The sequence below is a fragment of the Heptranchias perlo genome, chromosome 8, assembly GCF_035084215.1.
Source record: "Heptranchias perlo isolate sHepPer1 chromosome 8, sHepPer1.hap1, whole genome shotgun sequence".
Classification (NCBI taxonomy): domain Eukaryota; kingdom Metazoa; phylum Chordata; class Chondrichthyes; order Hexanchiformes; family Hexanchidae; genus Heptranchias; species Heptranchias perlo.
Genome location: NC_090332.1, coordinates 24,642,691 through 24,786,869, shown reverse-complemented (window position 1 = coordinate 24,786,869; position 144,179 = coordinate 24,642,691). Strand labels below are relative to the sequence as shown.

Sequence of the window (144,179 nt, the reverse complement as noted above, 5' to 3'; positions counted from 1 at the left end):
GGATCCAGGGCCAGAAGAGGACCAGCAAGATAAGTTGAAAAATACGTTTTTTATTGGATTTCTTCTGGGCCAGAAGTTAAAGATTTACCTTAGTGCCAGGGACCGTTCACTCAAGTCCTCGGTTGCCTGAAATCTCACTCCCGCCCACTTGCCTCAACATATTTGCTGCCAGATTCGACCGGCAGTTGGCGGTCCAAAATTTAAATGAGGTTCGGCAGTTAAAATGGCTCAGGCCTCATGCCAGCATGGTCATGCGAGTCTGTCTGTCGCTCGCGTCAGTCCTGTTCCCTGCACGCTGTGCTTATGACCATAATTAAAATCAAGGTTCTGGTGTTGGACAAATATGAGGTGGACAGTTACAGCGACTCAAAGGAAGGTGGTACTGAACAACTTGTGTCAGCCACGGCTCAGTTGGTAGCACTCTCGGCTTTGAGTCAGAAAGTCCCCCCAATATCTGTACTGGGACCTCAGCTTTTCACTATATTTATGAATGACGTGGATGAAGGAATAGAGAGCTGTATATCTAAGTTTGCTGACGACACTAAGTTAGGTGGCACAGTAAATAGTATAGATGGGAGCAGAAAGTTGCAAAGGGCCATTGATAGATTAAGTGAGTGGGCAAAACTGTGGCAGATGGAGTTCAATGTGGGAAAGTGTGAGGTCATCCACTTTGGACCAGATCAGCAGGGAAATATGAGATACATGTTAAATATACATAAATATATTCCAATAACACGAAAAGTGGATGCATCAAAGTGTAAAGTTCTTTTGATAAATATAGGCATTAAAACAAACTAAAACTTAAAAGGGAGGCAAATGCCAAAGATAGGGCTCAATACTCAAGACATTCATGAGGAATATAGAAAGTACAGCAGGGAGGTGAAAAGGGAGAGTAAAAAGGCTAAATGGGAATATGAAAAAATGACTAGCAGATAATGGCCCAGAAGTTGCTTTTAAAATAACAGTGAGCCTAACAGCACTTGCCATTATTGGTGGCGAAATCGAAGAGCAAGTTCCAGCGACCGTATGTGCGCAGTTAAACGTGAAATTCCAGAACTTGCTCTTCCTGGTTCGCCAGCAATGTGACAGTTTTGCCTTAAAGGGATATCACCGGCTGGAATCAATGGACCAGCGCCAACTTGCCCTCCTGCCCAGCTGGAAACTAACTAATCTCACCACAAAACAGGTACGCTCAGTTTTTTAGGTCTAAATTTTAACAGTGTGGTAAGTCTTAATGACTGCCAAACAACCACCCTGTCACTAAAAATTAACTTCTAAAAATGTGGAGTCTCATTACTCCTGATTTTAATCATTTTTGGACATTTAAAAAAAAATGTAATTAAAAAATTAAAACTTATTTTAACTTTTTCCTTCTGTCTCTTTATCTCAGTCTTTTAATCTTATTCTCTCTTTATTTTTCTTTCTCTTTGCCATTTTATAATATGTTATTGAACACATCTGGGTTTTTAGTCTGCGCTGTTTGTCTATGAACTGCATTTCCTGGTTCGCACAGCGTGGCTTGCTTCAAGCTGACTGGTTGAGGGGCCTTAGAAATCCTTTCACCACTTGCACAGCCCAGGAAAGAACGCTGATGTTATTTGAACTCGCAGTTCAAGGAAGTTGCCGCCAAAAAGAACACGGTAAATCTAATAAGTGACAAGCTGCTCTAAGTTCACGGGCAGCTCACCGCCAATATGTTAATGAGGCCTGATCATCAAAATGGTTTGGGCTTCCGACCGCTTTCATGAAGGGCGGTGGGCTTGCTCCTTCTGATTCTTGCTCGATGAACAGATCACATCAAAATCGGCCCTTATGTGTAGCTACAAATTTTTATAAAAATATATTGTAGTTTCCTTTTTGAGCTGAAATAAGACAAATTTTAGGTCTTTCACAAAGTCATTCATTGTCGGCCCCACAACTGACACTGTCCAAATGAGTTAACTCATTCACCCACTCAAAGGTGGTGCAATTAACTTTTAGCATAAAGCTTTTGCCGTAAGTAGGTGTAGTAACACAGCTAAGCTTTTTGTTAGTCATGGTTTCAATTGTGTAGGTGTACTTCCATGATGATTGTCTAGCACAAGGTCTACTGACATATTAAACAAGCAATTAAATTAAAATTGGAGAGATTGTTTTGGGCTTTGCTTTTACCCAGTGAGGATTAAAAATAGAGTAAGTTTGCCACAGTTGGTTTGGAAGATATCCTTTTACCTCAGGCATTTGGATTCACTTCTAGCTTAAGTAGGCTGAAAATCTCTTCTATGCCAATTGTAAAGGGCCAACATGACACAAGTTTGAGTAGTCTTAATTTACTTTCCAGTAAATGTTGCCCCACAATGAAAAATTGAGCATAATTCAACAAAAATTAAATTAGCAAGCTTACTTTTTATGTTACTGTTTCTGTTGTGCTCTATTTGCTCTACTTAATTTTCAAGGCAGATTCGTAACAGGAAACTGTACATGTGCAGGTCACTTCAAAGTTGTAAACACAACTCTAACATATTTGTGACTTCGCCAGTTCAAATGTTAGGAGAAGGCGCAAACAGGTCAGCAATATTTAAAAGAGAGATACTGGACAAAGACATCAGCAGCTGACTTTTAAAATTCATTCTCAGGATGTGGGTGTCATTGGCAAGGCCAGCATTTATTGCCCATCACTAGTTGCTCTTAAGAAGATGGTGGTGGCCCTTCTTCTTGGACCGCTACAGTCCGTGTGGTGAAGGTGCTTCCACAATGCTTTTACGTAGGGAGTTCCAGAATCTTGACACAATGACAAAGAAGGAACAATGCTATATGTCCAAGTCAGGATGGTGTGTGACTTGGAGGAGAACTTGGAGGTGATGGCAATCCCATGCACCTGCTGTCTTTGTCCTTCTAAATGGTGGAGGTCAAGGGTTTGGGAGGTACAGTTGAAGAAGCCTTGGCATGTAGATGCTTTGCATCCTGTAGATAATACACACTGCAGCCACGGTATGCTGAGGATAAAAGGGGTGGATGTTTAGCCTTGTGGATGAAATGCCGATTAAGTGGACTGCTTTGTCCTGGATGGTGTTGAGCTTCTTGAGTGTTGCAGCTACACCAATCCAGGCAAGTGGAGAGTATTCCATCACACTCCTGACTTGTGCTTTGTAGGTGGTGGAGAAACTTTGGGGAATCAGGCGGTGAGCCATTCGTTGCAGAATACCCAGCCTCTGGATTCTGCTCTGCTAGCCATGGCATTTATGTGGCTGGTCCAGTTGAGTTTCTGGTCAATAGTGATGCCCAGGATGTTGATTGTGGGGACTCTCTCTTGTTGGAGAAAGTCATTGCTTGGCACTTGTGTGGCGTGAATAATACTTGCCACTTATCAGCCCAAACCTGGATGTTGTCCAGGTCTTGCTGCATGTGGGTATGGACTGCTTCATTATCTGAGGAATTGCAAAAGGAGCTGAATGGTGTGGAATCATTAGCAAATAGGCCTACTTCTGATCTTATGATGGAGGAAAGATCATTGATAAAGTAGCTGATAATATTTGGGTTTAGGACACTGTCCTGAGGAACTTCTGCAGCAATGTCCTGGGGCTGAGATGATTGGCCTCCAACATCCTCAACCTTCTTTCTTTGTAACAGGTCAGTTTTACTAGAACATCTTGGTGCTACATTCGGTTGAATGCTGCCTTGATGTCAAGACCAGTCACTCTCATATCACCTTTGGAACTCAGGTCCTGTGTCCATGTTTGGACCAAGATGTAATGAGGTCTGGTTAGACCGCACCTGGAGTACTGTGAGCAGTTCTGGGCACCGCACCTTTGGAAGAACATATTGGCCTTGGAGGGAGTACAGCGTAGGTTTACTAGAATGATACCCGGACTTCAAGGGTTAAGTTACGAGGAGAGATTACACAAATTGGGGTTGTATTCTCTAGAGTTTAGAAGGTTAAGGGGTGATCTGATCGAAGTCTATAAGAAATTGAGGGGAACAGATAGGGTGGATAGAGAGAAACTATGTCCACTGGTTGGGGATTCTAGGACTAGGAGGCACAGTCTAAAAATTAAAGCCAGACCTTTCAGGAGTGAGATTAGAAAACACTTCTACACACAAAGGGTAGTAGAAGTTTGGAACTCTCTTCTGCAAATGGCAATTGATGCTAGCTCAATTACTAATTTTTAAATCTGAGATAGATAGCTTTTTGGCAACCAAAGGTATTAAGGGATATGGGCCAAAGGCAGGTATATGGAGTTAGATCACAGATCAGCCATGATCTTATCAAATGACAGAGCGGGCTCGAGGGGCTGAATGGCCTACTCCTTTCCTATGTTCCTATGTTCCTAGGTCTGGAGCTTACTGGCCCTGGTGATATCTAAACTGAGCATTGGTGAGCAGATTATTGATGAGTAAGCATCGCTTGATAGAATTGTTGATGACTCCTTCCATCTCTTTGCTGATGATTAGGAGTAGGCTGATAGGGTGGTAATTGGCCAGGTGGGATTTATCCTGCTTTTTGTGGACAGGTCAAACCTGGGTAATTTTCCCCATTGTCGGGTAGATGTCAGTGTTGTAGCAATATTGGAACAGCTTAGCTAAGGACGTGGCTAGTTCTGGATTTGAATTAAACTTAAAATCTTACAGTAGAATTTTTGCAAAAATGGAGTAGACATCTGTTGAATCAGATGAGAGTGATTGCAGATGCTTTTCTCTCCCCTCCACTTGCTATTGAATAGTAGTGGTGTAAGGTTCCATGTGTGCTAGCAACTCTCTGGGATCTGATCCAAGTAGGCATTATTCATGCGTGACACTGACAGTGAGATTTGACAGGCTATAAAACTGTTGAGAGCCTGATTCTGTCCTCATCTGACATACCCAGGGGTGCTGAGATTAATTATAATGTCCCAACTTCTGCCTGGATGCAATTAGCTAAATCAGATAACTCCTCTTCTATTTGGGACAGTATCACGCTAGCTGGTGCATTTAGCAGCTGAGCCATAAAGGAAGCTGAGTGGAAACATTTTGATGTGTGTCTATTGCCTGAGTCATTCAATGGTCAACCTCCATTTGTAACCCAATACAAATAATGAGTTAGCCGCAAGATAAAAAGATAAAATGGTCTCCTGGTTTATAGACACTTGGCAACTGATTGACAATTAAGTAGACTATGAATTTTAGTCAGACAGTGTTGATGGATTTATTTTTCTGGGTTTAACCTCATTGCAAGACTTTTTCAATGGGGTGAACTGGGGGCTGGGTAGGCATTGGCGTAAACCAGGCTAAACCCAAAAAGCATATGGCTCACATCAAACATGGTCTGACTGCATGTTGTATCATTGACAATGGAACTTCCAGCTCTCCACAATGTTAATCCATTTGATAGCATCACGGAGACTGCCTAATGTTTCTGAGGCCTTATAATACTCTTTCTGATATGGGTCAAAAAATCAATATGTGACATATTGTTCCACTCTGAGTAATAACAGCAATGAAGCCCAGATGTATCTAAAAGCAGGAATGAAAAGCAAACCAACTGGTTTCATATAAACTTGTAATGGTGTTAGTTTTCCCTCATATTTTTCTTTGACATTCCATGATTATGCCTACTTTGGTAGCAGTGATTGCAGTAAGTCAAGAGTGATCGCCTAGACATCAACGTATAAAAATGTTGTTTAAAAAAAGTTTTTAAAAGTACAACTTGGTTTTCAGAGGCGAGATAAATCTTAAGTAGAACTTTAGAAATCTATGATCTTTGTGGGAGCAGATGACAGAATATACTATAAACAATTGATTGCTTTATTTATAATCCAGTCAGTAAATGTATTTGCTGCACTTAATCATTTGGAGCTGGGGCTTTCATGTTGCCAAAAAATGTGGTTTTATTTTTAGGAAGGTGGGAATGCTAATTCTTTTAAAGCAGTCACTGAAGACTCTTAAATCAAACGTAAATACCATGCCATTAAATTTTAATGAACAAAGTTACATGCCCAACATGAAGACATAAAGCAAATAAGAAATAGTAAGACATGTCAGGATCAGTATGAATGTGAGGAAACATCCTACTAATATTTAAACACAGAGTTTCCCTCTTCAGTTTTCTCCCTCAGGGAGGTGCACCATAGATGATAGGGTACACTTTCTCCCAAGGGCCCATTCTTCACATGCAAATCTAGATAGTAAGTCAATTCCAATCCTCATCTGGTATCTGCACACATGCAATTTCTAGCAGAGGTCACTGCTAGAACCCTGGCTCATTTTTTTCTTTTCCCAAGCCCAGGCAAACTGAGGCCAACTTTAGTGTCTATACTGCTATCGTGGCTGAGATCAGCTAACTCAGTACAAACCGGGAATTAAACCGACATCTTCCTGGACGGCACTTAACTTAATTCTGCACTAGGCTGCAGATTTAACCAACTGAGCCACCAGAAAGTCAGCCAACGTTTAATGACCAGATCAATGCTGTCAGAGCCAGTTTTTCAGAGAAGGGAAGGCATCTGCCCATAACCCAAGGCCATGGAGGTTCTGTTTCGAATCAGGTCATGTGGTTATACTGAGAGCCAGAGACATAATCCAGGCTCAGTATTTAGAATCTGCATGGGTAAATTGAGTAAACAGGTTATATTGCTTTTTCTCGACAAGGCAGCAGGAACCTGTAAATGCCCAGACATGTAAACAATTTAAAATTCTTTACAAATGTTTTAATCTAAGTAGCAGCGCCAGGCAATGACAGTGAACCTTGGGTGACACAAGGCAGCTGTGGAGCAGAAAGGAGGGTTCTGGAAATCCCACGTGAGGGAATGGGTTGAGAAATTCAGCATTCAGTTCACCTCTAGTTTAGAGTGGTCATTCTGGCAAGTGTTCAAATTGATGCTGTTATGAAACGGACCCTTGAGGTAGATCTTGCTTTCATTGTTTGGAAGTGCATAATTTAACCTGAATATACCGGATTTTGGAAACCGGGTTTTTGACTATTCCAGCTTCAATATGATGGCTGAGGTGCAATATAAGCATGGGTAGTTGAGTTTGACAGAGGTGTCTTTAGTTCAAAGGTGTGTTTTGCATGGATAAAAAGAAAGACTTGCATTTATATAGTGCCTTTCACAGCCTCAGGATGTCCCAAAGCGCTTTACAGCCAATGAAGAACTTTTGAAGTGTGGCCACTGTTGTAATGTAGGAAGCACGGCAACCATTTTGCACACAGCAAGGTCCCACATACAGCAATGAGATAATAACCAGATAATCTGTTTTGGTGATGTTGGTTGAGGGATAAATATTGACCAGGACACTAGGGAGAACTCCCCTGCTCTTCTTTGAAATAGTGCCATGGGATCTTTTCTATCCACCTGAGAGGGCAGACGGGGCCTCGGTTTAACGTCTCATCCGAAAGACGGCATCTCCAACAGTGCATCACTCCCTCATTACTTCACTGGAGTGTTAGCCTAATGCAATAAGGTCACATGCTTGTAGAAAATGTTTGAGCTTCTGCATGGCTACATCATGTATACATATGTAATACGGGTATGGTATTGTTGTGGTTATGTTAATGGACTAGTAATCCAGAGGTCTGAACTAATAATCTAGAGAATGTGAGTTCAAATCCCGTCATGGCAGTTTGAGAATTTGAATTCAATTAAAATAAAAGTCTGGAAATAAAGAGCTGGTATCATCCACAACACCCTCCAGGATAGAACAGTTTGCTCGATTAGCACCACAGCCACTGGATTCAATAAACACTTCCCTCCACCATCAGCGCACTTTGGCTGCAGTATGCACTATCTACAAGATGCACTGCAGCAACTCACTAGGCTTCCTTCAACAGCAGCTCTCAGCTCCATGACCTCTATCTCCAAGAAGGGTGAGAGCAGCAATGTCATGGAAACAATGTCACTTCCAATTTCTCTCCAAGTCACACACTATCCTGACTTGGACATATATCACCATTCGTCCACCGCCACTGCATAAAAAAGTTAGCAATTCCTTATCTAACAACATTGTGGAAACGCCATAGCGACAGTAATTCAAGAAAAGGGCCAGCACTACCTTCTCAAGAGAATTAGGGATGAGCAATAAAATGCGGCCTTATCAAGGTTGTCCATAACCTGAGAACAAATTAAAAAATATATTTCTTTAAGGTTGTGAATTTTCTTTTATATAATTTTCTTAGCAGAACAGTATTATTTTATATATCTGGGGAGGCTTTTAAACAATTTTCTCACACAACTGGGCAGATAGAAGAAGGTACATGTGGTCTGATTTCTCTCTTAACTCCACCTTCCAGTCTATCCTTCTCCATCACAATCGTTCTTGTCTCCATTTCATCAATACTGCTATATATTTGCTCCTCTGTAATTTCATCTCATGTTCCTTCTAAGCTCAAAATTTGGTATCCTACAGTCCCTTTCTCCTCCCTGCATATTAGCTGTCTGAAAATCAAAATTCATTGAAAATCATAGTCTCCTACTCTAACTCTTTCTTTCCCACAACTTCAAAAATGCGGAAGCCTTTACTTCAATCTTCCATTCTTCTTACAATCTGGAGGCTTTTAAAACTCAAGCTTTATGTCACCTTATCACTGTTTCCTTTGAAGTGGCTTACAGTATGAGCTCCCTTATTAACCTAGTGAACCTCAATATTCCAATAAATAAAATAAATGGATGCATTTATTTTTGGAGGTGAAAGTAACCGTGGGTGATATAGGTCAAAGAGCATTTTTCATCTCAAGGATATGTTTGACTTGTGAGGTGTAACCTAAACCTACAAATGTGTAGGCGTGTGTACTCTCATTATCTGTCTATCTATCTAACTACTATATACAAACAGCATATCTTGCTTGCATTTTCTATCCATCACAGTTCTCTATCACACTTCAAAGGTCATATTCAAATTTATGTGCCACGATTCAAAAAATTATGAAGAAACTAAACAACTCAAAATACCAAAGCTATAATGTCTGCAGCCTCTTAACTGACATCTTATATAAGTTCATCAATGAGAAATTCGACTTTGTAGCCTCAGAAACACAAACCTACACTTAAGCAAAAAACTAAAAGCTGTCTGCCTTGGCTCAGTGGTGGCACTCTTGCTTCTGAGTCAGAAAGTTGTGTCTTTAAGTTCCTTTCCAAGAGACTTGAGTACATAAGCTAAGCTGACAACTCCAGTGCAGTACCGAGGGAACACTGTACTGTCAGAGGTGCCGTCTTTCAGATGAGATGATAAACCAAGGCCTCGTCTGCTCTCTCAGTGGATATAAAAGATCTCATTCGAAGACGAGCAGGGGAGTTCTCCCCGGTGTCCTGGCCAATATTTACCCCTCAATCAACATCACTAAAACAGATTATCTGGTCATTATCACATTGCTAGTTTGAACACTAGCCAACATCAGCCAGTGTTAGGATACATGATGAGGTAAGCAATCTTCCTTTGGACAGCAGGGGCCTGGAAAAGGAGATTCCTCCTGTGTGCTATGTGTATCAGCGCCATAAACAGGTTGATGATTTTGTTACACAGAGTTCACATAGGAACTCTCCCCCCTCCCCCGTATTCAGTAGTTTTCAGCACATTATCCTTCATCATTTTCTATTCTCTCACTGCTCAGTTTTTCACCGTATAACAGGGAATCAAATAAAATTAAATATTAGAAGGCTAAAATAGCTGAGAGACATTCAGTAACGCATACCACTTCAACTAAGTTAACATTTGTAGTTGGTGGTACCAGTTCAATGGTTTTCAACCCAATGATTTTGTTATGTTCTGTTTTTCTCAGAGACATTGAAAGTAGGTTTTACTTAATGCAGATTTGACTATAGAACTGCTAACAAAATGTGCTAACTCAAATACTTGGATAAAATGTCATGGGTAGTCTCCCAAAAGGTGTGAGATTACAGTGGGGTGTACCAAGGTCACACTGGCAATCATGTCGGTGGGGTAGGTATAAATGATGTTACCGAATAGGAGGGCATGTCTATATTTGAATGGCAGGGCAGGAGATAAGGATAATTGTACACTAGCTCTTTCCCAACTGTCTCTTTTAGCACTGGGTGTGTTTTAAACATACTTTAACAGCCATAGTGTGGATTGAGATTGACACGTAGGAACAAGATAGGGTTTCAAAACACTTGCGGTCTCATGTCTTAGCTATAGAAACATAGGAACATAGGAATAGGAGTAGGCAATTCAGCTCCTCAAGCCTGTTCCACCATTCAGTGAGATCATGGTTGATCTGTATCCTAACTCCATCCACCCGCCTTGGCTCCATATCCCCTAATACCCTGTCTAGCAAGAATCTATCGATCTCAGATTTAAAATTATTAATTGAGCTAGTATCTATTGCTTTTTGTGGGAGAGAGTGCCACATTTCAACCACCCTTTGCATGAAATAGTGATTCCTAACTTCATTCCTGAGTGGCCTTGCTCTGATTTTAAGGGTAAGTCCCTTTGCCCTTGACTCTCCCACCAGCGGAAAAAGTTTCTCTCTATCTATCCTATCAAGTTTCTCTCTATCTATCATATTGATTCCTTTCAAAATCCTAAAAACCTTAATCAAATCACTTCTTAACCTTCTATATTCCAGGGAATACAAGCTTAGTTTATGTAATCTCTCCTCATAATCTAACCCTTGGAGACCTGGGAACATTCTCGTGAATCTGCGCTGCACTCCTTCCAAGGCCAATATAACCTTTCTAAGGTGCAGTGCCCAGGAGTGTACACAGTATTCCAGATGTGGTCTAACCAGGGCTTTGTATGGCTGTAGCAAAACTTCCTCCCTTTAATATTCTAGCCCTCTAGTTACAAAGGCTAACATTACATTAGCCTTTTTCATTATTTTTTGTACCTGACCACAACATTTTAGTGATCTGTGAACATGGAGCCCTAAATCTCTTTGGACTTCCATTATTCCTAGCTTTTCACCATTTAAAAAATACTCGGATCTATCCTTTTTTGGTCCAAAATGGATAAATGAGATAAAAGCTGCAATGATTTCAAATGGGTCAACAAGAAAGTTCCACAATCAAATTAAAAAGAAAGTTAAAGACGAAGAGAAATAAGTTGATTTTAGGAATTTCGTTTTTCAGTTGGAAAGAGGCAGAGGATGGTTATAGTTCAGTTTTTCATCAATACAGATTTCAATCACAGACAAAAATGGGCTTTGTTTCCAATTCATCAAACATGACCTGGACCTTTGTCTTCAAGCATTTTAGTCTCCAACAGCAAAGCTATGATAACAAAATTTGAGCACTTCAGCTTTCAGCTTTGGTCTTCTGCCTTCCATTTATCAGAAGAGGCATCATTGCTTCATTTTAAGTTAAGGATCTTTTTGACTTTTTGCATGAGGACATTTCCTGCTTGCATAATATATAGTTTCAAGCATTCAGCTGTTGAACAGCTTTAGGAGATCATGGGGCACATTTTAGCTCTTTGAAGTTTCACTGAAATAAAGTTGTGCTGCAAAGGTTCTATTAGCATTGTCAAATATAAAAAATGGCATGCTATTCTTAGCCTTTAACAGGGCCCCTGTTCTGGAGGACAGATACATTTAAAAGAGGCTTGTATAACACTAATGAAAATGTTCTGTTTGAAAACCTCTTGCTGTGGAGAAACATTATGAAATTCTGTCCCATCAATACATGAAATAAATGATAATGCTATACTGTGTAGAGCAGTATAATCATTTCCTGAACTATTTTCTTTCCTTTTCCAGTTTCTCCCTTTCTCTCCTGAAAGTATTAACTCTTGCTCCAAGATGGTTCCACAAACACTGCAGCCTGTCTGTAGTGTGCCCAAGTGTCAATTCTTCATGTGTCAGTGAGTGTTGCTGGGCTATTTATCCATGGAGGATATCAAAGCAGAACCCACTCCTGAGCTCATCTGAATACCACATCTGTGCACTTCCCAGCCAAAGTCACTGGATCGTAAGCAGCAGTGGGAAACCTGGCTGATTTGACTCCTGCCTAGCTCAGTGGCACTGAGGTCAAATGTAGCAACCTCATTATTACTCCGGCTGAGGTCAGCAAACTCATCAAAGTTCAGGGATCAAAACTTGAACCCTCTTGGTTGGTAAGGCTTAGCTCCATACTAGACTTACATTTATTGATGGAACCATCAGGTGAACTTGCCCTAAAATGAAAAAGTAATTTTATGCAGCACATGGACCTAAAATTTCCGACTGGTGGGATGCAAATCCAGCCTGCAGGAAATCTAATGTTCAGTGATCTTGCCCAATCCCCGCATGAGCCTCCACTCCCGCTCCCACCTCTGCATGGATTTCCATCTGACCTTTATGTTCATGTACGGTGCTGTTGAGCTGAAGGTGCAATACTTCCTTAAATCTGCAGCTTGCTTGCAAATACGAGCCTTTTCGTCAAATGAAGGATTTCTCAATCTTCAGGTGGAAGCCCCACCCAACGTTAACTCAGCCCTTTCACACTGGAAGTTAAAGATTAGCTGTATGAGGAAGATAGCTTTTTAAGGGACAGAGGCTTTTGAAACTTTTTTTCAGCAGAACATTTAGAAAATGTTTATGTGAACAGAAAAACAGCCGAACCATTGTCTCCAAAATCACCAAAAAACAGAACAAGAAAATCCTTAAGGAAGAGGGAATTCTAGAATACAAACTTTCACTGCAGCTCAGGGAGAGACAGAGCAATGAACTGTAAGCTTCTGAGTCCAGTGCCGTTTGGCAAGTCCACATAAAGTAAATGGTGGGGTTTACTTTTAAAGTCCCCTATAAGCAATATTTAATGCTTGAAATGGTACAAGATGAAAAAGGACATGCTAGGGAAATCAGCTGACACCAGATCAGACTCCCCACAACTGCCTTTTTGGCACTAACTATATCTGCAGGTCCTGGCACACTTATCTTCTAATGAAAGAGGAAAACTTCCCCTGTAGGGTGCAGGTCAGCATGAAGGTAGTTGCAGAGCTGTGTCATCTGCCAATAGCAGTCAAGGACACCAACTCCCTTAACTCCTATACCTCTCCTCCTTACAGGCCAGCATAGGCTTCACCTGCAATCCCAAGCCAACTTGTTGCACATAGATGTGCAGACCAAATGACTGATGCACTAATCAGCAGTGTCAGCACATATAGCTTCTTCCCTACTGAATAGCAACAGCTGCATGACGTGACGTGTCAGCCTTGGCTCAGTTGGCACACTCTTGCCTCTGAGTCAGAAAGTCGTGGGTTCAAGTCCCACTCCAGAGGCTTTGAGCTCATAATCCAGGCTGATAATTCAGTGCAGTACTGAGGGAGTTCTGCATTGTTGAAGGTGCTGTCTTTCAGTTGAGATGTAAAAGATCCCAAGACACTATTCGAAGAAGAGGAGGGGCGTTCTCCCAGTGTCCTGGACAATATTTATCCCTCAACCAAAATTATGGTGACTCCTGCCTGGGAGGTGGATACTGTGGTGAAACAAGGTGAAACTAATGTTTCTAATCACCGAAAAGCTACACATTGATGGAATGCTTGCCCTTTGTGTTTATGTAGGCCATTGCACCGTGCCCAGGGCCCACATAGCCATATGGGTGCCATCAATGAGCCTCTGACTACTGGAAAATCCATCACAGCAATACAATTGGGGACCTATGTCATGCTGCTGTTGCTATTCAGTAGGGAAGAAACTATAAGTGGGGCCACTGCTGATTATTGCATCAGTCACTTGGTCTGTACATCAATGCGCAATAAATTGGCTTGAGATTGTGCACTTAGTGTCTCTTACCTCAGTGCTTCCCTTTGGTGACAACCTACGCTATCACTCCGTCTAAGTATTTCAGCTATAGAAGAAGAAAGTGGCTGTTGGGTCTCAGTGGGAGCTGCTTGAGATTGAGGTGTCTTTGTTCTCCTTTGTGTTGGGTCATAAGTCGCTGCAGCAGCGAGAGAAATCCTGCTCCCCCACACCCCCAGCTCTGCGAGATCCTGGCAGTAGGTGGATTGAACACTGAAAGCTTCCAAGCAATATAAAAATACTCCTGAGCCAGAAGCTCTGGCACAAATGGCTGTGGTTTACTTTATATCACTAAATAAACTGAGTATAGAGAATTTGTGTGCTTCCTTCTTCTGAAAACAGAACAGTCCTTCAGATGAATGAGGTTCAGTATATTCCAAACACAAGTAATGCTCCAGATGCTTTCACCATGTGAATGAGAGTCAGCAACAATGATGTAGATTTTTACTCAGTAAGATAGCGAGGCTAGAATTTACCGTAAAGATTTAATGTTGAGACAGCTGTTGTTTGGGTGGAACTGCACAAATATTTTTGAAATAACCGTTTTCTTGATCTTATAAAATAGTTCTCAGTCAAGGAAATAAAAGAGATTTATGAGCTGTAAATGGAAACTGGTATGAACATGGAGGAGGTCAAAATTGTTTGGTGCTAAAGTATGTAATATATTCTACATGGCCAGGTATTCATCACAGACTTCTGGTTTCCATTAAAGTGTCAGAAATGTATGTCTCCAACACTAGTTACATCAGCAAAATATTGAGTAAAATGAGGTGGAACCTTGGTACGTGCAATAGGGCAGAACAGGCAAAAAAAAAATTGCTTATGACCAGATTTAATGACTAAATTGATATTATAAAATAAAATAATCCCATTGCAAGGACTCCTCCAATGGTTTGGCAGTTAATGTGCGTGCTGTTTTACTGAACCACGGAGGCCGAACATCCCAGGTTTGGCCCCCTAGTGTGTACTGACTTAGTTGATCTCAGCTGGAGCTCTAGTAGGGACACTGCAATTTGACACTAAGTCATCTTTTGGTTAATTATTGTAAACAATTTTACAACACCAAGTTATAGTCCAGCAATTTTATTTTAAATTCACAAGCTTTCGGAGATTTTCTCCTTCCTCAGGAGCTCTTGAAACATTTGCCTGAGGAAGGAGAAAATCTCCGAAAGCTTGTGAATTTAAAATAAAATTGCTGGACTATAACTTGGTGTTGTAAAATTGTTTACAATTGTCAACCCCAGTCCATCACCGGCATCTCCACATTTTGGTTAATTAGCCCAAGGTTCCTGCTCCTGATTGTACAGAAAGAACTGTTGCTGTAAGAGTGCTGTCACCTGTGGAACAATACTCCCAGCAAGAGGCAAAACTGTCAGGCGGGGGAAAAAACCGAGAAAGATAAAGAAACCGAATGTTTACCACTTCACAGGGTAAGTACTTATGGGTAAAATGGTGTTTACTCTTAGAGATCCCATTCCCTTTAACTCAAGGACGAAGTCAGGCAGTGAAGATAAAGTTATTGAGAATCATCTTGACAAATTTGTTGACTAGTTCTTTTTTTACTCTATAGATTAATTTGATGAATAAAATGGCACAGCGGTGGAGAGTGGTTTGTTCCCTAATATTGTGGGATTTATTTGACATTCTTTGCTGTTGTTAATAAAATAGTAATTAAAATGTCAAAAAAAAGCTCATTCGACTTATAAGTTGTCAGTGAATTCTGGATATGATCAATTTTGTTTGTGACAGATGCCAGTTGTAGGCTCTCTAGCACCTCATGTGGAGCAGTTCATCACTAAATCTAAAATTTATTGATTCAAAAGCCTCCTGACAGAGCATTGAATACGATGAGCTAGTTTAATAATCTTTTATTGCTAGGTACACAGAACGTATTATTTCTCTGCACCATGCAACGAAACAGAATCTCAGTGGGTAAATGCATCAATCAATGTGGTATTGAGTCATTCAGATCAGGAAGGCCCCAGGTTTGACAACTGGTCTGTGCTGAGGTAATTTATTTCAGCTGGCATAAAGTAGAGTCACTACAATTGGCCTCAACACCCTTGGGAAAACAAGAGGGAAAAAAATATCATCCAGGATTCCCAGACCCGAAAACGCATCTGTGTGGATGTTAAACAACCTGCCAAACACTCACTGGCCACCCTCATTTAGGTAAGGTACTGGCGCCCAAAGAGCCTTATCACAGCAAGAGTCAGTGGAATCAATTTTTGTTGTCACTACCTGGTGGAATAGATTGCCCACCCGTTGTAGAACCGGTTTGATTTTCATTCCATTGACTTCAGAAAGGTGGGGAATAAAATGAAGCAAACTGGGGAAAATAGTCATTTGAAGAGGCCAAATTTCACTGTGGTTTAAATCGTGTGATACAACAAAACTTCAAGTTCACATTAAGGGATCTGATTATTGAAACCCACCGTTCATTGTTAGCTGCTGTGACACCTGCCATCTGCCAAAACAAACTTTCCAAAACGGGCAGAACCACCCACATGAATTCCACTTTTATATTTTATGTGGAATAACAGAAACCAGAATGTGTTTGAATGACATCCTGTGTTACTCCCTTGAAACATACATCAGCCTGTGCAGTATCCTATACTTATTAACAGATAAATACAAACTTGCTGACAAAGAAGCCAGAGCTCTTGACTTCATGTAACTAGCCTTAGTGGCCAGAGACCTCAGTATCAATAATGTTCCATGTCATCTGAGCTACAAGAAATGAATTTTGCTTTAGATCCTTGTAATGTTGATCAGATGCTTTTTGAGAATTTTGCAGCAGCATAAAAAATGGGAGGGATCGCAGATTTAACACCATGTTATGCAGTCTAAATAATTTACTTTCAGGAGCAAAAGTGAAAAGATGTACACAACATTCCTGGAATATTTCATGCTCCACTTTCCATGTGAAGCTTAGGCTTTTCTAAGAGACAGTAACCTAAAAATTCAGGCTCATCCATTTTTGGACATGCAGGAGAGCAATCCCTGCGCCTGTATGGTAATGTCCGAGACGCCCCCGATATTGCCATTGCCATTGAGCCAGCGAGCTGCGGAGAGCAACAGGCAGCTCATTGGCGAAGCGCGATCGAAGCTTGGACTGCTGCTGGCGTTGCAGCGGCCCTCCGTTAAGTGAGGAAGAGGGGCGACCAGGAAGGGAAACGACCGAATCGGGAGGTGGCCGGGGGAGGAGGTGGCAGTGGTGATCAGGGAGGGTAGTGGCAGTAATCGGGGCATAATGGCAGTGATCGGGGGTGGGGGGGGGATAGTGGCAGTGATTGGGGGGATAGCGGCAGTGATCGGGTTGGGTAGTGGCAGTGATCGGTGTGGGGGGGGTTAGTGGCAGTGATCGGCGGGGGGGGGGGTTAGTGGCAGTGATCGGGGGGGTGGTTAGTGGCAGTGATCGGTGTGGGGGGGGTTAGTGGCAGTGATCGGGGGGGGGTGGTTAGTGGCAGTGATTGAGAGTGGGGTAGTGGCAGTGATCGGGGGATAGCGGCAGTGATCGGGTTGGGTAGTGGCAGTGATCGGGGTGGGGGGTTAGTGGCAGTGATTGAGGGTGGGGTAGTGGCAGTGATCGGGGGATAGCGGCAGTGATCGGGCGGGTAGTGGCAGCGATAGAAGGTGGGGTAGTGGCAGTGATCGGGGTGGTGGGGGCAGTGATCGGGGGGTAGTGGCAGTGATCGGGGTGGTGGGGGCAGTGATCGGGGGGTAGTGGCAGTGATCGGGGTGGTGGGGGCAGTGATCGGGGGGTAGTGGCAGTGATCGGGGGGTAGTGGCAGTGATCGGGGTGGTGGGGGCAGTGATCGGGGGGTAGTGGCAGTGATCGGGGGGTAGTGGCAGTGATCGGGGTGGTGGGGGCAGTGATCGGGGGGGTGGGGGCAGTGATCGGGGGGTAGTGGCAGTGATCGGGGGTGGTGGGGCAGTGATCGGGGTGGTGGGGGCAGTGATCGGGTTGGTGGGGGAAGTGATCGGGGGTGGTGGGGGCAGTAATTAAGGGTGTTGGGGCAGTGATCGGGGTGGTGGGGGCAGTGATCGGGGTGGTGGGGGCAGCAATCGAGGGTGGTGGGGCAGTGATCGGGGTGGTGGGGGCAGTGATCGGGTTGGTGGGGGCAGTGATCGGGGGTGGTGGGGGGCAGTGATTAAGGGTGTTGGGGCAGTGATCGGGGGTAGTGGGGGCAGTGATCGGTGGGGTGGGGGCAGTGATCGGGGTGGTGGGGGCAGTGATTAAGGGTGTTGGGGCAGTGATCGGGGTGGTGGGGGCAGTGATCGGGGGGGGTGGGGGCAGTGATCGGGGTGGTGGGGGCAGTGATCGGGGGGGTGGGGGCAGTGATCGGGGGTGGTGGGGCAGTGATCGGGGGTGGGGGCAGTGATCGGGGGTGATGGGGGCAGTGATCGCGGGTGGTGGGGGCAGTGATCGGGGGTGGTGGGGGCAGTGATCGGGATGGTGGGGCAGTGATCAGGGGGTTAGGGGCAGTGATTAAGGGTGGTGGGGGCAGTGATCGAGGGGGTAGGGGCAGTGATTAAGGGTGTTGGGGCAGTGATCAAGGGTGTTGGGGCAGTGATCAAGGGGGTAGGGGCAGCAATCAGGAGGAGGAATGGTGTCTCGCAGAACCCGCATTCTTTGAATGTGGGGTCAGGAGGAGCACTGCTGCTCCTCCAGGCTCCACATTCGGGTAACTAGATTAAAAAAATTTACCTTGTTTGTTGCGGCCTGCAGCGGTCTCTTTATGTAGACCTGGTTTTCTTGAATGTAGCAGGCACTTAGTGCATATCCAAAGGGCCTAACGTCTGGTTCAGGCATGGGCACAGCATGCCAATTTTTTGGCCTTTACCAATATGGCGGGCGGCGCACTTTTGGCTCGTGATGAACATATGCTTCCTGCCTGCCAAATTGGGGCTTAGGAGGCCGTTTAGAGCCCGAAAATGGATGCTGTGCAGCCGAATTTCTAGGCCAGCAACTATTTTCATTTGACAAACTTACATTTAAAATAAATGCGTTCGAAGATTTTATGTGGATTTTAGCTCATTTTCAAAATATGGGATGTGTTCCAAGTCTGCTATTAGCACCAATAGGAATCGTTGTTAAAAGCCCCAGTTTGCAACCTAGCACAGAGTTCTACTATGGGCCACTAGGGACTGGATTGATTCTGCCCAAACTCATTTCACATAACGCCCTTACAGCCAACGGACAGAGGAGACTTTCATCCGATTAGTCTGAGCTGGAGTCCGGCCCAAGTCCTGGAAGGCCTATGTGTGAGGCTCTGCACTGCTTAGTTTCTCTATGAAAACTATTTCAAATTGATTCGTATTTCCTCTTGTTGATGAATTGATTAAAGATATAACAATGACTTCAGCACAATGTGCAAAAATGAGTTGTGCATTAGTCCCAAAACCTAAAGCCTACCAGGCCAATAGTGTGTTTTATGTTTCTTAAACTACATTTTAACATACACGGGGGGATGAAATTCAGCAGAGGCGGGGGCACAAAATGGTCCGCTGGTTGGTTAATGGAGGGGAAACTCAGGCCGGCTGCTCGTTTTGCACCCCTTCCGAAGTCTAATTCCATCCCCACTGTGTCAGCACGATTTTATAATGCAATAATTTTGAAGATAATTTGGTTTATGTGAATTTGTGGTAATGTAAACGAAAATGTTTTCCCAACTGAACTGAAATAATAAAAAGCAGATTCTTGAGGCGCTTCCAGATTTGAAATCTCGCATGTCACAACTAATTATTACTGTCTTCGTTTCTTGGTATCAAAATCCCTGTACTTTTGTGAAAAACCTGTAAATTAATCTGAAGTTGAAGTGTGCTACTCACAGCAGACCTAAGCATATGATATCCTGCATCAGATTGACTGCACTTAGATCTTTAGATAGGTCTAGAGACTGAACCGAGGTTGAAATGAATTTACTGGAATAAACTTATAGAACAGTAACTTTTTTGTCTAGCGGCAAAATCACAACCAATGTCTTACTTAAGGGCCTCTCATCCAAGAGATAGTAGGCCTGCATCTGTGATTCATCACACAATGGGCAGTTGCCAAATGAGGATCACGTACTTTTCCACAGAATGAAGAAAACTATGAGAGTTATTAAATAGTTTGATTTTAATAGGGACCTTTCATGTTGTATGGAAGCTAAGTTACCTCTACCTAAAAGTATCTCTTTATCTTCTTTTGCAAGTTAAGGTGAAGGAACAGCACAGATTCCCAGGTTAGATAACATCAACCATAGTTGGGTAGGACATGAAGTGGGGGCCATAGGCACATGTAGCACCAGATTTGCCGAAATCCAAACGATAGGAGGCATGGGCCACAAATAGTTTTGGTCTCCTTACCTAAGGAAGGATTTACTTGACTTAGAGGCGATGCAACGAAGGTTCACTAGATTGATTCCTGGGGTGAGAGGGTTGTTCTATGAGGGGAGATTGAGTAGAATGGGCCTGTGCTCTCTGGAGTTTAGAAGATTGAGAGGTAATCTCATTGAAACATACAAGATTCTGAGGGGGCTTGACATAACAGATGCTGAGAGGTTGTTTCCCCTGGCTGGAGAGTCTAGAACTACGGGGCATAGTCTCAGGATAAGGGGTCGGCCATTTAAGACTTAGGTGAGGTGCAATTTCTTCACTCAGGGGATTGTGAATCTTTGGAATTTTCTACCCCAGAGAGCTGAGTCGTGGAATAAGTTCAAGGCTGAGGTTTCTTTATAGATTCCATTTTTGAAAATCAAAAATGAATCTCTCTATAATCTACAGAGAAGTGATGGAATTCAGATAACAGCCCACCAGTCAAGTTCAAGCAAAGCAAATGCGCGAGCAAACAATTTCATTTTAGCTTAGTACTGCTGACAAACATAAGCCAAGGTCATATGGCATAGTCAGCATTGTTTCCAGAATGAAACCATCAACATAATATTTGTTGTTATTTCCTGTTATTTCCTGTTTATCTGTCCTGTTTTGTGTAGTTGCGTTTTGTAAAAGTGTCCACTTTTAGCTGTAAGATTTAGTTGTGACATGTGGCTCCATTACAGGGCAATGAGAGGAATTCCATTTAAATTCATTTCCAGTCAATTTACACTGTTATATGCAATAGTTTGAGCGGAACAAAAAGATTGCACACATAGTTATATAAGAGAGCTGACTATATGGAACTGTAAAGGATTTGGGGAAAAGTTGCAAATGTCTATATGCAACTTTTTCTTTTAATTGTAAAGGGATATGAGGATAGGGTAGGGAAAGTGCATTAAAGTAGGTAGTTCAAATTGAAGAGCATAATGGGCCAATTGGCCATCTGTGCTGTAATCTACATGATTCTACATCAGAAATTTACATATATCACATGTACGTACAAATAGGCTACACAGTACCAGGTCCAAAAATAACTGTTAACCAAGTATCGTGAATTTATTGTTTCACTGAAACTGAACCAAATAGGTACATGGAGGATAACTGCTTTAACTGAGTAGATACTGGTTGCTATTGAGATGCCATTTCCCATGGACTGATTCCCCTTGCTGCACTGGAGGTATCACATAACCTGTTCCAGTGAGCTGGAACTACCATTAAGATAACACCAAAGGGATGATTTTCCCAAGTAGTGCCTGAAAAAATGGGCACCGTGCACTAGAAAAATGGGTGCTAAGCTTTTGCTGCCATTTTATAGCTGATTGTACTGCCTGTTTTTTTAGGTGGTCACACCTGACTGAGTCTGAAGAGGGTGCACCAATGTGAATTGCACGCAAATGTGTGCCATAGGCCTGTGCACTCTGATTTCCTGCTCTAGCGCCAATTGCAGTTCACGGCAAATTGCTCTCAAGAGAACCTGGTGCTACAGCTTTCAGCACTATCATTTATATAGTTATTGGCTGGATGTTCTTTCGCTATCCCATCTGAAATAAGACAGGACAATGATGGAAAAAAGGGCAACATTGGGCATTAAAGCCTATTGCCGTGTTCTTGCCCAAGCTAAATTTCCCTCTCCTCCGCCCCCGCCGATAACGCCACTGGCTATCCCTTCTCCACCCACTGCTTGTAAATGCAGGGGGACGGGGCTCAGCTTCCCGCCTCATTTTGCTCCAGTCTGTCCATCTCATTATTGCATCCTGGAAATATGAGGTGAAAGGTGGTGATAGGATCAGGGTATTAGTGGTAATGGCCCCGATATCTGTAAATGGAGATAGAGAGGGCCTAGTAGAGGCTTCCTCTCCCTCCAATTTGGTCCCCAGAATTTACTTTTGGAGTCTTCGAACTCTGCAGCACCACCAGAATTTTGCTCCTTTGCAGTGTCAGGGTTTGTCATGGTGGCTGGGATCCCACCTCGAACCTGTCCTGCATGATAAATGACCCCAAATAAGGAAAATAGGTTGGTTGTGGTGGTCTCGGGACATTGGGTGGAAGTCTTGCCTTGATGCGATACTGGTATGAAGAGGAAATATAGCCCCGTCTGTCTTAAGAGAACAGACCGTTCTTGTGAAGAAAAATATTGATTGTGGGCGTTTTGAATAAAGAAATAAATTTTCAGAATTAGAAATTGTTACAGAATGATTTTTCACAAACTGATGGATTGCCATGTTTGGTACAATGGTTCCCCTTCTTTTTGTGAGATGGATTATTTGGAGGCAGGCTATTTTTGTCTGATTATGCTCCTGTGAAGAGCCTTGGGATGCCTCCCTATCTCTGTAACCTCCTCCAGTTCTACAACCTTCCAAGATCTCTGCGTTCCTCCAATTCTTGCCTCTTGCGCATTCTTGATTTTAAGCGATGTACCATTGGCGGAAGTGCCTTCAGCTGCCTAGGCCCTCTCTTCAACATTTAACTTATTTCTTTATTTTTTAATATTCAACCAGTGAACCCCTTCCCCTTACCTCTGCAAGACTCCTAGAGGTAATTTATTTCCTTTTTATATCACTTTTAATTTGCTTGATAATCCATTTTGGGTCATATTTAGTCTGAACTTGTTAGTTTTCAGTACGTATTTAGCCTGCATGTTGAGCATTATACCTTTAAAGGCGCCCCACTTATCCTCTACTGTAGTGTTATTGAACAACTTACCCCCAATCTACTTTCTTTAGTTGTTCCCTTTTTTCACTGAATTTATCTCTTTAATAGTCACACACCATCCCGACTTGGAAATATATCGCCGTTCCTTCATTGTCGCTGGGTCAAAATCCTGGAACTCCCTTCCTAACAGCACTGTGGGAGAACCGTCACCACACGGACTGCAGCGGTTCAAGAAGGCGGCTCACCACCACCTTTTCGAGGGCAATTAGGGATGGGCAATAAATGCCGGCCTTGCCAGCGACGCCCACATCCCGTGAACGAATAAAAAAAAAAAATATATATATCTGGCTCCTGGTCTTAGGTGTTCCTGACTTTCAGATCATGTAAAACTTGATCTTTCTGTGGTCGTATACCCCAGGAGTACAGTGACTTCTATTTCCTATGCATTATCTGAATCTATTATCTATCATAATTCTTTGCATCTGTTTGATTTGTAAAAAGAGTTTCTCATGGATGGAGTTCCCCTGTTAGTGAAAGTATACTTCATTGTAAGTAAATTTTTCTCCAGTTTTCAGATAGTATATTGTACACAGGATCCAGTGACAATAGTTCTGTATGCTTACATTTTTAATGTAAGGAATCTTACAACACCAGGTTATAGTCCAACAAATTTATTTTAAAATCACAAGCTTTCGGAGATTATCTCCTTCGTCAGACGAAGGAGATAATCTCCGAAAGCTTGTGATTTTAAAATAAATTTGTTGGACTATAACCTGGTGTTGTAAGATTCCTTACATTTGTCCACCCCAGTCCATCACCGGCATCTCCACATCATGGCTACATTTTTAATGACTCAGCAAAATTTAATCCATGCAGTCATGTTCAAAAATATGTGGCATATACACCATGAAAAGCTTAGAATTTATCATTCACCTACAATGAAATTCTTCCTTATTGGTGCCTCACAATCTGTGGTAAGCATGCTGCATACAGAGTGCATTTCCATGAATTTTGGAATGTTCCTTCAATCTTGGCAGCATCTGATGTAAGATCTTTTACACAATTGTGGCTCCAAGTGCTCACTAAATGCAGTCAAAGTAGCAATGTAACTGCTCTGCACCATCCTTACAACCAAATTTTAAGATGAAGTAGTGACATATGTACAACAAAAAAACACAGGAAGTATTTGGAGCTGGAATTCAGCAAACAAATCAATTTTCTTAAATGATATTCTGTAGATGAATACAACTTTCAGAAATTAGGCTAGAGATGAATGCAATGTTATTTGTGCAAACGCTTAATGCTTTCATATCAAATTAGTCCCTCCACCCTTTTAATAGAGAGCCATAACCCATTGATGGGCTAAAAGGCCTTTTCTTATTCCAGGCCTTTAAAAAAAAATCTGCATGACTTTGCAGAGAAGCAGTTAGAAAGAGTCCATTGTGATTTGCATGTTGTAGTAAGAATGATAAGGCAGAAAAAAACACCAGCATATGGAAAGAAACTCACATCACTGTATTGGGAAAAGCTGTTTCCTTCTTCCAGTGCTATAAACTAAACAGTTTTGGTTTGCTATGCTTTTAAGGTAAGCCAAAATTATAAAAGATTTTTTTGTGCTGCACCCATATATTTCTGAAATTTGTTTGGCATAAAAAACATCAAAATATTGAAATGTGTATTGTTTGTCATATAACGTCATCCATGCCTTTAGTAAGACTGTTAGTACTGTTTTATCAGTAAAATCATCAAATTCATAAAAAGCTGTGTGCTGCTTACTAAATGAAACAGCAGATGATCAAGTGTTGTTTACTGAGGTGTATGCAGTCTCATTGGTATGTGGATTGGTGGCAAATAGCCATAAATTAAAGCCTCATGTGCCTTTGTCCCAAACCAATCCACTATTCTACTTGTAGTTTTACTGGCATTTTCATAATTCACTTTGATGATAATACTCGATAATACTTAAATATGCCATCCTTCAAGTATGACTCCTTGAAATGATATGCGGGTAAATGCCACAGGATGCTTAGAGAACACCGAATGATAACTAACTGCCACCAGAGATGAAGGATTATACAAGGGATTTCACCAAATCTTCAGCCAACACTGAGTCGTTTGTACTCGATCATTATACGTATGATGATGAGGCTGTTAAATCCTAATCCTATAAATAGGAATAGGTGAAGAAACGGCTATGTAACACAATAGGATGCAATAAATAATTGGAGCATAAATAGCAAATTTGAAAAGATTTTTTTCCCGATCTTCTTCTCTCTCCCCCATCCCTCTGACTCGTTGTGTAGTTACATTGGTGCTGACTGCCCTTTGGTACTGCACCCGAAACGATGTTCTTCATGTGCGCACTTTTAGTTACAATCACCTGCACACATAATTCCACACAATGGAAAAGTGCCTCATTATTTGTGCAAAACATATGCGATTGTTCAAACAGGATACAACATTGCTCAACGAGGGTCCAAAATTTCAGACATTTTTTGGAAACAAATATTAGGGATTGGGCCATATGGGGAAGTGAATAGATAGCTTAGCCCATTACATGTGCACATTATCATTGTAATTATTTGCACTGTGGGGCATTGGAAACACATGTGCTATTGCTCTTATTACTTTCCTTTCAGAATTCCCAGCTAAGAAGTAAACGTGGTTTTTGATTGGCTTTAATTTCTTCAAGACAGCTGCCTTTGTCTAGAAATGGATATGTTTTCAGCTCTCTAATGAACACCATCTTGGAGCTGGCTTCTTCTGTCCGGGTAATGCAAATTGGTGAAAAATAAGGTCACATTCATTTTTATTCATCACACAAATGATGAATAACAGATGATATAACCTTATACATGCTCTTAGCAAAGGTTAAAGGTAATCACTAACAGACCCCTTGGTTTGTTTGACCAGTACGTTATGAAATAAATCTAATAATGTTTGATTTGGCTCCCTGTTAAAATGTCTACGTAGCTGATTTTAATAGAAAAGTGATGCCAAGTTCCCCAATGTTGAATGTAAGAAATGTTTCCAACATGGGCTTCATGTGGAAAAATGGCTTTTACATACATTACTAACCATAACATAAGATTCAGTGCAACCAGCATTATTGTTATAATCACTGCTTATAATCACCGCTGCAAGACTTTCTTTTCTATATCAAACTTTTCCTTGTAAACGCAGTGGGGAAGGACTTACCCTGTGTGCTAGGTGAAGCAAAATTGGAATGAGTTCTTCACAAACAAGCTTAGAATTTTGCAGAAGTTCGTGCACAGAGCAAATCTTCCCCCAGTATGATTTTTTTGTGGTTGGTGCTGGTGATGTCAAAAGCTGTACAAGGTTGTTATTTTTGGTAAGTTTTCTGCATCTTGTTTTCCTATCGAATCTTAACCCCTACTCTTGTATGCTGGCTAGGGTTGCCAACTCTGGAAGGACCGTATTCCTGGAGGTTTCATCACATGACTTCCCACCTCCAATCGCCCCGCCCAGTTAAACAGCCTTTTCTTATCCTTTGCCAATATTTTTATAACTAATAAACGAAAATGAAAAATCCACACAATTTTGTTAATTCCCCGATGATTTTTCTTCCTGGTTGCTCGCAGCAGTGTCCTGGAGGTGAATCTTTAATTCCTGGAAACTCCAAGGCAATTTGGGAGGGTTGGCAAACCTAATGTTGGCGTATCTGACCGGTGTGTGAAATCCCTCCCCTTCCACACACAATCACTGCACTTTGGCAATTTGTACTGACTACTAATTGAACAATTGTTGTCTTCGCATTAAAAAGATAAATATCAGAACCCAGAATTTCCTCAGAGCTGCTCCCTCTCCCACTCTGCTGCCTTGTTCATGCACGTAAACCGTGTTTCCACTGCACTTCCGGTGAGGTTATGGTGGCGGAGCGGGAGTAGCTCTGAGGAAATTTCCGATAATTATTATAAAAAAACAAATTTGTCCCTAAATTCACAGCTGTACTTTACTACAGCTTAAAACTTCAGGAACAGTGGTCAGGAGTAATGGTCAGATTAGCTGATTCCCCCCTTCCCAGCCCAGGGACATTGAAGCCACTTGCAGCATCCTTACTGATATTAACCAACTGAAATTAAGTAACAGAGCACAGGTCAAGGATGGCGCCTTGAACATGATGGTCTACTACACCACATGGAGCACTTATCCACTAAACCGTGGGAGGTGAGGGAACTTCGTGAGGAATTTGTTAAATAAATGATGCTATCGGTGTTCTTGAAGAAGCTTGGAGGAAATTAACATTTGAAACTTCAGAGAAGATTTTTTTTATTCGATGGAAGACTTCAGTAGTCAGCTTGCTACAACAGATGAATGCCTTAATTATTATTTTACCTTTCTTGTAAGTCGGGCACAGCAATGAAAATGTGTTTAGAATCTAGGTGACAAACAATTTGTAGAGCTGGATGGAAACTACGCTGATTAAAACCACATCTCAGCTCATAATAAGTAGCAGAGGCATTTCAGGAAGAACAACTGCTGTGATGTCTGGTCAAGCGAGTTTAGCTTTATTTGGTCAAAAATCTGTAAGGATTTAGAAGATTAATTCAGATGAAGAATGAAACTGGACTGGAGATTACTCCAGACAATCTTCATGGCTATTTTACACTTCGAGTGGGTAGGATCTGGAATGCTCTGCCTTGGGGGATGGTTGAGGCAGATTCATTCATGGCCTTCAAAAGGGAACTGGATAAGTACTTGAAAGGAAAAGATTTGCAGGGCTACGTGGATAGGGCGGAGGAGTGGGACTAGCTGGATTGCTCTTGCATAGAGCCTCGATGGGCTGAATGGCCTCCTTCCATGCTGTAACCTTTCTACGATTCTATGATTCTTAAACTGGTTGGTTCAAATTCCCTTACAGCAGAGTATTTAATACTTGCCGCACTCTACTTTATCTTAGTGCCAATATTACCCGTGTTAGAATATTTCTTCCCTGAGCCCGAATAACAATCTTTCAGACAGAATGAGAAAATTGAGAAAAGAGGCGAAGGAGACATAAATAAACAACGAAGGCAGAGATAAACAAGTCAGCAAATAGATAAACAAAGAAGGAAGCAAATAGGCGGCACCTACATAAATAAAGGAGGCAAAGACGTAAACCAAGAAGGAAATTAAGAAAGTTAAAAAGAGAAGCAAAATAAGATAAATCTGTCTTAAAGGAGTCTCACCAAATTCATGAAAATGGTATTGCCCTAATTAGTGATATTTTCTCAGGTGGTCTACATGGTGACTATCAAGTGAAGTTTTCAAAAAAAGTTGTTCCTAGCTATTCCAAGAACTAAGTCTATCTCCTATCTCTGTAACCTCTTCCAGCCATACCAGCCCTCCACTGCCCTGAACTCTTCTCCGACTCTAGACTCTTGCATCCCCTTTACCTTTGCCCCATCATTGGTGGCAGTGCCGTCAGCTGTCTAAGCCCCATGCTCCGGAATTCCCTCCCTACACCCCTCTGTGTCTCCATCTCCCTCCCCTCCTTTAAGATCCTCTTTAAAACCCATCTTTTCAACCCAGCTTCTGGTTATCCCACCTTGTATCTCTTTTTTTTTGGCTCAGCATCTATTTTTTTCTGATTACACCTCTGTGAAGGGCCTTAGGTAGCAATGCAAATTGCTGTTGTTGTTAAAATATCCCCAGAAATCTTAATACTAAACAACTTTCTTAAATGAACATTTTCACTTTTTTGATAGTATATTCCCAATTAAACTTGCCATTGCAAGTCTAAGTTCATATTGAGTATGGCATGCTGCTCTACTTTGCTTGCAAATGAACTTGAAAAATCTGGTTTTCAAATGGATGCCAACTATGCAAAGTCACATGATCAGCTAATCAGTCCGTAATTTTAGACCTTACTTGATATCACTTTGGGCACAAATACTTCGACACTGTTCCCATCCTCATGTTTACATACAAGAAAATACACAGGGAAAAGACGTGGTAATGTGTGGTACAAACCAATTATTGACCAGTAGATCATCAATAAAGTGAAACTTTCTTCTAAAGTGGATTGCGTTATGGGTATGAACGTTTTAGTTTATCCACAGTTTTACGCCTTTTCTTTCCTCTCCTGATCGCAGTGACACATGCTAGGGATTGTTCTTATTCGCAACAATGGCCATGAAACACATTATTTAAATGGCTTTACTCCATGTATGAGCCTGGATAGCGAGTGTTGGCAGAATAGTTGATCATATCTCATTCTGCACACATTAGACTGTCTCACATATACAGATGTCCAGCAGAGGTCACTGGATAGCAATCAGAAGCAGGAACGATGCCCAATCTTTTCTCCACCCTCGCCTGGAGACACTGAGGAACTGACTCAATACAGGCCAGGAATCTGGCCTGGAACCTTCCTGCTTTGTATGGCTTAGTGCCAACCACACTATGCAATGCATTTACCCAAAGAGTTTTCAAGTAAGTGGTATTTTTTTGTTTCATTTATTTCCTTGACAGTATAGAATTTATTCTTTATGAAACTGGTTGTACTTCATTTGCAACTGCGCAGCATTTCTTATTTACAGCTTTCTTGCTATTTAACGCAGGTAATGGAATGACTGTATTTTGTAAGAAGCAGCAAAGACTGCATGTGAGACCATTATCAAGAAGCAGGATGAAAGTAAAGTTGATGAACAGCACTGGCTATGACGGTTTCACCTCCGTGAATCCAAAGGATGAGAAGCTATTTATGTATTTGCAGTGTCACAAAGGTGTTTAATGTTTTGAAAGACCTACTCAAAAGTCGTTAATTGATTTATGCCACATAACCATGTGGTTTAGGAAGGGACAAAGGAATCAGCTGATGGCTATCATGGCTCTCATTACCTTGGGCAACAAATGGTATGGAACACAAATTTAGCACAATATGGGTGAAAAATAATCATCCACAAACAATTCTTTAATACATAATATGTATCATAAAACTGGAGAGGATATCCTCCCAAACATTTTCAACAAATAATTGACAGATAAACTATTTTTTTCACTATTATAATTTTTTCTACAAAAGGCCACCATTGCTCTCCTCCTTCAAAAGAAATCCCAAATATGTTGATAATTAATATATTTAACCCTCAGGAGGCAAAGATTGCCGGGTATCAGCTTAGCATACCTCAGACCTTGAAGAAAGTGGGACAGGCTGCGAGCATTGATTCCAACAAATTCTAAAGGTGTCGAGGAGTTTAGCTTAATTGCAAAGGGCTTTAAAAAGAGAGAGAAAGAAAATTCTCAAGATCGCTGTATATTTTTATAGCACTTGGAATAACTGTGTCTTTCAGAAAGCGCCTGGCCAGCTGCTGATGCTGCATTCCAGCTCATATAATTCTAATTCCAGCAGTTCCACTGTGCTTTCCCAGCATGGGATCCACGGCTCTGCCAAGACCTTGGTCTTATGACTGAGGTCTGTGCAAGGTCACACTGAAGCGCAGATTTTAACCCATATGTCCAGCTAGAGGCTAGCTACTCCACAGAAGTCTCCATATTATTGCCATTTAACTTTGATGCGTTGACTTTTTTGTTTTTTTTATAAATTCATTTACGTTGGTGGCTTTTTTTTTAAAAATTGCCTTTAAAAAAGCAAATCCGCATTTTCATTCTCAACATAAACTGATTTATTCAGATTTTAAGAGCTGTGATTGACCCAAAAACAGTTCCTTGGAGACTATGAAAAATGTTCTGTAGGAATAAAATTACATTTAACAAGGAAGCTATAAGGTTTTTTTTCCCTTCCCCTCCCCAGGTACTGATTCATGTCAGGGTATAATTACATGGTGCCTTTAGCCTCTGGTGTCTTGCCCAAGTAGTTGTTCTTCCTATACCACTAGACAGTGAGTTTCAGCAGGCTGTTCGCCCAAAGGGAGCATCGCGACTGAGCCTCATCCTGGCCACATGTGAGGACCTTCTAGATGAAGACACAGAAAGAAAGAAACAATTGCATTTATATAGCGCCTTTCATGACTTCAGCACATCCCAAAGTGCTTTACAGCCAATCAAGTACTTTTTGAAGTGTAGTCACTGTTGTAATGTAGGAAAAGCAGAAGCAAATTTGCGCACAAATCTGTTTTTTTTAGTGATGTTGGTTGAGGGATAAATATTGGCCAGGATACCTGGTAGAACTCCCCTGCTCTTCTTCAAAATAGTGCCATGGGATCTTTTACATCCATTTGACAGGGCAGATGGAGCCTCGGTTTAACATCTCAATCTAAAGACAGCACCTCTGACAGGACAGCACTCCCCCAGTATTGCACTGAAGTGTCAGCCTAGATTATATGCTTAAGTTCCTGGAGTGAGGCTTGAACCCACAACCTTCTAACTCAGGTGAGAGTGCTGCCCATTGAGCCACAGCTGACATACTAATGAGAAGTGGAAATTGAGAACCCAGGGCACCTCATGTTTCCCACACCTAGTCCAGGGGTGCCCAGGATCATCACACCTAGTCCAGGGGTGCCCATGGTTCCCACACCTAGTCCAGGGGTGCCCATGGTTCCCACACCTAGTCCAGGGGTGCCCATGGTTCCCACACCTAGTTCAGGGGTGCCCAGGGTTCCCACACCTTGTCCAGTGGTGCCCATGGTTCCCACAGCTAGTCAAGGAGTGCCCATGGGTTCTCACACCTAGTCCAGGGGTGTCCAGGGTTCCCACACCTAGTCCAGGGGTGTCCAGGGTTCCCACACCTAGTCCAGGGGTGTCCAGGGTTCCCACACCTAGTCCAGGGGTGTCCAGGGTTCCCACACCTAGTCCAGGGGTGTCCAGGGTTCCCACACCTAGTCCAGGGGTGTCCAGGGTTCCCACACCTAGTCCAGGGGTGTCCAGGGTTCCCACACCTAGTCCAGGGGTGTCCAGGGTTCCCACACCTAGTCCAGGGGTGTCCAGGGTTCCCACACCTAGTCCAGGGATGCCCAGGGTTCCCACACCTAGTCCAGGGATGCCCAGGGTTCCCACACCTAGTGCAGGGACATTGAAGCTGATTGTACTATCCCTTGGTTGAGATCAACTAGCTCAGCACAGGCTAGAGATTGAAGTTGGACCTTCCTAGATTGTATGTCTCACTACCACACAATGGTGCATTTACCCACTGAGCCATCCAGGGAGTCACATTAGAAACTTTATGCTAAAGGTAGTTAGTATGTGTTTTCTGAATCTATTAAGGTAGTCATTTTCTTTCTAATTATTTTAAAGAAAATTCTTTAGAAAGAAAAATAAACATCTAAATTTCTTTCTTTGTAAATATGTCAAGATCAAGGTAAAGTGGTCTTATTGCCTATGATTCACTCACCTTACAGAAAAAAATAAAACGTATTTTTTGTCTGTTTTCTTTTAAATTCAGGATTATTAGTGGTCTCTGAGAGTTAAAGTTCCTTAGCTGTATCTGGCATTCACATGTGTTTCCTGTTTTTCCAGTGAGTTCTATGCTGCACCAGGCCTTTGGGAGTGAGTGTCCAGGATTTTCCTGAAAGGAAGGAGTGCTTTGTTCATTGCTATCATGGGAATGTTTCAAATTTAGACATCTATAACAGAGGCCTCCTGTGTTTCAAATGGGTTGATATCATCTTAGCACATGAAATTAATAAGTCTGAGAGACCGTGAAGGTTTAATGAGAACTATGTGCAGATTACAGGTATCGGCCACAATCAACTTAATAAGACGACGTCTGGCAAAGCTATTTATAAAGTAATGTACAGTGGTGTAGACTGTAACATAGATTATTGCAGTCTTTTTTCTGTGAAGTAACACATAGCATTTTATATCTTTAACTGGCAAGCAAAAAGGGAGAGAAACTTTAAACTAAGAATAATCACCTTGTGTACCATAAACATGACCTGCTGTTTATCCTCTAGTGCCTGGTACAGAGGTGGTGTTATGTCAAGAAAAAGTGGTTGATTCCACTGCCCTTCCCCTCCCCGACAGGGTTTGGGTGGTTGGCCGTCAGAGCATGCTGGTGGAGCACAACCGACCGCCCAATAGTCCTGACAGGAGGCACCATCCATTTTGAGGGCCGGGCCTCATTATCGTAGGGCGAGTGGGCAGAAAATGAGCTCCCCGGGGCAACTCTCCGGCTCCAGGCCAATGCAATATCAGGCTCCAGGCCCGGAAAAATGTAGGTCCGGGGGTGCTCCATTCTCAAAAGGGGATGAGGACCTGGTACAGCAGTGGTCCATGGAGTTTTTATGGAGCATTCCAGGTTCTCCCAGCCTCACGTAAATAAATTAAAAACTTACCTTCTGGGCTCCTCTTTGGAGTCCCCTCCATAGGGCGTCGTAGCACCCCATTTGCATATTAAAAGGACCTACTGCCTAACTCGAGCAGGCTTCCAACCGCTCAGCGACAGGCCATTGGCAATCTGTAACCGTGATGCTAAGTCAGTCGCCAACGTTTTTGGGGAGCCGCTGGGTGGGAGGCTTTATAATGTCCCCCAAAGACATTTATGTTAAGGGTATGTTTATAATGCACCAAGAAAACTGAGAGCAAATTGCTCCCTAGTTCACTTTGGGTTTGGAGATTTACATTGTCTCTTTTGAAACGCAATCTTAGTTCCTGAGCTCAAATGATGTGAAGACTTCAAACGTTATTTCATTATGTTGTGTGTGCTGACAGTTAGTTAAATTCACCAGCAAAAAAAAGATTGTTCAAAGGTTTTTGCTTAAATTTTACCTGCTTTGCCGGCAGAATCGCAGCCATGCCCTTTGTTTATGCCCTACCTGAACTTTTTGAAGTATACAGTGCAGTCTGGCATCTACAGTTCAGGTGTGAAGGCATTAGCTCTTGGGGGTTTCATTTCAGCAGCTCCAGTTCAGTCCACTCTGAGCTTGCTGGCCTCACCCTCTGCTTGCACACCAGCTCCAGCATCAGAGTGCTGTGAAAACCGTTACACTGCAACATTAAAGCTGCTGTGTAAACGCACCCTTAATCCAAGTGTCCTGCCCTGGCCTAGATTTGGGGAGTGAATTCTGCTAAAGCGGACGTGCTGTTCTGTAGGCTGTTGGCCGGAGAACAATAGATCTTTCTTCCAGCGTTGCTATTTAGGTGTGAACCTGGATAGCTTTATGGTTCAAGATTTACCACCTAGATCTAAACCTTCAAATGAGCAATAACATGGCTTAAACCATAAGTAACTCCATAGTCCCAAAATCCAAAAATGCCAGGGTCTCAAAACACTTGTTGTCAAATCACCCATGGAGCCAGAGAGGTCCACAAGAGTGGAGATACATTACCCAGACCTATGGACACAAATTACTACACAATCATAGGTGAGGAAGATCATTACAAAGAAACAATTAATTTATTCCAAAGTTTCCTCTCCTAAATAAATGTGCATTGGTTTTATTGTTGGATTTCCCTGATGTGACATATTCGTTAAAAGAATAGACCTTTTTATTTTACTTTAAAACTGTAAAGATGGTGCTGCATGGCCAGATGAAGTATAGCTTTTATCCCCATTACCTTGCAGTCTGTAAAAAAGAGAATGAACCTCAAGAATAACAAGTTCAAAATGATCACACTAACTACCATCACTTGAGCAATTTTCCCAAGAGTTTGGAAGCAACTGACCTAAAAATGTTTATTTTCACATGGCCATGGTGGAAAACCATTGAAGGTTTTTCTGGTTTCATTTGGTGAGTATGTGCTATATGCTATACTACACTCCTGCCCTCTGGAACTCCCTGCTCAGTTCCTTCTACCTTGTTGCCTCCCTTTCTACCTTTAAAAACCTCTCCCAACTCCTCTTCAACCCAACCTTCGGCCCCTTATCCTAACCATTTCCATTTTTCCCTTTTCCCCTTCTGCTCAGTGCCCAATGTTTTTTCCACCTAATATCAAATGCACTTAAGACATTTTTCCGCATGTGAAGTGTACGATTGAAATGCAAGTTGTTGTTGCTATTGTTTGGCAGAGCTTCAGCCCTTAATGGCGTTGTTAAGTGCTTATCAGTGCTCCCAGCATATATGTGTCCTAACATGTCTGTTGTGGCCTGGCCAATTGAGTTATGAATGCACAAACAGACAGAGGCAAAAAATTATTATTTGAGTGATCTTAGTTGACTCAATTAAGTCTAAGAATGAAGGTGAAAGTGCTCTTATTGAAACCCTTTCAGGCCATCGCTTCTACAGGAATCAGTCTTCAGAATATTTCAAATCTGGTATTCTTGCCTGTAAATGACTTTTGGATGCATTGAGAAAGCTGGTTTCTTTGTGATCAAGTCACCAAAACAAAGCCAAAGCTCACTTGTATGGCACATGACAATAGTTAACTTTGTTGCCAGGGTCTCTCGTATTTGAACTTATTAGGAAAACATAACTTTACATTTCGCATAGCGCGGGTACTTTCTACCATAACAAAGGCCTCATGGCAGTTGAAAGCTGAAGATATTTGGGGGGCTGTTAACCTATAAAACACTATAATTCTTCACATTCACAAGAGATGTGAGGGGAACACATCTAGGGAACAGGTATGTCCTGTCCACGAAAAGCTGGACCAATCCAATCTGGACAATTACCGCCCCATCAGTCGACTCTCAATCATTAGCAAAGTGATGGAAGGTGTCGTCAACAGTGCTATCAAGTGGCACTTACTCACCAATAACCTACTCACCGATGCTCAGTTTGGGTTCCGCTAGGAACACTCGGCTCCAGACCTCATTAGAGCCTTGGTCCAAACATGGACCAAAAAGCTGAATTCCAGAGGTGAGGTGGGAGTGACTGCCCTTGACATCAAGGCAGCAAGGAGACCCAGTAAAATTGAAGTCAATGGGAATCAGGGAGAAAACTCTCCAGTGGCTGGAGTCATACCTAGCACAAAGGAAGATAGTAGTGGTTGTTGGAGGCCGATCATCTCAGCCCCAGGACATTGCTGCAGGAGTTCCTCAGGGCAGTGTCCTAGGCCCAACCACCTTCAGCTGCTTCATCAATGACCTTCCCTCCATCATAAGGTCAGAAATGGGGATGTTCGCTAATGATTGCACGGTGTTCGTAACCTCTCAGATAATGAAGCAGTCCGAGCCTGCATGCAGCAAGACCTGGACAACATCCAGGCTTGGGCTGATAAGTGGCAAGTAACATTCACACCAGACAAGTGCCAGGCAATGACCATCTCCAACAAGAGAGAGTCTAACCACCTCCCCTTGACATTACCATCGCCAAATCCCCCACCATCAACATCCTGGAGGTCACCATTGACCAGAAACTTAACTGGACCAGCCACATAAATACTATGGCTACAAGAGCAGGTCAGAGGTTGGGCATTCTGTGGTGAGTGACTCACCTCCTGACACCCCAAAGCCTTTCCACCATCTACAAGGCACAAGTCAGGAGTGCGATGGAATACTCTCCACTTGGCTGGATGAGTGCAGCTCCAACAACACTCAGGAAGCTCGACACCATCCAGGACAAAGCAGCCCACTTGATTGGCACCCCACCCACCACCCTAAACATTCACTCCCTTCACCACCGGTGCACTGTGGCTGCAGTGTGTATCATCGACAGGATGCACTGCAGCAACTCGCCAAGGCTTCTTCGACAGCATCTCCCAAACCCGCGACCTCTACCACCTAGAAAGACAAGGGCAGCAGGCACATGGGAACAACATCACCTGCACGTTCCCCTCCAATTCACACACCATCCCGACTTGGAAATATATCGCTGTTCCTTCATCGTTGCTGGGTCAAAATCCAGGAATTCCCTACCTAACAGCACTGTGGGAGAACCTTCACCACGCGGACTGCAGCGGTTCAAGAAAGCGGCTCATCACCACCTTCTCAAGGGCAATTAGGGATGGGCAATAAATGCTGGCCTTGCCAGCAAATCCCACGTCCCATGAACGAATAAAAAAAAGGATCCATTGGTTTATCAATAACCTCAATGGAAAATCAACAGACTTCAATTGGAAACTGCCTTGTTATCTTTATAGGGCTAATTCTCTCAGAACCAGGATCAACAAGTCCTCCTATAAACGGGTGTTTCCTGTTTGGCAAAGTATTTAAATAAGCAAAGAGAAATAAATTTCCTGACCCTCTTCAAGGCCAATCTGCAGAATGGGCGATGATCCAAAAGAAAGTCTTGATATGTTAGTTCCAAGTCGATGTAAATATTGGTTATTATCAATGGCTCCTTCTGTTCAGGGACTTTGAAAGGAAGAGTGACTCTCCTCTTCAAAAAACCTACCCTTGACTCATCCGTCCCCTCCACTACCATCAAATCTTGTCCTTGGCCCTTAAATATGCCATTGCCTCTCAGTTGCATGCTCACTTCTTCCACAACTTCCGGATTGGTTCCCACTATGCCCACAGCACTTGGACCCTCCTGGTCAAAGTCACCAATTATATCCTCTATGACTACAAGCATAGTACTTTATGCTCCCTTGACCTTCCTACAGTGTCTTGCATGGTCAATCACACACCCTTCTCCATCAACTCACCTCCATGGTCAACCACAGTGGGACTACACTTGGCTACTTCCATTCCTACCTGTTTCATTTCAGCCGTTGTGCTTCCCTTCCAGCTCCTTCACTGCCCACTTCTGGAGTTCCCCAAGGACCCATCCTTGGCCCTATCCTTTTCCTTATCTGCATACTCCCACTTGGTATCAGCTTCCATATGTATGTTGATAACACCTATCTATGCCTCTCCACCATTTCAATAGACCCCATGACCATTTCCATGCTCTCAGGCAGACATTAAGTCATGGATGAGCCAGAATCTCCTACAATTGAATTTTGTTACCTGCCAAAAAAACATTTTTGCCTTTGGCTCGATTCTGCTTTCTGGTTGTTCACTCAGGCTGAAGCAAGCTGCACACAACTTTGACATTCTATTTGATCTACAGTTGAGCTTCAAACCTCATTCTTACTTCCACTGCTTTCTTCCACCTCTGCAATATTACTTGCCTTAACTCCTACCTTATCCCGGCTGTCACCAAAACTATTATCCACACCTTTGTCACCTTGAGATTTGATTTCTCCAACATCCCCCTTACCAGTGTCTTGACCTCCACCCTCCATAAGCTCCAAATCATTCAAAGTCTGTCACCCATATCCTGTCTCCCACCCTACTTACCCATCAATCCCATCCTCACTGACCTACATTGGTTCCCTATCCTCCAACAAAATTGCATTTAAAATCCTTGTCCTAGATTACATATCCCTCAATGGCCTATTTCCACCCGAACATCTTTAGCCTTATGTCCTCTGATCCTCTGACTCTAGCCTCCTGTCGATTCTTCCCCTCCTCCAACTCTATTTTCAGTTGCAGAGCCAACAAATGCCTCTATGTTAAATACGCTATATAAATGCATGTTGTTGTTATATTCGGATCACTGTGGCAGACCTGCTTATAAAGAGAATACCTGGAAATAGCCCTTTTACTTCAAGCACAAAAATTTGAGAGCCTTCTATTCAAGGGAATGCACATCCTTGTCATTCACTAGCTTGTCCACATCTTGGCAAAGGCCAACGCATCCTGCATGCATTCTTTTTTCTCTCAGATTCCCAAGGTCTTTACAACATTGATGAAAGAGGGTGTTCGGGTGATTTGAATTGCTCAATCCTAGCCATGGAAACCATAGTTCTCTTGTCTTCTCTCCCTCCTGCAGTCTCATTCACTAGCTCTGCCACAGAGGGAGGACCAACTCTGCCAAAAAGGAGAGACTTGGCAGTTTGCCCCACCCAGCTTTCAACTGATGTCCTAGTTATTGAAAGGAGCAGATTGAACAGGCAAAGGATGATTGATAGAATTCTGGCATAAAGAATGTCTATCACTCAGAAGGTTTATTATAATAAATGAAAGTAGATAGGGAAGAAGACTCCCCCCCTCCCCCCATTGTGAATTTGTGTAGAATCCTTCCAATCTGTCAGATGATGGTCTTAATGCCAGTCTCATCAGAGTGTTTGCATGAGGCATTCCATTCTGCAAAAAGAAACTCAGTAAAGGGGTACATCCCAGGACAAGATTTTAATTGTGCTGTTTCTGTCAGTTGCATGGCATTAAAAAATTACCTGATTCAGTGGTGCATAGAAAAGATTAACAGTGCCGAATAGGACATCAAAAGGCTAATTTAAATGCATTTTTGGCATTTACAATCATTGGCATATCAGCGTTAAACAGAGCACTGTGGAGCAATGGCCATGCAGAGTACAGGAAATTTAAACTGTCATTTCCTCCCTGGTCATGAGGCAACAAAAATTGCTTCAAAAATGGCACTTAAAACCATTGGGAATCCTTATACCATTGAGGCCAATGGTCTGTAAGTACATGTTATTTTCTTCTTCATTTCCTGAGTTGCATTAATATGGGTTTGCCTGTTTCTCTGCTATTTCCCAAGCAGTGTAGTATAAGAACCTTGTGCTATCACTCATAAAAGGGAGGGGGTGGGGGGGTTGGAGAGTTAAAATTTGGTATAATTTTAGCACAGCACTAAATAACATTAGCGTCATAGTTTTGGGAATAAAGCTATTTGACATTATTACTAAAACTATGAGGGTGAATTTCCTTGGGCTTCTCCTCCGCTGCCTTAACTTTGGCAGAAACCCCATTACTCACATACACGTGGATTCTGCCGAACTCCCGCTGATGTTACGGCGGTGGAGCGGGAGAAGCCACGAGCAAATTCACCCCTCATACCACTAACGTTATTTGCCATTGTAACATTTAGCCTAGGCCAGTGTAGAGATTTGCGACAGCTTGGAACATAAAGCCACTCTCAAAATTCAAAATCCCTTGAATTAGTTCACAGGTTTTTTTAACACCAAATCTGTTATTGCAGAACATAATTTACACTACCTTTTGAAGTGAGGGCGTTACACAACATAAAGTTCCTCACATAAGGAATTGGCATCATTACAGCACTTGTATCGAGGAGAATGAATTACTGCAATTACACACCTACCCATCCTGTAGACACCTTCAAGTGATTTACTTCATATCATATGCCTTCTGCTCAGCAATTACACTACAATTTTATAACATGGCCACTTTACAACTGTGTGCACAATATTTCCTGCCCATGCACTCGCACTCCCTGCTGCTTTTTGATTGAGAATGATTCACAATGCATAAATCCGCCAAGATATACTTAATGACAAAAAAAATCCTTAACACCATTTTGCAACATAAGAGAAGATTTCCTCTCTCGCAAAGTTATAAACACACATATAAAGTATGTGTTTACGGTCTTGCCAAAACTACCATGTCGAAGAGATCCCTATCACGGTTGCCATTTATTTACTCTGAAGGTAAACTAGCTTGATTCTATTGTGAGCCCAAAGTTTAAAATGTCATGCTGCTTTGAGAGTAGCACTGAAAGTTTACACTCAAAGTGTTAAACTAGAATTGGGCAATTGGTAATTTTGTAAGTGTAGAGAGGGTATTAGTCACTGTAACATCCCTATGTTGTCTGGCAAAGAGAGAGAACTGTGCTCAGACTGCATCTTAAATTCCTGCCCAAGGCAGTGTCTGAATTCCATCTAGCTTAAAAATGATCATTCCATCTTCCTATCCGTCACCATATAAATCTGGAATGAAAGGCAGGTTCAAATCAGATGGTTATCAGGTGAGTTATCTATAGCCATTTGGACGGAACTAAAAATGTCACTCAACTGCCTCCTGAGTCCTATGGAAATATACAGAATGAGCCTGTTAGCAAACAAAGACTGTGTCCTAAATTCAAACTGTTTCCTACACTGCTACCAGCTATTGGGGGAGACAGTCCTCCTCCTCCAGTAAGACTAAGGTGATTCCATATGAGCATTAGTCACTGTGGGCCACATTGCCTTCTGCTTGATAATTTTAGCAGAAAAGTAGACGTGCACTTCTGGTAAAAAGAGTTGACTGTGTTTAGGGTTGCTCTTGGAATTGCTTCGCTCTAAAAATGGGCTTCTGAGAATTGAGAGAAAACAGATTTTAACTTGTTAACTTGTTAAAGGTCAGTCTTGAAAAACTCATGCAGAATTATGCAGGTGTGAGAAAATTGAAAAGGGGGCATTTAACTTCAGATCAGATCTGGGGTTAGTGAGCTTAGTGAAGATCAAGATTTTGAAGTATCACCACAGCACTGACTAAAGTGAATAGTACAGAGCGGTTACACGCCCTAAGATGCAGGTATTACCACAGCAGTATCATGTACCTGGGCATGGTGAAGGATGAATGGATTCAGGCTCCGCAGGGAGGCTGTGACTGATTTGTACCTTGTGATTGAAAAAGATCCGCAGGAACAGTCCACCATTTCTGCAGGAACAGTCTACCATTCACAATGTGCTACAGGGGAAATAAAGGTCAATGCCTTCAACTTTTTGAACACCGGATCATTTCAGGCACCCACAGGGATCAACTGAAGAGTCAAAAGCTTTGCATCGCTCCATTAAGGAGGTAATTGAAAGACTGCGTTGCCACACACCCAGCTACATAAACCAGCATTGGCCACTAGCAGCAGCAAGCAGCTAAAGTTTTTCCTTCGGCACAGAGTATCATTGACTGTATGCATATAGCCATTCATGTAACTACTATTAATTCTACGGCATACCTAATATGGAAGGGGCTATTTTTCCGCAAATGCGTTAATGGTATGCAGCCCATGTTGTACCTCAATTTACAGTTCTGAAGGGGTGAATGACGCTTTCATTCTGACACAATTCAGTCTGCTTCCGCTTTTTGAAGAAGCAGGGAAGATGGATCCCTGCCACAGTACTGAAACAGCCCTTATCAAAGTCACAAATGACATCCTATGTGACGGTGACTGTGGTAAACTATCCTCCCTCATCCTTCTCGACCTGTCTGCAGCCTTTGACATGGTTGACCACACCATCCTCCTCCAACGCCTCTCCTCCATCGTCCAGCTGGGTGGGACTGTGCTCACCTGGTTCCATTCTTATCTATCCAGTCACAGTCAGTGAATCACCTGCAATGGCTTCTTTTCCTGATCCAACACCGTTACCTTTGGGGTTCCCCAAGGATCTACCCTTGGCCCCCTCCTAGTTCTCATCTACATGCTGCCCCTTGGCGACATCATCCGAAAACACAACATCAGGTTCCACATGTATGCTGACGACACCCACTCTACCTCACCATCACCTCTCTCGACCCCTCCACTCTTTCTGATTTGTCACACTGCCTGTCCGACATCCAGTACTGGATGAGCAGAAATTTCCTCCAACTAAATAGTGGAAAGACCAAAGCCGCTGTCTTCGGTTCCTGCCACAAACTCTGTTCCCTAGCTACTGACCCCACCCCTCTCCTTGGCTACTGTCTGAAGCTGAATCAGCTCGTTCGCAACCTTGGAGTCCTATTTGACCCTGAGATGAGCTTCCAACCACATATCCGCTCCATCACCAAGACTGCTTATTTTCTCCTCCATAACATCATCTGTCTCTGCTCCTGCCTCAGCTCATCTGCTGCTGAAGTCCTCATCCAAGCCTTTGTTACCTCTAGACTTGACTATTCCAATGCTCTACTGGCCAGTCTCCCATCTTACAACCTCCATAAACTTGAGCTCATTCAAAACTCTGTTGCCCATATCCTAACTCGCGCCAAGTCCCGTTCACCCATCATTCCTGAGCTCGCTGACCTACATTGGTTCCCAGTCCGGCGATGCCTCAATTTTAAAATTCTCATCCTTGTTTTCAAGTCCCTCCATGGCCTCGCCCCTCCCAATCTCTGTATCTTCCTTTAGCCCCACAACCCTCCAAGATCTCTGCGCTTCTCCAATTCTGGCTTCTTGTTCATCCCTGATTTTAATTGCTCCACCATTGGCAGTCACGCCTTCAGCTGCCTAGGCCCTAAGCTCTGGAATTCCCTCCCAAGATCTCTCTACCTCTCTCTCCTCCTTTAAGACGCTCCTTAAAACCTACCTCTTTGACCAAGCACCAGTCCCAATATCTCCTTATGTGGCTCAGTGTCAAGTTATGTTTGTTAACACTCCTGTGAAGAGTCTTGGGTCACTTTACTACGTTAATGGTGCTATATAAAGGCAAGTTGTTGTTGTTTTGTGTTGATATGGGCTATGCGCTACAACCATGGCTGATGACACTGCTGCACGACGCCTATACCTCAGCAGAGAATGGCTACAGTAAGGCACATAGGAGAACCAGGGACCTCATTCATTAGATCTTTGGCATGTTAAAGTAACATTTAGATGCTTGGACCAGTCAGGAGGTGGGCTTTACAATATGCCGCAGAGAAGTTGTATGAAAAGATAGTTGTATGCTGTATGGTATTGATATCGACAAGCCACGCTATGGATTTGGATGATGCATCATTGAAAGGAAGGAGAATGGTGAAGTGCATCAACCACCACCAACAGTTCAGTAACTACAGACAGGGGGACAGGTGTGTGCAGAGCTTGTAAGAACATAAGAAATAGGAGCAGGAGTAGGTCATCAGGCCCCTCGAGCCTGCTCCACCATTCAATAGGATCATGGTTGATCTTCAACCTCAACTCCACTTTCCCGCCCGATCCCCATATCCCTTGATTTGCAGAGAGTCCAAAAATCTATCTATCTCAGCCTTGAACATATTCAATGACTCAGCATCCACAGCCCTCCAGGGTAGAGAATTCCAAAGACTCATGACCCTCTGAGTGAAGAAATTCCCCCTCATCTCAGTCTTAAATAGCCGACCCCTTATCCTTCCAGTTCTGACTTCTTCCAGTTGGTCACTGTTACTTTACTCTCAGCATATCTACAGTAGCTGAATGCTGTTTGCTTTACCTGTAATTTTGTTGCAGAGAACTGCATATGCTCCATTAGGTTTACTTTAGGGCAATTGATGTTTTATTTTCGGCACAGTAAAAGAATGACAGACTGCAGCAAGATACGTTAAAAGTGAATAATCTCTATTTTGCATTTCAGTGCATGATTTGTATGTTTAATGTGTTTTGCTGGAGCTTATTCCCTTTGTGTGAATTTCTGCATCTTAATTACCATGTAATCCCTTAGTTGAATCAGTGACGGGTGGCTCCTTTTTAGCCAAGGGCGAGCAGCAGGAGACACTGAAGCCTTGCAGCTTGTATCTGCAACTAACCCTGTTGAATCTGAATCAGTGCAAGAGATTTCCTTTGCTGGAGTGGCTGCGGACTCTTTGATTTCAGAGGTGGTGCCTACTGTCACTTGTGTAGGATCATGTGTTAGCACAGAACTGCTGCTGGCACACGTGCCAACCGACTGCTTCCATGCTACTCCACTCATGACACTGCTGGAGGGTATCTCCTTATGATGCCCATTCATCTGCATGTGCACAGAACAGTGGGCATCTATGAAGTCTCTGAATCCCTCCCTCATGGTTGCTCGTAAACATCCTCCAAACGAATAGAATCTGGCTGTGACCGTTTCTTGCAGTTGGACCTCAAAGCCTTCAATAACAACAGTGGAAGCATCTGTGAGATGCTCCTACTCTGCCTTTGACCACTGCAGAGGGCATTGGTACTGCTGCTGCTCAATGGGAGATTGCAGTGCAGACAACCATTGGTCCAACAATCCATGCCACCTTCCAGTATAGTGTGTATGAAGGCAGTTCAACATGGACCATGTGTTCTGACACCCTTCTTTGAAAAACAGGCCGACTAAGACCTGCGTTACAAGTTTTGGGTCCACCGTAGATATTCCCTTAGATACAGTCATGCTGCTCACTCCTGTAAGCAGTCTGAGTAATGTTCAGGAGTGTGCCCGTTCTGGCAATATCTAACCATACAATAGTGTAACCCAGAAGTGGAACAGTAGGACCGCCTTGTGATCTGAACTGAACATCATGGGCTCAATGTTGAAATGGTGGCAGGTTGGCAGCAGCGGGGGAGGCGGTGAAGGTTCACGTGGCAAACCCGAATAAACAAAGCTTACCGTTTCCGACACAATCACATCGTAATTGATGGTGATTAACGAGCTCTCTGGGTTTCGCGCCTGGCAGCCAGCCTGATAGGAGCTGCAACGCGAGAGTGGGGGGAGAGAAAGAGAGACAGCGAGACGTTATCCGGTGCTGGAGCGCAAGATGGGGGAGGGGGGAGCGTGGAAGATCGGGGTGGGGGAGGGGGAAGATCGGGAGGGAGAGGGGAAGATGGGGGGGAGAGAGGGGAAGATCGGGGGTGAAGAAGGGGAGATTGGGGTGAGAGGGGAAGATCGGGGAGGAGAGGGAGAGATCGGGGGTGAAGAAAGTGAGATCGGGCGGAGGGGGGAAGATTGGGGGAAAGTGGAAGATCGGGGGGGGGTGAAGAAGGGGAAATCGGGGGGATGTCGGGAGGTGAAGAAGGGGAGATCAGGGGGACATCGGCGGGGGGGGCTGAAGAGAGGGAGATATCGGACATCGGAGCAAGGTGGAAAGGTAGGTTGATTTTGTGTTTTAACTTCGTGCAATGGTTTTATATGTAATTTATTTTGTTTCTTTTTGCCTGATCCGGCCCTTCATGCCTGGTTTCAACAGACGTGAATCAGAAGCCGTGGAAAAGCTGCCCAGGTAAGTTAAAAATCATTCTAACTACGTAATCTGTCACAAGTAAAATGCCTTAAGTACCTCAATGAGGTACATTTGGCTCTTTAACTTCCGGATTCGGGGCGTCCGCGCGCACACAGGTGCATCCATGGGGAACTCCGAGGTCAGCGGGAAACCCGAAAGGGATTTCCCCGATTTTCGGAGTCCCCCCGCACCCGCAATTTCCTGGGAAAATCAAGCCCCTTGTCTTTTGTATGTGCCCTGACTTGAGCGTCTTTGACCTTTCAATAGGCAGACTGAGAAACACCAGTCAGATTTTTTTTTTTTTTTTTTATTCGTTCACGGGATGTGGGCGTCGCTGGCAAGGCCGGCATTTATTGCCCATCCCTAATTGCCCTCGAGAAGGTGGTGGTGAGCCGCCTTCTTGAACCGCTGCAGTCCGTGTGGTGACGGTTCTCCCACAGTGCTGTTAGGAAGGGAGTTCCAGGATTTTGACCCAGCGACAATGAAGGAACGGCGATATATTTCCAAGTCGGGATGGTGTGTGACTTGGAGGGGAACGTGCAGGTGGTGTTGTTCCCATGCGCCTGCTGCCCTTGTCCTAGATGAGGTTTGATAATTGTTAAGCTGCTTTATTTTACAGACAATCTCACTTGTTACCCTGGGTCGTTTGTGGGCTGACTTACTTGCTTTTGGTATTGCTTTTCTTTCTAGACAACTTCTAACTGCAAAAATCGGCCTCCTTCTGCAATTTAGTGTCCAGCTCTGAGCTCCAGGCCTATACCTCATGGTCTCTTGTTTAAAACCTGGCTGACTACCCAGGTGTTTCTTTTGTCCTATACTATCTGAGTATTTAGAAGAACTGGCAAGGCAGGACCTCCGACTCCTTTCCCATTCGGGGATTTGCCAGTCCCTTCTCCCAAGAGTATACCATCAGCAGACACCTCATGTTGGGCTTACATGAATAGAAATAATAGGTATGGTGGTTTTGTTAGGCCATTGGAGATGAGATAATAATTGCTTAATGCACCTGGTTATTGTAGACAACAATAAGGATAGTTGGCTCATTAATACATCAACCCCTCCCTGTCTCAGTGCTGCATTTTTTTTTATTCGTTCATGGGATGTGGGCGTCGCTGGCAAGGCCAGCATTTATTGCCCATCCCTAATTGCCCTTGAGAAGGTGGTGGTGAGCTGCCTTCTTGAATCGCTGCAGTCCGTGTGGTGAAGGTTCTCCCACAGTGCTGTTAGGTAGGGAGTTCCAGGATTTTGACCCAGTGACGATGAAGGAACGGCGATATATTTCCAAGCATTATTAAAAACCTATGTGAATTCACTTTTTTTAAAACGCAATGCTTAAACATCATCTATTTCCAAATCGTCTCTGTGAAGTAAAAAGATCAAAAATCCTAAAACATAACAGTCTGCAATCCTATGCAGCTTAGAATTGGCATTCAGCATACTGGACTTCAGCTCTGTATCTGTCTGCCCCCACCCTCCCTCCCCCCCACCCCACCCCACTCCACCTTCCGTTACTGTTCTCCCTTTCTCTCAGTGACCACTGTTTCACCATGTACTTTCTGAGCCATATCTCTATCTAATGCTTGCAAAAGTGTCTATTTCTGTGCCAGTGCATGGTTGAAGTGTGGGTTGTGATGATCAGTGTTTACTGAGCAGACCTGCGCTCTCTGTTATGTGAGGAGAGCAAACGGTACATTAAGGGGCTGGTTCCACCATCTTGCACTGTCAGCGACGAGGTAGCATTAAAGGACACTTGAAAAGCAGCCTTAAGCGTAACCATCGTATTTTCACTTACCATTGGAATTTGACCATAATTTGGCAGAGCTGGACTACTCTCACAGATAGACCTTTCTTTTTCTGAAAGAAGTTTTACTTTCTGACGATTACACTCAATTGAGAATTAAAAATAAAAAAGAAAGTTGGATTACTCACCTCTCAGGCTGTGTTTTTGGATCAAAGTAATTATCCACAAACCAAATTTTCTCCCTCTGAAGCTTAGGTCCTGAAATTCCAGTCGGAACCAAAGCAGAATCCGCTGGAGCTCCAGCTCGGCCACCAGTTCCACCAGGATTCTGCTCTGTGTTTTCTATCCTGCCATTTTTGGGGGTGGGGGAGGGGGTTGCACCTAACCCCCTCCATGTCAAAGGGAGTGTGTCAAGGAGGGGTTCCCTGGTAACACCAGGAATTCTGCCCTTTAGGCCTTTTGTAGGCCTCAGTGGAACTCATGTCAGCTGAGAGGCCGAAAACCTTTACAAGGGAATGATAATCGATTCCATTGGTAATTGATCACCTTCCCGAAGAGGCCTGCTGGCTCCATAGAGAGCAGAAGGACATAAGAGGAGACATTTCTCCAGGGCCATCTCTCTGCCATCGGAGCACACTTGTGCCGATGGTGCAGACCCCTTTCGAATTATGGGGCCCTAGTGTTAGGTGAGTTACACGCTTGGATTTTGCTATTCTTGGATTGTTTAGCATTTTATTCACAATTCACTGGGGCTATATTAACGCAAGTTGTTGTTGTCCTGCCTTCAGAACTTTTTTTTAAAGTTCATAATATTGCTGGTTACCATCATTTTAAGCATTGTTTTTCAATAAAGACTTTAGTCTAAGCCTTGCAATGGCTTTATTGGAAAGTGTTCAACTCCGACAGCTGACTTAAGGGAAAAGTTATCAAGTTTAAAAAGGTTTGAAAGCTCAATGTGCGGTGGCTGGTCTCCCAGTGAGATCTCCATTGTGGTATTTCGATGACTAGGCCGCTGAAACATTGAGGGTAAATTTAATCTTACCCGCCCTTCGGGAAACTGAGGGGATGGAATCAAACGCCCGTTTTACACCTTGCCCGATTTTACTCTCCATTGATGCCGGGCGGGTTAAGTTAAAATGAAGCCCATTGTTTCAGCTTCAGAAACACTGCAAACTAACTTTTATTTTTGAATTACCGTGTGTTAGTTAAATCTGAAGTGATTTAGCCCATTCCCAAATGTCTAATGTGTAGCATGTCTTTTCGTTCTGGAATTAATTTTAAATGTGACGGTTCAGTTTAATTTTTGAGCATTTGATTCATAAATCACATCAGAGTAAAATTATCTATGGTGGTTCTCACTAGGAGATACGAGTGAAAAGTATTTCTTTGCTTGGAAATAATTAACTTTATTAAGATTCATTATAGAGGGTATTTTCCTGGTGAATACTACACAAGGGCAAGGCTTATCCTGGATATATATTCCATTAAATCTGTTGGATAATTTGTGTTTTTTCCCCCCCGAACTCCCTCCCCCACAAAAAAGATTGAAATACTTTTCTGGTTTGTTCTTCTGGTTAAAAATACTGAAGATGCCCACATGGGGGAGCCAAAAATATACACAGAGAATTGGAAGGAACAGCTCATGGATTGAGATGAAAATTTCTTAAAGGGACAGGCGCCCTTTTTGAATTCCTCCTCCTCCTCCTTATTGCTTTGCTTTTGCCTATGATTTGTGATGGTTAAGTTAATTCAAAGAATGAGAAACAATAACCTCAGTGCAGACAACTAACTTTTATTTTTGAATTACTGCGTGTTAGTTAAATCTGAAGTGATTTAGCCCACTGCCAAATTTCCAATGCGTAGGATGTCTTTTCATTCCAGAATTAATTTTAAATGTGACGTTTCAGTTAAATTTTTGAGCGCTTGATTCATAAATCACGTTAGAGTAAAATTATCTATGTGCATAGGTTTGGAAAAGACACGGTGTACTTCGAGATCATTGTTTTTTTTCTCTGTTGCCTGCATGTCCCAAAAATGAGATATCCTCGCTGAAGGCAAGAAACAAAAAAATGTCTATGTGAGAAAGCTTTTTCCACTTGGCTAGTCCTCGTGGGCACTTTGCCATATTTCCCCGTTCAGTAATCGGATGAACATCTTGAACTAGCTCTTGATGCCATCGGCTCCTTGAGCCGTGCCCGAACAAGCCAGTGATAAACAATAGCTAATAGCCCGAGGGTGCTGGCATATCTCAGCTCTTTTCCTGCTGATCTTTCACAGACATCCATGCAAGCTTCCAAGAACAGAGCAAACACCGAAACTTGTACCAAGGGTCTGCTGCAAACTGCAACACATCAAAACGCTTTTTGCTAATGTAACTATACGGCACCGACTGAATATTTTTTTAAAGCACTGTGCAAAGAATGGAAACTACACTCACGTAACATCTAGCTAGTGCAGCTTTGTGCATTTAAGCTGTTCTTTGTATGAATGTAAGCCTCGAGCATTTAAAGGGGGGCTGGCTGTATCATCTTGCAGAACGAAAACTCCAAGAGGCCTAAACAGGGTATCCAATATGGCAGCAGTCATTGAGTCTGCCTCAACTCTCATAACTTTCTATGTCTTTTTTCAAAGATGAGCTATCGATGAACAATGTACACCCACAGTGTTTTTGCTTTGCAAGATTACATAGCAAAATGGTGTAACCCATTTAATGGTTGCCATTACATGCATACAGAAATGCTATCATTTTATGTGGCTAAGGTACGTTATTTTTGCATATATCATCATGGTTTTAATGAAGACACACCGACTCCATTTAGCATGTGATAGTTAGCTGTTTCACTTTTAAACATGTCGCTGAACAGAAAGCATACATTAAAAGCTTGTTTGCTAAAATAAAGCCTGTGTTGCAGTGCGCAGTCACTTTTCATTCATTCAGTTATTCATTCAATGCAGGATAAATGTGCCAAATCACTAGCAAGTTTCACAGAATGTCAGATACAGACATGCCAGCATTTCCACTCAGTGGGAGATGAGTACAGCACAGGTCAGTGGCATGGGTTTGCTTGCTGCTGACCAGGAGCTGAAAATAGAAAGATCATCGTAATTTAAATGAGGCTTTTTTACTGTGCAAGAGCAGCTTGCAAGACAAAAATTGACAGCTGTGAAGAGAGGGTTTATTTCTGATACCTGTTGGTGGCCATGCAGTCTGCTGCAATTATTATAGCAGTAAATGTGTTTCTGGTTAGTTTAAAAATGTGTTTTAAACTGGACCTTTGAAACGGTGCAAAAAATGTTATCTTGTAAAAAATTGTTGCCTGCCATCTTGGAACTGTTAAGCAAGGTTTCCTTTCTCAGCCCAGTTGTTTAAAAATAGCAACGGTGTGTACAAGTACCAACAAGCTGGGGCACAGTAGGCTTGGGATACAGGCTGCTGAGTTCCTGATCTTGTCTGTGCCACTGTAACGAGAAGTTGAGGTGAGGTCAGGCACCATCCCCATGTCGGGGTCGGGGGGGGGAGGGAGGGACTTAGACAGACAGTCAGCCCTGGACTGCTCTTATGCCATTCCTAGTGACATTGGTGGAGGTCTGGGAGCAATCTCTGCCATTGTTGGTGCAGAACCTGGGAGATCAGAGAAGCTGGGCAGATTTCCTAAAAGAGCCTTGAAGTCAATGGAAATAAAAATCGGGAGAGATGTAAAATGGGCTGCCGACTCGTTATCACCCATTTTACACTTTGGCACAAAGTCAAGGTCTATCCCAGCATGCCACAACAGCCTCAGCAGTGACTGATCAGTTAGTCCCTCTCAAGTCATATATACAACGCATTACGCTATTTGATAGATGGAGTGAAAATAAATATTCAGGGGACAGAGTCTCTTTAATATTTCAAAAATGTTTCCCCATTCCTGTCATAGTTCTTCCTACTGCTTTTGCCAATATAAGCATAAATGACTCTCAGCCAATTGTGCATTCATTACAAGTGTTTACCATTAGAATCAGCAAGGTTATGGAGTGCCATGCCCATCAGATATATCCTTGGACTGCATAGAGCTGTTTTATGGGAGGGGAATTTTCTCACTCTACTAGATGTAAATTTACAGAAACTAATTAAGATTTGCTATAAAGTAATATCTCATATCGTCACACACACAGTGCATGCTCGGCATCTCTTTGAAACATTTTAAGATACGGTTCTATTTTCGACTTTACCCAAATGTTCCCATATATACTGAAAGTGGGACTTGCCCCAGCCAATCTGCATACATTGAAGCAGGACACCAAACATGTTTTAATTTGTTGAGCTGTGTGCCGTAAATGCAGTCAAAATCTTTTTAACTGTAGGAAATGCTGCAATGTGGACCTTTAGAATTTTTCAGACAGAGGGGTGCATTTTTTCAGCAACTTTTATGAATCTTGTTCTCTGACTCTGACGCTTTGTGCATCCTCCCCTCCTTTCACCCCACCATTGGCAGCCCTGGCTTCAGCTGCCTAAGCTCTGGAATACCCTCCTCAAATGATCCCCCCTTGCCACCTCCCTCTCTTCCTTTAAGACCCTCCTTAAAACTCGCCTCTTTGACTGAGCTTACGGTCACCCCTCCTGATATCACCTTCTTTGGCTTGACGTCTATTTTTTTCCTTATGCCTGTGAGCGCCTTGGGACTTTTTTTCTGAGGTTAAAGGCATTATATAATGCAAGTTGTTGCTATTGTTGTTTTACAAGAGATTTAAACAGCAACTATTTTTAATGTAAATGTGAACATAGACACATGGATTTTGTTTCAAGCTGTGTGAATTGGATTCCTTCGTAATCCAGAAACTATCTTATTAAACACAAGTACAAAAAGTAGTCAAGGTAAATAACCAAACAAATATAGGATAGAAAATACTACTGCCACTATTAGCGGATGGTGGGGTGAGATTAACGGGGAGAGGGATTGCATTTTAACCTGGGCCTGAATGGGGAAACCGCCATGACTTTCCTGCCAGGGAAAGGCAGGTCGGCAGCCATTGGGAAGGATGAAGAGGCCGTCCGAGGTAAGTGAGAAATTTTCCTTCCTAGGGCCAGGAAGAGCAGGAGTGTTTCTCCAGGCCCCATTAGGAAAGTCGGTGCCTCCCCTGCCCCGGACTTCCATCCCCCACCCTTTACCTCCCATGAGACCCTCCTGAAACCCCCTCCCTGTGACTGTGCTGGCGAGCCTTCCTTTGGTGCCAGCAGGTGGCCTCTAGCTGCCCAAAATTCCACTCCCGCCCGCTAGCCAGCTGCTGCTTTCTGCCCGTTTCTAGTGGGCAACTGACCGGCGCCACTCAGAGTTAAAATACCCCACACCTCAAACTTAGGCCGCGAGTGTGTTTTGCACTCACCCAGCCCCCGCCTGCCTGAAACCCGATGGGGTCAAAATCGACCCTCATATCTGTGAGTGAAGCTGATTATTAACTCCTTATGTACCATGACAGAATTTTAAAAAGCCAATACCATGCCAAATGTTAGACAAAAATAACTTAATTTTTGTCACAGCACTTACCTCCAAGTTGAGAGAAATCACTTAAGATGAATTCCTGTGCAATGGAAATGTGAATTATGAGTTCTGGCAAATGGAAGCAAAGTGAGAGAATGTGCTCTCCACCCAGATGTGAGTGTCACCATGTGCTATTATATAAATTAGCCCAGTGTTAAACAAAAATTTTGGTGGGGGGGGAGCACAAAGATTTACAAGAAACAAAAAAAAAATGTCGATTTTCTTCGGAATGCTGGAATCCGACAAGAGTTCCAGTGGAAACAGATGCACTCCATTTGTGTGTTTACGTACCGTGAATGTCAGTATCAAATTAACACCATCTTCTTTACGTCAAGAAATCGCAATCGCAATGAATGTCATGGTGATTTATAATGTCATGTAAATCACAAAATACATCGACAGTAAAAAGTTTCTTTTCTTCCCTCACATCTTTTTTCCCCTCCTCCTTTCTGAAGGTGCTGACTGTTGCTGAGGTTATGGATCCAGTGTGAGCCTAGACAGCGAACATTAGCAGGCTGTTCAATTGTTTACAGCCGAGCCCGATCCTGTCCTCACCTAACAATCATAGTTTTTTTTAGCATGATCCATTGGATCATTGTCAGGATTGGGAACCCTGGCTGACTTTGCTTTCCCCTAGCCCAGGGGCGCTAAGGCCAATTGTAGAAACCCTACCGCCACCCAAGCTGAGATCAGCTAACTCAGCACAGACGGGGAAATCAAAGCTGTAACCCTCTGGCCTCAGATACATGCTGTCTGTATCGTCTGAGCCATTGGAAGTTGTTCAAAAGCTGTTTTTAATATAAACTGTAATTAACAGATCAAAGAATCTGGGCTCCTATTTTAACCCAACCCACCCGGCGGGATTGGTATGGGTGAGCAGTTAAAATCGCGAAAATCGACTTACCGTCCCATTTCCGCCGGAAAGCTGCCGAGCGCCATTTTAACTCTGGAGCCGACTCAGGCCGCATCGCACACCCTGGAAAGAGGCGGGTTCTTCATGAATAAATTCAAATAGGGATCTGATTTCATCATTTGGACCCGAATGTGATTTTAACTGGGCAGGTCAGAGGTCCTGCCCAGTGGCCAACTGCTAAGTAAAAGCAAGCTGGATTGACTTCACAATCTGACTGGCATGTGTGCTAGCTGCATTTAAAGGGACACTCATCTGCAGGCGAGTACTGCATTTCCAAGGCAGTTCTGAGCTCCCAGTTTGCTTCTTTCTGATTTCCTCCCCCCAACCCTTTACCCTCATTAAGCACTCACTGCTTATCTTGGGATGCAGTTTTTGCTTCACTCCTTTGGATGGATGAACAGTTAGAGGAAGAGAAACAGCAGCAGAAAAACAACAACAACAACTTGCATTTATATAGTGTCTTTATGGTAGTAAAATGTCCCAAGGCGCTTCACAGGAGCAAATATCAAACAAAATTTGACACTGAGCAACACAATGAGATATTAGGACAGGGACAAGCTTGGTCAAAGAGATATGGTTTTCAGCAGCAGCCTCACCAATCAGGTCAAGCAAAAGGTGAGCCTGTTAGGACACAGCAAGTGAGGAGAGATGCTCATCGAAGGATCGAGAGGCCAAGAGTCAGTTTCTTGGATACCTCTGAGGATCAGTGCAGGAGGAGGCTATGCTTCACCAGACAGGCTGTTGTTCACCTCTTACAGCCTCTTGCAGCAGGACCTGCTGCCTGCTGGACCAGGGGGCCATGCTTTGCCAGCGTGTGTCAAAGTCACCACTGCCCTTAACGTCTTCACCAACAGGCTACTACAGGATACAACATCTGCAACTCCCAGTATGCAGTGCACAGCTGCATCAAGCAGGCCACCAGAGCAGGTCACCTAGAGAGGCAATGGTGAGAGCCCCTCCTCGCCAGAGCAGACATTACCTCCGTGAAGGATGCCAACAGGCAGAATGAGAGAGCTCTGGGATTAGCAGCAGTGGCTGGCTTCCCTCATGTCCAGTGCATAATAGATTACTCTCATGTACCTAAAGGGGCAATAGAAGACAAGCCAGCAGCATATGGGAACAGGAAAGACATCCCACTCTATCAGTGTTCAACTGCTGTATGATCACTGCAGAAGGATAATGCAAGTTTGCGCCAGTTTCACGGGCAGCTACCACAACACCTTCATTCTGCGGCACTCATCCATCCCCTCACTAATCCATCCATCCGGGAATGTCAGAAGATGGCTGCTAGGGGACAAGGAATGCCCCCTACACACATGGCTGGTGAAACCCTTCGTAAGCCCACCAGGCCTGAATAACACAGATAAAATGAGAGCTGTGGGACCCTCAGGATCATCATAGAACAAACCACTGGCATATTGAAGTAAAGATTTAGGTTCCTCGATCGCTTTGGGGGTTCCCTAAAATATGACCCAGACAAATTGTGTTTTGTTGCATTCTGCACAACCTGGCAATGCAAAGAGGATTGGAGTTGGAGGAGGCACAGCAACAAGAAGAAGCATCATCAAATGAGGAAGAATTGGATGAAGGTAAGTGAGAACCACAAGAAGGAGGGCCAGCAGAATGCATTGCAGCCAAAGATGCCAGAGTGCAGTTGATAGAGCAACGCCTTCGGTGACCTGCAGAATCTCCTTTCCTAAAATGTCAACAAAAGCCCCTCAGCATTAACAATCCTTGTTGCCCTCACCACACCCTTGATTCTGCATTAAAGAACATTGAAACCTTTTAGCCAACCTCCATATCAATGATATTCTCACAATGCAGACTAAGAAGCTATAATGAGAAGAAACTATAGATCAAAGTTGCAAATGTAATAAGGTGTTGATTTTAATTCAAAACACAATATTGTAGTGAATTCTTTTGTCACCCATGTGATCAATCCATAGTGCCTTGCTTAACAGAAGGTTTCCTCACTCTAATGCTCCTACGAGGTGCTCCCCCTTGGCTTCAGCAGAACTGGTGGAAGGCTGTTGTTGCCATGTTGGGACCCTTGAGTTGCTTGTGGCCAGCGATTTCTGGGAGCTCAAGCCTCTGGGGGCCCAGCCACAGACTAAGGCATTTCGGCTGCTGCTAGGGCAGTCGGGCCCAGCATGCTTTCTGTGGTTAGTATTGGTTGAAGGGGGTGGTGAGGGACCAGATGAGTTAACATCTTGAGAGAGGGCAACATGTGCCGCTCCCACTGCCCCACTGCCCCTCACACGGGGCTGGGGCTTAGCACTTCCACTGATTTGCGGACGAGCAAACTGCAGAAAATGAGTGACTTCTTCAAAGCTCCTATCCATTTCCTCCCCAATCTCTCCAAGGCGATCATGTGTCTATCCAAGGCAGAGGACAGGTATGAGTCCAAACCTGCAATACTGAGTGATACAAGAGCAAACTCTTATTCAAATAAGGTTACTGTCATTTGGCAGTCAATGTGATAAGAATACTCCATAATGCCTTTGTTGTTTGCCAAAGGTAAGATTACTAAACTATGAGAAAATGAAACATGAACTAGCTCGTCACTGACTGTCAAACTACATGCAAAATATTTGACAAACAGCAGGAAGTACGAATCATTATCAAATAAAACCTTAAGTCTTGTGATCCAAAAATCTCCATCCCTTTGTTCTCCCATGGGCTGTATTGAATAGATATCAAAAAGTCATAACTGCACAGCATCCTGAAAGTCTGTATGTTCCTGTCAGGATTAACCAGAAAAGGAAACAGTTGGACTGTTGTCAGCTATTTGCTCTGAGACTGTGATGTTACTTTAAAAGACTATAATTCTTATGTATGTCTCTATATTTATGCTATGCTACTACAATAGTTTTCCCTTCACAATGCCAGCCTATCTTTTGTTACAAAAACAAAATGTGCTGGAAACACTAGGCAGGCCAGGCAGCATCAGTGAAGAGATAAACAGAGTTAATGAAGTAAATTTAAACTTCTAGCCCGGAAGGGAGCGGGGCGGGGGAAGATTTGCGAATGCAAAACCCGGAAGGTAAGTTGGCAGGTCGCGTAATGAGGCCCATCAATTGCAATTCTGGGTTTTGTGCCCGGCTAGCTGGACTGATTGACAGACTGGCTGACTGTCGGGCAGGAAGGCCTGCTACAGCAGGTCGCAGCCGAGGATCAGAGGGAGGGAGGGTCGGATCATAGGCCAGGGAGAAGATCGGGGGGGGGGGGGGGGAGGGAGGATGTGGGGAGAAGATCAGGGGGGCTAGGGAGAAGATCGGGGGTGGGGGTGTGTGGGGAGAGGATCGGGGGTAGGGGTGTGTGGGGAGAAGATTGGGGGCTGAGAAGAAGATCAGGGGGCTGAGGAAATCGAGGGGCTGAGAAGATCGGAGGGCTGAGAAGATAATCGGGGGGGCTGAGAAGAAGATTGGAGATCGCTAGAGGTCAGGTGAATAGTCGAAGGTAGGTGGGGTCCACCATTGGGGGGCATCATTGGTGGGGGGGGCTCGGCCGATCACGGGGGTCCTATCAACCAGGTAAGCTTGTTGGGCCTGGTCAAAGTACTCCTGCTCCTCCGGGCCCACAAGCAGTGCAATAAAGGCACTCACCTCATGGGTCTGTCCATTCCTGTCTATTTTAACCTGACGTGATTCGGAAGCGATGGGAAACCCAAACAGGTACGGTTAAATTTATTTTATTATTCCAATACACAAAACATTAAGTACCTTAAGTAGCTCAATGAGTTTCATTGCCCTTTTAAGTAATGACCCGCTGGCTTTAAGTGGGGCGGACTTCCTGGTGTCTGCTCTCCACACGCAGACATACCTGCCTGGGTTAAACCCAGAAGTAGGCTGTGTTGGAGCTGGGATGCGGTCCCGCTCGAAAAACGGAGTATTTTTACTTCCCACCCATCCCAAATCCACCTGTCCTCGGGGGTTAAAATTTACCCCAATGTTTCAGGTCGATGACCTTTCATCAGAACTGGAAGTTGTGAATGGCAAAACAGACTCGAGGGGCTGAATGGTTTACTCCTGTTCCCATGTTCCTATTACCATACCAATATGAGTGTTTATTCAGGTATAACGGGCTAGAAATTCAACCGTGTAATGCCCATTGTGTAGGCGCTACGCGGCTTCCCGAAGTTCCAAAATGGCGTCCGGAATGCACGCGCACGCTTCTAGCGTCATGTGCGTCAGCCGCCATTTTGGTAAAGGGGTTTGCGCAGGTGCAGATAATGAACACCGGCTGCATGTAAAGTAAGGGGAATATGCGTTAGATCAGTGTGCAATGCTGATTTAAAGGGGTAGACGTCTCGTTGCTGGAACTGACCAACAGGCACCAGGATGTAGCCTGGATGGTGGTGAGAAAAGCCTTCCCAGTGCGGTCCTTCCAATACGCAAGGACCTCAGAGCTGCCCTCGAGGCTGTGGCGGGGAGAAGACCGTCTTCCACCTCCTGATAGGCTGCCCCTTTGCGCAGAGGGTGTGGAGAGAGATGCGTTGGTATTCTGTCCCGGTTCATCCCAAACAGTTTGGTTACACAGGACGCTGTGCTCGACAAACTGTTCCCCGGGACGCACACCGAGACAGATATCACCTGCGGTTGGAAGACCGTCAACTCGGTCCACCCGAAACCTACTGGTCTTCCAGCTGAAGGAGCTGTCCATGACCGAGTGTTGCCGACTGGCACACTCCAAGGTGCAGGAGCACGTGCTGCAGGAGGCACTGAGACGAGGTGTGACCTATGCAAAGGCTCTATGGGGAAAGGCCATCGTGTAAGGCCACCCCACCTTGTATTGTACACCATGAACTGTATGTACAATGTATGGTGAGTAACTGTATTGATTGAACAGGGACCATTGAATTGTACTGTATGTACCGTTGCGAATTGTATGACCTGGATTGTATTGTTTGAAGCATGACTTGAATTGCATTGTATGTACCTTTACAAATTTTATGAATAAAGTATATTTTGAAATTAAAAAAATTAAAGGGGTAGACACCATTTTGGCACTTAACACTGCAGCTGCAATGCACTGTCTTAACCACGCACAGCTGAACAGGTCGTAGATGGTTTGGAGGACCCCCCCGCCAGCTCGATTTAAAAGGACCATGCAGGATTTACAGATTAGTTGCTGGATTATTGCTGCTGGTGCATTAGTACCTGTTTTTGGAGGTCTCCTATACTTGAATACTAGGATGCGGGGACATAGCCTAACATTTAGAGCCAGGACTTGCAGGAGTGAAGTTAGGAGACGCTTCTACACGCAAAGGGTGGGAGAAGTTTGGAACGCTCTTCCGCAAACAGTAGTTGGTGCTAGCTAAATTGTTAGTTTTAAGCCTGAGACTGATAGATTTTTGTTAACCAAGGGTATCAAGGAATATGGGGCTAAGGAGTTAGGTCACAGATCGATCATGATCTCATTGAATGGCAGAACAGGCTCAAGGGGCTAAATGCCACTGCCACATGCTGCCTCCTGTCATGCGCTACCTTCTCCTCCGAGAAAGCGGGATGTGTGTCGGTGAATGTCCTGCTGGATTTTTGGGTGATGTGCCTGTCATGGTTGAATAGCTGCCAGTGTGTGTGACCTGTGAGTTGTGGGTGTGCGGCTTGAAACAGTGGTAATGTGTGAGGGTAAGAGGAAGCATCTGATTGGCGGAGTTGAGTACTGATTGAAAGAGTCTGTTGGTATGTGGGTGATGGGGGGTGTAGTGCATGATGCGGCTAGTGGTGTGGTTGGTAGGAGATGCCACTTGACAGTTGACCTCACTCACCTTGACCACTCGTGTCAAAGCATTGAACTTCTTCCTGCACTGCATCCATGTTCATGGTGCTGTGCACCTGGCATTGACTTTGTCCCGTACTGCCTCCTACTGCCTCTTGAGCATATGTCTGGAGGGCCTCTTGCCCCCCTTGCAGATATAGGATGCTCATCCTTCTGTCCACCTCTTTCACCAAGGTCTCCAGTGCATCAGTACAGAACCTTGGTGCATGCCCTCTCGCAGGCCCCGGTACAAACTCAGATCACCAGGTTGGTGAGGTCTGGCATGCAGATTGGAGGAAGTGGGATTTAGTAGTGCGCAACCTTTATTCAATGTTTTAACATAACTCATCAGTTTGTAAACATAGGGATGGGAGCTGGGTCTGTTTTTTACATGTGCGATGTCTGATCTCCATTCACACTCCATGCGGACCCATATCTTATATTTAGCACTTATACATATGGTGCAGGCTGCCTTTAAGAAGTGTGAGTAGCTCACGTGAGATTTGGGCTTCCCTGCTGGTGAGAAGTGCCAAAGCTGGAGAGGACGTCACAGCTAGGCCTCCAAGCTGTGCTACTATCAGGTAAATGATGAGGCAGCACAAATCTAATGTGCTGCCTATGTCGGAACCGCTGGGCACAGGCTAATCGCAATGCCTGATTAGCCCCGCGCCCAATATCGGGCCTTATCCAATTTAATCCCCAACATCTCTCCCTTACGTAATCGTCTCCGGAGCACCTCCTGTATATACTTACCTTAATGCTGGGGGCCATTCCTTTGGGTCTCCAGCGGCGGCGGCCTCTGAGCACCTGATTTTAATGGCCGGGAAGTCACTTCCTGCCGACTTCGTGGCTGTTTTGGTCGGGAAACCGGCAAGTGGCACACTAATGAGGCCCACCCATTAAAACGGGCTGAGCCTCCCTGCTACCGCATCTGGATGGGACCTGCCACTCGCTGGGCCTTGTTCCGGCCTGAGAGTTAGAATCGACCCCCAAGGCAATGCATTAATAAAGCTCGTGTATTGAGATCACCTACCAAAGGTTATGGGTGAGTGACAGTACTGAATTACTTGCATCCATGCCTGTTATAACTTGTCTGTATCCACACTCTCCTCCAGTTCAATTAGCGTTACATGATACACGGTGGGGAAAGAACTTTTGTCATCAGGGCCTGTTTATAGCTGTTTTTTTTAAACTGGCTGTAGCAGATGCTAGGTCTATTTAGTTCTGACAGCACTTCATCAGAAAAAGCCATCTGAGGACAGAATGGATATAACATCTAAAGTCCCAGTTAATTAAAGGCCTTTTTATGGGGTTTCAAATGCAGTGAGCTTCCCTTCAGTTAAATGGGAAGGAAAATCTCGAGGCTGTACTTTTTGTTCAAATTACTCTCCATTTTGAACAGAAGAAAGTGACAATTACATCAAAAGTTTCCATGATGCTTTACATATTTTAAGTAATTCCCTGTAATGGACATTAATAGAACAGCCAAGCAGGGAGGGAGACCCTACCCAAGGGTTTCCATGTCAATACAAAAATGACATTTTTAAAGAAAAGTGTCATGAAAGCTCCTGGTAAAATTGTCACCTTTCTTCTGTAAAAAGGGGAAATACTTTGAACAAAAAGACAGCCTCTAAACTTTCCTTCCTCTCTGGCCCCTTGGAGATATTAATAACTGAATCATGACGCAGTTGATGGCTCACAGACACAGTACTTTTGCGCACTGATGTGCAACATTATGGATTAGTAGGATGAGGGGCTTTCCCTGTAACTGCCACCAGTGGCGCACTGTGATTGCAGTGTGTACCATCTACAAGATGCACTGCAGCAACTCGCCAAGGCTTCTTCGACAGTACCTCCCAAACCCGCGACCTCTATCACCTAGAAGGACAAGGGCAGCAGGCGCATGGGAACAACACCACCTGCACATTCCCCTTCAAGTCACATACTATCCTGACTTGGAAATATATCGGCGTTCCTTCATTGTCGCTGGGTCAAAATCCTGGAACTCCTGAACTAACAGCACTATGGGAGAACCTTCACCACACGGACGACAGCTGTTAAAGAAGGCGGCTCACCACCACCTTCTCAAGGGCAATTAGGGATGTGCAATAAATGCTGGCCTTGCCGGCGATGCCCATATCCCATGAATGAATAATAAAAAAAATTGCCCATATGTGTGTTCCCAATATCAGCCACATCAAGCAAAATAACTTCTTTTTTCCAGGACTCAAGGATTTGAACAAGACATTGAAGGAACTTCTAAACTGACCATTGTCATGGCTACAACTAGCGCAGGACCCCGATTTATCTGTTAAAGCTCCTCCTGCCGGAGGAAGGCAGGCATGCTGCTCACCCATAAATAGGTTTGCTTGAAAATTGCCTTGGGTGTCAATGGGTGGCTGAAATGCCTGCCTCATTTTCAACTGCCAGCTGCCCGTTTTTCAGGTGGGGAACGGATGGCCAACAGTTGAAAATTGAGTCCGCCTATCTGAATTTTCCCCTTCAGTAGTATCTCCTCAGACAGTGTGACTGAGATTGAGAACTCAGTGAGCTGGGGGACACAAACCAACAACCCTCTACGCTAAGGCATTGTGCATTGGTCCTTCATCACATCTTCCTTTTAGCTACTGTTGCGAAGCTTACAGGTGTCCTGGAAATGACTCTTATAGATTTGATCCATGTTCTAGACTGAGTGCTGCAACATTTTACGGTTCTATAAGTCTTGAACCTTTCCACATTTATTTACACACATGGGATGAGTGGAGCAAGTGTGGATGGTTTCAAATCACTATTTTGGCTTCTCCTGTGCATAAGAAGATCAGAGGCTCCAAAATTTGGCATGAGATTAAGCAGTGATTGCATTACAATGAATGATGACACCCACCACCAAAGGAAGAAGTATTATATTAGTGTGTGTGTGTGTTGGGTGGGGAAGGGAGTTATTTTAACACATTAGGTAGCCTGGGATAACCAGTATCCCTGCCATCACCCCCGCCCTCCACCACTGATAATGTTAAATCCTAACAAGGTTGCTCCTGTATCCAGAGGTGGCTGTTAGACTTTTTTTTACTTTCCCTCTCCCTTTCCACATCTAAAAGTCAATTTTCCACAGCGCTCCCAGCATGGAACCTCTCCTCCTGGCATTACTTATCCAAAAATTGCACAGACACAACTTCAATTTTCCAACCATTTCCACAGAAGTGAAAAAGTCACCTTCTAATACCTACAATCACCTGGCCATTTCTTCTTGATTTAACCCATCTTTCCAACCTTAGTGTTGTCCTACTCTGTGGGCCTCAGCCTTTCACCTAGCTTTCTCATTATAAAACAAAGTTAATTCTGGTATGGCTTGCTGAGAGGCAGCGGGGTGGGGAAGGAGTAACATTGCTACATTTATTCTGGTCTTTTTTCGGGGGGGGAGCGGGGAGCGGCTGGTGAGAGAGTGTGGTTATATTGCCAGGTTAACTCTGGCATGAATTTGGCATCATAAACGAGGCCAATGTGTACCTAAATATCTTCTCCCACTATCTTTTCAAGCTTTCATCTCCAACTTCATGACCTTTGCACCACCATTGTTCTTGTAATTAATTACTGTTGATTGGTTTAATTTTCTGTTCATTGTTTCTGTGCATGATCAAAGACTGACCTCAATTAAACCACTGAAGCAAATGTCAGATTAGCAAATTCTTTAGTGTTATTATAGAGATTTTCTCTTAAATTAGGCCTTGTCAGGAATGATTGCTTTAAAGTTCATCTCGGAGGTCAAACTGGAAATCAATGTTTTCAGTCTTTAAAAGCAACAGGTTGTGCTGGGAATTCATGGTCACTGCAAAAGTACAGATTCCATATTATTAAAGTAAGAATTTACTGCTTCATTTGTTGCTGTTAAATACCATCCTGACATCTGACTGCTGTCCAGTGGGGGCAACAAGCAGAATTTAACAGTAACCCCTTTATTTGGTATACATTGGGATTTAAGACTATAGAAAACAGCTAACATGCAAGTAATGTTTTAGGATTTTAAGTTCTTCATCAATCAATCTTAAAGTAAGCCAGTTAACATTTTTGATACCTAGAGTGGAGAGGAATTGCTTTGGTTGCCAAATGTAGAGATACTGTGAATGTATTAAAAAATATGCTTACGTTGTTGTTATGTGGAACGATCAGAGCAATTCATACCCCGCATTTTAAAAAATTATTTTGTTGAATCAGGTTGCCCAAGATTTGACAATATAAAGCAGCCCTGAAGTTGTAAGATTTCATGTCTGGCGGAGTCTTGCTCGATGGAAGGGCGAATTGTAGAATCGGATATGGAGGTCAGTGCTCTGCGGTCGTGGTGCTTCCTATGTTCAAGCGTTGATTTTAATCTCAGTGCAACCCCAGTGCTCGACCTCCATCTCACCTTGTGCGCCCAGGGCAAAAACAGCTTGCAGGTAGTTTCAGCTGCCAGTTCGATTTGCTAATGCAACGTGCAAAAGTTATTTGCGATATTAGCGGTTTCTAAGTGTCAGCCACAAAATTCGACCTGCAGCATTTTGCAAGTGCAGGTGTGAAAGATCGGAAAGGTTGTGTCAGTGCTTTCTGATGCTGCACCGTATTTAGAGCACAGTGCTCATGCCGTGTACACTATGGCCGTAGACTTTACTCGAATTGACAAAGTATAGCCAGACTTATCTTGGCACTCCTCTTCAGGCCTTTTTCTTCATCTGCTCCTATGATCTATGGATACTGCGAGACAGCATTGACTTGAACCACAACATGGCAGCTGTGTTCATCAAACGGGGCAGTTCGAGACACATTTCCTTGCCCACCTCCATTGCTGACCTGGTAGATTTGCTGCAGCCAGTTTGATTGAAAAGGGAGCAGCAGCTCTTTAAGAGCCCAGAGTGGTCAGATGCCCGCTGCAGTAATACAATGGTGCTGACAACAATTTCAGCCAGATTTGCTCGATTGACCTATATAACTTTTCTATTTTTAATTTTATTTTGGTGTTTGTTATTGATTACTGTACCCACCATTACACTGTCATTGAGTTTTATATTTGCTTCACTTTTAAAAATCTTTTTACCATTTCTAAAGATGCCATCTCCTGCAGGAACTGCCAATCCTTCCAGTACCTTGGCCAAGTGGCTGTGAGTATAGACACTGATGTCAGCAAGAAATTTAACCATGTGTGTGACAGGGCCAGGGAGAATCACAGCCAAGTCAGGTCCTGTCCTTACCTAATATCGGCACGTGGACACTATCCAGCAGGGTTCATAAGCATACATGCCAACTAACTGTGTTTGATGTGAGCACTAGGGGCCCTGCCTGCATGTCCACATTTGCAGACCAAAAGTAGCTTGGACAAGATCCATACCCCAAGGACCGCTCCTGAGCTCCAACCTTCCCACGCTCCTGTTGTGGTTGACAGTGCTGTACAGTCTGGGTGGGAATTCTTGTGATATTGAGAATTCCCACTCGCAGTGTACAGCCCCATCAGGAGCATGAGCGAGACCGCTGCTTGTGGGATGGGATAGGGATAGATGGTCTTTGGAATTAAGGGAAAAGAGGGAAGGAGAGAAAGCAGTGCTTTTGGGGGAAGTGTGGGAGAGGGGAAGTGCCAGAACCAGTGTTTTGATAAGATGTAGGAAGAGAGGGAGCAAGAGAGAGAGAAAGAGAGAAATAGGCTAGCAACAAAACTTGAGAGGGGAGAAGGAGGGAGAAGGCGGCAGCGAATTTGGTGGTGTTGGGGAAAGCCAAGAACAACCCTCGGAAAGGGGAAGGGAGAATCTGAAAGCAGTGCCTTAGAGAAGCTGCGCCTGGGTTGGTCTGGTTGGTTTTTCCTTTTTATTAAGATTAAGAATGAATAATTGTGAAATATGAAAGTGTTGAAAATTAATGGAATGCACTATTTGTAATTCAAAAAAATCTACATTTTGCAGGGAAGCATGTTCCTGAACCTCTAGAAATGCAGCACCTGATGGGAGGGGCAGAAGTTGCATTTGTAAGGACAGTCACAATTTGCTGAATGGTGGATCTTCTCACAGCTTAACTTTTAGCCCCATTGCATTGTAATTATTGCTTTTACGTACTTTTATTCAGGGCAGTTTTTAGTTGTCAGATTTTTGGAACCTAGTTTTCTTTGGTTAATATGAATGCATCAAATGGCAATCAGTCATGAATCCTGGCTGATCTTTTTCCTCCCTAGTCTGGGAACCCTGAGGCCAATCATAGAATCCCCACTGCAGCTCCTGCTGAAATCAGCTAACTCAGCACAGACCAGCGATTGAACCTGGGACCTTGCTGGTTTATATGTTTCCGTGGCATACTAGACAGCTTTAGCTCACCATTTACCTCAGTACTGGAACTGATTCAGATTTTGGATCAGTGTGCTTTGATCTGCGCCTTGCTTCTCCTGCACACAGGACACATCTAAGCCACTGTGACCAAGGCCAAAACCTTTGCTGCATTTCCACGTTAGTTTGTATTTTACACAAAGCAGTAAACTTACAAGTTTTGTAAGAAATAGAAAAACAAGAATGATTACGGCTTGGATGTTTGTGTTTTAGCCTGACCAAACTCGCCAAGTTTGAGATGTTCACATTTTTGGGCACAGTTCCATACCTCGTTTCCCCTTCTCCCCAACCCCATCTCCCACTCCCCCGCATACACAGGCATACTTGATATCCCTAACAACACTGACTAGTGATTATCCTCATCACAGATGTAGCATTGTTGGTTGATTATGATGTTTGACACTGAAGTCAGCTGAGTTAAAATTAGCACTGCAGTAATATTGGTTCACAAGGAATGTGATTTATATTTCCATGGGCCAGGGTTACAAATACTCCCGAGGGTATTGAACCATTTCCTGCAAATCTGCAAAATGAAGTAAGGTCAGATTGCATCTGAATGGTTTTCCACATGCTTACGGACCACGAGGACAAAGGATAGCAGAGCAGCTGAAAGGCATTAATATTTAGCTTGCCATGTCAAAAAATCTAATTTGTCACTTTCTCTTAAAACATTTAACATCATTTTTATTTTAAATATGCTATATGGCTCCACATGGATACCATTTTATTTTAGCATTTTTCAACCTTGTCATGAAACCTATTTAGTATCCATAAAGATGTTATCAAGTGAGAGAATTCCCGACCTGTTTCTATGACCCCTAAATACATGTACATGTGAGAATTTAACTGCAGTTCTTTCCACCAGAAGATTGGACTCTATTCTTTGGTGTTAGACTAAGGCAGGAGTGTTGAAAAATAGAGGCTTCTCCCACTTTTCAGTCAGGGTCAGGATAAAATGCTCCTCAGTCAGTTACACTGTGGGTCAGAGGTGAAGGTGAACATGTTTGCAAGGCTCTAAAAAAGGATCCGGAACGAGTGCTCTATATTCAAAACCAGTGCATACCCTGCCTTCACTATAAGGCTCTAGTTACTGCGTTATCTCTTAAGCTGCTTTCATACTGCAGCCTGGCTTTTGAGAGAGCAACCTAACTGCACTCTTATCCCACATTTACCAGTAGATAGTGTAGCCACTCTTCCCGTAGACTAACTGTATTGTGGGACTCTATATTTTGCACAAGTGCAGACCGGCCTTAATATTTTGGCCAGTGTGAATATGCAAATTGCTGATGTCATAATGCTGCACCACGACACCACTATGGCCACAATAGCTGTTTGTGGATGTAGTGATGTCATGACATTGCATCATGGTGTCACTGCCAATAAATCTGTCTTTGCCGCTGGAGCAGAATATTTACACTCCCTGTCGGCCTCCCATCTTCCATCCTCCCATCAACTTGAGCTCATCCAAAACTCTACTGCCTGTATCTTGACTTGCCTCCCCTTATCTCTGTAACCCCCTCCAGACCTACAACCCTTCAAGAACTCTGCGTACCTCCAATTCTGGCCTCTTGTGCATCCCCGATTTTAATCGCCCCTCCATTGGCGGCCGTGCCTTTACCTGTTTACCTTCACCTGAGCTCTGGAATTCCCTCTCTAAACCTCTTTGACTCTTTACCTCTCATTCCTCCTTTGAGACGCTCCTTAAAACCTACCTCTTTGACCAAGCTTTTGGGCACCAATCCTAATATCTCCTTATGTGGCTCGGTGTCAAATTTTGTCTGAAGCGCCCTGGGACGTTTTACTATGTTAAAGGCACTATATAAATGCAAGTTGTTGTTGTTACTGGCCCGAGGAAGACCAGTATTATAAAAAAAATAGGTCTTTTGAGCTGCATTCTTAAAGAATTCAGCTAGATTATCTTCATGTTGCCATCAGTTGCACATGACCCATGCTACTGAAGAACAAAAGCGACTTTATAAGATGGCTGAACCTTGGCTCCAGTTTTATGCTGTGTCACATGAGATTTGTTAGAAATGCAACTTATGAAATGCACTGTATTTGAGGGCATTATAACAATGGCAGCACCTTTTCAAAGAAGTGTTTGGCAGTGTTTAGGGAAGAAGAAGAGCTGTGTGCCACTTTCATCACAATGACATTGCATGGACGTGAAGCAATGATACATTTTGTTGTGACTTGTGCCATTATTTTGTTAAACAAAGTTCAGCCACACGTTTAATTCTGAAAATGGTTCCCCAGTAATTTTCTTTGTTCCACAGCCACTTTCAATCTTATAACATTAGCTGCACTTTATCCCACTGGAATCAACAGAATCATGGGCTGACAGTGAGAAATGCCAAGTAGTCTGGAGTATACTGTACCCCAGCTCTGTTACACTTTTATTGAGTGCTCAGAGAAACAAGACACCGCAGGGCGAAATCTAGACAAGGATCTGAAATCATTACTGTTGTATAAAAAACCGTGGCCTTTGGGAAAGTGTGCGTGCAGAGGAGACCATCTGCACCAGATCACCTCCCATTCTCCTCACTCTCAGTCCTGGATCTCGAATGCTGCTGTATCACAAACTGAATTCTAGTACACGTACTCCTCTGATGAAAATTCATACCTTTCCTTATTTGTACCAATTTTCAGAGTCCAGTGTGGTCTCAGATTTCAGGCATTGATTTCATTAAAATGGCTTCATTTACAGAATGGATTTTGGTAGCGGAAGGGGATGCTTCAGTCCCACTGACAACAAAGTAATTTCTAGTTTTATATGTTTTAAAAGTTAGTTTTCAATATCTAATTGAAACAACTATCAAAGTATATATTTTTTAATCATACTGCTTGAGTCACCCTATAACAGTGTTCCTCTCAAGTACATGACATTTTCCATTTGCTGAGGTAGACCAGCCTTAAGGCACTGGACATTTTATGTTGGGTTCCTTCAGCACAAAAGTTACCTGTCAATGAAATAAGTTTGTTTTTTGCAATGCAGTCCGAGCTGGGTTGAATGTGGCATAATGTTTGCAAGTATAAACAAAGTTTCAGATTCTTTTTAATTATATATATATATATATATGAGAATGAAATTCACCTATTTGCAGTAAAACACAATCCCCACTTGTTCCCCTCAGATTGACCCCAAGCTGGTGTGAATGGCAGTGGCTTTGGCCTAGTGATGATGTCGAGAAGGCAAGCAGGAATGATCGTCTAATCAAAATATTTTGTCTACGTTTCTGAAACGTATTTTTTGAGAGCCAGCATTAGTGCTCATCCGGCGCTCATGGTTGTCATGGTTTGGGCATGTGTGCCGGATGTCTACAAAATCGTCTTCCACAAAAAATGCTTTATTAACTGCCTGAGGGAAAGAGACGACATGGGAGACACAACATTTGCTGGATTGATGTGGTGTCAAAAGATTGTGACCATCTGGGAACAATGGTGGACATGGCCAAACACCTGATGGCTGGTCGGATGAGTCAGGGAAAAGCTGATGTCAGCCTCGAAACATCTCATCATTTTTTGAATCTAATAATTTCAAGCTGCAGCCGGACATCCTTTTACGTTTCTCAGACTTTACTATTAACAACATATCATGTTAACAATGTGACACTAGGCTTGTAAAGACAGAGGATTTAAAATGCACATCTGCTGCTGCTCAGAGCTTTGCAAGATCCAATGCTCACTTGAAATGTTGAGAACGGCATTGTGAATTACAAGGACTAAACACTGATGTTTCAAAACTTTGCAAATTGAAAACTCATAAATGACCATCTTAATATTTAAAAAATCCTTCCATCAGTGAGAAACAGTATTTACCAAGTAAAACGTTAGTTTTGTGTTTTTCGTTTCAAATTTTTTGCAAACTATTAACTTACAAATACATTCAAGGATTTTGCCATTTGAGCAAAATGCAAATGCCATGGCCAATTTGTTTTTCCATATTAAAAATCCATTTGTCAAATAGCACTTACGCTTTTATTGAGGGAGGCAATAATGTTTCGCTTGGCATGTCTTGAAATGCCAATATTTGTGTTAAAGAACATTAAAGTCTTGGACTTACTGGCTATATTTACTTACTGGTAATACACACAAACAAAATGTGTAATGTAAAGACATGTGGTTCTAATCTTTACTATCCCATCATGTGGCAGGCTCAATGTTCCCATTTATTTCCCATGGGACATTAAACATTGGGTATCATTGGGCACATTCTTAAATGTACCACAATTCCCCACAGCAACAGGAATTACAGTTACAGTATGTGTTTATTAAATACAGTTAAACTATGATAAATGCACAAGTAGTTTGCCAAGAAATGTCTTGCTTGGATGAGACTTCAATATTATTAAAACTGAATGCAAATGATAGAAGACTTCTTTGATTGGACTCAGTATTTATCAAGATTGCAACAGGCATCTTATGCCTGGATCTGAAAAGTGCAATGATATTTTTGTTTTGGGAGGAATAGGATTCACATATTAAAGTGTCACACATTAAAGGTTAAGGGCTAGATTTTCCTCTTTGTGGTGGCAGGGCAGGACTTCCGCCCGGCATTCCAGCACTGCTGCAGCACCAATCCATTTCCATGGGTCAGGAGCCATTAAACACGCAGGGAGGGCAGTGAGCTGGATCCCCACCATCCTTTGAAAAGGAGCGTGGGTTGGAATTTCAGCGGTGTCCCTTGATCTCCCGCCGTAGTGCAAGAGACCCCAGGGAAATGGCGTAAATGGCTGTTTATGTTGTTTCTCCAGGGATTCCGTTGATCTCCTGTCAAAGTGACGGCTGGATATAGGGAGATCCCCTACAGAAGTTCCAGGCGTCAATCATCAGGAAGGAGTTGAGGTTGGGAGCTGGATGTTGGGGCTCAGGCCGCTGTGAGTCGGAAGGCTAATAAGTGTGCACGTGAAGTATCAAACAATACTTAGGATGCTAGCCGTTGGGAGAGAAGGTGAACAGACAAGATTAAGGTTGTAACTTCGATTAAAAATTTACATTGGGAAAAATCTATTGGGGCCAAAAATCTGTGAGGGCAGCATCCTAGCATGTAGGAACATAGGAACAGGAGTAGCCCATTCAGCCCCTCGTGCCTGCTCCGCCATTTGATAAGATCATGGCTGATCTGTGATCTAACTCCATATACCTGCCTTTGGCCCATATCCCTTAATACCTTTGGTTGCCAAAAAGCTATCTATCTCAGATTTAAATTTAGCAATTGAGCTAGTATCAATTGCCGTTTGCGGAAGAGAGTTCCAAACTTCTACCACCCTTTGTGTGTAGAAATGTTTTCTAATCTCGCTCCTGAAAGGTCTGGCTCTAATTTTTAGACTGTGCCCCCTACTCCTAGAATCCCCAACCAGCGGAAATAGTTTCTCTCTATCCACCCTATCTGTTCCCCTTAATATCTTATAAACTTCGATCAGATCACCCCTTAACCTTCTAAACTCTAGAGAATACAACCCCAATTTGTGTAATCTCTCCTCGTAACTTAACCCTTGAAGTCCGGGTATCATGTGTGCTGGGATGCGCCAGCCTGGTACTTCTGGTGCTGACCCTGCTAAAGCTGGTGGGGCCAGGGGGAGATCCCTGAATTTAAGTATGATTGGTGGGTGCCTGTGCTAGCAGGGTACATGTTGTGTGCCTGCCTGCCAAAGAAGGCTGCATACTGTGGCATAGTGTTCTGATTATGGTGGGCGGGGGGAGGGGTGGAGAAATCCCTGGAGTCCCCCAGAAAGGAAGTATAATTACCCCCTTGGTCACCTTTGTAAGACGTCTGCACATTTAAAAAAAAATTGCCTCATCTTTAGGGTTCCAGGCCATAACTCAGGCCTGGATCGCCAGCTGGGCCCTATTCCCACAGCTGAAATGGCCAGTACACCTCCTAGACCTCTCTGCAGCCTTTGACATGGTCGACCACACCATCTTCCTTCTCCGCTTCTCTCCTTTGGCCAGCTCAGTGGGACTGCTTGAGAACAAAACATTTGGGGGACCTACGTGCACTGCTCAGTGGGTTAAAAGTTGAATTACAACATTTAGAACATTTTTGCAAATGCTAGAGACAGATGCTGTATTATCAGCCTTTTTTTTATTACAGGAGTACGTACAGAGAAGTTTGCTGCACAGCAACCTAAAGCTTTTTATGAATCAGATTTCTGGTTGGAATTTTAGAGCAGAATACGAATGCTCTAGGGTAAATTCCAATGTTTTTTTTGGCAGGACTAAAGAGGAAGTTGATCACACTAAGAAAAGATACTATTCTTTAGAGGAAACACTAAAGGCCTTCGGGACCTTCATATGTTTTTAATATTTCAGCCCACAATAGATGCATTTTTTGCTCTGATTTCATTCTTGGCCTCGTTTCTATTTTTGTAATTCCTCTCCTCCATTTTGTGAATTATATTTTTTCTATTTCAGTCCATACATCATTCCCCGATTTAAAGGGTGGACAAACATTATATTCTCTGGCTGCTGCTGGTGCTGCTCTGATCCGGCCATGGGGAGGCGCTTGAGGACATCAGAAAATGCTAACTTGTCTTTGTCCTCAGGAGAAGGATGTCTGCACAACACCTCCTGAGGCCTGGTCGCTGTAGGAACTCGTGAGAGGGAACCCAGGAGTTAGCACTGTACCAATGGACTTCAGCTTCATTTTATTTTTGCTTGCCAGTTCTCTTCTCCCTTTCTCTCTTCCTCCTCCTCTCCTGAAGACATTCATTCTTGAAGGGGTACATTCCAGGAGTGCAGGGCACCCTCTGATGCCTCGTTCACTCATTCTTCATGTGAGCCAGGCAGTAAGCAATGACAAGCTATTCAACTATACGGGACATGCAGCATAGTAGAGTACAATCCTGTCCTCACAGCTTGGATTACTGGATAGTGATGTGGAACAAGAACCTTGGCTGATTATGCCCTCCCTAGCCCAAGTACACTGAAATCAATTTTAGCACCCATACTGCAACCCTGACTACAATCAACTAATTCAGTACAGACTGAGAATCGAACCTGCATGGCTTAGCAACACACTGCTTTTAGAACCATGAGGCTTGGGAAACTCTTGACTTTCTTTCCTGCTTTGAAAATATCTCTTGTTTCTCAGAATCTGCACCTCCTATTGTTTTTCCCAAAAGTACCCAAATCTTACCACAAAAGGGTAGCCAGTGAGGCTATTTTGGTAGTAACTTCACACTGTCCAATGTTACGTGCATTCCATAAACAAACACATGACGGTAGATTCAGAGATGGGAATCTCGCATTCCAGGAGCTTGCCTCACTGAATCAGGCAAGTAGACCTGAGCGCCTGATTTGCAAGGTGCCAAATTCTGCTGGAGCAAAAGTTTCAAGCCTCAATTTTAATCTAACCCGCCCGGTGGAAATGGGGCAAGTTCGGGTCGTATTCCAGTTTTACACCTTGTCCAATTTTACGCTCCATTGACTTCAGAGTTTCACTCCAGTACTCAGTCAACATCCTACTTTGTGTGAACTGATGACTGAACAACATGCAGGTAGTTTCAGATGACATTTTAACTTGGTGGCAGACATGCAACAGTTATGCATGACATTATGCATGATCTTTCTATGTGTCAGCCACAAAGTTCAAGCTGAAACTTTATGGATATGAAAGTGTAGGTGTGAAAGATGTGAGAGATGGTGCCAGTGCTTCCCATGTTCTGTCGTTGATGCTGTACCATGTTCGGGACACAGTGCTTGTGGCATACAAGCTATGGGCAAAGGTTTAATTTGAGGTATCAAACTATGGGCAGCCTTACCTTAGCATTCTTCTTTTAACCTGAGAATTCTTTCTCATCTGCTTGCATGACCAATGGACACAGGAGACAATATTCATTCAATTAATCACCTCCTGCAATGCTTGCTGCACATTGTGCTGCAGGGGAGAGCACCCCTTTTGCTACAGATACTGCTACCCTGCTCTGTTGTATCTCTCTCAACAGAACATCCAAACTTCATCATCAAAGGGGGCACATCTGTCCACTTGCCCTTGTCGGCCTTCCATAAATGCTCTTCAATGCAGCTAAACAAAGAGCTAGGTTAAGTGGAGCAGCAGCTCTTTAAGAGCTGTTGCTCTCATGATTCACTACCACCCTCCATTTATTGCACTCCCTAGTCTCATGGAAAATATGAAGGAGAACATTCAAATTATAATAATAAGATGACCTTCTTGAATCACCACACCGCAATGGATTGCAAGAGCACAGAAATCGTGGCTTCATTTTTTCCAGGATCAGTGAATTGGCTCAACAGTCCAATTTTTTACGTTGATTATAAATTGCATTAAGTTATTCTAACTTTTTAATGTTGTGACGTCAGTGGTACATGGTGGCCTTTCATTCTGGAGTGCTAAGCAGATGAGCTATGCCTGTGGTCCTCATTTCTTCATTGTATATATGTATGATCTGGATGCATGCTGCATTCCCTCCAAGTCACACACTATCCCGACTTGGACATCGCCGTTCCTTCGTCATTGCTGGGTTAAAAGCCTGGAACTCCTAACCTAACAGCATTGTGGCAGTACCTTCACCACACAGACTGCAGTGGTTCAAGAAGAAGGCCCACCACCACCTTCTCAAGGGCACCTTGGAATGGACAATAAATGCCAGCCTTACCAGTGACACCCACACCCCCAGAATGAATTTTTAAAAAATAAAGTGTTCAATGAAGAACTTGGATAGAGTGAAATTTTCATTTATGTCCATGTAATAGTCCCTTTAAGTAAGCCATCGAATACAATGTGATAATTATTCATGAAAATCACGTTATATAATACAATTTTATAATTGCTCATAAAAATCACAATTTGCTTTAATGTTCTAAGACTGATGACATTAGAATTAATTATGACATTAGAATCAATGATATGAACCTTTTCTATGTTTATATGCTACATATAAAGCCACAGTGGTTTTATCTACCTCCATAGATTTATATATAGCACTAAAATATAGAATATTACAACACAGAACAAGACAATTTGACCCATCTCACTAGGGCTAGCTCTTAAAAAGAGCTATCCACTTAGTCCCATTCCTCTTGCTTTTCCCCATGCCTTTTTAAATCTTTCTTTTTCAAATATTTATCCACTTTCCTTTTAAAAGCTATTCTGGATCCTACTTCCACCATTGTTTCTGATAGACAATCCTTATCCTAACAAGTAACTGCATAAAAATTATTCTCTTAGGCTCTCCCTTCATTTTTTTGATACTATATGTGGCAGATTTATGACTAAGCAGTTGACCAAGCATTTCTCTTAGAGAGGTGAGGAATGAAACCCTTTTTGAAATGTGCAGTCTGATGCACATATTTAGTACGCAAAACAAGATGCTCCATAATAGTTGTTTTAATTGATGTTGTAGTCATTGCAGTGATGTACTTAACCGCAGAAAATATAGGTTTATGTTTGGGTTACCAAACAATCATTTCACTGTAAATAATAACTGAGTGTTCAACTTTTCAGCCATGGTGCTCCTTCAGATCAAACCTGAAAGCACAGTCAATTCATAATCTAAACATCAGGCACACCAAATGGAGAAAGAGTTAAATCCAGAAGGAGTAAGCTGGCAGTGCTGACACACAGCTCTACTTTCCCCACCTCCAGTTTTCTCCCCAACAGATTTTTCTCTTTTATGATTAGGTAAAAGGTGGAAGAAAATCAGGCAGGGAGGTTGACATGCCGGTAACAGGGACCATCTAATTTTCTACCCGTTAGTTTTAAATGAACGGAAAATCTTACAGGCGCGAGATACTCCCTGCCCGATTTTCTTCTATGTGCTCAGCTGAGGCAATTATTTAATGGCCAATGCGAAAGAAGAAAAATCTACCCTAGTGAAAGGATGGAAAACCAGACAGGCTCCATTACGAGCATGTAATTCTTCTCCAGCTGATTCTCCTCTAAACGTCCCACCCAGTCATTATTTAACCTCCAAGCACAAAAGCGGACCGTCTGCCCACTACATGCTGGGCACAATTCCACAGTTATCAGTTGCACTCCAGTATCCCACCTAGACTTACCATTCTTCATGCATGTGTGCGTGACCCAAGGCAGTGGGGGTGATTTTGATTTTGAGTGATAGTGTAAAATGGGTGATAGCGAGTCGGCAGCCCATTTTACATCTCTGCCGATTTTTATTTCCATTGAAGTCAAATGGAAGTAAAAATCGGGAGAGATGTAAAACAGGCTGCCGATTCGAATCACCCATTTTACATTATCGCACAAAGTCAAAATCATCCCCTTCGAGTGTTAGCAGGTTATTTATCTGTGGTTGGCATCAAAGCTGAGCTCAATCCCGTCCTCATCCAAGTTACACATACATTTACTTTCTAGCAGGAATCTCTGAAAAACCATCAAGGGTGAGAATTATGGAGGATTTTTTCCCTTCACTAACTCAGGGGTGCTGAGCCCTGGCTGAGATCTGCTAACTCAGATCAGACTGGGGATCAAACCTGTAACCGTCTGGTCTGCATGGGTCAGTCCCACACTAGGCAGTATCCCATGGGGGCTTGAATACAGCCCTAAACAGCTGCCAATTAGAAAGTAGCATTGGCAGGGCTTGTGTTAGGGTGCTGTGTGCCTTCTTGGTCACACCCTAACACAGGGAGGAAAGCAGAGAATCAATGCTGGAAAGCAAATTAAATTTCACATTTTCTAAAATGCATTTTTTTTAGCAGTTAATTTAATGTAAAAATGATAAAACCTCAGCTAATCTTATGACTCTTCATAAAATGTGTGATTAAAGTAAAGCTGCAGGCAGCAACTCCACATCATAAAAAGAAAACCACTTAAAACACTTTTGCCATAACCCACCCATGAGTTCCTGTAAGGATTACTCAGGTTTTCTATCCATATTGAAGCATTTACGGGTAAAAAGAAAGGCTATTTATGGAATCATTATCAACAGGTTAAAGTCATTCTGCCATCGATATCCTTGTAATAAAGAAAATTATAGTCAAATATACATCAAATATAGAAATTCTACTGAAAGATGAGACATTAAAAGGTTGTTTTTGAGCGACTAAAATTTAGATACTCGGATTAATTATCAGACTAATAGAAAATATACATCTCAAAAAATGGTAATTCTGATAATGTTGTTAAAATAAAACTTATGTATTTATTATCTATAACATCATTAACCCATCCTTCGCAGAAACAGAAGTCAGCATTATTGGATTCTGTCTTTCAGTTTAAGTGGCGGTGTACATTCATACTATTGAATTTGTCAATTGGCCACCAGGCCTTTATATACAATTTCCTTTAATTCAATAAAACATTCTTAGGCCCTATAAGCACTTTACCTTGGTTAAAATTAGTATTTTATGGCCAGTTTATATTGTAAAAAATTGCTTCAAATGGAAGGTAGTTCTGTACCTGTCAGCTTCTAACCTTTAACATTGCATGGGAGACTTCAGACCACAAGCAATAACTATTGAAGAATAAAGAAACTATGAAGAAAAACTATTATGTATGCAAAGTTATTTAAAAAGCCTGATTGTGACTTTTATTTCCTGGTTGCAGACCTTTCCCGTTTGCTGAGGAATGTCCATACAGTCTGACAAAATCACAATGAAGGCCTACACAGATGGACTTAAAGCTGCCCAGAGCCATATTAAAAGAGCAACACATGCTGTAATGGGGCTGTTTGCCATTGACAGTGCAGGGGAAAACAACTTTTGAGGTGGTAGCCTGTGCTGCCTCAGGCACTAATTATATTCTAGTGCTGATGTCGGGACTGCCTCTGGTGGCTGCATTCTAATCTAAATGCAGCATTAGTTACTTCGATTACTGGGACTAAAGGAGGTTACTTTGTTGTTTTCTCAGGCATGATGTAAAAGAATGCATGTATCAGGTAGCCAGTTAACTACATCCTGCTACATATACCATTTACACCCACCACCTATTCATCAGCTTTAATCACTACTCTGCTTTGCTTTGGAATGACAGTTCCTTTTACATGTTTAAGTCTGATAAAATGCAGCATAAATATTTAATTACATGCTTTGGAAAGTATGCAATTAAAAGACCTAATGTTAGGCTGACAGTCAGGCACTTATGTCTTTTCCCAAAAAGTTCCAAACAACTTCAGTGGGAAAGTGCTTTCCAACATATGAAGAGGGTTAACGTTAATTGCCTCTAAATTACAGCTGCCAGCAACAGCATTTCTGTGAGGGGGGTAATGTAAATTAATACAGACTAGTGTGGCTGAAAGTAAATCAGTACTTTCCTGACCTGGAGATAAAATACCAGTAAATAGAAATGTCACCCATATAAGAAATTACAACTCGCAATTCTTCCTGTGGCTTAGTCATAAAGGCAGTGCCTAATGTTGGGCTGAGCCACACGGACCAAGAAAGTCTCAGATTTGATCCCTGGTCTGTGCTGAGTTAAGGTGCTTTTACATTGGCACTTATTGGATCATGGGAGACAAACGTCCTTATGTACTTCCCGTGTTTACATTGCTAAATTGGGTTCTCTCGTCCCGGTGACAGAATTTTGGGGCCACTTTTTCTTCCATGATCTGAATTAAATAAGAGCCAATGATGAACAATCTTTAGCTGATCTCATCCAGATTGGCAGTTGGAGTGAAACAGCTGGCCTCAGTGCCCAAGGGTTGGAGGAAGGAAAAAAGACAATCGGGGTTACTGCTCATTATTGTTTTCCTTTTTAACATTTTTCTGCCACTTTTTTCCCCCTCTCCTCTCCTTGTTAGGGTATGGTTTCCAAGTGCACCAGTCATCCTCCAGTATTTTGCCAGTGCTCATTATTCATGCATAAACCTAGACAACAACAAGAACAGCTTGCATTTATATAGCGCCTTTAGCGTAGTAAAACGTCCCAAGGTGCTTCACAGGAGCGTTATCAAATAAAATTTGACACTGATCCACATGAGGAGATATTAGGACAGGTGACCAAAAGCTTGGTCAAAGAGGTAGGTTTTAAGGAGCATCTTAAAGGAGGAGAGAGAGAGAGGTAGAGAGGCGGAGAAGTTTAGGGAAGGAATTCCAGAGGTTAGGGCCGAGGCAGCTGAAGGCACGGTCACCAATGATGGAATGCAAAAAATCGGGAATGCGCGAGAAGCCAAAATTGGAGGAACAGAGATCTCGGAGGGTTGTAGAGCTGGAGGAGGTTACAGAGATGGGTGGTGGGGAGGGGGGTAAAACCATGGAGGGATTTGAAAACAAGGATGAGAATTTTAAAATTGAGGCGTTACTGGACTAGGAACCAATGTAGGTCAGCGTGCATGGGGTGATGGGTGAATGGGACAAGTTAGGATATGGGCGGCAGAGTTTTGGATGAGCTTAGGTTTATGGAGGGTGGAAGATGGGAGGCCAGCCAGGGGAGCATTGGAATAGACAAATCTAGAGGTAACAAAGGATTTCAGCAGCAGGTGAGCTGAGGCAGGGGCGGAATCGGGCGATGCTATGGAGGTGGAAGTAGGTAGTCTTGGTGATGGAGTGGATATGTGGTTGGTAGCTCATCTCGGGATCAAATAGGACATCAAGGTTGCGAACGGTCTGGTTCAGCCTCAGACAATGGCCAGGGAGGGGGATGGAGTCGGTGGCTAGGGAACGGAGTTTGTGGAGGGGTCCAAAGACAATGGCTTCGGTCTTCCCAATATTTAGTCAGTGGAAATTTCTGCTCATCCAGTCGGACAAGCAGTGTGACAAATCAGAGACAGTAGAGGGGTCAAGAGAGGTGGTGGTGAGGTAGAGCTGGGTATCGTCAGCGTATATGTGGAACCGAAGTTGTGTTTTTGGATGATGTTGTCGAGGGGCAGCGGGTAGATGAGAAATAGGTGGGGGTCCAAGGATAGATCCTTGGGGGAATCCAGAGGTAACAGTGCAGGAGCAGAAAGAGAAGACATTGCAGGTGATTCTCTGGTTACGACTGGATAGATAAGAATGGAACCAGGCGAGTGTAATCTCATCATGCTGGACGATGGAGGAGAGGCTTTGGAGGAGGATGGTATAGTCAACCTTGTCAAAGGCTGCAGACAGGTCGAGGAGGGTAAGGAGGGATAGTTTACCATGGTCACAGTCACATAGGATGTCATTTGTGACTTTGGTAAGGACAGTTTCAGTGAGCAACCTGCAGCATCACAACCGTCAGTTCACCTGACATCCACACACTTACTTTTAGCACCACCACCCCACCTGAGATCAGTTAACCCTACGCACACCTGGGCTGAAACTTTCCTGGCTGTATTGGCTCAGGTTCACTGGATAAACTCACTGATCCATTAGGGAATCTCCGCTGCAAGGTAGTAATGCTCACTGGAAAATGCATCAGATTGGATGTTGGGTGATGACTGGATCGGGCTCAGTTATACACCCATAATTGAATAGCATCCTGATGCTCACTCTGCTGGCTTGCACATGAAGAATGCCCACAGATGATAACAGGCAGTGGATGTGCAGCTACACCAGCATGAGTCAGAAAAAAGCCATTTAAAATTAAATTACTATCCTGATTATTTTTATATTATTCTCTATTTTTTGTTTTTTTTTCAACTCTCAGTTCCACTGACTTTAATAGCGTTCTTTGTCAGCTGCAAGAGAACAATCAAAAGTCTTACAGATTTTTCCACTGGCTCCTGATGCTCAGGAAGTATTTTTGATCTGTTTGTACAAGAGATGCCCCATGAGTGAGATGAAAGACAGTCTGAGGTGTAATATTAGCTTTAAAGTCAAATAAACATTACTTTTATTTTCAGTCCATGGAGGAGAGGGGGAAAAAGGACGAATTCTTTTAAATTATAAACAGAAGAATGCAATTTTTTTTCTGTAATTAATAAGCTACTAATGAAATTGCGTTTTTAGAAGTCAGGCATATCAAAGATACGGGTTTGCTCAATATCATTACTGGGTTCTTAAATTCTCTTGCTTTTCACACCCTCATGGTCTACCAGAGAAAAGTTCTGATTTCTAGTGGATTTACATTTCTGATTTCTATTGGATTTATTTTTCTGATTTCTTGTTGGTTTATATTTCTGATTTCTAGCGGATTTGTTGGTCTAGTTGTAAATGACACTGAAACTCCAGTGGTGGTAATTTCAATTGTATTTTGTGGGGAGTGGAAGAGGGCAATTTTAACCCCTCACGATGGGCGGGACAGAGGCGGGGGGGTGGGGTAGGTTAGACTTTCAAGAATCTGAAACCCGACCCCAACCCGCCTCGAACCCGCCTACTTCCGGTGTTGACAGATGTGGGGCGGGCGAGTAACCTGCTCTCGGGAGACAGGTCAGTAATTCAATGCCTCAGATTTTAGCAGCCTTTTACATTTAACGGCTGCGGGCCGGGTTTCCCAGTGGTCAGGAAACTCGGCAGCTGAAGGGAGGCGAGAACAGCTGATTCAGCAGCTAAGTGCCTTTCCAGCATTGCTTGCGGGCATGGAGGAGCGGGAGTGCATTCCCCCGGCCCCCCCAAGCTAACCTGCCACGATCGAACTTCCGCCCCGCGATCCATTGGCCCCCTCCCCCCAATCTCCAGGCCGACCTGTGATACGATGCCCACTCCCTCCAACCACGATCTCCCTCCCCTGCGATCTCACCCCCACCTCGATCTCGTCCTGCCCGCCACCCAGCGATCTCTCCCTCCCTTCCCCCCTCCCCGGCTGCGCCATTCTATCGTTGGCCTTCCCTCCCGACAGCCAGCCAGCCACTCACACTGGCTGGTTCCCAAAAAACAAAATTCAAATGTCTTTAAATTCGGTGGGCCCTCCACATTTCCGGGTTTCCTGGCTGCTACTATTCCCCCCTCTCTTCCTGCCTCCCCGTAAATATCGGGGCCGAAATATCTGTATCCTTGTCAACCTGGGTCAGTTTGGGGACCAGCTGGTATTATCGGGATTGGTTTTTGCTTTCATGAACCTTAAGGTCTCTGAAACCAATGGAATGGAATATCAGGCAAGGGGTATAATGGGCGGCCCATCCACGAGCACCCGTTTTGCGCCGAAATTGAATTTCACCCCTCCATGAACTTTATCTCATTCAAATACAGGAACTCTCACTTTCCACAGCCCGATACTGGCAAAGCAGTTGGGAGAGAAGTCTTAAAATTTGAGAACTGTGATTAAGTAGCATTTATATTATATCTGCAAACTAGACTTGTTCTTAATCTACGGTTCAACACATGCACTGTCAATTCACTCATGCTGATATCAGTCTGGAGAACAACAGGTTATAAAATCTGAAAATCTATTTGAATACACAGCAGCAATCCATATACCATAGGCTAAAGGTCAATGGAGGTGGGAGCATTTAACAAGAGAATTGTAGGGCAGCCAGACTGGCTAGATCTACCTTTGACAAATAATATGAAGGGGCCATGGATTAAAATTTAGTGGTCTTATCAGTTCTGTTATCAATGAGGGGAAATGACTCCTGTTCATTGTAGCAAAAACCTTAAGCCCACCCACAGTTTACAAATGTAAGAGTGACAGTTGTTTTTTTTAAAACTTCTGTAAAACTGAAATTGAATCTAGATCTATGTGTCAGTTTGTTTTTGTTAGTAATGGAAAAGCTACAAAGCAATTTTTTCAGTGATATGAAAATTGAATAAAGCACGACCAAGATAATTTATGCATTATCTATTTTTACTGTGGTGGTAGTGGGGATGGGGGAGGAGATGGAACTTAGAGGCTTCTGGGAATCAAGTATAATGTTCGAATTTAAGCCTGCGGGCTTCTATATGGGTGGCCGTTTTGGCATCAAAACTCAACACTGTAGCAAGAATAGGCATATGTCCTGATCTAGAGCCAAGAAGACATTTTGGTGGATTAGTGTTCCCTCTGGAGACATTGGCTTATCAAGTTCACTGCGGGGTGTCCACAATACATTGCATAAAAAAACCACAGTCCAGGGTGGCTGGGTGTGGCGTAGGACTGTGGGATCAGAATACAGTGTATTTAATAATGAATAGCATACACCATGATCCTTTCCTACAGGCACTTCACCACTAAGTAGGGCAACGTGGGTTAGCATGAGAGAAATCAACTTGGTCTCGGTATTTTTTTAAATATATATGTAGCTACAGAAAAAAGATGCTTTCAACCTATTTGAAAATTGCAAGTATTGGTGTCTTTTGAAACAAAATTGTACGTTACAGCAAAACAGCAAGTAATGATCAGATAGAATAAATTATCCCATTAAAGAATAGAAAATGTTTACAGTTGCCATTACTGTGACTTCATGTTGCTTCCCATTTACAGGGCTGATATGGAGCCACATTGACATCAGCACAGTATGGGACTAAGCTATGCCCTATTGTCACAACAGGGGAGTGTAAAGCAGGATCCCTGACCCACACAGGTGCATGACAAAACACATTACATCACCGTTTCAGTGTGCAGTGAGGGAGTTTGAACTCCCTTTTATAGAACATAGCTTTCCTCAACTAAAGTGCTGTTCATTGGTTCAGCCCCATTGGATGCTGATATAGCTGGAGTATCAAAAGTTAAATTGGCACAGTAAACTTGAAAAAACAACGTTTCAATCACTATTATCCTCCAATTCTGGCCTCTTGCTCATCCCCAATTTTAATCGCTCTACCATTGGCGGCAGTGCTTTCAGCTGTCCAGGCCCTAAGCTCTGGAATTCCCTCCTTAAACCTCTCCGCCTCTCTACCTCTCTCTCCTCCTTTAAGATGCTCCTTAAAACCTACCTCTTTGACCAAGCTTTTGGTCACCTGTCCTATTATCTCCTTATGTAGCTCGGTGTCAAATTTTGTTTGATAACACTCCTATGAAGCGCCTTTGGACGTTTTACTACGTTAAAGGTGCTATATAAATGCAAGTTGTTATTGTTGTATTATATCATGTGATGGTGTCATCTCTGGGTCAAAATCCTGGAACTCCCTACCTGACAGCACTATGGGAGAACCTTCACCAAACGGACTGCAGCGGTTCAAGAAGGCAGCTCACCACCACCTTCTCAAGGGCAATTAGGGATGGGCAATAAATGCTGGCCTTGCCAGCGACACCTACGTCACATGAATGAATAAAAAAAATATTTTTTTGTATAAACTGAGAACAAAAGGTCCTTTAAGAAAAAATGGTTCACTGTTCACTTAGATTTTATTTTTACTATATTAATGAAAAACCTAAAATGTGTGGCTTAACAATGATACACAGTGAGCAGCCATGATCAATGTTGCACTTAAGGTGCTGACCGTAACTCACTGAAACCTTTGGCACTCATGAGTTATTAGCCTATTTGTGAGATGTAAAATGTATTCCACAGCCCCTCATCATATACCCTCTGTGTGTCCTTCCAAAACTCTAATCATATAAACATCTGGTGGATGTTCGAACTACAGAAATGATGGCATCTGGACACTTCAGGATAGGGAGACCAAGCAACTTGAGGTTAGATTTAAGCTTGAAGTTGATTTCTCTAATTTGATATTAATTTATGTGACTAGAATTACTCCAGGTGACTTAAGCTGGGTGCTGGAGTTATACCTTGTTTAATGCCCCAGTTATACTGTGCCTGACAGTGTTGCATTTGTAAGAGCAATGCGAGCATGCAGCTGTGGTGCTCACTCACATTGCTGTTAAATGAAAGAGAGCAGGGTTCTCCCACAGGCTCACCCAAACATAGGTCTGTTCACTGGCCTCTGAGTGCTGATGAAATTTCTACTGATAGAAAAGAACTAATGGGATAGAAAGCCCTTTCCTGTAATTAGGAATTTCACCAGCAGTGTCTGAGCTTGTTTTAAGCTATAAATTTAAAGATTAAAAAGCCTAGCTGCATGTTGCTAATAATGCAAAATCACCCTTTTCAGGCAGTCTCCCTCCTGACAGCAATCTATCAATTCCTGTAAAAATCATTTGTGTTTTATTGTGCTTTTGACAGAACCTGGTTGACCAAAGTAATTTGGCTGATTCAACTACCATTTACCATTACAAACAGTGGGCACTAAATTGGGCTGTGAAGCACCCCTTGTTTTGGCGCTACGCGGCCTCTCGAGATGCCAAGATGGCGTTTTGGTTGCGCACGCACGTTTCCAGTGTGACGTGCGCTAGACGCCACCTTGGTATAGGAGTTAGCGCATGCACAAATACCGAACGTGGCTGCATGTAAAGTAAGGAGAAAATGGATACAATCTGTGTGCAATGCTGATTTAAAGCGATGGACACCATTTTGGCACTTAACCTTCAACTCAACGCTCAGTTTTAACCCCAACCATCTGAACATGTCTTAGAGTGCCTGGAGGACCCCCACCAACGCTATTTAAAGGGACCATTCTGGATTTACAGCTAAGTGGCCGGATTATTGTTTCTGGCTGACGAGACATTTGTAACTGTTTTTGGAGGTCTCCTATCCTTGAATACCAGGACACGAGGACGTAGCCTAACATTTAGAGCCAGGATGTGCAGGAGTGATTATAGGAAACACTTCTACATGCAAAGAGCCAGACAAGTTTGGAACGCTCTTCTGCAAACGTCAGTTGCTGCTAGCTCAATTGTGAATTCTAAATCTGAGATTGATAAGTTTCTGTGAACCAAGGGCATTAAGGGATATGGGGTTAGGTCACAGGTCCACCATGATCTCATTGAATGGCGGAACAGGCTTGAGAGGCTAAATGCCACTTCCACTTGCTGCCTTCAGATATGCGCCACCTTCTCCTGCAAGAAAGTAGGACGTGTGTCTGGGTGATGTGCCTGTCATGGTTGAATAGCTGCCAGTGGGTATGACCTGTGAGTTGTGGGTGGGCGACTTGTAACAGTAGTAATGTGTAAGGGTGAGAAGAAGCATCTGATTGGAAAAGTTGAGCACTGATGGAAGAGTTTATTGTATGTGGGTGATGGGGGGTGTAGTGAGTGCAGCAGTGGATGGGGCTAGTGGTGCAGTTGGTAGGAGACACCACTTGACAGTTGACCTCACTCACCTTGACCACTCATGTCAAAGCATTGAACTTCTTCCTGCACCGCATCTATGTTCATGATGCTGTGCGCCTGGCATTGACGTTATTCCCCCATTGCCTCCCACTGCCTTTTGGGTACATGTCTGGTGGGCCTCTTCCCCCCGCTGCGGATGTAGGGTGTCCCTCCTTCTGTCCACCTCTTGCACAAGGCCTCTAGTGTATCAATAGAGAACCTTGGTGCACGCACTCTGGCAGGCCTGTTACAAACTCAGATCGGCAGATTGGTGAGGCCTGGCATGCAGATTGGAGGATGTGGGATTTAGTAGTGCGCAACCTTTATTCAATGTTTTAATATAACTCATCAGTTTGTAAACATAGGAACGGGAGCTGCATCTGTGCTTTGTATGTGCGATGTCTGATCTCCATTCAGACTCTGTGCTGACAGCAGACTGTTATTTTCAGCAAATAACAGGCACCAGCTACCTTTAAGAGATTTTTAAGAGATAGCCTGCCTTTAAGAGAGTGGGGCTCCCCTTGCTGGTGGAAAGTGAGAAGTTCAGGCCTCACAAACTCTTGTCCTGCCTGTGCAGGAGCCATTGGGCACAGGGTAATAGCGGATCACGCTACCCCCGCCCAATAATAGGTCCTATCCAGTTCTTTTCCCCCATAATGCCCTGGTGGTTTAGTGGGTTAATGCTCTGCCCAGTGTCATACTAAGGTATACAGACTAAGGAAGATTCCAGGTTCAGTCCCTTTTGTTTGAGCAGTGTTGGGTGACTTCAATGGCAGTAGGGACATTACATTTGGTTACAGTGTCCTCAGTTAGGAGGAGAAAAATCATCCAGGGTTCCTGCTCCTGATCACTATCTATTGACCCATGCTGGAAAGTGCACTTGTGTGGACGTCAGATGAGAACAATTTTGTGGACACTTCCCTGACAATCGAATAGCCCACTGACATTCACAATCTAAGCTCGCATGTGAAGAATGCCCACTTAGGTGAGGCTGGCCATTACCCATGGAACTATGCACCAGCATCAATCAGCACCCTCAGGAATGAAAGGGATAAAAGAAGAGAGTATTAGGAAAATGAACAAAAATTATAATGAACAAAGGCTCCACCTTGATAGTTTTTCTAGGATCAGAGTTCTTTGGCATTTCTACCATTATAAAAGGTGACGGTCTCCACTGTCAAGTTAGCTGTGGCAAATTATCATGACTGCAACCTGCCATCCTATCTCTAACACCACTGTTTCTCTCCTCATCACACCTCAAGTGACTTTAAGAACCTACCTTGGACCACCGCTTCTGTAATGGATCTACAAAGGAGCAGACAATAGTGCATACTTTCTTGTATACCATGGTATATGAGCAGTTGTGGTATTTGTTCCTTTTTTAGACCCATAACAAGAGGGGTCCAAGTAGCTCCAGAGAAAAACACAGAGAAACCTTGGCTGAAAGTGGGAAAGTGGGAGCAAGGTGGGCTGGCTACGGCCATTTGCTGTTTCCATCACCAGGTTCTTGTTCTTCCTTTTGGAGACATCTTCCCACAGTATAAACAGGCCAGTTGTGGCAAGTAGACGGAGATAAAATACTGCAGGCCCATATAACCTTTTCATTTCCGTCACCTTCCCACCAAGTCACCACATTAGTTTTCTTTGTTGCCAGAAGACATTTGAAGGAGAAAGAAAGTGCACTCTGGTTTCAGACCAGGCATCTTTTCCCTGTGTCATCTAATACCATACTGGTATGAAACCAACGGCAAGGGAGTGAGTTTTTGTCCTAATATGTAACCAGTACAGACTGCATTCCATGCCAGATGCATTCCCACATGACCTTTTGAAGTATGCAGATCATATAGCTCATTTATTATTGATAACCACGGCTTGGTGGAATTTCATCCAATGTGAATCTGTCTGGAAGTTTCTAATATTTCTCCCTCTGTGTTCCTTACCAAACAAAAATATACCAATAAAGGGTTAATGTTTTACTGCAGTGTAAATACAGAGCATCTCTACCCTCAACTTATTAATGTACATGATCCTTCTTGGTTATTAATTAAAATTCATTTTCCTGCTCAAGAGACCTCGTGCCTTGCTCCAAAGGTTATCACATTGTGCGAGGAGATTTGAGTTCCTTGTTTTAAAAAACATTAATTTGTTGGAAGATGCAATAATTGTGCATAAATTTTAGATTAATAGTGTGAGAAGATGACAGCTAAAAATTGAAAGCTGACAACTAAAGGTCCAAGCAATATTAAATGTGCCCAGAACTGAAGCAACTTTTATATTGTGTTATGACCTATGTTGGTGACACTGGCTCCCAATATCCGGGTCATATGTAACCGGCTTCATCCAAAAGTAAACTTGCTAGGATGCTTCTGCCCACTGTACATCTGAATTTAATGGAGTTGGGTATCTGCACTACCTTACCGTCATGTCGTCAACTCATATAAAATTGTTCATACGTCCATTTGTTTCACCTCAACTGTTCTCTTCCCCCAACTCCCTGTTTGAATCAGATTTCTGTGACTGTGGTGCATTATCCCCCCTCAATTCCTCTACAGCCTTTGACATGGTCGACTACATTATCCTTCTCCAATCCTTTTCCTCCAATGTCCAGCTCAGTGGGACAGCCCTTGCTAAGTTTCACTCTTACCTATCTGATCTTAGCCAGAGCATTTCCTGCAAAAGCTTCTCTTCCTGCCCCACATTGTTATCTCCAGAGTCGTTCAAGGATCTATCCTTGGTCCCCTCCTCTTCTTCTATTACATGCTGCCCTGTGGAAATATCATCTGCAGACATGGGGTCAGCTTCAAAATGGAGGCTGATGACAGCCAGCTCTACTTCTCCACCACCTCCCTTGAGCCCTCCACTGCCTCTGTGTTGTCAGACTGCTTGTCCAACAGTCTTGGGTGAGCCGCAATTTCCTTCAGCTAAACATTGGTAAGAATAAAGGCATCATCTTTGGTCCCCGCCACCACTACCCTCCCCATCGATTCCACCCCCCTCCCCGACCACTGTCTCAGACTGAACCAGACTGTTTCCTACCTCAGTGCCCTATTTGATCCCAAGCTGAGTTTCCGATTCCATCATATCTCCATCACAAAAAATGCCTACTCTGTAACATTACCTGCTTCCTTCCATACCTCAGCCCAATGCTGCTGGAACTCTTTTGTAATCTCCAGACTTGACTATTCCGATGCTCTGCTGGCTGGCCTCCTACCCTCCACCCTCTGTAAACTTCACCTCATTCAAAACTCTATTGCTTGTGTCCTGTCCCGCACCGAGTCCTGCTCACCATCACTCCTGTCCTGGCTGACCTACATTAGCTCCCAGTCCCCCAACGCCTCTAATTTAAAGTTCTCATCTTTGTGTTTAAATCTCCTTATGGCCTCAACCATCCCTATCTCTGTAAGCTGCTACAGCCCTAAAACATCCTCGGACTCTCCATTCCTCTGACTGTGGCCTCTAGTGTATCCCCTAATCCTTTCACTCCACCATTGGTGGCTATGTCTTGAGCCGTTTAGGTCCTATGGTCTGGAATTCTCTCCATAAATCCCTCCCTCCCTTCACCTCCCTCTCCTCCATTAAGATGCTCCTTTAAACTCAGCTCTTTGACCAAGTTTTTGATCACCACTCCTAATATCTCTTTCTTTGGCTTGGCGTCCATTTTTTGGCTATGGCTCTGTGAAGTGTCTTGGGACTCTTTACTATGTTAAAAGTGCTATATAAATGCAAGTTGTTGTTGTTCTTGCCTATTCTTAAACCCTGAAATTCCACAGGGGTTTTCCCAAAAAATAAAGTTAGCAAATGACATATGGTACAGACCAAAAATGGAAGGGAATGGTAACAAACATTTTCAAAATGAAGAGAAATGTATGAAAAACTCAATGACAATCACAATATTAATCATTTTTAACAATGATAATAAATTAAAATCCTTTTCTTTCAAATTACATCACTGTGTCTTATTTACTTCTTGACGCACCAGTCATAATATTTTATAATAAACATAAATGAACAGAAATCAAATTTCACTAACTTTGCTTCCAATTTCCACCGTTCCCTCGCCTTCACAATGGTCCATCTCCGACTCTTCCCTTCCCTTTCTCGACTTCTCTATCTCCGTTTCTGGGGATAGGCTGTCAACCAACATCTACCATAAACCCACCGACTCCCACAGCTACCTTGATTACACTTCCTCCCACCCCGCTTCCTGTAAGGACTCTATTCCCTTCTCCCAATTTCTCCGTCTTCGTTGCTTCTGTTCTGACGATGCCACCTTCCACACCAGTGCTTCTGATACATCTTCCTTTTTCCTCAACTGAGGATTCCCCTCCACTGTAGCTGACAGGGCCCTCGGCTGTGTCTGTCCCATTTCCTGTACTTCTGCTCTCACCCCTTGCCCTCCCTCCCAGGACTGTGATAGGGTCCCCCTTCTCTTCACCTTCCACATTCAACGTATCATCCTCCGCCATTTCAGCCACCTCCAGCACAATGCCACCACCAAACACATCTTCCCCTCCCCTCCCCTTTCAGCATTCCGAAAGGACTGTTCCCTCCACGACACCCTGGTCCACTCTTCTATCACCTCCAACACCCAGTCTCCTCCCCACGGCACCTTCCCATGTGAGTGCAGGAGGTGCAACATCCGTCCTTTCACCTCCTCCCTTCCCACCGTCCAGGGCCCCAAACAGCGATTTACTTGTACTTCTTTCAATTTAGTATACTGTATTCACTGCTCACAATGCGGTCTCCACTACATTGGGGAGACCAACCACAGATTAGGTGATCGCTTTGCTGAACTCAGTCCACAAGCGTGACCCTGACCTGCTGGTCGCTTGCCATTTTAATTCTCCGACCCACTCCCACTCTGACCTCGGCCTCCTACACTGTTCCAATGAAACTCAATGGAAGCTCGAGGGACAGCACCTCATCTTTTGATTAGACACTTTACAACCCTCAGACTCAACATTGATTTCAATAACTTCAGACCATAACCACTGCTCCCATTTTTTCAATTGTAAACAATTTTACAACACCAAGTTATAGTCCAGCAATTTTATTTTAAATTCACAAGCTTTCGGAGACTTCCTCCTTCCTCAGGTAAATGTTTACCTGAGGAAGGAGGAAGTCTCCGAAAGCTTGTGAATTTAAAATAAAATTGCTGGACTATAACTTGGTGTTGTAAAATTGTTTACAATTGTCAACCCCAGTCCATCACTGGCATCTCCACCCCATTTTTTCAAACAGTGAGTCCTCGTAATAGTTCTGATGTTACCATTTACAGCTCCTCTAGACCCATCTTTTGTTTCTTAACCTGTCCCATTCCCACCCTCCTTGCCTTGCACCATCATCCCTTTTGTCATTTAATCACTCCTGCCCTCCACCCAATCAGAGACCTTCCCTTTTATTCTTTCCTCCCCTCACCTCCTCCTCCCCCCTCCTTTCCCTGGCTCTGTACTTCAAAACTGTTAAATCTTCAACTCCTTCCAGTTCTGACGAAAGGTCATCGACCTGAAACGTTAACTCTATTTCTTTCTCCACAGATGCTGCCTGACTTGCTGAGTATTTCCAGCATTTTCTGTTTTTATTTCAGATTTCCAGCATCTGCAGGATTTTGCTTTTGAATAGAAATCATCTCTGGCAATTGTGCACTTTAACACAAAAAGGCTTGCATGACACCTCTTCATTCAATAATCAATCACTTGATGTATATTAACTGAAGTTCATTTGAAATTCAATTGTGCTACTTTTATTTTTGGTGATGTATTTGAGTTACCAGCACTAGCTGGCAGTTCCAGGTCAAGTTCGTTTTGGTGTTGTTCAGAGCCCAGACTGTCGAATCATTAACGTCATTTTTGCTTATACTATGAGCTTATACGTATTATGTTTAAATCTATTTTATTGGTTAGGCAGTATTCTGAGGCCACTAATGATACCTGCAGACAGTTAATGACCATTGACACGAAAGTGGGTGTCATTCACATTGACTGTGCAGAGGATATGATCAAATGTGTTATTTGTCTGAGATGGGTTTTTCAGGTTGGGGTTAAGGTGCTGGCAGCCTTCCCTTGTGGGCCCTGAGTGAAATGAAGTTGAGCAATTTCAATGCACCTCCCAGTGGCCACAAATTCACAGCACAAAACTTAATCTGCCATAGATTCACTTTAACTGGAATTCATCAAGAGATTGTGGGCAATAAGACATTGGAACAGTAATGGGAGCTCCTGTGAATTATTGATAAAGTATTTTGTTGAGATAGTATACAGGGAGCTTTACCATGCATCCAACCTATGTTGTAACTCACCTGAGTGTACTTAATCCAATATTGGGTGCAAGAAATGGATAATGTACCATTCCCTAGAACTGACACTCTGCAGGTTGGCAATGCTGCATTTGACTTTATTATTTATTGACAGGAAAAATCCTTGCTTGGTACAAGTTATACAATCACAACATGGTATTGGTTTCAACAGAAAACTCCTAGTCCTCTCTCCTGGTTTCTGGAGAAATGCATTACATCCCTCCCTACCTTTAAGATAGGGAGTTCCTCAGAGCAGTGTCCTAGGCCCAACCATCTTCAGCTGCTTCATCAATGACCTTCCCTCCATCATAAAGTCAGAAATGGGGATGTTCGCTGATGATTGCACAGTGTTCAGTTCCATTCACAACCCATCAAATAATGAAGCAGTGCAAGCCCGCATGCAGCAAGACCTGGACAACATCCAGGCTTGGGCTCATAAGTGGCAAGTAACATTCGCGCCAGACAAGTGCCAGGCAATGACCATCTCCAACAAGAGAGAGTGTAACCACCTCCCCTTGACATTCAACGGCATTACCATGGACAAAACCCCCACCATCAACATCCTGGGGGGTCACCATTGACCAGAAACTTAACTGGGCCAGCCATATAAATACTGTGGCCACAAGAGCAGGTCAGAGGCTGGGTATTCTGTGGTGAGTGACTCACCTCCTGACTCCCCAAAGCCTTTCCACCATCTACAAGGCACAAGTCAGGAGTGTGATGGAATACTCTCCACTTGCCTGGATGAGTGCAGCTCCAACAACACTCAAGAAGCTCGACACCATCCAGGACAAAGCAGCTCGCTTGATTGGCACCCCATCCACCGCCCTAAACATTCACTCACTTCACCACCGGTGCACTGTGGCTGCAGTGTGTACCATCTACAGGATGCACTGCAGCAACTCGCCAAGGCTTCTTCGACAGCACCTCCCAAACCCGCGACCTTTACCACTTAGAAGGACAAGAGCAGCAGGCACATGGGAACAACATCACCTGCACGTTCCCCTCCAAGTCACACACCATCCCGACTTGGAAAAATATCGCCGTTCCTTCATCGTCGCTGGGTCAAAATCCTGGAACTCCCTCCCAGCACTGTGGGAGAACCGTCACCACACGGACTGCAGCGGTTCAAGAAAGTGGCTCACCACCATCTTCTCAAGGGCAATTAGGGATGGGCAATAAATGCTGGCCTCGCCAGCGACGCCCATGTCCCATGAACGAATTTTAAAAAGTGCAGCACTGTCCAGTGTCGTTGAAGTCAGTTGAAAGTAAAATCGGGCAGGATGCATTAACGCGCGGTCAATCCGCAACCGTTAGCTTTCTGCCCGAGACAAAAGTGAAAAATTACCCCCTGGAATCATCAACAACTTGATTTGGTTCTCCATGAAAACATACTATTGTAATCCCCTTGTTGCTGGTTACCAAACTGATGGTGTGCTGTTGTAATATATAGTGAATAAAATCATCTGCAGATTCATTCTTGTGCAATTCAGCCTGGTGAAATACGATTGGTTAATATGTGGTGTTATACTTGGGAGCGAAATAGTCAGATAGGGCTTTCTTAGTCTTATCATGGTTTGCATCATTTCCAGTATCAGACAGTGTGAAATATATCTTGCCAATGTTCTCCTCCGTAATACAAAAGTAAAGCTATCTTTTGCATTGTATTAGTAATATCAAAACTTGTCACGGCGGTTTCACTCATTTTTCCCACCTTCAAGGGACACAAGTAGTGTTGTCGTAGAGGTCAAATGGGGCATATTAGGAAATCCCAAAGCCACATCGTAGGTAGAACTGTATTTTTACTTAGATAGATAATGATACGTAGGACATACTGGATCTATGGTTATTGATTCATTGCAGACAAAAATGGGCCTACAGTTAAGCAAAGTGTAACATGCAGGAGTTAATGATATTCTAGAACCAGTTTTGTTGCCAAAATGTGGTGTTTGTCTTTATAAGCGCTGTTTATTTATTGACAGGAAATGCCCTTGGTTGTTATAAACTTTACATTGTTTCGACAGAGAGCTCCTGCTTTTCCCCTCTGGAGAATGGATGAAGACAATACAAATGAATCCTTGGAAACTCATTTGAACAAATGCAGAAACTAGATCAATGAATCAGTAAAGGTAACTATTGCAGCTTTAGTGTAAAGCTGACTAACAGGTTTTTCACACAACACTAAGTCATGTAAGAGCAATTTCCCACCATTGACCAATTTTTTGATTCAGATATTTGCAGTAGGAAGCTGAAGAAATCCTCATAACTAAGAGCTTATACTGTGGTTTTTGTGGATGACTAGTGGTTAAGTGTTAAGTGATTTTTAGAAATAAACATCCAGGTTCTGATTACCTCATACCTGAGTCAGCAGAAGTTTCCTTTCACACCCTTCAACATAAATTGCCTTGGGTTACTTCAGTACAATGGGCTATTCTTTCTTGACAGGAGTTGATGGGCCTTTAATTGTGGCATGCCATGTTATGCTTCAAGAGGCTCGAAGCAATGATTAATCTACTATAACAAAAACATTTCTCATGGTACATGGCAGTTCCTAAAACTTTATAATCTCTGGACCATTAATGTAACAATGAGTGTTAGAGGTTAGTAAAGTTTTCCATTTGTATTGCTATGCTATGGCAACATGTAATGACTGTAACCATTTGCTGAGTATTTTATTGTGCACTTAGAATGAATCATTAAGGAAACAAATTGCAAAACACAATCGATGCAAACTACAGCTAAACTTTTTTTTACCTCCTTCTTTTTCTGGTTTTTCATAAACAATGTACTCTGGTTGCCAAATATTAAGAGTTCTTTGGAATTTGTCTCCACTCAAAGATTCTAAGATTGTTTTAGGAATCTTGTGACTTTAGCAGGGGTAGCTCAGGGCTGATCCTGGAGTTGTGTTCATCAGCACTGCATCAGAATCACTACCCCTGACTCCATGGCCATGATTTTGACCTGGAGCAGGGAAGAGAGCGGGGTGGGGGCGGGTGGTGGGTGGGGGGTAGATTTTCACATGGGAAACCCGGAAGCGAAGAAAGTGTGTTACAATCTAAGATCACAACTCAATTGAAGGCTTCTGGGTTTCCTGCTCAATAGCCAGCCGGATTGACAGGCTGGCTGGCTGTTGGGCAGGGAGGCTGGGGATCGGAGAGGAGGGAGGGACGGAGAGATTGTGGGCCGTGGTGGACATCGGGGTGGGAGGGAGGAGCCATGGAGGACATCAAGTTAACAATTGAGATGTGGCTGCAAGTTCCATAGATCTGCCACTGTGTTCTGTTTGTTCAAGCTTTGGCATCTTGCTTATCCTCAGCATTAAGTATAGGTTTGCTGTGAGTAAATAGTTAAACTTTCTTTAATACCATGGAACTTTCTGTGTTTCTAAGCAGGTCAGTCCTAAGCAAGGTATGGTTTTCTTTGTCTCACTTCCTTTAACACCTAAGCATGGGATAAAAAATGTAGGAATTGGTTAATAATGAAAGAGTGGTTCTTTTCTACCTTGGAGCTATCCTCATCCATTCACTCATGTCCACATCTCTGTTAAAGTTAGTGCAGAGAAGCAAATATGCACCATTATTGTAGCCTATGGGAAAATGTTTATGTGTGAACATAAACCCCAAAGCTTTTTGGGCAGAATTCTATTATCATTTAATTTGTAAGTACAAATTACAAATATCCATGTTCTTATAGCATGCCTCAATTTCTACTCTTTGTTTTACCTTTGAGCATTAATGGTATATAAATAGCGTATGCTGGACAAATTGTTTTTTTGTCTTATAACAGTGGGCAGACTCTGCAGGGCTGATAATGTGACAGCAGACACCCCTTATTATCTACCCTATCAAACCCTTTCACAATCTTAAAGATCTCTATCAGGTCACCGCTCAGCCTTCTCTTTTCGAGAGAAAAGAGCTCCAGCCTGCTCAACCTTTCCTGATAAGTATATCCTCCAAGTACTGGTATCATCCTTGTGAATCCTTTTATATCCTTTTTATAATAAGGAGAATGAACTGTGCACAGTACTCCAAGTGTGGTCCAACCAAGGTTCTACACAAGTTTAACATAACTTCTCTGGTTTTCAATTCTAACCCTCTAGAAATGAACTCCAGTGGTTGGTTTGCCCTTTTTATGGCCTTATTAACCTGTGTCGCTACTTTTAATGATTTCTGTATCTCTACCCCGAGATCCCTTTGCTCCTCAACCCTATTTAGACTCTTATTATCCAAGCATTATACGGTCTCCTTAATCTTCCTACCAAAATACACCACCTCACTTGTCTATATTGAAGTTAATTTGCCAATTCATTTATTTACATTGAATTCCATCTGCTTTTTTTTGCCCGTTTCACCATCTTATCAATATCCCATCGCAATTTCCTTTGACCCTCGGAATTATTTACTATGTCTCCTATTTTAGTATCATCTGCAAATTTGGACACCAGTCCCTCTAGCCCTATATCCAAAGTATTGATGCACACAGTGAACAGAAGCAGTCCCAGACTATGGGACACTGCTACCCATTCCTACCACTTTGAGAAACTGCTTTTAACTTTTACTGTTTCTTCCCTTCTAACCAGTTTTAGTCCAATTGTCTACCTTTCCCTAATTCTGTATTCCTTAATTTTCTCCAATAGTCTCCTGCCAAAGGCTTTCTGAAAGTCCATGTATACTTTATCTACTGCATTTCTCCCCATCCAGCATATCCATCACCTTGTCAAAGAACTCTACTAGGTTCGTCAAGTTCAGTTTTCCTTTCTGATGTTTGGGTTGGCTGCTTCTAATTATTTTCTCTTCATCTAGATATTTAGTGATTTCATATTTAATTAAAGATTTCAAAATTTTCCCTACCATTAGTTGGCCTGTATTTATCCAAGGTTCTTTCTGTCTCCCTTTTTGGAAATGGGCCTTACATTGGCTAATCTCCAGTCTTCTGGCACAGATCCACTTTCAAGAGAACCCTGAAGCATAGGGGGGAACGGATTTTAACCTCCCGCCCAGCAGACAGTGGGAGGTGAGGCAGTTAAAATGGAGCACCCGGGGCTTACCCACTCCACTCTTGCCCCGATCTGGCCGACTGAAATGTTAAATTGCAAAATGTTAAAAGAACACCCACCTGATGTTGGTGGGTCATTTTAAATATGCAGATCGGGATCTGATGATGTCATCGGGGCCCGATTGCTATTTTTACCTGAGGCCTGAGTGGGTGAGCAGTGGTGGCTTCCCTGCCAGGCCAAACCACCTGGAACTGGAGCTAGGGGCCAGTAAGATAAGTGGTTTTAATTTTTTGTATGGTTCCTTGCGGGCCAAGAGGAGCAGGAGCGTTCCTCCAGGCCCCACAAGGAAACTTTGGGCCTCCCCCCCCCGCCCCAGGTTACCCCTCACCCCCGACTGTGATTCCCCTCCCCGAGCCCTCACAGCCACTTACCTTGTGCTGGGGATCATTCCAGCAGGTCCCCCGCGGCAGCCTCTGCGCCAGGCAGCTGCTTCCCGCTTACCTCTCAGCTCATTTGGCCGAAACATCGGCGAGCGGCATGTTAATGAGGCCTTGCCATTTAAATCAGCCGAGCCTCCCCGCTGCTTCTCCCAGGTGGGCCGATCGCTTGCTAGGCCATATTCCTGCCCAGGAGATAAAATCGACACTGTAACCTTTCTCTTTTTTCTTTTTTTATTCATTCTAGGGATATGGGCTTTGCTGGCAAGGCCGATATTTATTGCCCATCCCTAGTTGCCCTTGAGAAGGGGTGATGAGCCTTATCCATGACATCCTGAAACTTGAAGTAGTTTCCTTTTTTGTTAAATTGCAAATATTCACTCTGCAATTTTGAAATCTCCTTTTTAAAAATATCCCATTGTTGATCTGTTGTCCTGTGTGCTAATTTCTCTTTCCATCTCACCTCATCCCGCTCACAACCCATCTTTCTAAAATCTGCCCTATTCCAATCCGGTGCCTTTCTTTGTATGCTAACTTTCTCGCTTTCCATTTGGACCTTAAACCTTATGCTGTTGGGGCCATTACACCTGAGGTGCTTGCCCAGATTTACCTGAACTGTTTCATTACTCATAACAGATCTAACAATGCCTCTGCCCTTGTATGATGTGGAGATGCCGGTGATGGACTGGGGTTGACAATTGTAAACAATTTTACAACACCAAGTTATAGTCCAGCAATTTTATTTTAAATTCACAAGCTTTCGGAGGCTTCCTCCTTCGTCAGGTGAACGATGTGAAAATGAAATCCTCGAAATGAAATCGCATTTATAATTCACAGAACAATGCTTGGTGAGTACAGACAGTTTTTTCAACTGCCCGTTGCCAAGGCAATCAGTGTGCAGACAGACAGGTGTTACCTGCCAGGTCTCACAGAATATACAAATCACCAAAAAAAAAAAAAAAAATACCACCTGGAACTGGAGCTAGGGGCCAGTAAGATAAGTGGTTTTAATTTTTTGTATGGTTCCTTGTGGGCCAAGAGGAGCAGGAGCGTTCCTCCAGGCCCCACAAGGAAACTTTGGGCCTCCCCCCCCCGCCCCAGGTTACCCCTCACCCCCGACTGTGATTCCCCTCCCCGAGCCCTCACAGCCACTTACCTTGTGGGCATAGGATCATGCTGTTTGAGGAAGGAGTCCTGCACACGTTTTAGAATTCCATTCTCATTTCTCCATTTACTCCCTCCATGATTCAATCAGTAAATGGGCAATTAAAATCTCCTAGACCAATAATTTTCTTATTCCTACTTATGTCTCTGATCTATCTACAGATGTTCTCTTCCATTTCCCTCCCACAATTAGGGGCTCTGTAGGACAGGCCCACTAATGTAACAATCCTTTTATTTTACTTTGATCTCTGGTCATATTGACTCTGCCTGAACCTTTTTAGTGTACACCAGTTCTAGTGTACAGCATGTAACCTCTCCTTCATCAATACTGCCATTCCTCTTCCTATCTTAAAGTCCATTATAAAAGTAGGAAAACAGCAAGAATTAAAGAGTAAGAGATCTCAAACAAGGCACCATTACCTGATTCTCATCTTATTGCTGGTATTACCAATGCCTGCACTGGTATAGTCTAATCTTAGTACTGCTCCATTGGTAGTTCGGTTCCACGTTCAATTAATGGCCTATGTTATGTTAGTTGTGCTGGTAGGGGTGCTACAGTTAATGCCCTTTATCGCCCTTGGGCTAACGTGGGAGGGAGGAATCATAGGGGCACATCTGGAGCGCTCGTCTGTTGGGGAAGTTGGAGGCGAAATTGGACCATGTAGCGCCCATTTTGTAGGCACTACACGGACACCTAAGCCCCGAAAATGGTATCCGAGATGCGCGAGCACACTTCTGGCGTGAAGTGCACAGTTCGCCTTTTTGGTAAAGGGGTTCACGTGCACCTAACGAATGCCAGCGGCATATAGAGTAGGGAGATGATGACGCGAATCAGTGTGCAATGCTGATTTGAAGCAGCCGGTGACATTTTGGAACTCCCCACTCCAGCCAACGCACTGTCTTAACCTCATACAGCTGAACAGGACTTAAACTGCATGAAGGGCCCCCACCAGTGCTATTTAAAGGGATCATGCAGGAGTTACAGGTTAGTTGCTGGATTATTTATTCTGGCAGCTGATGCAATTGTAGGTGTTTTTGGAAGTTTCCGAAACTTGGCTAAAGTTGCAATATTCTATAGAGAGTGGTCTGGCTGGTCTTGTAGTTCTGATATGGCATTTAAAATATTGTGCTGAAGAAAGTTGCTTCCGGATGGCAGTGGCCTGCTAGGGTTTCCTCTGGGAATTAAATATGACTGGGAGAATGAAGAGAGGCCAGGCAGAGCAGGACAAGCTACTAGAAGAGGGAGGAGCAGGGTACTCAGCAGACGGCCATGTCCAAGGAGGGTCTTCAGAGACCAATTCGCTTATCTCAACTTCAGCGACGACCAATGCATCCGACGGCTGCGGTTCAGAGGTCGTGACTGAGATTTGTCAACTGCTGCAACCGCAGCTACAGCCTCAGAGCAGGGCAAGGACAACATTGCCTGTGGCTGTCAAGGTACCCGTGGTACTTAATTTTGACTGCTCTGGCTCCTTTCAGGCTGCTGCTGGAGATATAAGGAACATTTCGCAGTTGGCAGTGCACTGCTTTATAAGGGAGGTCACTGAGGCTCTGTATGCAATGAGAAACAGATTCATCTCATTCCCTCTTGCCAGAGACAAGCAGCAGGAGCGAGCACGAGGGTTTGCTCGCATTGCAGGCTTCTCCATGGTGCAGGGTGCCATTGACTGCATGCATATTGCCATGCGTGCTCCTCATCTGAACTCGGCCATAATCATGAACAGAAAGGGATTCCATTCACTCAACGTGCAGCTGGTGTGCGACCACACGCAGCGTATCATGCTGGTCAATGCCCGCTATCCTGGCATCAGTCATGATTACTTCATCCTGCAGCAGCCCTCTGTGCCACCTATATTTCAACCAGCATGGCAAGTCAAAGGCCGGTTACTGGATGACAAGGGTTATCCCCTCATGAAATGGTTCGTAACTCCGGACCGGAACGCAAGCGTGCTTGCACAGCAGGCCCACAACGGGAGCCATGCTGCCACACGGAACATCATAAAGCACACCATAGGTGTCCTCAAGCAATGCTTCCCCTGCCTGGTACACTCTCGTGGAGTCCTGCAGTACTCAGCTGAGCGGGTATCAAGATTTGTCGTTGTATGATGCATGCTGCACAACCTGGCCATCGCCTATCAGGAGAGAACCTGAGCAAGAGGAAGAGGACGAGAAGGAAGAGGAAGAGGAGGAAATGGAGGCGGAGGAGGAGGAGGAAGTGCAGCAGGAAGTGGAGGACGAGGCAGGGAGGCTACAAGGTAGACAGGCCCTGTTTGCCAGGGCTTTTCATGATCAGATTATTAATGATCGACAACAGTAATCTCAAAGACACCTCCCCATTCACCAACAGTCCCACACTCCTTACCTTTCCTCTCTCACATGACCATCAAATCGTCCTCCTTATAATTACACACTGGTTCCTCCCTCAGTTCATTGCAGAAATAAAAATCACCACCAAATGCAAATTCAAATCCACATTTATAAATTAACACATGAAACGATGCAAACAAAATGAGACTATTCATCCCTGTGCATTCCCTGAGTGCCTGTCGTTCGTCTGCCTTTACTTTTTCCAGTGCTCCTACGAGTTGCATCCCCAGTGGCTGGAGCATGGGTGGTAGAAGGCTGCTGACCTTCAATTGAGGAGAGTGCAGATGGCCTTGGAGGACGACCTCAAGCTGTTCTGGGCTGGGAGGGCACGGCTTCGGACTGCACCATCTCGGCCTGGGCTGCAGCAGTCTGGCCTGGCTGGCTGATAGGCAATGCCAAGGGCACTGGCAGTTAGGCATGGGTGGGAATAGGAATGCTGTCAGCCTGAGAGAGGACAGCAAGTTCGTCTTCCATGACGCCACTACCACTCTCCCAGGGCGCCGCCTCAGCAATCCTGGTGATCTTTTGGAGAACAGATTGCTGGACTGCTGTGACTCCCTGGAAGCCCAATTCCACAGTGGAACCCAGAGCCACGATAGCAGCAGTCTGAGCTTCCAATGCAGCAATCAGACCTTTGATGGCAGATGTTTGTGCTGCGATGGAAGCTGCAACATCAGTCATAAGACGCTGCATCATGGTGGGTTCCACAGGTGTGCTGATGAGGTGACCACCCATTCCCTGTGGGAATGGATGGGCTCCAAGCTCTGCACAAAGCCCTGTGCCAAGTTGTAGCTGGACTCCTCCAAGCTCCTTGACATTACGCGCAGAGCTTATGGCAGGCTTTCCAGTGCACCAAACATTTGGTTGTGTACGCCCATCAGCCTTCTTCTGTAGCCTGGCCCATCGAAGTCATCATCTGACTCCTCGGCAGCAGAACTAGTGAGCGACCTCGCCCTCTGGCGAGCTGGCACCTGCGGTATCTGTTCACCCTGCCCCAGCTCCTGCGCACTTGTGCCCGGTGTCTCACCATGTGCAGATCCCTCCTCTATCCCAGCCTCTAAAGTACGTGCAGTGTCAGTCTCTGAGCTGGTGGCTGCGAGTGCAAGGTCGAGTGATCTTGTCTCTTCATCATCACTGTCTTCTTCCTCTGCCTCCCCTGACTGGGCAGGTTCCAGTTCTTGGGTATCTGAAATGACAAAGTGGCATGGGTGGAGTTGTGGTGAGGGGAGAGGAGAAAGTAAGACGTCCGGCTCATACCATCTGCAGTACGTGAGTCAGAAAAGATCGTGGACTGAGGGAGAAGTGGGAAGTGAGAAGGAGGATTAGGAATGCAGAAACCCTCATCATCAATACTCCAGCACCACCAGTAGCCACGGCCTCAGCGACGGCCTATCCAGTGATGGCCAGCACTGTGTCCTCCATGGGAGTTAAATCATGCATGCACGTCTGTCCTCCCCCAGTTCTTTCTCGCTGCCTATTGATTTACGCCACCTTCTCCTGCAAAAAAGAGGGAAATATGTCATTGAGTGTCCTGCAAGACGTTTGGGTAATGTGGCTGTCATGGTTGAATAGCTACTGGTGTGTGTGACCTGTGAGTTGTGGGTGTGCGACTTGCAACAGTGGTAATGTGTGAGGGTGAGATAAAGCATCTGATTTGAAGAGTTGAGTACTGATTGACAGAGTTTGTTGGTATGTGGGTGATGGGAGGTGTAGTGCGTGGAGCAGTGGATGAGGCTAATGGTGCAGTTGGTAGGAGATGCCACTTGACAGTTGAATTCACTCACCTTCACCACTCGTGTCAAAGCATTGAACTTCTTCCTGCACTGCATCCATGTTCTTGGCACTATGCTCCTGGCATTGACCTAGTCTGCTACTGCCTCCCACTGCCTCTTGAGCATATGTCTTGAGGGCCTCCTGCCCCCCTGCGGATATAGGATGCCCCTACTTCTGTCCACCTCTTCCACCATCATCCAAGAACCTTGGTGCAGCCATCCTTCCAACGATCAGGGCCTGGGAATCACTTCTCACACCACTTCCTGCAGCCACAGTGCACCTCCCCTTTAAGAGGTGCAGGCTGCCTTTAAGTAGTTCTGGCCACTCCCGATAGCGGGGCCCCCTGCTAATGCTTGCATCCAACCAACAGCGCAGGTAGTGCTGGCTGCAAGCAGCAATCATTTAAATTATCAGGCAGCAGGAATTTTACGCGCGGGTTAATCGCGCGCCGCGATCCCAGCGCCTGTTTTCGGGGGTTATCCACAAGTAACTGGATTTCTGTGTGGATACCCACCTCCCCCTCCCCCTTCCACTCCACCAAAAGAGGTAAGGGGGCGTATCTGGGTCCTGGCCTAATTTCCGACACACTCCTACTGATGTTAGGATTGGAGTATATTTTTTATTATTCGTTCATGGGATGTGGGCGTCGCTGGCGAGGCCGGCATTTATTGCCCATCCCTAATTGCCCTTGAGAAGGTGGTGGTGAGCCACCTTCTTGAACCGCTGCAGTCCGTGTCTTGAAGGTTCTCCAACAGTGCTGTTAGGAAGGGAGTTCCAGGATTTTGACCCAGCGACGATGAAGGAACGGCGATATTTTTCCAAGTCGGTGACTTGGGGGGGAACGTGCAGGTGGTGTTGTTCCCATGTACCTGCTGCTCTTGTCCTTCTAGGTGGTAAAGGTCGCGGGTTTGGGAGGTGCTGTTGAAGAAGCCTTGGCGAGTTGCTGCAGTGCATCCTGTGGATGGTACACACTGCAGCCGCTTTGCGCCGTTGGTGAAGGGAGTGAATGTTTAGGGTGGTGGATGGGGTGCCAATGAAGCGGGCTGCCTTGTCCTGGATGGTGTCGAGCTTCTTGAGTGTTGTTGGAGCTGCACTCATCCAGGCAAGTGGAGAGTATTCCATCACACTCCTGACTTGTGCCTTGTAGATGGTGGAAAGGCTTTGGGGAGTCAGGAGGTGAGTCACTCGCCGCAGAATACCCAGCCTCTTCCTGCTCTTGTGGCCACAGTATTTATATGGCTGGCCCAGTTAAGTTTCTGGTCAATGGTGACCCCCCAGGATGTTGATGGTGGGGGATTCGGCGATGGTAATGCCGTTGAATGTCAAGGGGAGGTGTTTAGACTCTCTCTTGTTGGAGATGGCCATTGCCTGGCACTTGTCTGGCGCGAATGTTACTTGCCACTTATGAGCCCAAGCCTGGATGTTGTCCAGGTCTTGCTGCATGCGGGCTCGGACTGCTTCATTATCTGAGGGGTTGCAAATGGAACTGAACACTGTGCAATCATCAGCGAGCATCCCCATTTCTGACCTTATGATGGAGGGAAGGTCATTGATGAAGCAGCTGAAGATGGTTGGGCCTAGGACACTGCCTTGAGGAACTCTTGCAGCAATGTCCTGGGGTTGAGATGATTGGCCACCAACAACCACTACCATCTTCCTTTGTGCTGGGTATGACTCCAGCCACTGGAGAGTTTTCCCCCTGATTCCCATTGACTTCAATTTTACTAGGGCTCCTTGGTGCCACACTCGGTCAAATGCTGCCTTGATGTCAAGGGCAGTCACTCTCACCTCACCTCTGGAATTCAGCTCTTTTGTCCATGTTTGGACCAAGGCTGTAATGAGGTCTGGAGCCGAGTGGTCTTGGCGGAACCCATCGGTGAGCAGGTTATTGGTGAGTAAGTGCCGCTTGATAGCACTGTCGATGACACTTTCCATCACTTTGCTGATGATCAAGAGTAGGCTGATGGGCGGTAATTGGCTGGATTGGATTTGTCCTGCTTTTTGTGGACAGGACACACCTGGGCAATTTTCCACATTGTCGGGTAGATGCCAGTGTTGTAGCTGTACTGGACCAGCTTGGCTCGAGGCGCAGCTAGTTCTGGAGCACAAGTCTTCAGCACTACAGCTGGGATGTTGTCGGGGCCCAGAGCCTTTGCTGTATCCAGTGCACTCAGCCGTTTCTTGATATCAAGTGGAGTGAATCGAATTGGCTGAAGACTGGCTTCTGTGATGGTGGGGATATTGGGAGGAGGCCGAGATGGATTATCCACTCGGCACTTCTGGCTGAAGAGGGTTGCAAACGCTTCAGCCTTGTCTTTTGCACTCACGTGCTGGACTCTGCCATGATTGAGGATGGGGATGTTTACAGAGCCTCCTCCTCCCGTTAGTTGTTTAATTGTCCACCACCATTCATGACTGGATGTGGCAGGACTGCAGAGCTTTGATCTGATCCGTTGGTTGTGGAATCGCTTAGCTCTGTCTATAGCATGTTGCTTCCGCTGTTTAGCATGCATGTAGTCTTGAGTTGTAGCTTCACTAGGTTGGCACCTCATTTTTAGTTACGCCTGGTGCTGCTCCTGGCATGCTCTTCTACACTCCTCATTGAACCAGGGTTGATCCCCTGGCTTGTTGGTAATGGTAGAGTGAGGGATATGCCGGGCCATGAGGTTACAGATTGTGCTGGAATACAATTCTGCTGCTGCTGATTGCCCACAGCGCCTCATGGATGCCTCGTTTTGAGCTGCTTGATCTGTTCTGAATCTACCCCATTTAGCACGGTGGTAGTGCCACACAACACGTTGGATGGTTTCCTCAGTGCGAAGACGGGACTTCATCCCCACGAGGACTGTGCGGTGGTCACTCCTACCAATACTGTCATGGACAGATGCATTTGCGACAGGTAGATTGGTGAGGACGAGGTCAAGTAAGTTTTTCCCTCGTGTTGGTTCGCCCACCAAATGCCGCAGGCCCAGTCTAGAAGCTATGTCCTTCAGGACTCGGCCAGCTCGGTCAGTAGTGGTGCTACCGAGCCACTCTTGGTGATGGACATTGAAGTCCCCCACCCAGAGTACATTCTGTGCCCTTGCTACCCTCAGTGCTTCCTCCAAGTGGTGTTCAACATGGAGGAGGACTGATTCATCAGCTGAGGGAGGGCAGTAGGAGGTTTCCTTGCCCATGTTTGACCTGTGCCATGAGATTTCATGGGGTCCGGAGTCAATGTTGAGGACTCCCAGGGCCACTCCCTCCTGACTGTATATCACTGTACCGCCACCTCTGGTTTGTCTGTCCTGCCGGTGGGACAGGACATACCCAGGGATGGTGATGGAAGATTCTAGGACGTTGGCTGAAAGGTATGATTCTGAGTATGGCTGTGTCATTTATAACAGTATTCTGGAAGGACTGTGGATTGTTGCATTTAAAATTATGTTTTGACTAATATGTATTAGAATTTAACTCTTTCATAATAGAACAATGTCAGAAAAGTCCTAGGTTTGATCCCCACTTGTGCTGAAGTAGCTGATCTCAGCCGGGGTGGCGGTATGGGGGTACTACAATTCGACTTAGCACCCCTGGTTGAGGGAGGAGGCAAAACAAAACAGCCAAGGTTTCCTCTCCTGATCACTATATAATGACCCCTGTTGCTATCAACACCCAGGCACAACCATGAAGAATGGCCATTTGGACAATGTGACTGTCATGTGCCGAAAAGCCCCTGTGGAACTGTAGCCCAGCAGGAGTCAACACCTTCAAGAAAAGAAGAGAAAAGAGAAAAGAAAATCAGCAATAAAATTAATTCTGGTTTAATTGGCTGGTGCAGTAATGGAGCTGCTGTAATGTTAACACTCCAAGCCCCAACACGAGAGAAGAGACTAGAATTACAAAGGGCTCAACTACATGTACAGACAGACCTGATACAAAATGTTAATTGCGTTGGCGTACGATAAGAGAATACAACCATACAACTTCTGCTGCTTGAACATTGACTTATTTATCTCTGATCACTGTACAACAGGGCGATCGCTTGCTCTCTTTCCTTCTTGGATTTTTTTTTTAAACCCAGTTTTCTCCCTTTCTTTCCAAAGGTTTTGATTCGTGTTGGGATTCTGAACCTTGGAATGGATATCCATTGTCTGCCAGATAACCTCCAATACCTCCCTCAAGTTGCCTTTCATTATATGTGAGTGACTGTCAGCAGATTATTCAACTATGGAAGACAACACAGCCAAGCCCAAATCTGACATCAACCAATGTTCTTCATGTTCACTTTCCTACAGGGGTCCCTCAGTAGCAATCAGGAGCAGCAGCCTCAGCTGAATTGTTTTTCCCCTCTCTAGCCCAGTAGTGCTTTGACCAATTGTAGTATCACGAGTGCTGCCTCAGCCGATCAGCTAAATCAGTACAGAAAAGCGATCATACCTGGGAACTTCTGGTCTGTATGGCTCAGTACCACAGCAGGCAGTGCATTTACCCATTGAGCTATTATAGCGAGCTAGCTCTGCAATGTTAAAAAAATGTTTTTTCATGTACAAATCTACTTGTCATGAATTATTGGCACTTAAAGTTAAATGTTACATATGTTGATCTTTATGGAGTAATTTTAACTCTATGATATGTTTTCAGTATGATAAAATCAAAACAATTCTAAATATAAACAAGCATTGTTAATGATGTTTCTAAATTCTTAAGCAACAGTGGGTGCTGTCCTTTGAGACAAACCGTTTCTCAATAAGTAGCAGATTTATGATAATGCTGTCGAGATGATCTTTCTGTTTTTTTAATTTGACCAAGAACCGGGGAATTGTTTTTTGTCCAAAATAAACATGAGCTCCTCTCTTTTATTAATAACCTGGCACTATGTCTGAGAACCATTCAGCAGAGATTGCTCTAAGCTGTACATGTCTCTGATGTGATTACTGATGATAAACACAGAACATTGTGTGACTATCTGCAGCAGCCCACTGGTTTAGAACTGTTTCTTTCGCCTAAAATCTACTTCTTTGTTTCAAGACAACTTTAAATGGCATAAGATCTGAAATTAGCAAATCTCAAAAAGAGGTAACGAGGGATTAGCCAACTGTTCATCGTACCATGGAGTGCACTCAACACATTCTGCAAATCCCAAGGCCACAAGATTGTCTTCAACAAGTCTGGTTTTCATTTTTGTTATAAATTCCATTGCTTTACTTGCAAGCACAGATAAATATAGAATTTCACTCCCATCAGAGCAGTTATAATTCAACTTTTGAAGACTAAATGCAACGTTTGCAGAGCTGTTGACATTAGGGAAATGGTAAGAGTGCGATTTATGATCAAAAAGAGTGAGACAGGTCATAAGCCCAGTTAAACTTGCAGAGCTGTGTTTATTTTTAAGTATGAAATATATAAAAATACGTAATATTTTTAAACCAAAATGGGCAAATGAGTGACAAATGACAGACCTGCATTTGTTCAGCTAATGTTGCATACTAAAAGCCATTTACTCAACACAAATAAATTAATGAGAATTTTAAAAATATACTTTAAGTTGTTTTAAATTACATACGCAGATATTGACACAGATAAGCTGATTACCATGCAAGAAATAAAGAGGAAAATAAAATCCACGACCCAAAATATCAAACTGAATGCCCCCATTCTGATTATTCTGATCAGCACGTGTTGTATGAGCACTATATTAAATTAGAAACTAGCAAAACATCTATTCCCAAGGTGACTAGATTATAGTGTCCTCAAAAGCGTTTCTTTGCATTCACATGCCCATGCTGTGGATATCCATCCTTTGAGTTTGCACCATTACCTTCCTCAAGTTTCTCTCCCTAACTGTGCTGTTGTCACTATCAAATCTCAAGAATCTGTAGCAACCGAGTTTTTAACCTACCGATGACTTCTGAGGAATCTTTAACTGTGATAGACAGAATAATGTTGCATAATTCTATGTATTTTAATTTAAAAATAGATAATACCTGCTTCATTTTTTCCATCTCTTGCCTGCCCTAGTGGTGCTTGACTGTGCATCTGGAGATAATGATATTGTATTTGTACTGATTAAATCAGAAAGGATTTTTATAGTAGAAGATAGGCACCTTGAGTTATTTTCCCATCTTAATAATGCATTTCAGTCATTAACAATAACCATTTTGGGTGCTTCACTATTCCATGAATTGCAGTTAGACAGCTTAAAAATTGATATTGAATAACAGTCAAAAACAGTCTTATTAATTGTTATAAAACATATTTCAGGAACAGATAATATGGATTGTTCATAACATTGTAAAAAAGCGATCTGAGATGAATTACAGAAAATGTTAACAACTATTGCACAAGAGGTATAACTTGATCCTATCTAGTCTGCTTAGGACCTACTGATCCCAGTCGCTCTAAAATATATCACCAAACTGAGCCTTTTAAATTTAGACTATCAGAAAAGTCATTCACTGCCTGAGAGACTCCTGCCAATCTACCATTTTTCTGCCTGAAGGCACTCTGTAGTTCTATAATGTGCTGGAGTTACTGCTGTGGAGATATCTCCCCAAAATTATGGAGCTTTGAGGATTGATTCAGCTGTATACTAAACACATGATGAATAAGAAACTGGAATATTCTGCATGGAAGGCCAAATGATGTAATGTTCCCATAGAATCCTTCTTCCAGCAGTGTAACAAGCAAATCAGGCAGAAGGGAATGCCATCTCACTCTAAGAGGTGCATTCCTGCTTAAAATGGGCCTCGGGCATCCCGTTGGAAAATGCACCACGAAAATGGGCAGGATGCGCGCAGCCCGTCAATCATATTAAAGTGAGGCCCGGGACTTAAAATCGTCCGGGCTTCACGCTGGCGACATTATGGGGGCTTGTCGCTGACTCCACCCTGAGTTAAATCGGGGCTAAAGTGTTACTTAGTAAGGCGTGTGTAGTCCCACATCATTGTTTTTCTTCCCTGCTGGGATGGCTTCTATTGGAACAAGCAGTGCAAACAACCATTTTGCAAAAAAGCAATGCATTCTGAGTTGAATGATAGAACTTTGCATATAACACAGAGCAACTGAAATCTGGATCAATTTGGATTTTTAAAACAGTTGGCCTCTCATCCCTAGAACCTTCTGTAATATTTTAAACTCCCACAGGATTTGGTTGAGAGTTTCACACAGGGAAAGATAATCAATGTGTCCATTTACAACAGTGATCTAAAGCTGCTTGTGAAGAGTGGACTTCATGGCAACGACAGCTGACATATACTCATCCATTTCTAATTAGACTTGGATGCTTGTGGTTACCCTGACATATACATAACTAATGATCTTGGTCAGTGGAGCTAAAAGGTATCGAAGATGGCTTTTGTTTCTAGATAGAAGGCTGTGCTTTGGAATTATTATTATAGATGAGAAATGATTCATTCAAAAGAGAATGAATTTAGCAGCTGATAACATTAATTGGAACAAAGCGCAAACTATACTGTTGAAGAAACTATAGTCACTAAAGGCATTTTGGTGAGTGTTTACTTGGAATCATTCAGGTTCCTGTTCAGTGAAGTACATACACGGGCTAATCAGACAAACATGATTCTGTTTCTTGAACTGCCTCCACTCCCTAGTAAATATTTGCACTGGCCATAGCCCCATTTGTTTACAGGCCATTTGCAGATTCAGGTTCATTAGAAAGTCTTGATGAAGTATGTTACTACACACAAAAAAAGCTCTGTATTTTCTACAGCATGTTTGACTATTGCACCAGCACTTGGCATTTCTGGAGAACTTTTCTTGCTGAAAACATCCCACGTTTATTTTACATTCTAATCCTTCTCATAAAGATTTGTGGCTCATAAAGCTCCGACTATGGATCCATCCAAAACCTTGGCTATAAGTAATTAATGACTTGATGTACAGACTTACGTTTATCTTTTGGGGATAGGTTAAGTCTGGGAAGCTGTTATTTGGCAACATTAGGTTTTCATTTACAGGGTAGATTTTCTGACTATTTTCACCAGTGGTGCCAGTTAGTACTGTGTGAATGTGGTTGGGGAGATTGAGTAAGTTGGTTTTAGGCACATATCCCACCTTCAGCCCTCTATTTCCTGGCCGGACAATTTTTCTGCACAGAGGTCTCTTGCACAAAAAGAGCCTCATTAAGTTCCCTGCATAGAAGCATCATCATGGAGGTCCCAATATCAGCCGCTTTGTCTAGAACTGAGGTCTCATTGCTCATTTACGGCTATTGGATGCGGAGGGCCGTGTAAGTGATTTCAACTTGTTATAAAACGAACTGGCAGACTTGGCCAGGGGTGCCACCCCAATAAGCTAAATAAAGAAATGAAGATTCATTGAAAGCCTGCTGGCTGGATGAAACTGTTCCATGGGCCAAAATCGTATCTACTTGTATATCAAATATGGGGCTTATTTTTGTCTTTAACACTCCCACTGCTGGAATCGAATTTGTGCCTGCACCTGAATTTCTGATATGTGGTTTCAATTTGCAAAACTCTGCTCCAAAAGCACTAAAGATGAAAATATATATATATATGCCATTATATGGTACATTTTCCAACCCCAGCCATGAGATGGTGGGCCCAGATCGTTATGAGTATTGCATTCACTGGATTGGACCGAGGCTAACCTCGCGCTAACGTCCCAGGTCTGTCTAGTTAAATATTCAGAGTGAGCTCCCACACTGGAATAGACTTGGCACTCTGTTTAATGCAGTGGCAAAATTTTAAGTCCTTAAAGAGCCGCTGCTGCTATTTAAAGTGATTTTCTATGGGGCAGCCAGAAAATCTGTTCCATCAAATCTCGTTATTTCATTCAGCCACACGGAGGAAAGAGGGAGGAGAAGTTCCCTATTCTCAGATGCAGTGTTCAAGGTACTGGTGGAGCAAGTGCAAGAAAGGAGTCCGAAGACTGCCCTTCACACAGGAGAGCCATACACGTTGCTTGGAAGGAGGTTCCTAAATGGATGAATGTGATCTCCAAAATCCACAAAAAATTGGGAACAGATGAAGAGAAGATTTCACAGCTGCAGGAAAGCTGCATTTTTCTATGCAAAGTGTATGGGTGAAGTATACATGCCATAAAAATGTTCCATTCAACCTGTTACAGCTTAACTAGGGCCACGTGCACAGCATTCAGACAACTTTTAAGTTCTTCCACACATTCGCGTGCGTACCCTTATTGCGGCTGAGCAAATTTTGTAGCTTCCACTGAAATCTGAAACTGATGTAAAGTTGTGCCCCCACAACAAGCTTCCAAAAACACCTCGGTGCATGATGCATGCTCTTTTAGTCACACACATCAGAATGTAGGGTAGACTTTGGCACTTTAATATCCGTGCTGTTCAAACTTTCAGTGTCTCAATGCTAATTCTTTGCTTGGTGGAAAATGCGGCACAAGTCAGGAGGGAGCAAAGGCGCATGGAAGAAGGACCCTATAAATACAAGCCTTTTAGCCAATTTTAAGAAGCAAATTCGGGGGCTGGACACAATAGAGGGAGTGGGAAGGTTGGGGGCAGAAGCCGCCTCCAAGCTCAGGGCTAATACCATTCTTTTCTGCTTTCTTTCTTATGTATGTACCCACTCACTGTAGTAGCAGAGCATAACGTACAACACATTGCCATGTAAGTTCTGTTTGAAGGGTTGTCTTGCAGTCAAACATTCTTCTATTTCTATAGGTGCCTCCATCAACCAGCCATAGGTCTCAGCGCCGCAGATGAAGCCATGACCCTGTGTCACTTTCTCCCTCTGTTGCAAGCACCAGCACAGGAGCATCCATCCCAGGGGATCTAGATAGTTAATCAGAGGAGGAAGCACTGGGTGAAGCACTGAGTATGAGCGAGGAGGAGCAGACGGTGGTAGCAGAAGAGAAGGAGAGACCTGAAGGTCAGAGGGTCCATTGGCATCCTTCCTTAGCTTCAGAGCACATGAATTTAGACACATGGAGCCTGCATTTAAAAGAAAGATGCTATCCGAGCACCACTTTTGCTACTCACTCAAATCTGCAGTGGGCTCTCTTAGCCAGTTTCAATATGCTGGTGGATCAGATGGAGAGAGCCATTATGCAGGCTCTCACTGCCATCATAGCTGCCCAGAGATCTGCCCAATTCAGATAAGTGGATATGTGGAAGGAGTGTCCAGCAGTAGGGGCATGGCTGGAGAAGGCATAACTGTGGCCACTGTCTTTCAAATGCTTGGACAAATCAGGAGATAATTTTCAGTATAACCAGGTCAAAATCACCACGGTTCATACGAGCACATGAGAAAGGACAGAAAAAGGCCATCTGCCCTGTCAATAGTCCAGTCACATACACCATCGACCCACCCCCTTGTCAAATAATCTTCTGGGAGAGGTAAAAAACAGAGAAAAACTTGATTCCAATTTAAAGAAGACTCTGAGAAATTTCTCTCCATCCTTTTCAAAAGATAGTGGATGTGCCAGAAAGTGGGCAGGACTAAGCACTGGGCATGGCAGAAGCTGTTGTGGGGCCACCTCATGACCCACCACAAAGAGGTACAGGGCTGCCTCCATTCCAAGAAGTTTCCACAGAACCCAGCAGCCAGTCACCTCACTTACTCCTCCCACCTAGAAGGGCCAACATAAATGATTCTAAAAGACATATATCATATACTGTCATCAATGGGAAGGACTGGGGTAAAAATACATTATTGGCACATACACTGATCACTTGTAGGGAAATAAATTGGTTGTACTTCATTTCAACTTTGACCATAGAGTTGACTTCTGATGAGGTAGAATAAGGGAATAGCAGATTAAAGAATGGGCTTCCATGATAGTTGAGGCAGTACAGAGGACATTGTTGGTGAAGATATATTGAGTCACTGCATCGTGAAATGTGGACAGGGCTGTTTGTGTATTGAGCCAATCGGCAATTATCTGAATGTGTTGTCTTTTCCAGCTTGCTGTATGACATTTTCTGGCTGCAACTGAGGTCGAGCATGCATACATATCTCCAGGGTCCAGGTCATTGTCCTACTTTGCCAATGATTGTGGCTGGGCCTTCTCGTCCACCTGCACCATGGTAATGCCTGTTCAGTACAGCAAAGTTGTACAACATGCAAGACAATATTGTAATCTTTGACATGATGCAGGGTAACTGGGATTGATGGTACTCATGAATTACTACAGTCACCTGGTGCTTGTTTGATTGCCTTCGGGGTTGGAGAGAAATTTCCCAGATTTTTTCTTAAATTGGTCTCAAGTTTTTTCTCTGTATTTTTTTGCCTCTCCTAGGGGTTGATGCTGTATGTGGCTGCACCATATCAGAATGGGGTGGACTTGATGAAGCAAATGGCCTTTTTCCTTCCTTTGTTATATGCTTGTATAAACCTTAGTGGCTTTTGACATGGCTAAACTGAAAAATATTCCCTGATCTGTCCAAGCATCTGAACTGATGGCATGTTTCAGAATGACCCTAGTGGCCATAGGTGGCCCATTATATTGCTGTTCACCTCATGTTCATCACTGACTCAGCAGGGTTATGAGCGAGGGCCGAAGAGGATGTCCTCGATCAGTTAGGAGCCATCTCTCCAGTTTGCCATTTTCTTCGAGTGGCGGTGGCATGACTGATTGTCTTAAATTGATGTCATTGTAACAGTTATCAGGTAACGGGCATCGACTTTGATCATTTTGTGCATATGGTGACACATTAATCGTACATTACTTCTATGTCCACGAAGACCATTGGATTCAGGGTAGGGGCAGAGTGGCTGTATGTGTGCAATTCATAATGCCTTACACTTTGGGAAAACCTGCCACATGGAAATAATGCAGTGCCTTATGCAGATGCTGGCTTTCCATGGGGAAAGTGATGAAAGAGTTTGCCTTGATGACAATGTATCTGTTGGTGAACTGCTGATTGACTGATTTGGCACATATCCCCTGAGGTGACATGGAATAATCCAAAGACATAAACATTCAAGTCTGTGACCTTGGCAGCCATCAACAGAGCTGCCTCTCTTGTCAATGCTGTCTGAAATTCAAGCTGGAGGATGTGGCATAACTATTTGACTGCTGCTCTGGTGAAGTGGTCCAGGGAAGACGGATCTCCTCAGGTACCTATGTTTTTGACTTATGGACACTGCTCCTTGTGTAAGGGTTGGTAAGAACAATCTTCCTGAAGTGTAATTAGGCCTGCTTCTAATTCCTTTTCAAGTACTTATCCTCCTCCAAAAGAACCAGAGAGAGGGACACTCAGGGAATTGTCTTGGTCTAAATTTTCACAGCAGCAACTGAAATTGCATTTCCCAGAAATGCAAAAAGGAGGCTAAAAAGCCCCATAAAAATACAGGAAATCTCATTCAGATAGCACAAATCGAAGAAGGAAAAGTGCAGCAAGAAACAGTACCACCGACCTTTCAAGATTACACGCTCTCAAAGACCAAAGCGTGCCTTTCCAGCATCATCTATTTTATGTGGGCTGAGATAGCGCACAGCATACTCCCACCGAGAAACCCAGCAAGTTGTCTTTAAGGTCATTTGAATGCACCGCAATCATTTTGAGGCTCTTGCATTTTTCGTGAGTAACAAGAACAGGGCAAAAAGATTTTTCGTACAATTTCCAGCCCGCCGCCTGTCTGTTCCATGCTGGTGTCACCGGTTATGTGGACCAGAAAATCAACCCGCATAAGTTTAGGTCTGTTTATGATAGTGCCTGACATCAGAGAAAATTAACAAGACTACATGACCTGATAGCTGCTTAACTGCTTAACCTTCAGATCTTAGGGTTAAACCGCATTAAGCTGATTAACTAGCCCCGAAAAGATGATGCAAAAAGTAAGTCAAACCTGGAAAAACCTTTTAAATGTCATTGTTGGAATACTGAAGTTCTGGTTTGATGAATGCAGCCACTTCTTTCTCCATTTGGCAGAGGGAACAGTTTATCTTTTCCCTGTGCTGACAGGCAGCTTCGATGTAGATTACTCCTTCAGGTGTCTGCATCACAGACACATGGCTGAACAAAGTTCCATGGAGAGGATGTCAAATCCTTTTAGCATTAAACTGTGCATAGGCAGTTATAAGCATTTATTTATTGCTTGAATGATATTTTCTTTCCTTCCAAAGTTGGCTTTTACTGATTAAACCTGATTAGACCACAAAGTTTTCTGATTACAAACTTTTTATTTTATTTTTTGCCCAAGAAAGGATGTGCACATCTGATTTCACTTGATTTTCTTTTGACCCAATTGCAAGAAAGATACAAAACTGCAAAACCAGAAGACTTAATTATTGCATGGCACGGGGACTTGCTATAGCAACCCCATCACAGTAAGATTCACAAATCCGAGGTTTAACCATTAGCCACCCAAAAATGTATAGAATTTCTGTCATCTTTTCAAATGGAAAGCTAAGATTTTGTTAACAGTATAACCCTGGTTGGTTAGCCTTTCAGTACATGTACAGTGAAACTCAGCTATCTCGACATGTTGGTACTGGAAGAGTTATAACTCTAAAATAGTTATAACTTTGAGCAGTCTGTATATGTAAACACAGAAATTATGCAAAACATGTAAAAAAAAATTTCTTAAAAAAAAAAATCATACAATCAAACACTCAGCAAAGGAACAAAATAGTAAACACTAAAATACATCACAGTGCAATGCATGACTGCAAAAGGTTGTGAGAGGTTGAAAAATATGCTCCTTGCGACATAAAATAATAACTGTTACAATTAAGTATTCATAACTATAGGATTGTGCCTCAGAAGATTGTGGGCTCAAACCCCACTCTATGATTGAGCAATGTAAGTTGACAGTCCAGTGCATAGCTGAGGGAGTGCACTATTGTTGGTGGGTGGCATCCTTCTGGTGAACCATTAAACTGAGGCCCGATCTTTAACATCCACCTGAAGAGAAAAGTTCTATGGCACTATTTGAAGAAAAGCAGAGAGTTCTCCTGGAATCCTGGCCAACATTCCTTCCTCAATCAACTTTGCCAAAAACAGATTAACTGATCATTCATCTCATGGATGTTTGCGAGATCCTACCGTGGATAAAACAGCTGCTGCATGTGACTACATAACTGCAGTCACTACATTTCACTATTTGTGCATGATAAGGGCATTGTGATGTTTCTGAGAGGTGTGATAAAGCATGTTATAAATTCAGGTCTAGATTCTTTCTTTGGTATATTTTTACTAATCTTAGGCTATTGTTCCGTTTGTCATAATTATTACAGTAAATAAATGAGTTATTTCACCACACCGACAGGCAGCAGCTGTCCCTTTTCTAACAATGTTACATGTTAATAATGACTGACGAACTCTCTTACCATATGATCTAACCTGTGCGCTGCTGTATAGTGGAGAAAGTCAGTGGATGAGGTTGCATTTTTTTTTGGCTCCCCAGAGGATGTGATTGAAGTGAGTTCTGGGTTGCTGGTCTTCCCAGTGGCCAACTGTGCACTGTAGTTCTGTTATGTAACTTTCCACATCATTTTGGCGCTTAAGAAATAATAAACATCTGTTTTATTTAAGAGCCAGAAAATCCTATGGAAAGTTATTGAACACAGCTGCAGAGCCTCAGCCAGTCTCAATGATACCACCCCATCCAAAATGCATTGCAAGAAGAGTAATGAGAAAACTGTCGCAACCACGGGCTCACTGAGTAGAGGACTGAGTTGTGAAATTTGGCACAAGGTAGAGGCTCCCCCATTTCACAGGACAATATTTTCAGTGTAACGTAACTCCTTTTGTCTTCCACAGCCTCTGCTTTATCAAAATTCTTGGATATAAAATTGATTCCATATCAAGAAGCCGCTTTGCACTTCCTGTCGGTTATAACAGTGGTTGTGACCCACTGATGTTACCGCTTGGTCCTGGCATGGACAATGGTCCTGGTCCCGGCATGGAGAGTCCCTATGTAGAACAATGGGGGTTAGGTATCGTTTTTCAGGTTTTCAGCAGATAGTTTCATGTCGCTTCAGTTTCACACCTGTTGACGAGTGTTTAAATTTCACTATGGAGTGTTTAATGCTTCCCGCTAACATTACAAATCTAAATCACCGTTTGGATGTTGGTGAGTGGAACTCGTGCATGTATGCACACGGGCACAGAGCTGCATTTTGCCTGGCCAGAGGACATCGTGGAGCTGCTGATACAAGTCAGGTCTACTGACTCTACATTGTTGTAAGCAGGAACAGGTCTCAAACCTGCAGCTGCATTATAACAGCGCCATTAGTTCAACGTGTCAATGGCAAGCTGCTGCCGGCTAAGTGTGCAGCAAAGGTCGACAGGATACAGTGCAAATCATGGACTTCGACCAGAATGTGAAGTTAAAATAACGCTGAGCCCCATTGTTTACTGCAGAGATTGGCTTGGTGGGCCAGAATAGGAACAGTAGCGTAGTTGATTGCATGTGTGTGTGTGTGAGTGAGAGATAATGAAGTCCTGCTGTCTTATTAAGTGCTTATAATGATATAGAAACCGGGATATACAGGATGCATAAAACAGAACACGTTTCCCCCATGGCTATGGAAGCAGGCATCAGCAAACCAGCTATTTTCAATGTCGGGGCCCATTATTAGAGTGGCACTTGTGAATTAATTAGGTATCACCTCAACCAGGGGTAGCTGTTATATTTATTTACTATTTATTAGTTCTTGGTGTGATTTCACCTTTATGCGCATACACGGAAAAGTCAGGAAAAACATCAAGGGACCGAAGGAGAAAATGCTTAGCTTACAGCAGAGGGCTGACCATCATTTGGGATGAATTCACTTCACATTGCTGCAGCTATGTAATTGGGTCTGGTTTAAGTGAAAGACTGAAAGCAAATATCAAATCTGATTCCATCGTCTCTTCTTACTGTATGTTGCATAAAGTAGATGGTGGGTGTTCAGAAATAGGACATACCGTTATTTGTAACCGCCTTGTGTAACTAAAATACAGCAAACAAATGACTCACGGCCTCATTGTTCTCATGCTACGAAGAACATTTAGTCCAAGTTAACGGTGAAGTTATTATTAATGCAGGGAAAGTCCCTGTAAATCATTACAATGCATTAATTTGATAACAATGCAGGAGGTTTGGGTTATACCAGAAAAAAAGCCCACAATTATGTATTGTTGTCTGCCAGTCCTAGCATTGTCAGCACTATGTTTTGACTGGGTCATACACAACCATAAGAAACTGGCTTAGAACTGCATTCAGATGTGGGCTGAATATTATGAAAACATACCTTGAGTATGCCAACGGAATTAATATGCTTTGTCCATTATATTTATGTTTTCCCGTTAAACATTGAAGCTACTCCATTGTTGATCATGCAAGTAAGTTGGAGTTTTGTGAGCTTTGTTTGTGCATTTTCAGTTTTATTTTCTCAAGAGCAACTCAGATAGCAGTAAACTCTGTGCTCAGGAACCTTGTGATCAGTACCGTGTAATTTTAACCCATGGACACGTTCTCTGTGGACAGATGAAAGATTAGGGCACATATGGTTTAAGTTCATGTTTGACATAACAATTTATCACACTGCCCCCCTTGGAACTTATTTTTTTCCCCTTTGCTCTGCTGTTTTGTTCTCAACATCCTGAAGCTTTCAAAAGGATTTGTGTGCAGTAACCAGTGCAGGATTAACATGTGCCAATTTAGTTAAACGATATTACTGAGAATGACATGTTTACATTGCACGTCATTAGAGCAATAATGAATGAGATCAGTTCTCGGTCTTTTCATGCAACCTGGACCTAATTTGACATGAATTGATTAAAACATTTCCCCAAGTATAAATAAACGCCAGTGCCCTTGGATTCAGTGGTATTTGCAGAATAAATATTCACCTCCAAAGCACTGTGGAGATACACTGATGTCTCCTCTATGCTGGCATAATGCAGGCATCCTGAAACATGTAGGGTTTTTTTTGGTTGGTTTGGAAACAAAATTCCCCTGTTATTGTCAACCCATTTTGACCATGAGTGTGGTCTGTAGAGTGGTGGTATCTAAAGAAAAAAAATCAGCAAAAATACACACCATAAATGAGACCTCCAACCCACAATAAGAGCAGGAGAAAAACACATGGCACAAACAGAACTACATGTTCTGTTGTTGTTGTATTTGCAGATATGCCCTCAATGGATATGAATGAACATGTGTACAACCCTATTCTCCCATTCCGGGCCCCCAGTCTCACATGACCCTGGACACAGAACTCACATTTTCACCATGTGCATACAATTAACAAGGCAACTTAATATTTAAATTATTACCACAAGCAGTTTAATTTAGCTCTATTAATATGATAGTAGCATGATGGGAAATCTCCTCTCCACTGAGGCTAGTTTAATTCTATGTTGTTGTAATTTTAACATTTGGCAGTGGTTTCAGTGGCTGGGCTCCTGTCTCGCCCTTGCTAGGAGCTCAGTGGTTACATTCCTTTTCTTTAAAGTATATTCTGATTCCTCGCCAATATGCATGGGTCAGATATGTGTCTACTCAGATAGTAAAAGAGCTGTGAATCATTTATTTTTAAAATGTACTTAATATGTACCCTTACATCAAAGGAGCAAAACTTGCTGTGAGATAGGAGCTTGCTGCCACTCATGGAACTTAAGCTTGTTGCATGTTGATTATGATTGAGTATACGAGTGGTATAAAAATTGTGTGCCACTATTGGTGACTTTCAGCAACATTTCCCACTCCATAGGTTTTACTCATGCTTTCAATCAAAATTTATCCTTGTGAATGGATAAATTCAGCTCCTGATTTTTAGATCCTGTGTGTGCCTGTATGCATACACCACATAAATTAGGGAGTACTAAAATTCTTTCACAAGTCTACCAGCTACAAGGATCACAGAAAGGTTACAGGACAGAAGGAGGCCATTCGGTCCATCGAGTCCCTGCTGGCTCTCTGCAAGAGCAGTCCAGATAGTTAGTCCCACTTCCCCGCCCTTTCCCCGTAGCCCTGCAATTTTTTTTCCTTTCAAGTACTTGTCCAGATCCCTTTTGAAAGCCAAGATTGAATCTGCCTCCACCACTCCCTCAGGCAGTGCATTCCAGATCATAACCATTCGCTGTGTAAAAAGGTTTTTTCTCATGTCACCTTTGGTTCTTTTGCCAATCGCCTTAAATCTGTGTTCTCTGGTTCTTGACCCTTCTGCCAATGGGAACAGTTTCTCTCGATCGACTCTGTCTAGACCCTTCGTGATTTTGAATACCTCTATCAAATCTCCTCTCAACCGTCTCTGTTCCAGGAAGAACAACCCCAGCTTCTCCAGTCTATCCATGTACCTGAAGTCCCTCATCCCTGGAATCATTCTGGTAAATCTCTTCTGCACCCTCTCTAAAGCCTTCATATCCTTCCTAAAGTACGGTGCTTAGAACTGGACACAATACTCCAGTTGTGGCCGAACCAGTGTTTTTTAAAGGTTCATCATGACTTCCTTGTTTTTGTACTCTATGCCTCTATTTATAAAGCCCAGGATCAAGTATGCTTTTTTAACCGCTTTCTCAACCTGCCTTGCCATTTTCAATGATTTGTGCACATATACCCCCAGATCGCTCTTTTCCTGTACCCCTTTTGGAATTGTGCCTTTTAGTTTATATTGCCTCTCTCGTTCTTCCTACTGCAATGTATCACTTTGCGTTAAATTTCATCTGCCACGTGTCTGCCCATTTCACCGGCCTGTCTATATCCTCTTGAAGTCTATCATTATCCTCCTCACTGTTCACTACGCTTCCAAGTTTTGTACCATCTGCAAATTTGGAAATTGTGCCCTGTATGCCCAAGTCCAAGTCATTAATATATATCAAGAAAAGCAGTGGTCCCAGCACTGATCCCTGGGGAACACCACTGTACACCTCCCTCCAGTCCGAAAAACAGCCGTTCACCAAAACTGTCTGACTCCTGTTACTTAGCCAATTCTGTATCCATGCTGCTACTGCCCCCTTTATTCCATGGGCTTCAACCTTGATGACAAGCCTATTATGTGGCACTTTATCAAACGCCTTTTGAAAGTCCATATACACCACATCAACCGCATTGTCCTCATCTTCCCTCTCTGTTACCTCATCAAAAAACTCTATCAAGTTAGTTAAATACGATTTGCCTTTAACAAATTTGTGCTGGCTTTCCCTAATCAATCCATACTTGTCCAAATGACCGCTAATTCTGTCCCGGATTATTGTTTCTAAAAGTTTCCCCACCACCGAGGTTAAACTGACTGGCCTGTAGTTGCTGGGTTTATCCTTACACCCTTTTTTGAATAAGAGTGTAACATTTGCAATTCTCCAGTCCTCTGGCACCACCCCTGTATCTAAGGATGTTTGGAAGATTATGGCCAGTACTGCCCCAATTTCCACTCTTACATCCCTCAGCAACAAACATTATTATATATTTCAAAAAGCAGAATTTCCCACGTAATATCATTCCAATTAAGGATAGGCCCGCCTATACTAAAGCTGTGTGGAGCCACTCACCTGAATCCTGAGCCCTACAGCCAGATAGCATGCTATACAATGGACGGCTCCCTATTCCAGCTGTCACCCTAGGTGAATTGATGCTGGCACCAGCTAGATTGGCAGATCAATTCCCTAAAGGATCAAATGAAAAAAAAAGTATCTTTAGGAGAAGTTCATATGAAGAGACGTAAAGACAGATGGAAAAAGACCAGGATAGAGGCTTTGCATTGCGATAGGAATCTGAGAGTGCACTGAAACTTGAGGCCTCCTGTTCTGGAACTAAAACTGTACATTGTATGAGCAGCAATGTCAGCACAAAATGAGTGATGCTCAACAGGGGTTCAACTTGCTCACACAGCAAAATCTCCTGAGCACACAGTGGTTTCAATTTTACTATAATTTGCCACCACAAATGTAGTGTTAAATGTAGTGTTGAAAACAAAACAGAAATTTTCATTTAGCGGACTGTACCACTGCAGGCAATTAAGGCATCGCCCCCTCTGCCTGATCAAGTGGATGAAAAAGATTTCGCGGCACTATTCAGAGGAAAGCAAAGGAGTTCTGCCAGTGATCAGGCCAATATTTAACTCTCAACCAACACCACCAAAAACAGATTAACTGGTCATTCGTCTCATTGCTATTTGAGACCATCTTGTGCACAAATTGGCCACCAGAGTTGCCTACAAAACAACAGTGATTACACTTCAAAAGTAACTCATTGGCAGTGATGCACTTTAGGATGTTCTAAAGACGTGAAAGACGCTATATAAATCCAAGTTCTTCCTTTATGGCAATACTCAGAGCGCCACAGAGAGAAAATTATCTTCACAAATTCATTGGTCTACTAAGCTATTTTTGCTGGTTGCAAGTTCAAGTATGTATTTGGAACATAGAAACAGGTGTAGGGCATTCAGCAACTTGAGCCTGTTCCGCCATTAATTCAGATCATGGTTGATCTTGATGTCAATCCTATTTACCCGCCTTTGATCCAAATCTCTTGATACTCTTACCTAACAAAAATCTATTGCTCTCAGTCTTGAAAATTTCACTTGACAAAGCAACCAGAGCCTTTTGAGGAGACAGTTCCAAATTTCGACTACCCTTTTGTGTGAGAAAGTACTTCCTGATTTCACTCCTGAATGTCCTCACCCTAATTCTAAGATTGGTGGCACAGCCAAAGCATTACACCAAAACGCTTTTCTAAACAAACACATTTTTGAAAGCAAAATTCTATCCCCAAAGAGCTTAGAGTCTGATAGTGAGATCTAAAGTAATTTTCATTCAATTTAGAACAAATGCTAATAAATTCAGAAGGAACAATGGCTCCTTTTAATGAATTGTGGGGTCCTTGCTACCCTGCATCCCTTGTATTCCTTATAAAATGGCAGACATACTGAAAAACATCATTTGCATGCAACATTTGCAGTACTGTATACAGCTATGGAATAATATTCCTGGCCCCATGACTAAATTCAGGCACAATTTGTACCAACTTTACAACATTGCCAGAGTTTGAATGAAATCAAGCCCACGGTCTTCAAACTAATATGAAATATTCGTCTCCATTTAAGATAACACCATAATATACATGTTCCTAAATTTGTAAGTCCATGCCAAGTTTAAAGCGAGGAACTAAATTTAAAAACATACAAAAATTAGAATCCTCTACAATGAATACAGTGAAAACATTGGGACACATTGACCCCGATATTTATGGGGAGTGGGGGGAGCATGTTTGCAGCCGTAAAACTCGGGAATGCCGGCAACGCAGAAGTCCTGCCAAATTTAACAACAGGACCTCATTATCATTTTTTAAATCTGATTCCCGCCTGGCAGATGGTCAGATTTAGAGGCTGGCTGGACAGGAAAGCCTGCCGTATAAGGCCGTAGCCCGGGACCCTGTAGGACGGTCCCCAGCAATCGGAAAAGAGCGGGGCATGGAGTGGGGGGAGGGCTCGGAACATGGCAGGGAGGGAAAGATCGGGGCATAGTGGTGGAGGGAATATCGCGGGAGCAAGGCAAATCATGGGTGATCAGAAGATCACGGTGATGGAGGCGGATCGTGGGGGCGGGGGGGGGTGTCGGCAGATTGTGTGAATTGACAGATCGCGGGGGATTGGCAGATCAAGAGGTTCAGCAGATCACGGGGGGGGAGGGTCGGAAGATTGAGGGGGTGGCGGATCCCTGCCCCTCCTCCTCCTGAAAAGCACATCTGCTGGAGCCAGCTGTTCCCGCCTCACTTTATTTGCCCTCGGAAACCCTGCCCGCAGCCATTAGATTAAAATGGTTCCCAAAATCTGAAGAACGCAGCCTCATTTAAATATTATAATAACGGACCCGCCTCTCCAGAGCAGGTTACTCAGATGCCCCCAAGCCTGCCATGGTTAAACCAGAAGTATCCTCGTTGGGGCGGGTTGGGATCGGGTTTCATATATTTACCAATTTAACCCCCCCCCCCCCCCGCCCCGCCCCTGGCCCCTGACCCTCTCCTGCCCATTGTATAAGTGAAAGTCAGTGCTCGTTACACCATTTGTAATGCTTTCCTTGTGGCTTTTTCTTTGCTATTCAAGGGAAGGGATACATTTTTTTTAAACCTCCTCTTCCATACTTAAATACTACATTGTACAGTTTCTCCACATCCATATCCACTCTATCGAACCCTTTCATAATTTTAAAGACCTTTATCAAGTGTTCTCTTAGTCTTCTCCCTTCCAGAGAAAGGAAACTCCAGCCTGCTCAATCTTTCCTGATATGTGTATTGTTTAGACAGTCAAGCTTTTCATTTTGAACAGAAGGGAATTCGAGGCTTGCTCCTCAAGCATTGTCCATGTCTGAATACCGTAAGATGGTAGCCAATCAATGTAATTAATGTCTTTGTTTTCACATGCCTTCACGGATCTTGAAAGAGGTCAATGAAATTCTCTGACACAGATCAAAGCATCAAGCATCCTGGGCTAGAGTGGTTTTGATTGACAACTATGTCTGAGACAAGGTTCCACACAAGAGATTATTAATGAAAATGAAGCGCACAAAATTGGAGGTAACTTTGTGACGTGGGGTGTTAATTGGTTGGAAGGTAGGAGACAAATAGTAGGAATAAAGGGAAAGTTCTCTGGTTGACAGGATGTGACAAATGGTGTTCCACAGGGATCTGTACTGGGGCCTCAGCTTTTCACCATTTATATTGATGACTTGGATGGAGGAAGAGAGTTGTATATCTAAGTTTTCAGATGACACTAAGTAAGGAGGCACAGGAAATTGTGAGGATGGGAGCAGGAGGTTAAAAAGGGACACAGACAGACTATGTGAGTGGGAAAAATTATGTGGGGAAGTGTGAGGTCATCCACTTTAGACCCAAGAAAGACAAATTGGAATATTTTCTTAATGGTGAGCGACCAGAAGCTGTGAAGGAGCAAAAGTATTTAGGGGTCCATGGACACACATCACTAAAAGGGGGGGGGGGGGCACAGACTCAACAGAAGATAAGGTGAACAGACAATCTTGATTTAGCCATTTTGCACAGTGGTGATGATTATGTGGAGATTTATTACCTGGACCGATAGTGGATGTAACTCGTGCCATCAAATTCAAGAGGTAGTTATATAATTTTTTTGGCAAAAGAAGCTGGATCGTGTTTTGAGTGATATTAGTCCAGCAGAAATTCTACCTCAAGTCTCTTATAGAACTCAAAACACTACAATGCGCCCCTCATATATGGATTGAAAGATTATGAAAATGACTGAAATACATCATCTGATGCATATTTCGTCACATAGGAATAGGAGTGGGCCATTCAGCCTCTCGGGTCCGTTCCGTCATTCAGCCAGACAATGACAAAAGCACTGCTGGTGACCACCCTGTAGAATAAACAACCCAGCCACGGCATCATTGGAGCCATAGAAGTCCCTCTCATCAGGAGCTTTTGCTGGGTGCCACTGATGACAAAGTGCCTCTGTGACACTTGCATTGGGTCCACTTTATTGGAGTTAATATGAAAGGAGCATCAATCCCACCCAGAAAAGTGAGATTGGAGTTTCCTTGTTCAGGTAGTTGTTAAGGTCTCTAAGTGGAAAGTGGTTTCCTTAGTCTCTTTGATTTTTGGGTCTGCACCAAAACCAAACTCCAACTTAGATTATGCGGCCCGACCTGCATGTTCTGTTTTTATCCCAACTTAGATTACTTCATTTATGCTGGCCTTTAGATGAAGGATAGTGAAGAGGAGGTTTCTACATTAAAAACTGTGTTGCTTCAAGCAGCATTACTTACATACTGTAAGTAACATTGTAACTGCAAAGAAGAATCAAACTTCCAACACCAGTGGGGACTAAATCTATTTATACTCGTGATGCTATTCCTGATGCTGAGATGGAATAGAAGACAGAACAAATAGTGTTGTTTGAAATTGCAGTGCACATGACCTACCAAATATTGACGATTTTGGCGCCGAATGCCGTAAGTCAGACCATTGAGCGCCCCAATCGTTCAGTAGCAATTTGACGCCAAATTAACTGGGAAACATTATACTATGTAATGCACTATTCATTATTCTGATGCTAAGGAAGAGCTGTGTGTAACTGGCTTGACGGCTTAAGGCCACGTGATCTTATCGATGTAAATGGGGACATCCTGATGTCAATTAGAGGGCATTTTCTGATGCATGGGCAGTTGCTCTGAAATAACTGGCCTTCTTTCTCTTTTCTATATATCTTTAACTGTGACAGAGGAATTTGCAAGTGACAAAGTATGATACCTAAAATGTGACACACGAGTAACAGATTTTTATAAATATAGGTGCAACAGTTTCATAGAATCATAGAATGGTTACAGCACAGAAGGAGGCCATTCGGGCTCATGCCGGTTCTCTGCAAGAGTTAGTCCCACTCCCCCGCCCTTTCCCCGTAGCCCTGCAGATTTTTCCCCTTCAAGTTCTTATCCAATTCCCTTTTGCAAGCCACGATTGAATCTACCTCCACCACCCTTTCAGGCAGTGCATTTCAGATCATAACCACTCGCTGCGTAAAAACGTTTTTCCTTATGTTGTCTTTGGTTCTTTTGCCAATCACCTTAAATCTGGGTCCTCTGGTTCTCGACCCTTCCGCAAAGAGAAGAGTTTCTCTCTATCTACTCTGTCTAGACACCTTATAATTTTGAACATCTCTAACAAATCTCCTCTCCACCTTCTCTGCTCTAAGGAGAACAACTCCAGCTTCTCCAGTCTATCCATGTAACTGAAGTCCCTCATCCCTGGAACCATTCTAGTAAATCTTTTCTGTAACCTCTCTAAGGGCTTCACATCCGTCCTAAAGTGTGGTGCCCAGAATTGGACACAATACATCAGTTGTGGCCGAACCAGTGTTTTATAAAGGTTCATCATAATCTCCTTGCTTTTGTGCTCTATACCTCTATTTACAAAGCCCAGGATCCCGAATGCTTTTTTAACCGCTTTCTCAACCTGTCCTGCCATCCTGTCTCTCTGTTCCTGCAATCCCTTTAGATATGTACCCTTTAGTTTATATTGCCTCTCATCGTTCTTTCTACCAAAATGTATCACTTCGCACTTCATGGCATTAAATTTCATCTGCCACGTGTCCGCCCATTCCACCAGCCTGTCTATGTCCTTTTGAAGTCTATCACTAGCTTTCTCACTGTTCACTAAACTTCCAAGTTTTGTGTCATCTGCAAATTTTGAAATTGTGCCCTGTGCACCCAAGTCCAAATCATTAATATAAATCAAGAAAAGAAGTGGTGCTAGTACCAACCCCTGGGAACACTACTGTATATCTTCCTCCAGTCTGAAAAACAACCGTTCATCACTACTCTCTGTTTCCTGTCTCTTAGCCAATTCCATGCTGCCACTGCCCCTTTTATTCCATGGGCTTCAACTTTGTTGACAAGCCTATTTTGTGGCATTTTATCAAACGCCTTTTGGAAGTCCATCTATACCACATCAACCACATTCCCTCATCAGCCCTGTCTATTACCTCATCAAAAGACTCCCTCAGATTAGGTAAGCCTTTAACAAATCCATGCTGGCTTTCCTTAATTAATCCACACTTGTCTAAATGACTGTTAATTTTGTCCTGGATTATCATTTCTAAAAGCTTCCCCACCACCGAGGTTAAACTGACTGGCCTGTAGTTGCCAGGTTTATCCTTACACCCTTTTTTGAACAAGGGTATAACATATGCAATTCTCCACTCCTCTGGCACCACTTCTGTATCTAAGGTTGATTGGAAGATTATGGCCAGTACCTCCGTAATTTCCACCCTTACTTCCCTCAGCAAACTAGGATGCATCCCAACTGGACTGGGTGACTTATCTACTTTAAGTACAGCCAGCCTTTCTAGTACCACCACTTTATCAATTTTTAGCCCACCCAGTATCTCAACTACCTCCTCTTTTACTGTTACTTTGGCAGCATTTTCTTCCTTGGTGAAGACAGATGCAAAGTATCATTTAGTACCTCAGCCATGCCCTCTGCCTCTATGAGTAGGTCTCCTTTTTGGTCCCTAATCGGCCCCACCCCTCCTCTTACAACCATTTCCTTTTTCACTTTCCCTCTGAACGTTCTATATTCAGTCTGGTTCTCCCTTGTATTATCAACCTGACATCTGTCATACATCCCCTTTTTCTGCTTCATCTTACTCTCTTTCTTTTTCGTCATCCAGGGAGCTCTGGCTTTGGTTGCCCTACCTTTCCACCTCATGGGAATGTACCTCGGTTGTACCTGAACCATCTCCTCTTAATGTTTAATGTTCAAATTAGACTCTCACATACTGTCCACTTTCACAATCTTCTATAGATCCCATGGGGGCTAAATTGGGTCATGCAGAGCCTGTTGTGTAGGCGCCACGCGGACTCCTTAGCCCTGAAAATGGTGTCCAAGATGCATGCTCACACTTGCGGCGTGACGTGCGCAGGATGCCATATTGGTAAAGGCGTTTGCACATGTGCACCTAAAGAGCGCCGGCAGCGTAAAGTGGGGAGATTATGACCTAAATCTGTGCGCAACGCTGATTTAAAGGGATCGCTGCTATCTTGGAACTCTACGCTCCAGCCAACACATGGTCTTAACCTCGCACAGCTGAACAGGTCTTAAACGGCATAGAGGACGCCCCCCCACCCCCCAACCAGCATTATATAAAGGCATCATGCAGGAGTTACAGGTTGCTGGATTATTGCTTCTGGCTGCTGATGCATTTCTGCCTGTTCTTGGAGGTCTTCTATTCTTGAATACTAAGACTAGGGGACATAGACTAAAAATTAGAGCCAGGACTTGCAGGAGTGAAGTTAGGAAACACTTCTACACACAAAGGGTGGTAGAAGTTTGGAACGTTCTTCTGCGAATGGCTGTTGATGCTAGCTCAATTGTTAATTTTAAGTCTGAGATTGATTGACTTTTGTTAACCAAAGATATTAAGGATATGGGGCTAAGGCGGGTATATGCAGTTAGGTCACAGATCAGCCATGATCTCATTGAATGGCCGAACAGGCTCGAGGGGCTAAATGGCCTCCTCCTGTTCCTATCTTCCTATGTTCCTATGTTCTGATAATAAAGTTTCAATACTCTACAGGGAATGGGCTGGCTAGCTGACAGGCAACACCAAGGGCACTGGCAGGGGTGGCAGGGGTGGGACAGGAATGCAGTCATCCTGAGAGAGGACAGCAGGTCCATGTTCCGTGGAGTCACTGCCACTTGCTGCCTCCTGTTATGCGCCACCTTCTCCTGCAAGAAAGCGGAGCGTGTGTTGGTGAGTGTCCTGCAAGATGTTTGGGTGATGTGGCTGCCATGGTTGAATAGCTGCCAGTGAGTGTGACCTGTGGGTGTGCGGCTTGCAACAGTGATAATGTGTGAGGGTGAGAGGAAGCATCTGATTGGAAGAGTTGAGTACTGATTGAAAGTGTTTGTTGGTAGGTGGGTGATGGGGGGGTGTAGTGCGTGGAGCAGTGGATGTGGATAGTGGTGCAGTTGGTAGGAGATACCACTTAACAGTTGAACTAACTCATCTAGACCACTCATGTCAAAGCATTGAACTGAATCCATGTTCGTGGTGCTCCTGGCATTGACCTCGTTCCCTACTTTTTCCCACAGCCTGGGGAGCATATATCTAGAGGGCCTCTTCCCCCCCCCTGCGGATATAGGATTCCCCAACCTTCTGTCCACCTCTTGTACCATGGCCTCTAGTGCATCAGCAGAGAACATTGGTGCACGCTCTCTCGCAGGCCTGGTACAAACTCAGATTGGCAGATTGGTGGGGTCTAATGTGCAGATTGGAGGGTGTGGGATGTAGTTGCGAGCAACCTTTATTCAATGTTTTAAAATAAATCAACAGTTTTTAAACATAAGGACAAGACCTGCATCTGTGTTTCACGTGTGCGATTTCTGATCTCCGTTCAGACCCATATCTTATATTTTGAAAATATCAGAGTTCTGCAAACTTTGAGCAGCAAGTTGTCGCTCATTAAAAATTCCAGAGTTCCCATCATCACCATGCTTCACTATATTGCAGCACAGATTCGCTTCAGAATTGACTTCCAACACTTCCTGCAGCCACAGTGCACCTCCCCTTTAAGAGTGCAGGCTGCCTTTAAGTGGTGCTAGCCACTCCCGATGTCTGGGCCCCCTGCTGGTGTGTGCAGCCACTCACGGAGCAGGTAGTGCTGGCTGCACGCAGCAATCACTGAAATCACCAGGCAGCACGAATGTTACATGCTGCCTGCATCTCAACGGCAGGGCGCGCGGGTTAATCGTGCACCGTGATCCCAGCGCCCGTTTTCGGGAGTTAAGCAATTTAACCCTCTATAACTTTAATTAACTTTGGTTCAATGTTTTTAAGAAGTGTAGTATTTTCTCCTCCTCATTCAACCATAAAGATAAGCAATGACCTTGTGCAGTGACTCAGTCAGTACAGACTGCAGACACCCACACTGACATCACCATGGAGTATCGCTGCCACAGAATACACCACTTAGGATGTAATTTCTGGTCAGACAGATGTTCCAACCACACAGTGAAGGGGGGGGGGCGCAGAAAACTCAGGAGAAACATCCACAAGCCTGAAACAATAACACACTTATTACCTGGAACGTCAGTAGATCTGCCCTTCCCCAAATGATTCTGCAAGCTGTTGGAGACACAGACATAAGCATATTTGAGTGACATGCTGCTGTGCAAATTACTGCAGTAGTCATGCACGGCACCATGCAGACGAGTGCTGATTTTCAAAGTGTTTCAAAAAAGTTGTTTGTGATTGGGTCGGTAACCAGAGGACACATATTTAAGGTAATTGTCAAAAGAATCAGAGGCGAGATGAGAAGAATTTTTTTTACATGGCAAGTTGTTATGATCTGGAGTGCACCACCTGAAAGGGTAGCAGAAGCAGATTCAATGATAACTTTCAAAAGTGAATTGGAAAAATACTTGAAGGGGAAAAATTTGCAGAGGTATGGGGAAAGGGCAGGGGAGTGGGACTAATTGGATAGCTCTTTCAAAGAGCTGGCACAGACACAATTAGCTGAATGGCCTCCTTCTGCCCTGTTTCATTCTATGATTCTATGTGGACGTTAGGAATATTTTTTGTGCTCTTCCTAAAAACTATGAACCATGTGTTTGATTAAATTAGCCCTGAACCTCATTCCTGGGCTGCTGGAGTTCCTCACTGCTCCTCCTCCCCCCATAATTAAGGTGTATAATTCTTCTTCTGGAAGATCCTCAATGGCAATGTTTTGCAAGATAAATCACGCTCAAAATATTTTTCAGATCTTTCTTAGGCACATTTTAAAGAGCTCCTCCTGACTGTCTAGACATTGAAAGGACATCTTCAACATGCTAAACCCATATTCAGTATTCCAATTAGAGCTGTGTCTTTGCATACGTTTGGAAGAGATTTAAAATTAAATGAACTCACCACATTAGACATGTTTTGACATCATAGCCTCAAATATTCATCACACAGAGGAACGAGATAGAATGAAGATGTTATGCATAGATCCAGGATAATTCATCTGCATATATCTAATGATTTCCAATTCTTTCTGATGTAAGTACTTTAAGGTAATATAGAAAGGTACATATAATCTCATGTCTACCATATGGTGTCGAGCAACCTTGATAATCTAGCAATGACAAAATAATGTTGCTGAATCTTCAGGTAGTGGAGTTCAGTTCAATCATACCGTAAGTAAAGACATACAAGTGACCTCATGAACTTCAATATTGACTGACTAGATTCTAGCATTAACCCTGAAAGGTGCCTGGAAGCAGCCCAAAGGACAAAATTTAATAGGCACTAGTAATGGAGCTAAAATTACTGACTGAGATTCTAAATCACTCCCCACACTGATCAGTCAGACACCTGCGTATATATATATAAATATATATATATATATATTTTCTTCACTCATCAATTTTCTCCCCTGTTCTGAAGGATTGAGTCCAAACTGTGGAATGGTTTTATGGGACCTGGTTGTCCTCTGGTTCTTCCCACAAGTACCCATGATTCATATGTGAACCTTGACAGCGAATGGAGATTGGTTATTTGACCACAGACGGAAGCACAGTCGAATCTAGTCCTGTCCTCACTTCGCACACGTATGCTTCCAGGAAGAGTTACTGGACAGCTATCAGGAACAGGAGCTCTGGCTGATTTTGCTACCTGAACCCAAGAGCACTGAGGTCAATTTGTAGTGCCCCTCTGAGATCAGCTAACTCAGGACTGACTGAGGCCTTCCTGATCTTTATTGCTAAGTTACTCACTGAGTCATTAGGGAAACCAGCATAAGTATTACAACAATATTCTCCATTGACCAGCACATATACAAAAACATCTCTCCAATTTATTAATATGCACAGACAGTGTATGTAACATTAACCTACATTAACTCCTAAATTCAGTCAGCCTACATTGGAAGATGTCAGAATTTTGGGGGCATAGTTTCTTAAACAATAATTTAACAGTTCCCATCTAATTGCTTTGTAGTTCCTTTTGAAAAGACTGTACAGCAGTTGCAATTAGTCACTGCTTTGACTCTCCACACTGTCTCAATTGTTGTGGACACACTGGTTGGAAATACTGATGTCATATGTTAAATATCTCTGGTTATTAGAGGAGATTGGGCATGCATGGAGATACTTGAGATGACTATAGTGGAGGTTTTTGTTTCCCAAACCCTTGAGATTGTGAAATGTTAAATTATTAAAATGTAGGCAGCCAAATACATGCAAATATTAACAGACAGAGTTACTTTGTAATGTCCAGCCATCTGCCCCCACACATACACAAATATAAACTAGGCCCACATTTCTCATTTGGAAAAAAGCATATGTTTTTTAAACTAGTTATACTTAATCTGATTATTGTTTTAAGTAAAGAGGAAACAATGCAGAAAATAATCCATCTCAGACTAATCTCAAAGGACACCTGGGCACTGAATTATCAGGAAAAAGCTATTTCTTGCAATGATTAAAAACTTCACTTATTGACTAACTCTCAAAACTTCTTTGAACAATGCTTGATCTTTGACTAGAGGGCAGCTTGTTAGCTTCATGACATCACTCACCCTATCATTCGGATCGTTCTGCTCATTACACAGCTCATCATACAACTCCGTGGGGCAAATCCAGTTTGGACACAGACTGAAAGAGAAATGTTCGCAGTGGGTTTCATGCCTGTTAATTTGAGTAGAGATGGACCACATTCTAACATCCAGGACCAGCCACATTAACGTTAAGCAAATGAGCTCCTGGCATATGCGACACCCATAGACGCAGCTCATGGCTTTGTGAGTGGGAGATGCATTGAGCTAGCTGTAGGGTCTGAAGGAGGAAGGGTTTGTGGAGTTGGAGGTATGATTTACAGTGCAACAGGAAAGAAAATGGAACAGGCCGAAGGATCAGCACCGAGAGTCCCCAAGGTTCTCAGACATCCTGTTCGAGAAAATGTTTCAGATATCTTCAGCACCCAAGGACACAGGCTCCACAGAAGAGTGGTCCAAAGTGAATGGGAGGAGGTAGCTATCCATGTCAGTGTCACAATAACTCCCAAAGTACATGGTTTCAGTGTGCATGAGGTTCAAGAATGCAATGGTTGGTCCAACACCACTCTCAAGTAGGACTGCAAAGTTTGCAGATTGTACTCTTCCAGTCCCCTCACACCATATTCCACTTATTTGAATGTTTACCATGAATGGCCATTGTGCCACAGGCCACCTTTGACATCCTCGACAGCTACCTACAAAATTGCCTTCACTCACTAGGAAGGTGAGCTCTACTTTGCATCCTAACCGAGGCTGCTGCATGATACATGCCCACGTTATCACAACTCGTGTTGCCTGAATAATGGCTCTTATCTATTCCTGTATCTGCTCCTAACAATGTGGCCTTCTTATCTCTACTTCTATCTTTTCAGGACAAGGTGGCACATAATCACAGACACCGCGCAACAATCGCCAAACAGGAGGGTTCCCTCCCAGTCGGGGAACACTTCAGCAGTCATGGACATTCATCCACCGACCTTCGGGTAAGCGTACTCCAAGGCGGCCTTCGAGACACACGACAACGCAAAATCGTCGAGCAGAAATTGATAGCCAAGTTCCGCACCCATGAGGACGGCCTCAACCGGGATCTTGGGTTCATGTCACGCTACACGTTACCCCACCAGCGAACAAATTTTATCTGTTTTTAATATAACGGGTCAGTTGCTGTCTTTTCTATGTTTCTACCTCTCTATCTCTGTTTTTTTTTGTTTGTTGTTTTTTTTGGTGATTTGTATATTCTGAGACCTGGCAGGTAACACCTGTCTGTCTGCACACTGATTGCCTTGGCAACGGGCAGTTGAAAAAACTGTCTGTAATCACCAAGCATTGTTCTGTGAATTATAAATGCGATTTCATTTCGAGGATTTCATTTTCACATCGTTCACCTGACGAAGGAGGAAGCCTCTGAAAGCTTGTGAATTTAAAATAAAATTGCTGGACTATAACTTGGTGTTGTAAAATTGTTTACAATTGTCAACCCCAGTCCATCACCGGCATCTCCACATCATAATCACAGAGAACAGACATGGAAGGAGGGCCATGTAATTACCAGCCCCTCATTTCTTTTCAAGAAGTGACACTTGGGCTACTTGACATGAAGGCTGTGGAAACAATGGAAGCAATTTTGTTTTTGTGTGATTGTGTAAAACGGGTGATAGTGAATCGGCAGCCTGTTTTACACTATCACACCAAGTCAAAATTAGCACCAGTGAGTGAGCTGTGCCCTGACAGCAAGAAGCTGTCTATTATGCTTTCAAAAGCCTAGACCTGCAAGCTTGAGAGGCCAAGCTAGAGGGGGTGAGCCTGCAATAAAGAATTAGTAGTGGCATCTTATTATTATTTTTCATAAACCAAGGAGCATAGGAATTTGAGCATTTTCACTGTGAAAATTGTATCATATTCATTAATGTATTTTATGAAAAATAAACCAGTTTGTTACTTTGAAGTTCTGCCTCTTCCCAATAGAATGTTTCTCAATCTGCCTTCTATAAAGAACAGAGAAGGCTGGTGGAGACATCTGAAGCATTTCATTGCTGGTATATGAGTAAGGGTTCATGGTTATGATCCCCAGGTCTTGCTATCATTGGATAGATATAGTGCAGTAAAATGCGCACTCCAGATCAATGAAAGTACAAAGTCCACAGCAGCCACTTCTATCGGGATTTGACACTAATCATTCGCTGTTACCATGAGTCAATTACAAAGGTGCCGCTTATAACACGTTGAGCATGCTCGCTATTTCGGGCAGCTGTTTTCGGATTTTGTACTCCTCCAGCACATTTCAGAAACCTGTGCACTGCACAGGCTGGAAAGAAAGAGAAGAAAATATTAATAAACTGACTTTTATCACATTCTCTTTTACATTGTATGTTTCACAGGGTTCTCGGAATTCTTACAGCTCAACAACAACTTGCATTTATATAGCGCCTTTAACATAGAAAAACGTCCCAAGGCCCTTCGCAGGAGTGTTATCAGACAAGAATTCACATGGAGCCAAAGAAGGAGACATTAGGACAGGTGACCAAACACTTGGTCAAAGAGGTAGGTTTTAAGCAGCATCTTAATGGAGGAGAGAGGTAAAATATTACAAATATTACAAGCGCAGTTACAATTAGGTTCAAATAGTGAGCAGAAGCTGTAATTTCGCGTATTCTGGAAAGAAAACGAAGAAGCATTTTTAATTAAAAGAAATTTTCAGTAGTTACAATTTCAGTGATATGTTCTCTCACGATTTACCCTCCTTTTCTTATAGTGTTAGAATCGGGTTAACAGCAATGCACCTGCTATAAGCAGTGAGGACTGTACTTTGCCCAAAAAGCCTGAATAATAAGGATCTGTTGGCTAGTTTACCATGAGGACATCACAGCTATTTACAGAAATCTGCCCTCATCTGACATCCATACAAATTCACTTCCACCAGGAGTGATGAGTAACACAGATATAATATTCCCACAAATACCTTTGCTGAAAAAATGTAACTGAAAAACGGGCAGCCGCCAATGGAAAATCAAAGTGGCACTTTTGGTCACCCCTTGGACATGTAATGTCCACCTGATGCAATTTTCAGGCGTGCTTGTAAATGGGCGCAGAGCATACCCGTCCGAAACAGGCACCCAAGCTCTGCTCTTTCATACCAGGCAGCGAGCGGTCTAGCCAGAATCCTTAAAGGGACTGCTGGAGGCTGCTTCAAACGCGGCCGAGGACTTTTTTTGGCGGAATTTTAGTGGTGCCACGAGGAGTAGGAATGCTCCTCTCGGCCCCACAAAAATATTGCGGCTCGCTGCCAGCTGCCAACTGCTGCACAGCCCCGCCCGCCACCCCTTTTAATACCGATTTCTGGCTCAGCTCGCTCATGGAGCTGTCGGATTTTTGGTCCACTAGTGTGGCCCACAAGCACTTATTGAGCGCTCAGCAGCTTGATCAAATTATCCTGAAAATAGCATGGGCCTCCTGACACTGGCTTCATGCCCATTTTGGGCGGAAGTTAAAAATCACCCCCATTATATCCTGGCTCGGGTGATTTCCAAGACTATAGCGAGCCATTTCTGGAAAGAGGTGGCAAACAGCTCATGTGTCCTAAAGGGGAGCTTTAAAATGCCTTCATTTAATAGCCCTCATTAACAAAGTTTAAAAATATCATCCGAGTCCGTTTGAATGTCACAAATAACCTATGGAATGTGTTATCTCTTTGCAATCCTGAGTTAGTCGGTCAGCTTACTTGTGGAAAGAGAAATCCTATTCCATGAGTTCCCATAGATTACCTTCTATTTCTGTCACTGTACTCACCTCTGTTAAACAAAGAAAACCAGGAGTATCCTAACAGTTCACTGGCCGACATTGCATCAATCCTGTCAATGTTAGTTACTAACATTAGCAAAGACATGTACCGAAAAACATTGATTGGCAGTTGCTGCTGTGTACAACTGAGTTGTGATTAGGAATTTGTTGTTGTAACCTTTTCCTCTCTTTTATTTTAAAGAATGGAAAATCGCACAGAAAGCATGGCTTCACAGAATCCAAAGATCTTCATGATCTTTCATAACAAGCTTCCAAACCCTACCCACACACAAATCGTACATTTACATCTCCACAGCAAGCTGTGACCATTTTGAAGCGAACACGTAAATCATATGACTCAGTTTTTCCCTTCCTAGGTAGCTTCAGCTGTTCTGCACATCACCTTTTAACAAACAGAGAGATGTGCCAATATTCAGCCTTGACTCTCTCTTATCATATCAGTCCTGCTTGCTGACGGTGCACTGAGAAATTATGGGCTGGTATTGTGATGTAATCTGTGCTGATAAGAGCTGAATGCTGTGGGTTTATTTTCAATGCCAGGTGCTGGCGTAGTCCTATTGTGACATAGCAGATAAACAAACTTTGTCAGAATAATCAACATTTAAAAAAAGGCCAGTCCAATCAATGATTTCTTGAGGTTCTGCATTGTGTACTAAAAAAACAGTATGGGTGTGTCTGAGTGTTTTGTACTGCAGGGTTTTTAAAAAAAATGCTTATTGACCAGCTGCTTCCAAATTGGGTGATAATAATAATAATTTACAAACTATCTTTTGCTATGTAATGCAATGCCACATTAATTGTATGCAAGTGAGGAAGATTAGAGCCTATGGCGGTGACAGCTGCTTTTTCCTGTGTTATGTGTTCTAAGCATGATGTTAGTCTAATTCGAGCTACTTCCTTTTTGCTCACTCAGGCTGAACCTGATGGTTCACAACCTCAGTGTCCTGTTTGACCCAAAGCCCATGGCCTAGCTACCATGAAGACTCCCTACTTCCAATTTCAAACATCACCTACTTCCATTCCTACTGCCACTGAAACCCTTTCACCTCCAGGCTTGACTGCTCCAATTCTCTACTTAGTTGCTTCTCAAGTTCCACCCTACAAAAACTATAATGCGTCCAAATCTCTGCCACCTGCAACCTATTTCACGTTAAGTTCTGCTCCCCTACCACCTTTGTCTTTTGCCAACCCACATTGTCTCCCTACCCCCCAGCACATTGAATTCAAAATATATATGAAAAGAAGGGTACGAAAAGGACATCAGGCCCATCAATGCTCATCCTTTCCATTAGATGATGCAACCGCATGCACCCACCTATCCAATTGCTGGTAATGCAAGCTCCTGGGGGAGATAAAAAAAATTTGGGTAAGTCCTTCCTTAATTTTCTAAGGAGACCACAGGAAACCACAGCTACTCTTCACACTTCACCAGATGTACTTAACTAACAACCCCTCCCCTTACCCCAACTTCTGAGTCCCAATTTGCTTAAGAACAACGAGCTGTACAGGATGGGCAATGACCATTTCCACTCATTGAACCAGTCACAAAGGTCACTTCTTACTCCTCCCCCCCTTTATCTTTCATACCTTCAGCTGCCCTTTATGGGAAAGATGTATAATTGCCCTCTTGAAATTTATAACATCATCATCTTCCATGATTTTTGACAAAACACTTCCTATCAGCAATGCTCTTGATGGATGTATGCAAGTGCGGAATTGACCCTCATGTCACATGCACTAACTACTCTACTTTTAACATTCTCAAAGAAGGCAAGGAAATTTGACAAGCAGGGTTTTTCCCTTCTAAATCCATGCCTACTGTTTCATATACGGTATTAAGAAAGAACTTGCATCAATAAAGTGCCTTTCATGACCGCAGGATGTCCCAACGCGTTGAACAGCCAATGAAGCACTTTTGAAGTGCAGTGACTGTTGTAATGCAGGGAAATGCAGCAAACAATTTGCACACAGCAATGTCCCACAAACAGCAATGAGATAAATGACCAGATAATCTGTTTCAGTGATGTTGGTTGAGAAATAAATGCTGACGAAGACATTGGTAAAACTCTTTTGCTCTTCTTCAAATAGTGCCATGGGATCTTTTATGTCCGCCTGAGAGGATAGACAGGGTCTTGGTTTAGCATCTCATCCAAAAGATAGCACCTTTGACAGCGCAGCACTCCCTCAATACTGTATTGAAGTATCAGCCTAGATCATGTGGTCAAGGCTCTGGAGTGGGGCTTGAACTCACAACCTTCAGACTCTGAGGCAAGAGTACTACCATTGAGCTAAGACGGACACCAAATGACCTTTTATATACTCCTCTACCCTACTCCTTATTATGGTTTCCATTACCTCTCCTTCTTTTGATGTTAGGCTAATGAGGCTGTGGTTGTCTGGGTCAGATTTATCTCCCTTCTGAAACATACATAATATATTTAATTGCTTTCAATCTGGCAGAAGCTCTCCAGTCCTCAGTGATTCTTTCATGACTATAACTAATCTCCCCACAGATTTCGTCCCAGTTTTCTTCAGCACCTAGGATATATACCATCTGACACAAGGAATTTGTAAGTCTTCAGTCCCTTCAATATACCAGTAACCTAAGTTAGATACAGCAGGATTGGCTCAGAAAACTGCTCACTGTTTGAAGAATGTGATTATGATCTGCTGATCGCATCTGCTCTTTTGTGGTTTAAGTTAGAGGTCAGTGACTGTCTAAATTCTTATTTGCAGATGAAAATAGATGAATAAACATTGCTGTGCATAAGGCCCTGACTTTTTATCCAACCACAGGTGTACTGTAATTGGTAAAAATAGCAGAGAAGAGATTAGGCCTGCTGCAATTTTACATTTATTATAATCTTCAATAGAGAGATCTTCACCTAAACATATTTTTTAATAAGGTCCTTCTTTTGCAGTTCTTCTGGTGCCCAGACTTAAATATGAAAAATGGTCACTTGATTGAGATAACAGAATGTGGCCATCGTCCATGAAACCATGCCCTGTCCGTGTATTCAAGAAGAGGGGAGAAAATGTGAGGTGGAGAAGTTCTCTAAAAATAAAACTTCTTTGGTGGGGCAAATTGAGCAAATTGTGTGATGTTCACAACTACATCATTGTATTAGAAAAATCTGAAATGTTGTTTTATCCCTTTTAGCTGCGGGACTTCCCACTTGACAAAAATAGATAAACGCATTTTTTTTCTTTATTAGGATGATCTATTAGACAAATGTCAGGCTCTGTCAGCACTTAAACCTGTGGGTGCTGTTTCCCAAAATCAAATGTCACTCTCAACCAGTAGAGAACTGCCTGGAATGTAAACTTGCAGAATGCCTTGCATTTGCATGGTAACTCAGATGTTTAGGGCTGTTCATGAATTTGTTAACAAATCATTAAAAACAAGCTTGAGTTCATAAATCATTACCAAAGAAATTCTACAGCACAGAAAAAGGTCATTTGGCCCATCATTCTATGCTGGCTCTTAGCTCGACCAAACCAAAACTGATCCACTGCCTTGCTCTCTCCATAGCCCTGTATCTTCACCTGCTTGAAATGTTTATCTACTCTTTCCTTAAAAGGTGCAATGGTCCCTGCTTTGATTTATTCCCTGTAGCAGAGTGTTCCATGCTCTAACAGTCCTCTGAATAAAGACATTACTTCTAACCTCTCTCCTCACTTTTACATTGATGACCCCTCTTCACTGATTCTCCAACTAGAGACAATGCTCTTTCCCCATTCCTCTGTGGTCAAATGGGATTTCAACACTGAAACTTAGAAATTACTTTTTTCTAATTGTGGTGGAAGCAGACCTCTGATGTGCCTCAAATGGGGAAATTTCTAAATTATATCTTATTTATGATGGCTTTACATAGGAACATAGGAACAGGAGTAGGCCATTCAGCCGCTCGTGCCTGCTCCGCCATTTGATAAGATCATGGTTGATCTGTGATCTAACTCCATATACCCGCCTTTGGCCCATATCCCTTAATACCTTTGATTGCCAAAAAGCTATCTATCTCAGATTTAAATTTAGCAATTGAGCTAGTATCAATTGCCGTTTGCGGAAGAGAGTTCCAAACTTCTACCACCCTTTGTGTGTAGAAATGTTTTCTAATCTCGCTCCTGAAAGGTCTGGCGCTAATTTTTAGCCTGTGCCCCCTACTCCTAGAATCCCCAACCAGCAGAAATAGTCTCTCTCTATCCACCATAAATTGCATAATACGATTTCAAGATTGGCTTTAGACAGCTTTTTTTCAAAAAAAGATGATTTTGTCGTGATTCGAGGCAGAAAAGGTACACTAAAATGTCTAGAAATTGCCATTAATTTTGTGGGGGAGGGGATATATACGCTCTTTATTGGTGTCACTGCCTGATCAGAAACTGGTCAGGTCAATTATGTTTGCCTAGTCCATTCTGCTTTTGAAATGTTGATCAGTGCAAGTTTACAGGTGCAAGAGAAGTCAAGGAGAAAGAAATTGGTATGGTTACACCTGTTTTATGAGCATAAAACTGGTGCGAAACCTACCAATTTTGGGACACTATGTCCTGTGCCCGATTCACCCCTGTAGTGTGCTGAAAGGTGTCCTGGGCACCCGCCTGAAACAGACATTAGGCCCCTTGCATATGCTAATCAGGAGCCTAACGCCTGTTTTAGGACCCTGATCTGAAATTGGTCAAAAACTAGGCAAAGCTTGTGTGCACAATTTCTAACTAGTTTTTCTAGGGTTGTGGCAGCTTAATCAGCGGTGCTTAAAGGGACCGTTGGAGGCTGCCAAAGACAAGTATGTACATCATTTTTCACTGACCTTAATATGGAGCCAAAAGGAGCAGGAGTCCACCTCCTGGATTCACAGCAATACTGTGGTCCATTGCTGGCCTGCGCTCGTCCCCTACACGTTCGTCTCACCCGTACTCCCAGGACTTACCTGAAGGCCACTGCCGTGTCCCAGCTGGCCGATTTTGCACTGTGCCCGATTGCTGCCTGCAGCTCACCGGTTTTATAGCAAAGAGGTCTAAGGATCAATTTTGGGCGATACTCAGGCTGACCTCTTTGGGTACGCAGTACAGCCGCACTGCCTGTTCACCACCCATAGTTGGCTGGCAACAAATATCTCGCCTAAGAAAACAAATTTTTATCTACAGGTATAAGGCAGTTCTCAATGGTTAAGAACTAGTGCAAATCCTGCCTGAAAGGTCAAATGGTAACAGCACTCAATTGTTGGCATAAGTTCATATGCATTATTATTTACAGCACCAGATGCAGGCTCAGACCTGTCTAAGGAACACCCTGGTGGTGAGAGTGGAAATTTGCATATAAGTAAAGTTTAAAGGTTTGGGGACATTTAAAGGGGACTGTCACAATAGGATGACAAAAATTATGAAAGCATTTGGAGAACTTAAAAGACATTTCAACCCATTAACAGCCTTTGCCAAGGCTGAAGTGGCAGGCACAAATGAAGAAACCTTAGGTATAGGTTAGACAAGTGACGGAGTAGAGCAGCACTTAAGTTTTTGCTGTGAACATAAGTTAATGGTGTTGGGGAAGGGTCCTAATTTGAACAGAAATATTAGCAAATGAACACTTAATGCATTTGCATGACATTTGTTGAAGTGTTAGATTGGTTCTGGGTTAACCTATTTATTTTAAATGGATTAACACTTCTGCCAAAATGGCAGACAGAAGAATGTCATACAAGAGGGTTAAGCTATCATCCGCTGAAAGTCAACAGTAATTACTAAAATGGCTACTTAACAAGATACAAGAGGGTGGCTGACACCCATGGAATTGTATTCCAATGCCTTTCGGACAGGAGGGAAGAAAATTGGGATTACAAGAGGCTGTCTCACGAAGATACCTGCAACACAGAGGCAAGTATTCCCCATGTACTGTCATAAATGGTAACAGAGTTCAGGTGGGAGAATCCAGAACAAGATGGCATCATTTTAAAATTAGAGCTAGGACATTTAGGAGTGAAATCAGGAAGCACATTTTCCACACAAATGGTAGTGGAAATCTGGAACTCGATCCCCCAGATGGCTGTGAATGCTGGGTCAAAAGAAATTTTCAAGACTGAAATGGATTGATTTTTGTTGAGTAGGTGTATTAGGGGATATGGAGTGAAGGTGGATAAATGGAGACTGAATTCAAGGCTAATTTCTTATTCGTTATTACTCTGTTTGCTCTTTCAAACCGAAATGGTAAAAGCACTCATGTAGTCTCGAGAAGATTGTTGATAAAAATTATTAAAACTTACCTCTTTAAAACAGGGTACCTCCACCACAAATTGACATTGTGTCAAAGAGAACGTCATATGCCTCCTGTGAAAGTTTATGTTGCAGTTTCAGTGGGAAGGATGCCAGTGTTTTTGAGGGAAATGTCCAGGTTTTAGTACATAATCATTTACTTGTCATGGTGTTTAAAGTGAGTACCACCTTCCTGAGGAAAAAAAAGTGTCTGGCAAATCTCTCTCTAGCTGGTTTTATATTGCACACCAGTGCCACCAGCTCCTGATGCTCTGGTCTCACGAAGCCAGCAGCGACCCCGAAGTAAACTTACAAAATCCACGAAGGCCAATGTCTGGACAGGCCAATTTTTTTTACTGCGCCTCCCCAATCACCAACCATGACAAAGCCTGCAGTTTACTTTGAGTTTATCGTTGATTGCATGAGACCTGCAGTTTGAGGCCCAGCAGCACCAACACACAGGTCTTGCAGAACAAAGCAGCTTTTCTTTGCGGAGAAAGAACAAGTAGGAAAGCTTACTTGTCATCTTCATCAAAATGACATGATTCATGTGTCAGTGCCTGTGCTAATGAACAAAGCTTTGTCAGACATTTATTTTCCTCAAACAGCGCCCCTTTAAAACATTCGTAATCCTTCAACAAACTCGTCTAACAAAGACTTTGATCTACTTTGTTGACATTTGGCAATATCACACAGGTTATTTGAGGCCATCAGCTCCTCCCCACCCCCAATTACAAAGTAAAAGCTGTTGAAGCTGTTGCAAACCAATATAGACTTTGGACATGGCTGATAGCTACAATGTCATCGTACAGAGCACTGCCTTTTAAACCTTTCATTATTTCTTTTCGAAAAGTTGTGATGTAAAGGGACATAATT

General features: G+C 43.4%; 3 long non-coding RNA genes across 5 annotated transcripts; 1 reads left to right on the top strand and 2 right to left on the bottom strand.

Moving 5' to 3' along the window:
- Positions 1–30,349: 30,349 nt before the first annotated feature.
- On the bottom strand, positions 30,350–115,187 carry LOC137324167 (uncharacterized). 3 transcript variants are annotated; one of them, XR_010963528.1, is made up of 3 exons: positions 115,124–115,187; positions 31,992–32,165; positions 30,350–30,617 (listed from the first exon to the last, which is right to left on the bottom strand). It is a non-coding gene; the product is annotated as an uncharacterized lncRNA (long non-coding RNA). The 3 variants fall into 3 exon arrangements; XR_010963529.1 differs by having other exon boundaries at positions 115,114–115,174; XR_010963530.1 differs by lacking the exon at positions 115,124–115,187 and adding an exon at positions 38,053–38,158.
- Positions 63,291–69,766, top strand: LOC137324165 (uncharacterized). Its single transcript, XR_010963523.1, has 4 exons — positions 63,291–63,389; positions 64,153–64,205; positions 64,998–65,126; positions 68,546–69,766. It is a non-coding gene; the product is annotated as an uncharacterized lncRNA (long non-coding RNA).
- A 3,393-nt stretch (positions 115,188–118,580) lies between the features above and the next one.
- On the bottom strand, positions 118,581–130,871 carry LOC137324164 (uncharacterized). Its single transcript, XR_010963522.1, has 3 exons — positions 130,806–130,871; positions 121,743–121,856; positions 118,581–118,730 (listed from the first exon to the last, which is right to left on the bottom strand). It is a non-coding gene; the product is annotated as an uncharacterized lncRNA (long non-coding RNA).
- Positions 130,872–144,179: the final 13,308 nt, after the last annotated feature.